Below are 144179 nucleotides of genomic sequence, written 5' to 3'. Positions count from 1 at the left end.
CTCCCTCCCTCTCTCCGACCTTCTCGATTTCTCACTGTCTCCCTCCATTTCTCCCACCCTTTCTATTTCTCACTGTCTCCCTCCCTCTCTCCCACCCTTTCTATTTCTCACTGTCTCCCTCCCTCTCTCCCACCGTCTCTGTTTCTCACTGTCTCCCACACTCTTTCCTCACCTTCTCTATTTCTCACTGTCTCTCTCCCTCTCTCTCACCCTCTCTATTTCTCACCGTATTCCTCCCTCTCTCCCACCCTCTCTATTTCTTACTGTCTCCCTCCCTCTTTCCTCACCCTCTGTATTTCTCACTGTCTCCCTCCCTCTCTCCCACCCTCTCTATTTCTCATTGTCTCCCTCCCTCTCTACCACACTCTCTATTTCTCACTGTCTCCCACCCTCTTTCCTCACCTTCTCTATTCCTCACTGTCTCACTCCCTCTCTCCGACCTTCTCTATTCCTCACTGTCTCACTCTCTCTCTCCGACCCTCTCTATTTCTCACTGTCTCCCTCCCTCTCTCCCACCCTCTATATTTCTCACTGTCTCCCTCCCTCTCTCCCACACTTTCTATTTTTCACTGTCTCCCTCCCACTCTCCCACCCTCTCTATTTCTCACTGCCTCCCTCCCTCTTTCCTCACCCTCTGTATTTATCACTGTCTCCCTCCCTCTCTCCCACCCTCTCTATTTCTCAGTGTCTCCCTCTCTCGTTCCTCACCCTCTCTATTTCTCACTGTCTCCCTCCCTCTCTCCCACCATCTCTGTTTCTCACTGTCTCCATCACTCTCTCTTACCCTCTCTATTTCTCATTGTCTCCCTCCCTCTTTCATCACTCTCTCTATTTCTCACTGTATCCCTCCCTCTCTCCCACCCTCTCTATTTCTCATTGTCTCCCTCCCTCTCTCCCACACTCTCTATTTCTCACTGTCTCCCACCCTCTTTCCTCACCTTCTCTATTCCTCACTGTCTCACTCCCTCTCTCCGACCTTCTCTATTCCTCACTGTCTCACTCCCTCTCTCCGACCCTCTCTATTTCTCACTGTCTCCCTCCCTCTCTCCCACCCTCTATATTTCTCACTGTCTCCCTCCCTCTTTCTCACCATCTCTGTTTCTCACTGTCTCCCTCTCTCTCTCCCACCCTCTCTATTTCTCACTGTCTCCCTCCCTCTTTCCACACCCGCTCTATTTCTCACTCTCCCTCCCTCTTTCCTCACCCTCTCTATTTCTCACTGTCTCCCTCCCTCTCTCCCACCCACTTTATTTCTCACTGTCTCCCTCCCTCTCTCCCACACTTTCTATTTTTCACTGTCTCCCTCCCACTCTCCCACCCTCTCTATTTCTCACTGCCTCCCTCCCTCTTTCCTCACCCTCTGTATTTATCACTGTCTCCCTCCCTCTCTCCCACCCTCTCTATTTCTCAGTGTCTCCCTCTCTCGTTCCTCACCCTCTCTATTTCTCACTGTCTCCCTCCCTCTCTCCCACCATCTCTGTTTCTCACTGTCTCCATCACTCTCTCTTACCCTCTCTATTTCTCATTGTCTCCCTCCCTCTTTCATCACTCTCTCTATTTCTCACTGTATCCCTCCCTCTCTCTCACCCTTTCTATTTCTCACTGTCTCCCTCCCACTCTCCCACCCACTCTATTTCCCACTGTCTCCCTCTCTCTCTCCCACCCTCTGTATTTCTCACTGTCTCCCTCCCTGTCTGCCATTGTCTCTATTTCTCACTGTCTCCCTCCCTCTCTCCCACCCTCTCTATTTCTCACTGTCTCCCTCCCTCTTTCCTCACCCTCTCTATTTCTCACTGTCTCCCTCCCCCTCTCCGACCCTCTCGATTTCTCACTGTCTCCCTCCATTTCTCCCACCCTTTCTATTTCTCACTGTCTCCCTCCCTCTCTCCCACCCTTTCTATTTCTCACTGTCTCCCTCCCTCTCTCCCACCGTCTCTGTTTCTCACTGTCTCCCACACTCTTTCCTCACCTTCTCTATTTCTCACTGTCTCCCTCCCTCTCTCCCACCCACTCTATTTCTCACTGTCTCTCTCCCTCTCTCCCACACTCTCTATTTCTCACTGTCACCCTCCCTCTCTCTCACCCTCTCTATTTCTCACCGTATTCCTCCCTCTCTCCCAACCTCTGTATTTCTTACTGTCTCCCTCCCTCTTTCCTCACCCTCTGTATTTATCACCGTCTCCCTCCCTCTCTCCCACCCTCTGTACTTCTCGCTGTCTCCCTCCCTCTCTCCCACCCTCTCTATTTCTCATTGTCTCCCTCCCTCTCTCCCACCCTCTCTATTTCTCACTGTCTCCCACCCTCTTTCCTCACCTTCTCTATTCCTCACTGTCTCACTCCCTCTCTCGGACCCTCTCTATTTCTCACTGTCTCCCTCCCTCTCTCCCACCCTCTATATTTCTCACTGTCTCCCTCCCTCTTTCTCACCATCTCTGTTTCTCACTGTCTCCCTCCCTCTCTCCCACCCTCTCTATTTCTCACTGTCTCCCTCCCTCTTTCCACACCCGCTCTATTTCTCACTGTCTCCCTCCCTCTTTCCTCACACTCTCTATTTCTCACTGTCTCCCTCCCTCTCTCAAACCCACTTTATTTCTCACTGTCTCCCTCACTCTTTCCTCACCCTCTCTGTATCTCACTGTCTCCCTCCCTCTCTCCCACCCTCTCTATTTCTCACTGTCTCCCTCCCTCTCTCCCACCCTCTCTATTTCTCACTGTCTCCCTCCCTGTCTGCCACCCTCTCTATTTCTCACTGTCTTCCTCCCTCTCTCCCTCCCTCTCTATTTCTCACTGTCTCCCACCCTCTTTCCTCATCTTCTCTATTTCTCACTGTCTCCCTCCCTCTTTCCTCACCCTCTCTATTTCTCACTGTCTCCCTCCCTCTCTCTCACCCTCTCTATTTCTCACTGTCTTCCTCCCTCTCTCTCACCCTCTCTATTTATCACTGTCTTCCTCTCTCTCTCCCACCCTCTCTATTTCTCACTGTCTCCCTCCCTCTCTCCCACCCACTCTATTTCTCACTGGCTCCCTCCCTCTCTCCCACCCTCTCTATTTCTCACTGCCTCCCTCCCTCTCTCCCACCCTCTATATTTCTCACTATCTCCCTCTCTCTCTCCCACCGTCTCTGTTTCTCACTGTCTCCCTCTCTCTTTCCTCATTCTCTATTTCTCACTGTCTCCCTCACTCTCTCCCACCCTCTCTATTTCTCACTGTCTCCCTCCCACTTTCCTCACACTCTCTATTTCTCACTGCCTCCCTCCCTCTCTCTCACCTTCTCTATTTCTCACTGTCTCCCTCCCTTTTTCCTCACCGTCTCTATTTCTCTCTGTCTCCCTCACTCTCTCCCACCCTCTGTATTTCTCACTGTCTCCCACCGTCTTTCCTCACCTTCTCTATTTCTCACTGTCTCCCTCACTCTCTCCCACCCACTCTATTTCTCACTGTCTCTCTCCCTCTCTCCCACAATCTCTATTTCTCACTGTCTCCCTCTCTCTTTCTTCACACTCTCTATTTCTCACTGCCTCCCTCCCGCCCTCTCACCTTCTCTATTTCTCACTGTCTCCCTCCCTCTTTCCTCACCCTCTCTATTTCTCACTGACTTCCTCCCGCTCTCTCACCCTCTCTATTTCTCACTGTCTTTCTCTCTCTCTCCCACCCTCTCTATTTCTCACTGTCTCCCTCCCTCTCTCCCACCCTCTCTATTTCTCACTGTCTCCCTCCCTCTCTCCCACCCTCTCTATTTCTCACTGTCTCCCTCCCTCTTTCCTCACCCGCTCTATTTCTCACTGTCTCCCTACCTCTCTCCCACCATCTCTGTTTCTCACTGCCTCCTGCCCTCTTTCCTCAACCTCTCTATTTCTCACTGTCTCCCTCCCTCTCTCCCACACTCTCTATTTCTGACTGTCTCCCTCGCTCTTTCCTCACCCTCTCTATTTCTTACTGTCACCCTCCCTCTCTCTCACCCTCTCTATTTCTCGCCGTCTTCCTCCCTCTATCCCACCTTCTCTATTTCTCACTGTCTCCCTCCCTCTCTCCCACACTGTCTATTTCTCACTGTCTCCCTCCCTCTCTCCCACCCTCTCTATTTCTCTCTGTCTGCCTCACTCTTTCCTCACCCTCTCTGTATCTTCCTGTTTCCCTCCCTCTTTCCTCACCCTCTTCATTTCTCACTGTCTCCTTCCCTATCTCACCCGTCTCTATGTCTCACTGTCTCCCTCCCTCTCTCCCACCCTCTCTATTTTTCACTGTCTCCCTCCCTCTCTCCCACACTGTCTATTTCTCATTGTCTCACTCCCTCTTTCCTCACCCTCTCTATTTCTCACTGTCTACCTCCCTCTCTCCCACCCTCTGTATTTCTCACTGTCTCCCTCCCTGTCTGCCACCGTCTATATTTCTCACTGTCTCCCTCCCTCTCTCCCACCCTCTCTATTTCCCACTGTCTTCCTCCCTCTCTCCCTCCCTCTCTATTTCTCACTGTCTCCCACCCTCTTTCCTCATCTTCTCTATTTCTCACTGTCTCCCTCTCTCTTTCCTCACCCTCTCTATTTCTCACTGTCTCCCTCCCTCTCTCTCACCCTCTCTATTTCTCACTGGCTCCCTCCCTCTCTCCCACCCTCTCTATTTCTCACTGCCTCCCTCCCTCTCTCCCACCCTCTATATTTCTCACTGTCTCCCTCTCTCTCTCCCACCGTCTCTGTTTCTCACTGTCTCCCTCTCTCTTTCCTCATTCTCTATTTCTCACTGTCTCCCTCCCTTTCTCCCACCCTCTCTATTTCTCACTGTCTCCCTCCCACTTTCCTCACACTCTCTATTTCTCACTGCCTCCCTCCCTCTCTCTCACCTTCTCTATTTCTCACTGTCTCCCTCCCCTTTTCCTCACCGTCTCTATTTCTCTCTGTCTCCCTCACTCTCTCCCACCCTCTGTATTTCTCACTGTCTCCCACCGTCTTTCCTCACCTTCTCTATTTCTCACTGTCTCCCTCCCTCTCTCCCACCCACTCTATTTCTCACTGTCTCCCTCTCTCTTTCTTCACACTCTCTATTTCTCACTGCCTCCCTCCCGCTCTCTCACCTTCTCTATTTCTCACTGTCTCCCTCCCTCTTTCCTCACCCTCTCTATTTCTCACTGTCTCCCTCCCTCTCTCCCACCCTCTCTATTTCTCACTGTCTCCCTCCCTCTCTCCCACCCTCTCTATTTCTCACTGTCTTTCTCTCTCTCTCCCACCCTCTCTATTTCTCACTGTCTCCCTCCCTCTCTCCCACCCTCTCTATTTCTCACTGTCACCCTACCTCTCTCCCACCATCTCTGTTTCTCACTGCCTCCTGCCCTCTTTCCTCAACCTCTCTATTTCTCACTGTCTCCCTCCCTCTCTCCCACACTCTCTATTTCTGACTGTCTCCCTCGCTCTTTCCTCACCCTCTCTATTTCTTACTGTCACCCTCCCTCTCTCTCACCCTCTCTATTTCTCGCCGTCTTCCTCCCTCTATCCCACCCTCTCTATTTCTCTCTGTCTGCCTCACTCTTTCCTCACCCTCTCTGTATCTTCCTGTTTCCCTCCCTCTCTCCCACCCTCTTTATTTCTCACTGTCTCCTTCCCTATCTCGCCCGTCTCTATGTCTCACTGTCTCCCTCCCTCTCTTCCACCCTCTCTATTACTCACTGTCGCCCTCAGTATCTCCTACCCTCTCTCTTCCTCACTGTCTCCCTCCCTCTCTCCCACCCTCTCTATTTCTCACTGTCTCCCTCCCTCTTTCCCACCCTCTCTATTTCTCACTGTCTCCCTCCCTCTCTCCCACCCTCTCTATTTCTCACTGTCTCCCTCCCTCTTTCCTCACCCTCTCTATTTCTCCCTGTCTCCCTCCCTCTTTCCTATCCCTCTCTATTTCTCACTGTCTCCCTCCCTCTCTCCCACCCTCTGTATTTCTCACTGTCTCCCACCGTCTTTCCTCACCTTCTCTATTTCTCACTGTCTCCCTCCCTCTCTCCCACCCACTCTATTTCTCACTGTCTCTCTCCCTCTCTCCCACCATCTCTGTTTCTCACTGTCTCCCTCCCACTCTCCCACCCACTTTATTTCTCATTGTCTCCTTCCCTCTTTCCTCACCCGCTCTATTTCTCACTGTCTCCCTCTCTCTCTCCCACCCTCTCTGTTTCTCACTGTCATCCTCCCTCTTTCCTATCCCTCTCTAATTCTCGCTGTCCCCCTCCCTCTCTCCCAACCTCTCTTTTTCTCACTGTCATCCTCCCTCTCTCCCACCCTCTCTATTTCTCACTGTTTCCCTCCCTCTCTCCCACCCTCTCTATTTCTCACTGTCTCCTTCCCTATCTCCCCCCGTCTCTATGTCTCACTGTCTCCCTCCCTCTCTCACACCCTCTCTATTTTTCACTGTCTCCCTCCCTCTCTCCCACATTCTCTATTTCTCACTGTCTCCCTCCCTCTTTCCTCACCCTCTCGACGTCTCGCTGTCACCCTCTGTCTCTCACCCTCTCTATTTCTCACTGTCTCCTTCCTTATCTCCCCCCTCTCTATTTCTCACTGTCTCCCTCCCTCTTTCCTCACCCTCTCTATTTGTCACTGTCACCCTCTGTCTCCCACCCTCTCTATTTCTCACTATCTCCCTCCCTCTCTCCCACCCTCTCTATTTCTCACTGTCTCCCTCCCTCTCTCCCACACTCTCTATTTCTCACTGTCTCCCTCCCTCTTTCCTCACCCTCTCTATTTCTCACTGTCTCCCTCCCTCTCTCCCACACTCTCTATTTCTCACTGTCTCCCTCCCTCTGTCCCGTCTCTGTTTCTCACTATCTCTCTCCCTCTCTCCCACCCTCTCTATTCCTCACTGTCTCCCTCCCTCTTTCTTCTCCCTCTCTTTCTCATTGTCTCCTTCCCTCTTTCCACACCCTCTCTATATCTCAGTGTCTCTCTCCCTCTCTCCCACCCTCTGTATTTTTCACTGTCTCCCTCGCTCTCTCTCACCCTCGATATTTCTCACTGTCTGCCTCCCTCTCTCCCACCCTCTCTATTTCTCACTGTCACCCTCCCTCTTTCCTATCCCTCTCTAATTCTCGCTGTCCCCCTCCCTCTCTCCCACCCTCTCTATTTCTCACTGTCTCCTTCCCTATCTCCCCACGTCTCTATGTCTCACTGTCTCCCTCCCTCTCTCCCACCCTCTCTATTTTTCACTGTCTGCCTCCCTCTCTCCCACACTCTCTATTTCTCACTGTCTCCCTCCCTCTCTCCCACCCTCTCTATTTCTCACTGTCTCCCTCCCTCTTTCCTCACCCTCTCGACTTCTCACTGTCACCCTCTGTCTCTCACCCTCTCTATTTCTCACTGTCTCCTTCCTTATCTCCCCCCTCTCTATTTCTCACTGTCTCCCTCCCTCTTTCCTCTCCCTCTCTATTTCTCACTGTCTCCCTCCCTCTCTCGCACCAGCTTTATTTCTCACTGTCTCCCTCCCTCTTTCCTCACCCACTCTATTTCTCACTGTCTCCCTCCCTCTGTCCCGTCTCTGTTTCTCACTATCTCCCCCCCTCTCTCCCACCCTCTCTATTTCTCACTGTCTCCTTCCCTCTCTCCCACCCTCTCTATTTCTCACTGTCTCTCTCCCTCTCACCCACCCTCTCTATTTTTCACTATCTCCCTCCCTCTCTCTCACCCTCGATATTTCTCATTGTCTCCCTCCCTCTAGACCACACTTTCTATTTCTCACTGTCTCATTCCCACTCTCCCAACATCTCTATTTCTCACTGTCTCCCTCCATCTCTCACCCTCTCTATTTCTCATTGTAATCCTCCCTCTCTCCCACCCTCTCTATTTGTCCCCCTCACCCTGAGAGATCTATGTTTACAGTAAGTGTCTGCAGCTTGAACAGTTTATACTCTGAATGATTGAGCTGGACGCCGGGTTGGAGACAGTGTAATACATCAGGGAGAGGGAATGTTCCCTGGATGCTCTGTTCTCATTATCCACTCATTTGTGTGTTGAGCTGCTCTTCTGTCTCTTTGGGCTCTCTCCCCAATGATCGTTTCCTCTTTGCTCCATCTCCTTACTGCATCTTCAGCATCACAAAAACACTTCTCAAGCTACCATCCCTTCTAAGGGTCACCGGACTCGAATCGTTAACTCTGATTCCTCTTCACAGATGCTGCCAGATCTGCTGAGCTTTTCCACCAACTTCTGTTTTGGTTTGTGTTCCAGACTCAGCACCCCCTCACCCCATCCCAAACTGTGAATGGGGATGTTAAATAAGGTATGCACCAGGAGAGTGTGTCTGGTCATTGAGCCAAGGCATGTCAGGTAATGGGGCTAAAGGTGTGTCAGATAATGGGGGGTGAAGGTGTGTCAGGTAATGGGGCTAAAGGTGTGTCAGATAATGGGGCAAAGGTGTGTCAGATAATGGGGCAAAGGTGTGTCAGATAATGGGGGGTGAAGGTGTGTCAGATAATGGGGGGTGAAGGTGTGTCAGGTAATGGGGGGTGAAGGTGTGCCAGGTAACGGGGCAAAGGTGTGTCAGGTAACGGAGAATAGGTGTGCCAGATAAGGGGAAAAAGGTGTGTCAGATAATGGGGGGGGGGGGGGGGGGAAGGTGTGTCAGGTAATGGGGTAAATGCGTGTCAGGGAAGGGGGTAAAGGTGTGTCAGGTATTGGGGGTAAAGGTGTGTCAGGTATTGGGGGTAAAGGTGTGTCAGATATTGGGGTAAAGATGTGTCAGGTAATGGGGGTAAAGGTGTGTCAGGTAATGGGGCAAAGTTGTGTCAGGGATTGGGGGTAAAGGTGTGTCAGGTAAGGGGGGAAGGTGTGTCAGGTAATGGGGCAAAGTTGTGTCAGGTAAGGGGGCAAATGCGTGTCAGGGAAGGGGGTAAAGGTGTGTCAGATATTGGGGGTAAAGGTGTATCGGGTAATGGGGGTAAAGGTGTGTCAGGTAATGGGGGCAAAGGTGTGTCAGGTAATGGGGTAAAGGTGTGTCAGGGATTGGGGGTAAAGGTGTGTCAGGTAATGGGGGTAAAGGTGTGTCAGGTAATGGGGGAAGGTGTCTCAGGTAAAGGGGTAAAGGTGTGTCAGGGATTGGGGGTAAAGGTGTACTGGGTAATGGGGGGTAAAGGTGTGTCAGGTAATGGGGGTAAAGGTGTGTCAGGTAATGGGGGAAGGTGTCTCAGGTAAGGGGGTAAAGGTGTGTCAGGGATTGGGGGTAAAGGTGTACCAGGTAATGGGGGTAAAGGTGTGTCAGGTAATGGGGGTAAAGGCGTACTGGGTAATGGAGGGGTGAGGTTGTGTCAGGTAATGGGGGTAAAGGTGTGTCAGGTAAGGGGGCAAATGCGTGTCAGGGAAGGGGGGTAAAGGTGTGTCAGGTAAGGGGGGAAGGTGTGTCAGGTAATGGGGCAAAGTTGTGTCAGGTAAGGGGGCAAATGCGTGTCAGGGAAGGGGGTAAAGGTGTGTCAGATATTGGGGGTAAAGGTGTATCGGGTAATGGGGGTAAAGGTGTGTCAGGTAATGGGGGCAAAAGTGTGTCAGGTAATGGGGTAAAGGTGTGTCAGGGATTGGGGGTAAAGGTGTGTCAGGTAATGGGGGTAAAGGTGTGTCAGGTAATGGGGAAGGTGTCTCAGGTAAAGGGGTAAAGGTGTGTCATGTAAGGGGGTAAAGGTGTGTCAGGTAATGGGGGTAAAGGTGTGTCAGGTATTGGGGGTAAAGGTGTACTGGGTAATGGGGGTAAAGGTGTGTCAGGTAATGGGGGTAAAAGTGTGTCAGGTATTGGGGGTAAAGGTGTACTGGGTAATGAGGGTAAAGGTGTGTCAGGTAATGGGGGTAAAAGTGTGTCAGGTATTGGGGGTAAAGGTGTACCGGGTAATGGGAGGGTAAAGGTGTGTCAGGTAATAGGGGTAAAGGTGTACCAGGTTATGGGGGGTGAAGGTGTGTCAGGTAATGGGGGGGCAAAGGTGTGTCAGGTAAGGGGGGGTAAAGGTGTGTCAGATAATGGGGATAAAGGTGTGTCAGGTAATGGGGGTAAAGGTGTGTCAGGTAAGGGGGTAAGGTGCACCAGTTAACGGGGGTGAAGGTGCCTCAGGTAATGGGGTAAAGGTGTGCCAGGTAATGTGGTAAAGGTGTGTTAGGTAAGGGGGTAGAGGTGTGTCAGATAATGGGGAACAGTGTGTCAGGTAAGGGGGTGAAGGTGTGTTAGGTAATGGGGGCAAAGGTGTGTCAAGTAAGGGGGGTAAAGATGTGTCAGGTAATGGAGTAAAGGTGATGGGGAAGGTGTGTCAGGTAATGTGGGGTAAAAATGTGTCAGGTAAGGGGGTAAAGGTGTGTCAGGTAATGGGGGTAAAGGTGTGTCAGGTAATGGGGAAAAGTGTGTCAGGTAATGGGGAAAGGTGTGTCAGGTAATAGGGTAAAGGTGTGTCAGGTAATGGGGTGGTAAAGGTGTACCGGGTAATGGGGGTGAAGGTATGTCAGGTAATGGGGGTGAAGGTGTGTCAGGTAAGGGGGTAAAGGTGTGTAAGGTAAGGGGGGGTGAAGGTGTGTCAGGTAATGGGGGAGTGAAGGTGTGTCAGGTAATGGGGCAAAGGTGTGTCAGGTAATTGAGGGAAAGGTGTGTCAGGTAATGGGGGTAAAGGTGTCCCAGGTAATGGGGGTAAAGGTGTGTCAGGTAATGGGATGGTAAAGGTGTACCGGGTAATGGGGGTGAAGGTATGTCAGGTAATGGGGGTGAAGGTGTGTCAGGTAAGGGGGTAAAGGTGTGTAAGGTAAGGGGGGGTGAAGGTATGTCAGGTAATGGGGGAGTGAAGGTGTCCCAGGTAATGGGGCAAAGGTGTGTCAGGTAATGGGGGTAAAGGTGTGTCAGGTAATGGGGGCAAAGGTGTGTCAGGTAATGGGGGTAAAGGTGTGTCAGGTAATTGAGGGAAAGGTGTGTCAGGTAATGGGGGTAAAGGTGTGTCAGGTAATTGAGGGAAAGGTGTGTCAGGTAATGGGGGTAAAGGTGTGTCAGGTAATGGGGGTGAAGGTGTGTTAGGTAATGGGGGCAAAGGTGTGTCAAGTAAGGGGGGTAAAGATGTGTCAGGTAATGGAGTAAAGGTGATGGGGAAGGTGTGTCAGGTAATGTGGGGTAAAAATGTGTCAGGTAAGGGGGTAAAGGTGTGTCAGGTAATGGGGGTAAAGGTGTGTCAGGTAATGGGGAAAAGTGTGTCAGGTAATGGGGAAAGGTGTGTCAGGTAATAGGGTAAAGGTGTGTCAGGTAATGGGGTGGTAAAGGTGTACCGGGTAATGGGGGTGAAGGTATGTCAGGTAATGGGGGTGAAGGTGTGTCAGGTAAGGGGGTAAAGGTGTGTAAGGTAAGGGGGGGTGAAGGTGTGTCAGGTAATGGGGGAGTGAAGGTGTGTCAGGTAATGGGGCAAAGGTGTGTCAGGTAATTGAGGGAAAGGTGTGTCAGGTAATGGGGGTAAAGGTGTCCCAGGTAATGGGGGTAAAGGTGTGTCAGGTAATGGGGTGGTAAAGGTGTACCGGGTAATGGGGGTGAAGGTATGTCAGGTAATGGGGGTGAAGGTGTGTCAGGTAAGGGGGTAAAGGTGTGTAAGGTAAGGGGGGGTGAAGGTATGTCAGGTAATGGGGGAGTGAAGGTGTCCCAGGTAATGGGGCAAAGGTGTGTCAGGTAATGGGGGTAAAGGTGTGTCAGGTAATTGAGGGAAAGGTGTGTCAGGTAATGGGGGCAAAGGTGTGTCAGGTAATGGGGGTAAAGGTGTGTCAGGTAATGGGGGCAAAGGTGTGTCAGGTAATGGGGGTAAAGGTGTGTCAGGTAATTGAGGGAAAGGTGTGTCAGGTAATGGGGGTAAAGGTGTGTCAGGTAATTGAGGGAAAGGTGTGTCAGGTAATGGGGGTAAAGGTGTGTCAGGTAATGGGGGTAAAGGTGTCCCAGGTAATGGGGGGAAAGGTGTGTCAGGTAATGGGGGCAAAGGTGTGTCAGGTAATGGGGTAAAGGTGTGTCAGGTATTGGGGTAAAGGTGTACCGGGTAATGTGGGGTAAAGGTGTGTCAGGTAATGGGGTAAAGGTGTGTCAGGTAATAGGGGAAAGGTTTGTCTGGTAAGGGGTAAAGGTGTGTCAGGTAATGGGGGTAAAGGCGTACTGGGTAATGGAGGGGTGAAGTTGTGTCAGGTAATGGGGGTAAAGGTGTGTCAGGTAATGGGGTGGTAAAGGTGTACCGGGTAATGGGGGTGAAGGTATGTCAGGTAATGGGGGTGAAGGTGTGTCAGGTAAGGGGGTAAAGGTGTGTAAGGTAAGGGGGGGTGAAGGTATGTCAGGTAATGGGGGAGTGAAGGTGTCCCAGGTAATGGGGCAAAGGTGTGTCAGGTAATGGGGGTAAAGGTGTGTCAGGTAATTGAGGGAAAGGTGTGTCAGGTAATGGGGGCAAAGGTGTGTCAGGTAATGGGGGTAAAGGTGTGTCAGGTAATGGGGGCAAAGGTGTGTCAGGTAATGGGGGTAAAGGTGTGTCAGGTAATTGAGGGAAAGGTGTGTCAGGTAATGGGGGTAAAGGTGTGTCAGGTAATTGAGGGAAAGGTGTGTCAGGTAATGGGGGTAAAGGTGTGTCAGGTAATGGGGGTAAAGGTGTCCCAGGTAATGGGGGGAAAGGTGTGTCAGGTAATGGGGGCAAAGGTGTGTCAGGTAATAGGGGAAAGGTTTGTCTGGTAAGGGGTAAAGGTGTGTCAGGTAATGGGGGTAAAGGCGTACTGGGTAATGGAGGGGTGAAGTTGTGTCAGGTAATGGGGGCAAAGGTGTGTCAGGTAATGGGGGTAAAAGTGTGTCAGGTATTGGGGGTAAAGGTGTACCGGGTAATGGGAGGATAAAGGTGTGTCAGGTAATAGGGGTAAAGGTGTACCAGGTTATGGGGGGTGAAGGTGTGTCAGGTAATGGGGGGGCAAAGGTGTGTCAGGTAAGGGGGGGTAAAGGTGTGTCAGATAATGGGGATAAAGATGTGTCAGGTAATGGGGGTAAAGGTGTGTCAGGTAAGGGGGTAAGGTGCGCCAGTTAATGGGGGTGAAGGTGCCTCAGGTAATGGGGTAAAGGTGTGCCAGGTAATGTGGTAAAGGTGTGTTAGGTAAGGGGGTAGAGGTGTGTCAGATAATGGGGAACAGTGTGTCAGGTAAGGGGGTGAAGGTGTGTTAGGTAATGGGGGCAAAGGTGTGTCAAGTAAGGGGGGTAAAGATGTGTCAGGTAATGGAGTAAAGGTGATGGGGAAGGTGTGTCAGGTAATGTGGGGTAAAAGTGTGTCAGGTAAGGGGATAAAGGTGTGTCAGGTAATGGGGTGGTAAAGGTGTACCAGGTAATGGGGGTAAAGGTGTGTCAGGTAATGGGGGTGAAGGTGTGTCAGGTAAGGGGGTAAAGGTGTGTAAGGTAAGGGGGTAAAGGTGTGTCAGGTAATGGGGAAAAGTGTGTCAGGTAATGGGGGAAAGGTGTGTCAGGTAATAGGGTAAAGGTGTGTCAGGTAATGGGGTGGTAAAGGTGTACCGGGTAATGGGGGTAAAGGTGTGTCAGGTAATGGGGGTAAAGGTGTGTCAGGTAATGAGGCAAAGGTGTGTCAGGTAATGGGGGAAAGGTGTGTCAGGTATTGGGGGTAAAGGTGTCCCAGGTAATGGGGGCAAAGGTGTGTCAGGTAATGGGGGAAAGGTGTGTCAGGTATTGGGGGTAAAGGTGTCCCAGGTAATGGGGGCAAAGGTGTGTCAGGTAATGGGGGAAAGGTGTGTCAGGTATTGGGGGTAAAGGTGTCCCAGGTAATGGGGGCAAAGGTGTGTCAGGTAATGGGGGAAAGGTGTGTCAGGTATTGGGGGTAAAGGTGTCCCAGGTAATGGGGGCAAAGGTGTGTCAGGTAATGGGGGAAAGGTGTGTCAGGTATTGGGGGTAAAGGTGTCCCAGGTAATGGGGGCAAAGGTGTGTCAGGTAATGGGGGAAAAGGTGTGTCAGGTAATGGGGAAAGGTGTGTCAGGGAAGGGGGTAAAGGTGTGTCAGGTATTGGGGGTAAAGGTGTGTCAGGTATTGGGGGTAAAGGTGTGTCAGATATTGGGGTAAAGATGTGTCAGGTAATGGGGGTAAAGGTGTGTCAGGTAATGGGGCAAAGTTGTGTCAGGGATTGGGGGTAAAGGTGTGTCAGGTAATGGGGAAAAGTGTGTCAGGTAATGAGGGAAAGGTGTGTCAGGTAAGGGGGCAAATGCGAGTCAGGGAAGGGGGTAAAGGTGTGTCAGGTAATGGGGTGGTAAAGGTGTACCGGGTAATGGGGGTAAAGGTGTGTCAGGTAATGGGGGTGAAGGTGTGTCAGGTAATGGGGTAAAGGTGTGTCAGGGATTGGGGGTAAAGGTGTGTCAGGTAATGGGGAAAAGTGTGTCAGGTAATGGGGGAGAGGTGTGTCAGGTAATAGGGTAAAGGTGTGTCAGGTAATGGGGTGGTAAAGGTGTACCGGGTAATGGGGGTAAAGGTGTGTCAGGTAATGGGGGTGAAGGTGTGTCAGGTAATGAGGCAAAGGTGTGTCAGGTAATGGGGGAAAGGTGTGTCAGGTATTGGGGGTAAAGGTGTCCCAGGTAATGGGGGCAAAGGTGTGTCAGGTAATGGGGGAAAGGTGTGTCAGGTATTGGGGGTAAAGGTGTCCCAGGTAATGGGGGCAAAGGTGTGTCAGGTAGTGGGGGAAGGGTGTGTCAGGTATTGGGGGTAAAGGTGTCCCAGGTAATGGGGGCAAAGGTGTGTCAGGTAATGGGGAAAGGTGTGTCGGGTAATGGGGTGTAAAGGTGTGTCAGGTAATGAGGCAAAGGTGTGTCAGGTAATGGGGGAAAGGTGTGTCAGGTATTGGGGGTAAAGGTGTCCCAGGTAATGGGGGCAAAGGTGTGTCAGGTAATGGGGGAAAGGTGTGTCAGGTATTGGGGGTAAAGGTGTCCCAGGTAATGGGGGCAAAGGTGTGTCAGGTAATGGGGGAAAAGGTGTGTCAGGTAATGGGGAAAGGTGTGTCAGGTAATGGGGGTAAAGGTGTGTCAGGTAATTGAAGGAAAGGTGTGTCAGGTAATGGGGAAAGGTGTGTCAGGTAATGGGGGTAAAGGTGTGTCAGGTAATGGGGGTAAAGGTGTACCGGGTAATGGGGGGGGTGAAGGTGTGTCTTGTTAAGAAGGACAGTGGAGGATGAACTGGGTTGTGAGGATGAGGGAAAAGGGGGATTCGATCATTCACATGGACCAGTTAGCAAACTCAGAAAACTCTTCGGATGTTAGACACCGTGCTGTAGCGGCATGAAAATGAAAATGAGCCAGAATAATGTTACTCATTGTTTTTAGTGTTTAACCCCACAAACTGGCATCTTCAACCTTAACCACTCATGACCCTGAAGTAGAATATAGAACATTACAGCGCAGAATAGGCCCTTCAGCCCTCGATGTTATGCTGACCTGTGGAACTAATCTAAAGCCTATCTATCCTACACTATTCCATTTTCATCCATGAGCCATTTAAATGCCCTTAAAGTTGGCAAGTCTGCTAGTGTTCCATGCCCCGACTACTCTCTGAGTAAAGGAACTACCTCTGACATCTGTCCGAAATCTATCATCCCTCAATTTAAAGCTACATCCCCTTGTGTTAGCCTTCACCATCTGAGGAAAAAGGCTCTCACTGTCCACCCTATCAAACCCTCTGATTATGTTGTATGTCTCAATTTTTAAGTCACCTCTCAACCTCCTTGTCTCGAACCAAAACAGCCTCAGGTTCCTCAGACTTTCCTCATAAGACCTTCCCTCCATACCAGGCAACATTCTAGTAGATCACCTCTGTACCCTTTCTAAAGCTTTCACATCCTTCCTATAATGCGGTGACCAGAACTGTACACAAAAATCCAAGTGCGGCCGCACCAGAGTTTTGTACAGCTGCAGCATGACCTTGTGGCTCCAAAACTCAATCCCTCTACTAATAAAAGCTAACACACCGATTGGGAGGTCTTAACAATCCCACCAACCTGCGGGACACTGAGATCTCTCTGCTCATCTACACTACCAACAATGTTACCATTAGCACAATACCCCTGTATTCCTGTTACTCCTTACAAAGTGAATCACCTCATACCTTTCCGCATTAAACTCCATTTGCCACCTCTCAGCCCAGCTCTGCAGCTTACCTATTTCCCTGTGTAATGTAAAACATCCTTCCACACTATCCACAACTCCACCGACCTTAGTGTCATCTCCAAATTTACGAACCCATCCTTCTACACCATCATTCAGGTCATTTATAAAAATGACAAACAGCAGTGGCCCCAAACAGATCCTTGCAGTACACCACTAGTAACTGAACTCTAGGATGAATATTTCCCATCAACCACTACCCTCTGTCTTCTTTCAGCTAGCCAATTTCTGATCCAAACACTAAATCACCCTCAATCCCATGCCTCCATATTTTGTGCAGTAGCCTAGTGTGGGGAACCTTATCAAACGTCTTACTGAAATCCATATACACCACATCAACCACTTTACCCTCATCCACCTGTTTGGTCATCTTCTCAAAGAACTCACTAAGGTTTGTGAGGCACGAACTACCCTTCACAAAACTGTGCTGACTATCCCTAATCGAATTATTCCTCTCTGGACAATTATAAGTTGTAATTCTTTCCAACACTTTACCCACAACTGAAGTAAGGCTCACTGGTTTATAATTCCCAGGGTTGTCTCTACTCCCCTTCTTGAACAGGGGACAACATTTGCTATCCTCCAGTCTTCTGGCACTATTCCTGTTGACAATAATGACATAAAGATCAAAGCCAAAGGCTCGGGAATCTCCCCGTTGGCTTCACAGAGAATCCCAGGATAAATCCCATCTGTCCCAGGGGACTTATCTACTTTCCCACTTTCCAGAATTGCTAACACCTCTTCCTTGTGAACCTCAATCCCATCTAGTCTAGCCTGTATCTTAGTATTCTCCTCGACAACATTGTCTTTTCCAGTGTGAATACTGATGAAAAACATTCATTTAGAACTTCCCCTATCTCCTCGGACTCCATGGACAACGTCCCACTACTGTCTTTGTCTGGCCCTAACCTTACTCTCGTCATTCTTTCATTCCTGATATACCATTAAGAATCTTCTTAACTCTCTCTTTAGGTCTTTCCTAGCAAACTTGTAACCCTCAAGCGCCCTAACTGAGCCTTCATGTCTCATCCTTACATAAGCCTTCTTTTTCCTCTTGACAAGAGATTCAACTTCTTTAGTAAACCATGGGTCCCTCACTCAATAACTTCCTCCCTGCCTGACAGGTACATACTTATCAAGGACACACAGTAGCTGGTCCTTGAATGAGCTCCACATTTCAATTGTGCCCATCCCCTGCAGTTTCCTTCCCCATCCTATGCATCCTAAATTTTGCCTAATCGCATCAGAATTGCCTTTCCCACAGCTATAGCTCTTGCCCTGTGGGTATATACCTATCTCTTTCCATCCCTAACCGAATTGTGGTCACTATCACCAAAGTGCTCACCTCCCTCTAAATCTAACACCTGGTCAGGTTCATTACCTCTTGTTGGCCTGTCTACATACTGTATTAGGAAATCCTCCTGCACACATTGGGCAAACGCCAACCCATCTAAAATACTCAAACTATCGTATTCCCAGTCAATATTTGGAAAGTTAAAGACCCCCATAATAACTACCCTGTTAGTCTCGCTCCTGTCCAGAATTATCTTTGCTATCCTTTACACTACATCTCTGGAACTATTCGGAAAACTTCCAACAGGGTGACCTCTCCTTTCCTGTTTCTAACCTCAGTTCATACTACCTCAGTAGGTGAGTCCTCAAATGTCCTTTCTGCACTGTAATACTGTCCTTGACTAACAATGCCACACCTCCCCCTCTTTTACCATCTTCTCTGTTCTTACTGAAACATCTAAATCCCAGAACCTACTACAACCATTCCTGTCCCTGCTCTAACCGTGTCTCTGAAATGGCTACAACATTGAAATCCCAGGTACCTGCCCATGCTCCCCATCTTATTCCAGATGCTCCTGGCGTTTAAGTAGACCCACTTTAAACCACCTTTCAGCCAGCTGGTGAACTCTTGTGACCTTGAAACCTCATTTCTGACCTCAGGACTCTGAGCCTCCTGGATACTGGAACTACAATTTAGGTTCCCATCCCCCTGCTGAATTAGTTTAAACCCTCCCCAATAGTGTTAGCAAACTCCCCCCCCCCCCCCCCCCACCCCCCTCCCCAGGATATTGGTCCCCCTCTGGTTCAGCTATAGACCATCCCATTTGTAGAGGTCCCATCTACCCCAGAAAAAGCCCCAATTATCCAGGAATCCAAAACCCTGCACCATCCCTGTTGCCACGTATTCAACTCCTCTCTCTCTTTATTCCTCGCCTCGCTAGCACGTGGCTTGAGCAACAAACCAGAGATAACAACTCTGTTTGTTCCAGCTCGAAGCTTCCACCCCAGCTCCCTGAATTCCTGCCTTAAATCCCCATCCCTCTTCCTACCTATGTTGCCTTTGTGGACCACGACTTGGGGCTGCTCCCCCTCCCCAGAAGGATCCCGAAAACATGATCCGAGACATCACGAACCCTGGTACCTGGGAGGCAACACACCAACTGTGAGGCTGTCTCGTTCCCACAGACAAACCTCCTATCTGTCCCCCTCACTGTCACTCCTCCTAGTGCTACTGGCAAAATGGAGACTGCTAAATACACAAGGGTAGTAAGAGAATCTTCTCTTTATTGTTCAGAACGTGTAAACTTTGTATAGATTACAACTGGATGATTTGTTGATGAACCTTACCAAAAAGAAAATTGAAAGGCACGAGCAACCAATTTTGGGCTTACGTTAGAACAGGAACAAGATCTCTCAAGATCAACAGAAGTATCGGTGGGGTACCCTGTCTGAAAACTGAACTGGAAATAATGAGATTTTGGGCCATGTATGGGTTGCATTATAAATTTGTATCAAACTGTAGCACCACAGCTGCTCCACGTATGGATTTGTTCCAAACTAAAGCTACAACCTATAGCCAGGAGGGTACCAGGCACCTTTTGAGAAACTGAAAACTGTTATGATCAATGAGCCAGTGCTGGCTGCAACAAACTTCACCAAATCCTTCAAGGTAGCGATTGATGCAATTGGTTTGGAAAGGGGCGTACAACATGAGGGCCTGTTTACTTTTCCAAAAAAGCTAAATCGAGAGAGATTCTACACTGAGAAAAGAAACTTAAGGATTGCTACTGAATCTTATAATGTTTTGAAGTGCATGTCAATCATATCGACAGCGGAGTATTGGTACACGTAGATCATAACTAACTTGTGTTTGTGGAGAAATTGAAAAAAAAAACAAAATGACAGACTTTCATTAGAGTTTGCTATTGCAATGTTTGTTTTATTACGGATTGTTCACAATGTTGGCAAAACCAACATAATTATTGATGCTTTGTCAAGAGTGTAATCTTTTTTTGAATTGTCTCAGTATTTGGAAGGTAACAGAGATAATCATATAGGTCACATGTGAAGTATGAATGGATGAAGGTGCCATAATTGTTGGAACATATTTCTGATTTGACCACACTTTACAATGGAGCATATTTAAAAATGTCATTGTCTTTCCAATGGTTACAATTGCCTTACAAAAATCATTTACACTTATTATACTTGGAGGACTGATGTTTTGAAGTATTGTAGGAAAAAGAAATTTATTTCTGTTTTTGTGCTCACACTGGAGTGGTTCCTTTAAAAGAGGTCATTGAAAGTTCACGGTGGTTGTTGGAGATTTGCTGTAACGAGGTTCCCGATACTTCACATGACTGGTGATAAAAGTTTGATTTGCGGTCGATTCTGCTGGGCTGATCAAACAGTGTCTGGCTTGCTTTCTGATCTGGTTCAGTTGAAGGCAAGTTTGCAAAGAACAAGCTGCCTAGCTGACATCTTCCACTTCCAGCCATAAAACCGGCTACATCAGTTCATGGTGAGACAAGTGCAGTAGAGCTAGAAAAACTTAAATTATAGCTGAGGGAAAATGGAGTTCGAAGATAAACAACGGGAGAGAGTAAGAGAGAGAGAAGAGAGAAAAAATGAAAAAGAGAGAGAGAAGGTCCTTAGCTGAGCAAAGAGAGAGAGAGAGACGAAAGAGAGAGAAAAGAGAGAGAGGAAAAAGAAAGAGAAAAAATTCTTAGCTGAGCAAAAAGAGAAAGTTGTGACTTAATCAAGTTAACAGGATGGAGAATAAAAGAGAAGGTAGTGATATATACAAATATGTCAAAACTCTGCCACATTTTGATGAGAAAATGTCTTCATTTCATTTGAAAAATTGACTAAGCAGATGGAGTGGTCCAAGGATCTATGGGTATTGAAAGTTCAGACTACACTGGTGGCAGAGCTAGTGCCAGGCTGTCAGATGGGGGTGAGGAGTGGAGGCCAAGGGATTATGATGATGTCAAACAGGTTGTTTTAAGTGCTTCTGAATTGGTACCAGAAGCATATAGACAGCGGCTCAGAAACAAAAAGAAGGAACCAGGTCAGATTTTTGTTGGCTTTGAAAGAACTGAACATTGTCAGTTTGATACATTAAAGATAGATAGGACTTATGAGACTTTAAGGGAGAATATTCTGCTAGAGGAGTTTAAAAACTCACTTGCAGCGATAGTAAGAATTCACCTGGAGGAATAGAAAGTTCAGGAAGTGAGGAGGGCAGCAGAATTAGCAGATGAACACATGTCAGTGCATAAGACAAGTTTCCGGTCAAAGTTTCATCCTGTGAGGGATAGAAGTTGGGAGGAGGGAAGATCCTACTAAACCAAGAGTAGAGAACACTGCTAAGATACTACCACAGGTTAAAGAAGCCCAAGAGGGTGGAAAGGAGGTGCAAGGCCTCAGGTGTTTTCACTGTGGGAAAGTGGGACATGTTAAGTCACAACGCTGGTTATTAATGAAAGGCATTGTGGGAGAAGATGTGGTAAAAGAAGCTAAGCCAGTGACATTAGTGAAGGTAGCTGAAAATGTGTTGCTGGAAAAGCGCAGCAGGTCAGGCAGCATCCAAGGAGCAGGAGAATCGACGTTTCGGGCATGAGCCCTTCTTCAGGAACTCTACAAGGATTTCAGTGAGTCCCTCTCTCACTGCACACCCCAGGTCATTTCCTCTGCCCCTCTACAAGGATTTCAGTGAGTCCCTCTCTCACTGCACACCCCAGGTCATCTCCTCTGCCCAGAAGCTCTTCAGCCACGTTCTCAAACAGACTCGCTACCACAGCCACATCTCCTTCTTCCTCCCTCATTAGTGAAGGTAGTAAAGGAAACCCCAAGAAGGGGGTGAGGAAGAGTGCACAGCCTGGGCAGGGGCTGGGTGTGGAGTTAGTACCTGATCTCTATAAAGAATTCACCTCTGCAGGGAAAGTTTACTCCAAAAGAACAGGGGGAGAAGGGTAGGAAGTTATAATTTTGAGAGATACAGGGTCTAACCAATCGCTGATAGTAAGAGATGAGCAATGGTACTCAAGACAATGGTAAATTGTGGGATAGATGGACAGAAATTTAGCATTCCCTGATGTAAGATCAGGTTGGAGTGCCAACTTAAGACTGGGGAAGTAGCAGTGGGAGTGATTGACAGAGTGTCAATTCCAGGAATTCAGTTTGTTCCTGGAAATGATCTAGCAGGATCTAAGGTGGGAGTGACACCCCTTGTTGTGGAAAAGCCCAGGGAAGACCCAGAAACTGAGAAGTTAAAAAAGTATTTTCTGAGACTGTGTGGTAACCAGATCCCACTATCATAAGTCACAGCACGAAGTGAAAACTGAAAAGAAAGATGAAAGAGTTGAGATTCAATTAGCGGACACCCTGTTTGACGTAATGGTGCAGAAAAGACCTGAACAGGCAGAGGTCAGACAGAAGTGTTTAGTCCTGAAAGGCTAAGAGACTTGCAACAGCAAGACAAGATGATAAAAGATATATATATGGATGCGTACTCTGAAAAGGAGGCAGATGATATTCCTGAAGGTTATTGTCTGAATGATAGAGTTTTAAGATGGAAATGGAGACTACGGCAGGTTAGTCCAGAGGAGAAATGGGCCGAAGTGCACCAGACTGTGTTGCCGGTAGTCTACAGTCAGGAAGTGTTACTGGTAGCACATGAACTACCTGTAGGAGGTCACCTAGGGGTACAAAAGACTCAGGTTAAGGTACAAAAATATTTTTATGGGCCTGGAATGCACGAGGATTTGGTTAACTTTTGCCGTTCGTGTCATACATGCCAAATGGTAGGTAAACCACAGGCGGTAATAAAACCAGCACCTTTGTTGCCACTCCCACATTTGAAGAACCTTTCATTCGGGTTATAATTGATTATGTAGGTCCTTTCCTGAGAATTAAAAGTGGGAATCCGTACTTGTTAAGCATAATGGATATGTCTACCGGATTTCCGGAGGTAATTCCATTACGGAGTATCAAGACACAAAGGGTGGTAGAGGAGTTAGGAGCTTTCTTCACACTGTATGGGCTACATAGAGAGATTCGGTTGGACCAGGGGTCAAACTTTACTGGTAGGCTGTTTAAGGAGGTCATGCTTAGGTATACACAGTTTAAACCAAGTCCTGAACCCCAGGGAGCTTTGGCAAGGTGGCATCAGACCCTTAGACCATGTTGAGAGCACACTGTCAGGATTACTCAAATGATTGGCACAAAGGTAGCCCATTCGTATTGTTTGCCATTAGAGATGCCCCAAATGAATCTACTCAGTTCACTCCCTTCGAGTTAATATTTGGGCATGAAGTGAGAGGCCCTTGGAAATTAATTAAAGGGAAATTGACAGGGCCAAAGTCAGAGATCTCACACTTCGATTATGTATCAGAGGTGAGGGAGAGATTAAATTGGGTAAGTGAGTTAGCTACACAGCACCTAAAGTGGGCACAGTGTAGAATGAATCTGGTGGCAGACAAAAACTCTGAGACTTGGACACTTTCCCATGGAGTTGACGTATTAGTATTGTTACCAGTGATAGGAGATCCCTTCAAAGACAGGTTTAATGGCCCCTATCAAATTGAGAAAAAATTGAGTCAGGCGAGCTATCTGGTAAAGATGGCAGATACAAAAAAACTGTATTGGATACGTCATGTGAACATGTTAAAACCTTATTATAACTAGGAAGAAGGAACTGGAGAAATAGGTGTTAGTTACTGCCCCGCAGAGTGAAGAATCAAATCCAGATGTTGTGGATGTGCTGTAAAATATGTTTAAAAATGAAGAACTCCTTGAGGAATGGGATAAGTTAGTAAGCAATCTGTCTCAGGAGCATAGAACACAGCTGAAAGGTTTGTTACTGCAGTGTAAGGACATACGTAAGAATCAGATGGGGAGGATAATACTATTGTGCACGAGGTAGATGTAGGGAATACTGCTCGATAAAACAACACCCCTATCGGCTTAATCCTTTCAAAGCCAGACAGCTCCAGAAGGACATCATCCAACCAAGCCCGAGCGCGTGGAGTTCGCCAATTGTCTTAGTTCCCAAACTGGATTGGACTCAACGATTTTGTGTGGATTATCCGAAGGTCAACACTGTTACAAAATTGGACTCATCCAATTCCGAGATTGGAGGACTGTACTGGGAAAGTCGGACAAGCCAGTTACATTATTAACTTGGACTTATTGTGTGGTTACTGGCAGATATATTTATCAGAGATGGTGAAAGAAATTTCTGCATTTGTAACCCCATTTGGACTCTATCAGTTTAAAGTGATGCCCTTTGGAATGAAGAACGTTCCAAAGACTCATGGACAAAGTTGTGGCTGGGATAACAAACTGTGCAGTCTATTTGGACGATGTAGTGATCTTTAGTAAGTCCTGGAAAGATCACATGGTACAGTTGGCAGAGCTCTTTCAACAATGATGAGAAGCAAAACTGGTGCTAAACTTAAAACGGAATTCGCGGTAGCAGATGGCACATAAGATGGGTCATGGAAGGTTGACCCCATGGAACGCAAAGACGAAGGCCATCGAGGAATTTCCACGTCCAACCTCAAAGGAAGAGATGCTTTGAGTTTTGGGATTAATCAGATTCTATGGGAAGTTTGTCCCAAACCTCAGCAGTGTAGGGGCACCATTAACCGATTTGCTGAAGAAGAACACAAAGTTTCGGTGGACAGAACAATGCCAGGAGACACTCCACCATTTGAAAGCAATAGTAAACACCAAATCTTTCAAAGTTGGCATCAATTCTAGTCACATAGGAGTTGGAGCTGTACTGCTACAGGAAGATTATGATGAGATTGAACTGCCAGTTGGTTACTTTTCGAAGAAACTCAACATCTGCCAGAGGAAATACACCAAAATCAAAAAAGGACTATTGAGTTTGGTACTGGCTTCACTGCATTTTAACGTGTATGTCACAAACAGTGTGTCGGAGATGGTTGTGTACAAGGTTCACAAACCTCTTACATCCTTGGAATGCATTAAAGACAAGAATATGAAACTATTCCATTGAAATCTTATGTAACCGACAATTTACAAAATTGTACATGTTGTGGGTCATAAGAAAGCAATCGCAGATGCATTATCGAGGACTTAACTGATGAAGTATTGATGAGATTGGTATCTATTCAATATTATGTCTATATGTGGGAAAAAATGAACATGAACTTAGATTAAAGTCTAATATATGTCATAATAATGTGGTTAAGGAATAGAAAAAAAGAAGCCATCTTTTCATTATGATGGTTCATGTTTTCTGAAAGGGAAAGGTGATGTGAAAGTGTAGGTGTATGCTCTATTTTTAAGAGAGACAGGAAGCTGGCACGGACTTAGAGAGGCGTAGAGTGTGCTGAAAGAATTTAAAATGTAACTCAGACTGCAGCTGAGTTGCCATGGTACACGACAAATTCAGATTTGGCCGATCAGTTTAAATTATGCTCAAAATACCAAAATCCAATTGCAATTGAATTGAGTATTTTGATGATATCAAACCAATGAAATGTTCTGATGTTTTGGGGTATAAAACGGGACATTTTGATCAGTTAGGGGGTGAACTGCCAAGCCACCAACAAACAGACTGCTAGCAGAACAGCTCTCTGAAAGGTCTCTGTCTATATGACATTTGTGCAGTAGAACACCAAAGTTGACCGAAAGGGAAACCTACAGAGAAAGTTCAACATCTGAAGACTATACCTGGGTTTGAAATTGGTTTTGCTACAAATTTAATTCGAAATTTATCAGACCAGTGTTGTAGAGTGGGATGTAAAAGATAAGTTTTACAGAAAGGAGTTATAAATTGTGGTTTTAATATTCTCTTTTGGTTTTAAAGAATAAAATGGTTAATTTATCCTTTGACTAGTGAAATCTGGGATAGTTCTTTGCCTCTTGAAATTATATTAGATGCCCTTCAGTATGGAAACAGGCCCTTCGGACCAACAAGCCCACTCCGACCCTCTGAAGAGTAACCCATCTGTTCCCCTACCCTATATTTACCCCTGACTATGGGCAATTTAGCATGGGCCAATTCACCTGACCTGCACATCGTTGGACTGTGGGAGGAAACCGGAGCACCCGGAGGAAACCCACACAGACATGGGGAGAATGTGCAAACTCCACACAGTCAGTTGCTCGAGGCAGGAATCGAACCCAGGTCCCTGGCGCTGTGAGGCAGCAGTGCTAACCACTGTGCCACCATGCCGCCCCAATGTAACAGATTACAGCACGAGGTGAGCTTCTCTGTGTGTTGGGTTTAAACTAGCAGAGGGGTTTACCTCGTGTTGTAACACAGCTCCCCACTAGGTCATTGATTTGATTCAGGTTTTTCCCAACACAATTCTTCCCTGAGTTTCCTTTCTCAGTTCCAGCTGGTCTTCCCTTGTTTTTTTTTTCCCCTGCCTTAAGTGCTCTTGCTGCTTTTATCCTTTCTCTGGCTGGCTTTCACTGCCTCTTTCTTCCCTCTGATGTGCTGTGTTTCTTTCATTTTCCTCAAATTCAAGTCTTTAGGTTTCCATTTCATTTTCTATTTCGAGCTGCTTCATCTAAAAAGTCTATCTCAATCTATCTTTAAGCAAAGTAGACAAAGGCGAACCGACAAATGTAATATATTTGGTTTTACAGAAGGTATTTGACAAAGATGACTTAATAGGATAAAAGGGTATGGTGTTGGGCTGGTATAGTGACATGGATATAAGTTTGTCTAACTCATAGAACAGAGAAAGTTGCGATAAGGAGAGCCTTTTCAGAATAGCAACTGTCACTAGTAGAGTACCAGAGAGATCAGTGCTGGGGACACAATTATTCACAATATATATTATTACTTGGATGAGGTAAGTACATGTACTATAGCCAGGTTTGTGGATAGTACAAATAGACAGGAAGGCAAGTGGTGAGAATGACCCAGAGTGTGTGCATTGGTTGTAATTTCTCAAAACCCCTTGGATGCTGAAGAAATATGGGAGGATTTGAAAACTGCCAATGTTATTCCAAAAGGGAGGGAGGGAGGCAGAAAACAGGTCACTATCAACTGATTAGCTTAACGTCGATGGTTGGCAAAATGTTGGAAGCAGTTACAAAGGAAGTCAGAGCAGCACATTTGGAAAATCAGAATTTGTTCCAGCGCGTAACAGTCAGCATGTCTGACTGATTTATTAGAGTTCCTCAAGGAAGTCTCAACCAGAGTGGATAGAGGGGAACCAGTGGACGTGTTGTATTTGGAATTTCAGAAAGCATTCCACAAGGTACCTTACAAAAGGTTAAATCATAAGATAAGAGCCCATGGTGTTGGACGCTGTATGATGGCACAGATAGAGAATTGGCTCATGGGCAGGAAACAGTGAGTGGCGATAAAGGGTTCTTTTTCAGGTTGGATGCCCATGACTAGTGGGGTTCCACAGGGATCAGTGCTGCAACTGCAACTGTTCACAATAAACATGAATGACTTGGAGGAAGGAAGCAAATGTACCGACACACAAATAGGTGACAAGGCAGGAGGCAAGAGGGATACAAACTGTTAATACAGAGGTATTGATATAAGACTGAGACCATAAGACACAGGAGCTGAAATTAGGCCACTCTGCTCCACCATTCAATCATGGTTTCTCAACCCTATTCTCTCGCTTTCTCCTCATAACCTTTGATGCCCTTGGCAATCAAGAACTTATTGGTGTATGTTTTAAATGTACTCATTGACCTGGCCCCCACAGCCTTCTGTGACACTGAATTCCCCAGGTTCCCCACTCTCTGGCTGAAGACGTTTCCCCTTATCTCCATTCTAAAAGGCCTTCCCTTCACTCAAAGGATGTGCCCTCGACTCCTCGTCTCTCCGACCATTGGAAACATCTTTCCAACATTCACTGTGTCCAGGACAGTTCAGTATTATAGAGTCATAGATTCACAGAGATGTACAGCATGGAAACAGACCCTTCAGTCCAACCCATCCATGCCGACCAGATATCCCAACCCAATCTAGTCCCACCTGCCAGCACCCGGCCCATATCCCTCTAAACCCTTCCTATTCATATACCCATCCGAATGCCTCTTAAATGTTGCAATTGTACCAGCCTCCACCACATCCTCTGGCAGCTCATTCCATACATGCAACACCCTCTGCATGAAAAAAGTTGCCCCTTAAGTCTCTTTTATATCTTTCCCCTCTCACCCTAAACCTATGCCCTCCAGTTCTGGACTCCCCAACCCCAGGGAAAAGACTTTGTCTATTTATCCTATCCATGCTCCTCATGATCTTGTAAACCTCTATAAGGTCACCCCTCAGCCTCCAACGTAAGTTTCAATCAGAAACCCCCTCATCCTTCTAACCGCCTGTAGTCCCTTAGTCCTCAAACATTCCTCATATGCTAAGCCTTTCATTCCTGGGATCATTCTCATGAACCTCCTCTGGACCATTCCAGGGCCAGTACATATTTCCTGAGGTATGGGGCCCAAAATTGCTCACAATATTCCAAATGTGGTCTGACCAGAGCCTTATAAAGCCTCAGAAGTACATCCCTGCCTTTATATTCTAGTCCTCTCGAGATGAATGACAACATTGTATTTGTTTTCCTAACTACTGACTCAACCTGCAAGAGACTCCTGGACTAGGACTCCCAAGTCCCTTTTTACATGAGATTTCTGAATGTTGTCCCTGTTTAGAAAATAGCCCATGCCTCTATTCTTCCTACCAAAGTGTATGACCTCACACTTTTCCACATGGTACTCCATTTGCCACTTCTTTGCCCACTAAATCTTTCTGCAGCCTCCCTGCCTCCTCAATACTACCTACCCCTCCACCTATCTTTGTATCATCTGCAAACTAAGACAGAACACCCCCAGTACCATCATCCAGATCGTTAATGTATAAAATGAAAGGTTGTGGTTCCAACTCCGACCCTTGTGGAACACCACTTGTCACCGGCTGCCATCCTGAGGAAGACCCTTTTATCCCCACTCTCTACTTCCTACCAGACAGACAAGCTTCTATCCATGCTGGCACCTTGCCTCTAACACCATGGGCCCTTATCTTACTCAAGTAAGATAGGTTAAGTAAGTGGGCGAAAAGTTGGCAAATGGAGTATAGTGTGGGAAAATGCAAAGTTGTTCATTTCAGAAAGGCAACATTAGAATATTATTTAAATGGAGAAAAATTGCAGAAAGCTGCGACACAGAGGGATTTGAGATGGCTTGTGCGCTAAAGATAGCAAGTTAGTATATAGGTGCAGCAGGTAATCAGGAAGGCTAATGGAACATTGGTCCTTATTTTAAGGGGATTTGGAGTGTAACAGCAGGGAGGTCTTATATACAAGGTGCTGGTGAGACCACATCTGGAGCACTGCGAGCAGTTTTGGTCCTCTTCCTTAATATATTATTTCATTGGAGGATTTCGAGGGTTAAGGGGAAAAGGCAAGAAAGTGGATGTAAGGAATTTGAGTCAGCCATGATGAATGAAGGAACAGACTCGAAGGCTGAACGGCCTAGTGCTACTCCTATTTCTTATGGTCTCATGGTCTACACTGGGACATAGACAGGTTACACAAGCAAGCACAAACTTAACAGATGGACCATAATGCAGGAACAGGTGAGCACTTTAGCAGAAGAATACAGGAGCTGAATATTATTTAAATGGAGAAAGACTGCAGAAAGCTATGGAACAGAGGGATTCGATTGTCATCCTGCACTAGTCACAAATATCTCACAGCCACGTTCAGCAGGTAATAGGGAACGCAAATGGAATATGGGCCTTTATTTTAAAGGGAAGGAAGCCTCGACGTATAGAATAAAAGTGAAATACTGTGGATGCTGGAAAGCCAAATTAAAAACAGAAATTGCTGGAGAAACTCAGCAGGTCTGGCAGCTCCTGTGGAGAAAGTAACAGAGTTAATGTGACTTCAGAACTTCTGAACTGGCGAGTAATAGGGTAGAGCTGCATAGATATAAAGGCATGGAGTTACAGGGTATCTGTCAGATCCAGGAGTCATCAATTTAACCATCCTCACGATTGTGTTACAAACCAGAAAACACTAACTCTACTCCTCACTCCACAGAAGCTGCCTGACCCACAGGGGCAGTTTCCAGCTCTGTTCAAACTTTAATTTAGGATTTTTATCGAAGATTCAGATGTCTCAGAAATTCAAAAGTGGCCTTTTTCCAGATTGTTCTCAATCCCTTTTCGTTAACATTGATGGGAACTCCCTGAAAAACACCTGAAACGTCACCATCTTAATCCATGCTCACTCAGTTTGACAGATTTGTTTTTTGATTCACTCATGGGATGTGGGCGTCGATGGGTCAGCCAGGTTTACTGCCCTTCCCTGTGTGCACCGTGAGAGAGGCTGCTGGTGAGCTGCCTGGGTAACATTAGGGAGGGAATTGCAGGATTTTCACCCAGCAACAGAGAAGGAATGGTAACGTATTTCCAAGTCAGGATGGTGATTGGCTTGGAGGGGAACTTACAGGATTGTGGTGTATTTCCAGTTAAGATGGTGGCAGATAGAAGTATCAATGGAATGCGGTCTATACAAAGCAAGATCGTTAGTCTATTAAAGTAAGGCACCTTGAGGTCATTCTGTCCAGCAACACAGAGGTTAAAGCGTCTGTATTCTGTGGTGAAGTTATGCAATTACATTCGAAAATTATACATTATTTATATGTTTTTTTAAGAGACAGTACAGCCTTAATTACAGGAAAAGACCAATCACATATAATAAGGTGACATGATTGACAGCAGGTTAATCCAATGATATTCCCTGGGAAACGGGTCTTAATTATGTAAATCATCCTCTGCTCACTAGCTTTCTCGTTTTTTTCATTCCCTCTTGCTGCATTTTTTTTGTCCCCCACCATAACCTCTTAAAGTGGTCTACCTGGCGGGAATGGAGAACGTAGTCCGAGACCAGCTCGGCATGGGAGTCGAGTCGCACTTGGAGCGGGGAGCAGAGTGAGCCTTGGCTGGCTGGGGACAGAGGACAGTGTGGGAAAGGAGGACAGCGTGGGAAAGGAGCACAGCCTCATATTCTGACACCCAATGGGCACAGACTCTTTGTAAAAGGACTATCACTTGAGGACTTTAAAGGTACTTTTTAATTCCCATTCTGGACTTTTTAAACTCTGTATCCCCATGCTAGCCTGTTTTGTTTTGCTATTTCAATTCTGTAACAACACTTAAGGTACCCTGTACCTAAGATGGTGCTGAGAGGCACTCATTCCTGTGCATGTGACATTAAAGGCTATTCTAAATTCTATCTGTTGCCCTTGTCTTTCTTTATGGTCCATTACGATTAGTTCCCCCTCTATTCATGAACTTAATCTGTAATATGATGTGTTATTTCTTGATAAAGTTGTCAGGTGAGTTAATAATTAATTCCTTTGGAATTCTCATTGATAAGCTTAGTGACAAAGTGTGAATGGGATTTATTTAATAATTGATTGGAGCTAATAACGTGTGAATTAATAATTTAGGTATGAACTTCTTACTTGAGAGCTGATAGTAATAGAAATCCTTTATTTACTATAGTACTCGCTTGCAGTAAATTAGAAATGTTTTGAGGGAAGATTGCCCTCTCACCTCTGAATCAGAAGGTCAAGGTGGCAAGAGTTTATTTCAATCCACGTTGACTCTCCCAGAGTCATACTGAGGGAATGCCGCTCTGTCAGAGATGCCATCTGTCAGGTGAGATGTTAAATCAGTGCTTCCTCTCACCCCCAATGAGTGTAAAAGAACACAATGCACAGTTCAAAGAAAATTAGGGAACGTTTCCTGGTCTCCTGCCTGTTAGAAGAATCCCAGTCATTACAAGGGACCCCTGATTGAAATCTGCCTTGATCAACACTGACTGACCTTTCTTTTGAACCGGATCCCTGAATACAGGTAGCTCAGTGGTTAGCACTGCTACCTCACAGCGCCAGGGACCTGGGTTCGATTCCAGCCCTGGGCAACTGTCTGTGTGGAGTTTGCACATTCTCCCTGTGTCTGCGTGGGTTTCCTCCGGGTGCTCCGGTTTCCTCCCACAGTCTAAAGATGTGCAGGTCAGGTGAATTGGCCGTGCTAAATTGCCCGTAGTGTTAGGTGCATTAGTCAGAGGGAAATGGGTCAGTATGGACTTAATGGGCAGAAAGGCCTGTTTCCATACTGTAGGTAATCTAATACTCTCTCAGTATTGAGTTCATTCACAAGAATCTGCTATAGCAAAGATGTTGTTAAACTTGTAAGAATTCAGAAAAGCTTTCCCAGCATTGAGCTATAGGGAAAGGGCTGAATAGGCTGGGGCTGTTTTCCCTGGAATGTCGAGGGCTGAGGGGTGACCTTTTCGAGGTTTATAAAATCATGAGGGGCATGGATGGGATGAGTAGGTAAGGTGCTTTCCTCCAGAATATTGAAATCCAAGATTAGAGGGCACAGGTTTAGGGTGAGAGGGGAAAGATTTCAAAGGGACTGAAGGGGCAACTTTTTCACGCGATGGTGTGTGTATGGGAAGAGCTGCCAGAGGAAGTGGGGGAGGCTGTTACAATTACAGCATTTAAAAGGCATCTGGATGGGTATATGAATAGGAAAGGTTTAGAGGGATAGGGGCCGGGTGCTGGCCAATGGGACTAGATACCTGGTCGGCCTGGACAAGTTGGATCGAAGGGTCTGTTTCTGTGCTCTACAGCTCTGTGACTGTACATAGATCCTTTTTCTGGTTGGCAAGATGTAGGGTGCCTGAGGGTTCAGCCGCTGGGTCCCAAGTATTTCTAATTCATATTAATGACTTGGAAGTAGGGCTAGAAGGTACTAGAACTGAACTTGAGGCTGACACTGAAGCAAGTAAGCTGCAGTAACGAAATAAGAAATTTACAAATGTTTATAGATTGTTTAGGTGGATGGGCCAAAATTTGGGAGATGAAGTTTAAAAATAGATAAATGTGAGGTTGTCCATTGTAGTCAAAGGATTAGAAAAATAAATACAAATGGAGATAATAAAAGCCCATTCTAATAAGAGAGTCAAGCTCAAAAAATGGGAGATGGAGGCCTTAGCTAGGCCGAGGGAGGTATCTGTGTCTGAACCTCAGGGTAAACAAAGGCAGCACTGACCAGTGGATCCTTATGTGCTGGCTTTCTCAGAAGGCCCAGTCTGGGGCCTAGTTCTATCACGGTATAGGGGTTATTCAGGGACACTGCAGACATATGGTATACTTGCCTTTATAAGAGTTTGAGATCGGGAGGCTATGCTGGAACTACATGAAGTGATTGTTAGGAGTATTGTGTACAGTTCTGGAATCCACATTGTAGGAGGGACGTCATAATACTGGAGAGGGTGCAGAGGTGACATATCAGGAGGTTTCGGCTGGAGAGATTAAGTTCTGGAGAGAGATTGGGCAGACTGGAGTTGCAGAGCAGAGGAGATTGACAGGGGACATGATCGAGTGTATAAATGATAAGGAGCAAAGACAGGAAGAGACATTGATGGATGGATCAATGACCTGGGGCATAGATTGAAGGCCAGGGGCACAAGGTTTGCGGGGGATGTGAGGAACAGCTGTTCCCTCAGAGGCTGGTGGGTCCTCAAGGCAGAAGGCCTCATAACATCTCAAAAGTACTCCGATGTGTACTTGCAATGCCAAGGCACACAAGCTCTTAGGCCACGGGCTGGAAAATGGGATTAGAATAGTGAGATGGTTGTTTTTGACTGGCACAGACGTGATGGGCCGAAGAGCTTTTTCCTGTGATACAGATCTGTAGCGTTCTCAGTGCAGCCCATGTCATCAGACAGAGAGGTTGAAACTTTCAAAGGAGATGGGAGAAGCGAGGACTGGGAGGTGAAGAAAGCCCGTTTGGGGTGTAATTTCTTACAGGGTTTACTGCGGAGCAGTTTCTCACCAACATCCCAAACCAAACCTTACCCGAGGAAAAGAAAAATACGCTGGCATAAATAAAGTGAAACATTGTGAAAATCACCTGAACAAATACATTATCTTTATTGCAATAATCACACAGAATCTTTTTCTGTTGAGAAATGACAAATAAAACGCGAAACATTTATGGTAATCAGATTTGGCCATCTTCCTGTTTCAAGTGTCCAGCTTCTAACTGTCTCCCCATTTACACTGTGGCTCGCAAAACGCAATCATCAGAAATGTATGTGAAACGTAAATCTCGTCACCTTCTACTGTGACATTGCGCAGCCGCACAGACCAGTCCACATCAGCCCTCACTTCATCCCACATTCACCCTCCTCACCCGTCCAATCAATGAACTTTGCCCATTATTCCCAGTGAAAGGTTATCGTGTGCAGACTTCCTGTCTCCCAGCAAGCTTTGCCATTCCTAGCCAATGCCCTGCTGCTGCGCCACTCTGCTTTCTGATGCTCCCTGGCAAACGTCCCTCTGCCCAATCCATCTGGTCCTAACATTCTCTTCACTTCACGTCCCGTGACACGTCACCAATACTCAGACTGTGGAGACATTTTGTATCTCTTTTCTCACCACTGTATAGTTTATATTCAATTCCAAAGGCACATTGTTTTCTGGTTGAAGCTGTCACAAAGATTTATTCTAAAGAAAACTCGACTGTACAATATTATTCGATCAATATCTGATGTGTGACAATTATAAATAAGTTGAGGCAGATTCTAGGCTGTGCAAACAGATGTATCAGTGATTTAAACGCAGCTTTTAAAGTGCAGACCAGGCCCTGTGGATAATTGCTGGCATTAGTGACAGTGTCTCTCTGAAGAGATGGACTTTTCCACCACCTCAGATACCTTCAGAGTCCCTGCCGTTCCAAAAAGATATTCAATCAGTGAGACTAGAGCCACCTTCACATCAGTAGCTGATTTTAGCCTTCTCAATACTGCCTTCCAATTTCCAATCGATTTCAAATCAAGACCATGTCTATGTCTGTCCCAGCTCAAGTACTGGGTTTGGACAATAGTATGACAGAGGTGAGCTCTGACAAATCTCAATCTTTTGAAAATAGCAAAATCCCAGACTGAAATCCCTTTGCAAAGATATTCAATCACATAAGATAAAGCTGATTTTGTGTAGCTGCTGCGTCATATTGAAGACTTCACACTGTCCGTGAGGTTGTATCACACAGTGCCGTGGGAAAGCTGCCAGTCCAGGTCTCTGTGCGAATAGAGATGCAGGAGACGGAAGCCCCTCCAGTGCAGCGAGCCTGACCAAGATATCGAAGCTGCTCCAGTCCACAGCCACGCTGAGCTAACAGCTTCACCCTGTCTCCAACCGATGTGCTTTACCTGGGACATGGTGAAATGGGAGAGTGAGTACTCTGGGTGGTGGGGCAGCTGAGATTCAGAAGGTCAATTTCAGTAAATTATTGCAATGCATTAGTAAGGAAGTAATGACAGATGAACACAGGGCAGCACGGTGGCTCAGTGGTTAGCACTGCTGCCTCACAGCACCAGGGTCCCAGGTTCAATTCCAGCCTTGGGCAACTGTCTGTGTGGAATTTGCATGTTCTCCCCGTGTCTGTGTGGGGTTCCTCCCACAATCCAAAGCTGTGCAGGTTAGGTGAATTGGCCATGCTAAACTGCCCGTAGTGTTAGGAGCATTAGTCAGAGGGAAATGGGACAGATTCTGAAACGTTACTGCATCAAGTGACACAAATGCCCGTGGACTATCAGCCTCAGGGGATTGGCACATATCCTGTGTTAATGCCAATGATGCCAGCATTCGCTCTCACTCTGATGGGATGAGCTGTCTTCAGGATAACCATTCACTGTGGGAGTTCAAATCAGTTACTGATTTACAGAGGGTGGTGATCCTGAGCGGATGTGGTTCATTGGAATGACTCCCCTTGGTTTCAATGGCCGTGCTTCCACTCCATTCCGTTCCAATGGCTGGGAGAACAGAGGGATCGGAAAAAAAGGCTTCAGGGAGAAACTTAACTAACGGCGGGACAATCTGTGGAGTCTCAGGGACACAAAATTAATTTTCACTTGGAGAACAAAAAATGTGCCAATGTCATTGGGCCAGTAATCCAGAGGGCGGCTCAGTGGTTAGCACAGCTGCCTCACAGCACTAGGGACCTGAGTTCGATTCCCGCCTCAGGTGACTGACTGTGCAGAGTCTGCACATTCTCCCCGTGTCTGCGTGGGTTTCCTCCCACACTCTAAAGATGTGCCGGTCAGGGTGAATTGGCCCATGCTAAATTGCCCGTAGTGTTCAGGGATGTGTAGGTTAGGTGCATTAGTCAGGGGTAAATGTAAAGTCATAGGGTAGGGGAATGGGTCTGGGTGGGTTACGTTTTGGAGGGTCGGTGTGGACTTGTGGGACTGAAGGGCCTGTTTCCATACTGTAGGGATTCTATGAAGGTTCTCAGGAAATGTCTTCTCCGGCCACCATGGCAGCTGGTGGAACACAAATCTAATTAATAATTAGCTTGGAATTGACGGCTAGATTCAATTTTAGTGACCATGAAACTTTAGCAACATTCCTTTCAGGGATAGAAATCTACCATCTCTACCTGATCTGGCCTAGCAGTGACTCTAGACCTACAACAATGTGGTTGACTCTTAATTGAAATGGCCAAGCAAGCCATTTGGTGAAAGACTAATTCGGACCAGGCAAAAAGTGCTGACCCTGCCAGTGATGTCCACATCCCATGAAAGGAGAAAGAAAAAGCCTAGCTTCTGAAGGGAGAGGCAGCATGTCTGCTAAAGGCCAGCTATTGGTGACTCACCTGTCTGAGCAAGTCCCACACACACACACACACACACACACAGCTGAGGAAGCTACGGTAGCTGATGCTGGTTATGTGAACTTCTACATTATGAAATAACAGACATATTCATGATTTGATCATGAATCTAGGAAGTAGGGTTACTAAGTTTGTAGATAACACAAAAATAGGTGGTGGTGGTGGACAGAGATGAAGATTATCTCAGAGTACAACGGGACCGTGGTCTGATTGGTCAATGGGCTGAGGAGTAGCAGGTGGAGTTTAATTTAGGGAAATGTGAGGTGTTGCATTTTGGGAAGGCAAACGAGGGCAGGACATATACTTAATGGTATGGCCCTGGAAAGTGTTGCTGAATAAAGAGATCGGTGTGTGCAAGTTCATAGTTCCTTGAAAATGGAGTCCCAAGTAGACAGTGTGGTGAAGGAGGCATTTGGCAAGCTTACCTTCAATAGTCAAAACATGGTGTGTAGGACATTGGTGAGGCCACTTTTAGAATACTGTGGACAATTCTGGTTTCCCTTCTATAAGGAGGATATGGTTAAACTGGAGAGAGTGCAGAAAAGATTTACAAGGATGCTGCCAAGGATGAAGGGTTTGAGATATAGTGAGAGGACCTGAAAAGTGAATATAGGGAGTTAGGTTGAAAGCTAAAAGGCAGAACTAGCAGAGTAGTAATCTCAGGACTGCTACCGGTGTCACAGTCTAGTGAGGTCCGGAACAGAGAGCAAGTGCAGGTGAACATGTGGCTGCAGGGCTGGTGTAGGAGGGAGAGCTTCAAGATATATGGATCATTGGGATACCTTCTGGGGAAGGTGGGACCTGTACAAGAAGGACAGGTTGCACCTGAACTGGAAGGGGACCAATATCCTGGGCAGGAGTCTTGCTCGATCTCTTCAGGGGGGTTTAAACAAGATTGGCAGGGGAGTGGGAACAGGAGCTAGAGATCAGAGGATGGAGTAACTGCTGTACAGGTAGACACAGTGTGCAGAGAGTCTGTGAGGGAGGATAGACAGTCCTTACCAACCTTTGCATAAACCAAATCATCCGCTGACATTTCCGCCACCTCCAAACAGACCCCACCACCAGGGATATATTTCCCTCCCCACCCCTTTCCGCCTTCCGCAAAGACTGTTCCCTCCGTGACTACCTGGTCAGGTCCACGCCCCCCTACAACCCACCCTCCAATCTGGCACTTTCCCGCAGGAACTGTAAAACCTGTGCCCACACCTTCTCCCTCACCTCTATCCAAGGCCCTAAAGGAGCCTTCCACATCCAAAGTTTTACCTGCACATCCACTAATATCATTTCTTGTATCCGTTGCTTCCGATGCGGTCTCCTCTACATTGGGGAGACTGGGCGCCTCCTAGCAGAGTGCTTTAGGGAACATCTCCGAGACACCCGCACCAATCAACCACACCACCCTGTGGCCCAACATTTCAATTCCCCCTCCCACTCTGCCGAGGACATGGAGGTCCTGGGCCTCCTTCACCACTGCTCCCTCACCACCAGACGCCTGGAGGAAGAACGCCTCATCTTCCGCCTCAGAACACTTCAACTGGCCAGGTGTCAGATCTCTCACTGGGAGAGCATTTTGATGATAGTGATCACAATTCCCTGCCCTTTACTATAGTCATGGAGAGGGATAGGGGCAGATGGCATGGGAAAGTATTTAATTGGGGGAGGGGGAATTACAATACGAAGATTAGGGACAGATGTGTATTTCCCAGAGAACAACAGAAATTTGGAAGTAGTTTAGGGAGCAGTCAGTGTGATGGGTTGAAATGTGTCTATTTTAAAGAAAGGAGTGTCAGGAATAAGGGTGATGAACTTCGAGCATGGATTAGTACTTGGAGCTACGATGTCGTGGCCATTAGGAGACAGATTTTGAAAAGGTGCAGAAGTAACAGAGTTGTCATCATGGGTGACTTTAACTACCCTAACATTGATTGGAAACGCCTTAATTCAAATAGTTTGGATAGAGCAGATTTTGCAAGATGTGTCCAGGAACAGTTCCTGATGCAATATGTAGATAGGTGGACTAGAGGGGAGGCCATATTGGCCAGGTGTCAGATCTCTCACTGGGAGAGCATTTTGATGATAGTGATCACAATTCCCTGCCCTTTACTATAGTCATGGAGAGGGATAGGGGCAGATGGCATGGGAAAGTATTTAATTGGGGGAGGGGGAATTACAATACGAAGATTAGGGACAGATGTGTATTTCCCAGAGAACAACAGAAATTTGGAAGTAGTTTAGGGAGCACTTGCTGTGAGTGCTGAATAGGTTTATCCCACTGGGGTAAGGAAGGGATGATAGGGTGAAGGAACCTTGGGTGACAAAGGATCAGGAACATCAAGATCAGGAACACCTTCAAGAGGAAGAAGGAAGTTGACTTAAGGTTGAGGAGGTGAAGATCAGACAGGGCTCCAGACGGTTACAGGGGAGCCAGGAAAGAGCTGAAGAATGGACCTAAAAGAGCGAGATGGGGGCATGAAAAAGCTTTAGCAGGTAGGATTAAGGAAGAGTCAAGATTAGAGTGGTGCTGGAAAAGCACAGCAGGTCAGGCAGCATCGGAGCAGCAGGAAAATCGACGTTTCGGGCAAAAGCCCTTCATCAGGACAGGATGAGGAAGTGGAAGGGTGGGTTAATAGGTTTGTCAATGACATGAAGGTCAGTGGAGTGGTGGATAAGTGTGGAGGGCTGTAGTAGGTTGTAATGGGACATTGAGAGGATGCAGAACTGAGCTGATAAGCAGCAGATGGAGTTCAACCTGGAGAAGTGTGAAGTGATTCATTTTGGAAGGTCAAATCAGATTGCAGATTTTTGCCCAAAACGTCAATTTTCCTGCTCCTCGGATGCTGCCTGACCTGCTGTGCTTTTCCAGCACCACACTAATCTTGACTCTAATCTCCAGCATCAAATTCTACATTTACATGATGAACAGGGGGATGGCCAGAGTGAGGGTAGGGCCAATCAGGGATAGTGGAGGGAACTTGGGCCTGGAGTGAGAGGAGGTAGGGGAGGTCCTTAATGAATACTTTGCTTCAGTATTCACAACTGAGAGGGACCTTGACGTTTGTGAGGACAGTGTGAAACAGGCTGATATGCTCAAACAGGTTGCTGTTAAGAAGGGGATGTGCTGGAAATTTTGACAAACATGAGGATAGTCTCATGGGTCAGATGGGATATATCCGAGGTTTTTTACAGGAAGCAAGGGAAGGGATTGCTGCGCCTTTGGCAATCGTCCTCACTGTCCACTGGAGTAGTGCCACATGATTGGAGGGTGGCAAATGGTGCGGAACGGTGGCACAGTGGTTAGCACTGCTGCCTCACAGCGCCAGAGACCCGGGTTCAATTCCCACCTCAGGCGACTGAAAGTGTGGAGTTTGCACATTCTCCCCGTGTCTGCGTGGGTTTCCTCCGGGTGCTCCGGTTTCCTCCCACAGTCCAAAGATGTGCAGGTCAGGTGAATCGGCCACGCTAAATTGTCCGCAGCGTTAGGTAAGGGGTAAATGTAGGGGTATGGGTGGGTTGCGCTTCGGCGGGGCGGTGTGGACTTGTTGGGCCGAAGGGCCTGTTTCCACACTGTAGGTAATCTAATCTAATCAAACATTATTGCCTTGTTCAAGAAAGGGAATAGTGATAATCTTGGGAATTGCATACCCGTCAATCTAACATCAGTGGTGGGCAAATTATTGGAGAGGATTTTGAGAGACAGGATTTATGATTACTTGGAAAAGCATTAGAGATAGTTAGCATGGCTTTGTGAGGGGCAGGTCATGTCTCACAGACCTTATTGAAGTCTTCGAGGATGTGACAAAACACATTGATGAAGGATATGGCGTAAATGGATTTTAGCAAGGCATTTGATAACATTCCCAATGGTAGGTCATTCAGAAAGTAAGGAGGCATGGGATACAGGGAAATCTGCTTGTCTGGATACAGCACTAGCTGACCCATAGAAGACAGAGGGTGGTAGAAGATGGAAGGTATTCAGCCTGGAACGCAGTGGCCAGTGGTGTTCTGCAGTGATCTGTTCTGGGACCTCTGCTCTTTGTGATATTCATAAATGACTTGGATGAGGAAGTGGAAGGGTGGGTTAAGATTCAAACAGGACTGGAGGGGTAAAGTTTTCACGAAGAGGGTGGTGTGTGTATGGAATGAGCTGCTAGAGGAAGTGGTGGAGGCTGGTACAATTACACCATTTAAAAGGCAACTGGATGGGTGTATGAATAGGAAGGGTTCAGAGGAAGGTGGGCCAAAGGCTGGCAAATGGGATTGTCAGATTGGGACGCGATTCTGGTCAGCATGGGCGAGTTGGACCGAAGGGTCTGTTTCCGTGCTGTACAATTAAAGCACAAAATGGGAAAGGGATAGTGGTAACACTAGCACATGACTGACCAAGGATGGGAGGAAAGGATTAGTGGCAAAAGGAAACATATTGATTGGACGGAAGGGTACAATCTGAGTCCTTCACCAATTAGAATTAGATCCATCCTGTTTGTTGTAGTACCAGCACGGCCTGGATTATCAAGACTGCAATTTCAAAATTTGTGCATAGAATATTGGCGTCATTGTAAAATAGGAAATATCAACAGTCTCCTGGAACAACATGATTTAATACGTGGAGTAATGCACCTTGTACTTTTGGCAATAAACTCTCCTGAAGGGACATACAGCAGAGGCTGTGTAGTTCATTGAAGGGAAATAGGAATACTTTGCTTTGTAAATGGGAGATGGTGTTCAAAAAACCAAGGGAGGCCAAGCTCTGGTGAGGCCTCAGCCGGAATATTCTGGAATGGTCCGAAGCACCACACTTAAAGAACGTCAAGGTCTGGGGAGGATTCCGAGGCAGTAACCCAGAATGGTTACAGGGAGATTGGACCAGTTTGAAACTACTTTTTCCAGAGAAGGGGGATGAAACCAATGGAAATATTCAAAATACAGTGGGTTTGAATGGAGCAAGCAAGGAGAAATTCTTTTCTCTCAAATACAGGTCAATAACGAGAACTCAGCTCCTAAAACCTTGACAAAACAACGGAGAGGAAATGAACAGTGAGTTGCTTCACACAGTGAGTAGGATCTGGAATGTATTGTCTGAGTGAGTGGGGGAATTAGATTGTTCATCGATTGATGATTGTTCGTTTTAATTCATTGATGGAATGAGTGCATTTATTGCCCAGTTAAGAGTGAACCACATTGCTGTGGGTCTGGAACCATATGTCGGCAAGAACGGGTAGGGTTGGCAGCTCCTTCCCGAAAGGACATTTGTGAACCCGATGTTTTTTTCCTGACCATCAGCAATAGGTTCATGACCATCACAAACTCTTCATTCAACTTCCACCGTCTGCCATTTGGACCTGGGTCCCCAGCACATTCTTGAGCCTCTGGATTTACCCTCCAGCAATGACGCCAACACCTCCCCAGTAGATTCGGATTGAAACTTTGAATGGACAGGTGGAGATGAAGTCAAGGAATAATTTGCAGGGTTTTGAGAAAGCTGGGATCATGTAGCCAGCTCTTTTAAATGGCTGGCCCAGGCTGACTGATCTCCTCCTGTCTCTAGATTCGAGTGGTGCTGGAAAAGCACAGCAGGTCAGGCAGCATCCGAGGAGCAGGAAAATCGACGTTTCGGGCAAAGGTCCTTCATCAGGAATACAGGCAGAGAGCCTCCGGGGTGGAGAGATAAATGAGGATCTCCTCTGTCCTCCGATATTCAATTATTCAAACCTCCCTGCCACACAGACAACGTTTCACAACTCAGGTTCCCACGGAGACACCATTTCAAGGTTTGAAATCTGTCATAAACCCGGTGTGAGCATCGAGGGAGTGGGATGGGGTCCAAGAAAGGGTGGGGGAGGGGTGGGGGGGTGTTGGGCTGAGGGAGGGGGTCAGGTGTGGGGCTGAGGGACAGGGTGTGGGCTGAGGGGGGAGAGGGTGTGGGGCTGAGGGGGAGTGTGGTTTGGGGCTGATAGGGGTGTGTGGTGTGGAGCTGAGGGGGGATTGTGGTGTGGGGTGAGGGAGGGGGAGGGGGTGGGGCCGGGGCTGAGGGAGGGGGTGGGGTGTGGCCGGAGTTGAGGGGAGTGGGGGGTGGGGCTGAGGGAGGGGGTGGGCTGTGGGGATAAGGGAGGGGGTGGGATCGGGGCTGAGGGAGGGGGTTGGGTGTGGGGCTGAGAGAGGGGGTGGGATCGGGGCTGAGGGAGGGGGTTGGGTGTGGGGCTGAGAGAGGGGGTGGGATCGGGACTGAGGGAGGGGGTGGTGTGTGGGGCTGACGGAGGGGGTGGGGTCGGGGCTGAGGGAGAGTGTGGGTGTGGGTGTGGGGATGAGGGAGGTTGTAGGTATGGGGCTGAGGGGGGAGGGGTGTGGGGCTGAGGGGGGAGGGGTGGGGCTGAGGGAGGGGGTGAGGTGTGGGGCTGAGGGAGTGGGTGGGTGTGGGACTGAGGGAGGGGGTGGGTGTGGGGCTGAGGGAGGGGGTGAGGTGTGGGGCTGAGGGAGTGGGTGAGGTGTGGGGCTGAGGGAGTGGGTGGGTGTGGGGCTGAGGGAGTGGGTGGGTGTGGGGCTGAGGGAGGGTGTGGGTGTGGGGCTGAGGGAGGGGGTGAGGTGTAGGGCTGAGAGAATTGGTGGGTGAGGGGCTGAGGGAGTGGGTGGGTGTGGGGCTGAGGGAGTGGGTGAGGTGTGGGGCTGAGGGAGGGGGTGGGTGAGGGGCTGAGGGAGGGGGTGGGTGTGGGGCTGAGGGAGTGGGTGAGGTGTGGGGCTGAGGGAGTGGGTGGGTGTGGGGCAGAGGGAGGGGGTGGGTGTGGGGCTGAGGGAGGGGGTGGGTGTGGGGCTGAGGGAGTGGGTGGGTGTGGGGCTGAGGGAGTGGGTGGGTGAGGGGCTGAGGGAGGGGGTGGGTGTGGGGCTGAGGGAGGGGGTGGGTGTGGGGCTGAGGGAGTGGGTGGGGTGTGGGGCTGAGGGAGTGGGTGGGGTGTGGGGCTGAGGGAGTGGGTGGGTGTGGGGCTGAGGGAGTGGGTGGGTGAGGGGCTGAGGGAGGGGGTGGGTGTGGGGCTGAGGGAGGGGGTGGGTGAGGGGCTGAGGGAGGGGGTGGGTGAGGGGCTGAGGGAGGGGGTGGGTGTGGGGCTGAGGGAGGGGGTGGGTGAGGGGCTGAGGGAGGGGGTGGGTGTGGGGCTGAGGGAGTGGGTGGGTGTGGGGCTGAGGGAGTGGGTGGGTGATGGGCTGAGGGAGGGGGTGGGTGTGGGGCTGAGGGAGGGGGTGGGTGTGGGGCTGAGGGAGGGGGTGGGTGTGGGGCTGAGGGAGTGGGTGGGTGAGGGGCTGAGGGAGGGGGTGGGTGTGGGGCTGAGGGAGGGGGTGGGTGTGGGGCTGAGGGAGTGGGTGAGGTGTGGGGCTGAGGGAGTGGGTGGGTGAGGGGCTGAGGGAGTGGGTGGGTGAGGGGCTGAGGGAGGGGGTGGGTGTGGGGCTGAGGGAGGGGGTGGGTGTGGGGCTGAGGGAGTGGGTGGGTGTGGGGCTGAGGGAGTGGGTGGGTGTGGGGCTGATGGAGGGGAGGCCTGGGGGCTTAGGGAGGGTGTGGATGTGGGGCTGAGGGAGTGGGTGGGTGAGGGGCTGAGGGAGGGGGTGGGTGTGCGGCTGAGGGAGGGGGTGGGTGAGGGGCTGAGGGAGTGGGTGGGTGTGGGGCTGATGGAGGGGAGGCCTGGGGGCTTAGGGAGGGTGTGGATGTGGGGCTGAGGGAGGGTGTGGATGTGGGGCTGAGGGAGGGTGTGGATGTGGGGCTGAGGGAGGGGCTGAGGGAGTGGGCGGGTGTGGGGCTGAGGGAGGGTGCGGGTGTGGGGCTGAGGGAGGGTGCAGGTGGGGAGAGCAGTGAGTAGATGAGTAAGGGGCTCCTGATAAACCCGGTTATTGCTGTGATGGCTCAGTCAGAGCTGTGACCCACACTTCACTCTGGGCCCTGAAGCCCCAGTGTCTGCACTAAACTCTCCAGAAACATCTGCTTTCAATACCAGGCAACCAGCTTCCTTAACTAGTCTGGGCATCAATCCCACAACCCAGATGGGAATCTCAGCAACAGATAGCCAATGGGAACCAAATCCCCTCTCCCTCTATATTGCACATTTGACCAAAACCAACTGCCTGGTGACAGAGTATGGCACCATTACCCGGTCACAGGACTGGAGTGTACCAGCTCCCTGTGGCTGGCTACGGTCAGGCACTGGCCCAATGAGTGAATAGGAAGGGTAGCCACCGGGGCAATATTTGGGCAATGCCTCAGACATTTGGCAAGTGAGAGGAGTTTAGTTTGGGATTAGGGTCAGCATGGGACTGGTCAGACTGAAGGGTCTGTTTCCGTGCTGTCTGAATCCAAGCTTACCTGTTCTGGGCCAGGGTTTGGGAAGCTGCGCCCAATAGTCCCAGCTGCTGTTCCAGGGAGTAAACGCGGAATGTCATGTAAATCGACGATGCCAATAGAATAATGACTCTAGGAAAACAGACAAGTGACACAAATTGACATATAATACAACATTCCACACACAGAAAGTTTGAAAACTTCTTTACCTTCATAATAAAAAGCAAACTTTGCTTTAAAGGAACTCAAAGCTTTTGATCTTGCCCTCATCAGAACTACGGCCAAGTAACCAACCTTCGAAGGAGTAAACCTAATTGATCAGGCAGGACGAGAAGGTGCTGTATGGTTTGACCATGGTTAGCATGGAGATGGAAAAGGAACTGTTAACTAGCAATCTTAGTTAGCTGGAAATAAATCAGGCAGATTGATTCTGATGAATCAGAGTGTTACCATGGGAAATGAACTGGCGATGACAGTCTCCATCACCTTTTTCTCAACGATAAAGGTGCAATGTTTGGTTAAATTCCCGTGGTCTATGTTGAACAGGGTCCTGTGTGCTAATTTCAAAATGGACAGTTTTGAAACAGTTTCTACCCTACTGTTGTCAGAATACTGAACGGACTCTCAAACTCTTATCATTCACCTATCCCTGTGTTTTTGTTTTTGCTGCTGTTTACCTATTATTTACTTATCGAGGCTACTTCACGCTGGGATTTGCCTGGATTGCTCACAAGACAAAGCTTTTCACTGTGCCTCGGTACATGTGACAATAAGGTCAATTCAATTCAATTCAATGTGTGTAGATTCTAACCTGTGAAACTGCGTCCCATTGTGCTCCTGATAGAGAATCTGAAATTGCTTTATGGTATGGTCGGGTTAATTTCACAAATATAGTCCAATCGTAGAATCGTATCGGATGTTGAACATGGTGTTCTGAGATTTGTAATCACTGGCTAGTTCTGCATGGTCAGCAGTGTCTGCCTGTTGTGAGATGTATGGCCTACATACCTATCGATACACTGGCACCAATACTTCCATCCCACATCGGTCATCTGTGCGCTCGTCAAAGCACCCTTTTGTTAGTGGAGCAAACCATTTACTTGTTTTACAAAGTAGCAGTGTGAGACAGCTAGCATCGCCTGTTGTTCAAATGTGTGAGGCACCTTGAATTGAACTGACTTCATTGTCACGTGTACCAAGGCACAGTGAGAAGTTTTGTCTTGACAGCAATACAGAGAAATCACACAGCAATACAAAGATAGTAAATAATAGGTAAACACTGGCAAATGTGAGTTGGACTGAGTGTACTGTTCAGGGCTAAAAGTCATGACCTTGGGCCCTTTCATGAGTTTGCGTGATATATTACCTACAGTGTGGAAACAGACCCTTCGGCCCAACAAGTCCACACTGACCCTCCGAAGAGTAACCCACCCCCCCCTCTGACTAATGCACCTAACACTTCGGGCAATTTAGCACAGCCAATTCACCTGACCTGCACATTTTTGGACTGTGGGAGGAAACCCACACAGACACTGGGAGAATGTGCAAACTCCACACAGAGAGTCGCCCGAGGCGGGAATTGAACCCGGGTCCCTAGCGCTGTGAGGCAGCAGTGCTAACCACTGTGCCACTGTGCCACCCATAGTGAATGACAGTTTGATCAGGGTAGCCATGATCACACAGGCCTGTGCTGATAACTCTCTCTTCACATTAAGCCTACATGAGGTGCCCACGAGGTTGTAGGCTGTAGAAACCTCAATGTTTACTTTGACCAGTGACAGTGACAGAATTCTCAATTCATACATCAAAGAAAGGGAACTAGTCTAATTGCTCAATTTTGATGGCAAATTTGAGCTCAGAATGAGCTTTCCTAAATAGTGTAAAGACATTCATTGATGCAGTTCCAGAGTCAAATATCCATATCAGAAATATACAAGGGACAGGATAGTGTGGCCATTCCATTCAGGATGTGCTCAAGGTAGTTCATGGAGCTGTTAGTAAGAGCCGGACTCAGAGGGTATCCCATGGCAACACTATCTAATCGGGTGAACGTGGTGCCCTTGTCCTTTTACATGGTAGGGGTTTGTAGGTTCTGAAGGAAGCTTGTGGGCTTATGGGTAGGCTCCTTGTTGGGCCTTCCCGAGAGCACACCTGCAGTATCCTGATCTAAGAAATGATGTTCTTGCTGTAGAGGGATTGCAGCAAAGATTTCCCAGACTGATTCCTGAGACAGCAGGACTGGTGTATGAGGAGAGCTTGAATCAATTAGGATTATATTCACCGAAGTTCAGATGAATGAAGTGGGGGGGGGGGGGCGCAGTCTCCCGTAGAAACCTGCAAACTCAAACACGGCTACGCAGAGTAGATGGAGGCAGGAGGTTTCTGATCACAGAAGCAGGGGGGAGCAATCTAAGGATAAACTATTTTGGACTGAAATGGGCAGATATGTCTTCACCCAGAGAGTGGAGAGATGTGGAATTCACCACCACTAAAAACAGATTAGGCCAAAACATTGTGTCAATTCAAGAAGGAGTCGGTTACAGCACCACAGCACTAAAGGGATCAAAGGACGTAGAGTAAGAGTAAATGTAGGTACAGACTATTGAGTTGAATGATCAGCCATATCATAATGGAGCAGGCTGGAAGGGCTGAATGGCCTCCTCCTGCTCCTGTTTTCTATTCTTTTATGTTGTTTAATGCCTGATCAAGGGGCCAGGCATCACAAAGGGTGAGGGTAGAGGGTGGGGGGGGGCTTTAAGCCAAAGCCTTGCCCTTACTGTCAATCACATGCAGTGATCACCCATCGCACTATCACACCCCAGAGGCCTGCACCCCTGGCTGATCCTGGGCCTCCATTGGGCAGGTCCTCAGGTCCTACTGCCAGGAAGTGATGAGCTGCCAACCTCTGATTGGCTAGCAACTGTTGTGGGTGGTTGGTGGTGGTGGGGTGGGGGGGGCACTCTATGTCCTCGATCTGGGAGGCCCATCTAGTTGAATGCCCAACTGCTTTGAAAGGAGGCAATCTATGGGTACAGCAAGAGTGGGGGGGGGAGGTGGTGATTTTAAATACTGCCAATAACAAATGAAGATGTCATTTGCCAGGAGATACTGTCCAATACTTACATAACAATTAATATCCTGAGAATCCCATATTCCATTTTCCCAATCCCCTCAGCAGCGCCCAGTTTCGATAGTTTTTCTTTCTTCACCACTCTTTCTGAAGAAACGAAATGCAGAGAATTAAAGAGCAATTTGGATTAAGGAGAGGGAGAGTCGGGGAGAAGCCCAGTTAATGCTGCTGTTCAGTTTAACTCAAATCTCAAAGCTCCTCGATCGACGACTAATTATATATGCTCAGTCAACCCAATTTGCCAAATTGTTGAAAACATTCTCCATTTGTTGCTGAGTACACAGTAAAACACGACATTAACACTAACCAACTCTCAGAATGATCCTCTCCCACAATCTACCTCTATTATTAACTCTCAATTAGTGTTTATTTGTGCATCGCATGACAGTGTCACTCGGTAGCTATGGGCAACAAATCCTAGAAATAGCTAGCAGAAGCCAAGTGGAGGAAAGAATAATTGGTTCAGTCAAAGTTATTAAAGTTGCAGCTGGCTGTGAAATCTCCAAAAAACAATGGGTAATGACACAGTGTGATGGCAACCCCTATAAAAGGGGGAAAGACTGACAGATAAGAAGAATTCAAGTTTAAAGTTGAATAAGGAAGTATAAACACCCCATACAAACCCACAGTTAATTTTCTCAAGAATGTCCCACACTGAAATGTTGGCAGTGATGCACCATAACTTCATTTTTATTCATTCACAGTATGTGGGCACCATTGGCAGTGCCAACACTTGTTCATCCCTTGAACGGAGTGCCACTCTCGGCCATTTAAGAGCTGACCAGGTCTGGAGTCATATGTAGGCCATGCTAAGTAAGGATCACAGATTTCCTCTCCTGAGTGGCGATAATGAAGTAGATTGTTCTTCTTTTAAAAGTGAGAACAGTCACGTTTAAACTTCGGATTTTTAACTGAATTCAAACGTCAGCATCTGCCATGGTTGGATTTGAACTCATGGAGCTGTGGATTGCTAGACCAGTGACATTACCCAGCACACCACCAACAACATGGAGTACTAACCATGAAAAGTCTGACTGTGGTAACTGGAGTTCTCGGCCTCTGGGGAGCTTAAGCTGCTGGTGGAGTTCCCCAGCGTAGACTGATACTCAATCTCTGGCAGTGAAGATGAGGAGCCATTGGTCAGTTTCCTCTTCAAATCCAAGTGAAACCTATAGTCGTCCTGCGATAGGGCAGATAAAGCAATGTCACACATACAGTCACTCACAGTGCTCAGGGGAGGTGGAGGGTTCAGGTTAACACACCATCATGACTTACATACCCCACCCCTCCCCAACCCCTCTGATGGAGAAGGAAGCTATTGCTGTTGGATCAGTACTAAATCTCTAGTTGGTTGGGATAGTCGGGGAAATGGAGGGCAAGGCACGACGGAGGGAAATTAGTTAAGAATGATGAACATCCAAACTATGACTTACCAAGGGTAGAGAATCACACATGTCTGGAGACAGACTCACAATCAAACTCTTCTTACTGTCATGCTGAGGAGAAGGAACGACACAGTGAACCACATCGTAGGAAGAGGGAAGAGCTTTCACATTAACAATCCAGGCTGTCCTCCAGCTAATGCTACTTTTCAATATGGAGTATTGAGATTTTGCAACTTTTTTGGGGGCAAGAATTTAACACTTGCCGGGAATTCTCATGTTTGCTTTTCTTGAGATTTGGCTAAACCTCCCCCCCCCCCACCGACGCTACTCACCTCCCCCACCAGACCGGAGGTGTTAGCCGTGGCGCGGTTGGCAGCATTCTGACCTCTAGGCCTAAAGGTTCTGGGTTCAAGCCTCACTCTCAGACTCGAGTCAGAGTCTAGACCTGAGGGTGGCACCATCTTTCAGATGAGATATTAAAACCCACCTGCCCAGCTGGCAGTGCCCACATCGTACAAGTGAGGGAAAAGCTCCTGCTGATCACAGAGAACAATGGGCCTGTTGTCTACAGTCATGCCAATCTCCTGAACCAATGAGATTAAAGAGTAAAGAACAGTGGAGGAGGGAAGATGGAAAATACACAGATCCCTCACAATCACGTGCTGGAGAAACACAGCAGGTCTAGTAGCATCTACGGAGAGAGAAACAGTGTCAACATTTCAAATCCAATGTGAGCCCACTTTGGAGCACAGTTATCTGTACGCTATGTGGGAAATCACAGAACTGTTTACAGCACAGACGGAGGCCATTTGGCTCATTGTACCTGGACTGGATCTGTAACCTCGCACCAACCTCCTTCCCTGCACACCAGTTTTATCTAAATAAATTGTTGAAAGCCCTCCCGAATGTCTCAAAGGAACCTACCTCTGCCACGTGGCCAAGCACTGCTCTGAAACATCCTTTTCTCACACAATCCTTGCTTACTTTAAATCTATACCCTGGTGTCCTTTTCTCTTTTAAGAATGAGAACAGTTTCTCCTGACCTATTCTGTCCACCTGCTCAGGATTTGGAAAACCTCCATTAACTTTCCTCTCCGCTTTCTCTCCCCAGAGAACGGTCTCAACCCTCTTCAATCTCTCCTCATCACTGAAGGTTCTCATTCCTGGAACCACGTTTGTAAATCGCTTCTGCACTCCCTCCACTGCACTCACATCTTTCTGATTATCTGACGCCCCCAACTGTACGCAACACACCAGGTGAGGTCTAACAAGAGTCTTGTACATCACCTCCGTGCCCAACGTCACCATTAATGCAGCCTATATTTCTCAGACACATTCCATACAATCATTCCCTCCTCCTTCAGGTGTATTCGATTTAAAAAAAGGTATTGGAAGAGAGTGCTGGTGGTGGCACTGCTACTGGTGGCACTGGAAAGAACATTAAAATACATATCTACAGTTTGTATATGCTGTATAGGTTAGTGTGAGAGATATATGCAATTCCTTGATGGTGTAAAAGTTCTTGTGCAAGATATATACAGTTTCTACCAGGTATATAAGTTGTGTGAGAAGATGTCTAGTTTATATGTTGTGTCAGGGGTCTTGTGTAGAATATATTCACTTTCTATTGTGTGAAAACTGCACAGTTTCTAGAACGTGCCAGCTCTGAGAAGGCATCACGTGCACGTGATCGAAGACTTTGCATTTATATCGCACCTTCCACAGCATCAGGAGACCCCAAAGCACTGTCCAACCAAATCTGAAGTTGACTTGGTTTGACAGACCTTGGATTTTAAAGGTGGGTACTGTCTAATCATTCAGATGATGTTCAGATATACCTCTGGAGCAGGTGAGACATGACGACAGGTTTCCCAGCCCAGAGATCGGGACACTCCCACGAGCTCACAACAGCCCGATGCTTGTACCAATAACAGCTTCCACCTTTCCCATCCCGACCCTTTTCCTGTGCAGAAATCCCCAGCTTGGGAGGTTCCTGGTTCTTATATTTTCTAATCAATCTGTTCAGTGATGTTATTACATATCGCTGGTTATGGGTAAAGCCGATTACAAAAACGAAAGACCATGATGCATCATTTTTTTTTGAAGTGCTGTTACGACTGTACATACAAAGCACAGGAGACAAACTGTACACAGCAAGCTCCCACAGACAGAAACATCAGAATGACCAGATCATCTGGTCAGGACTTTCATTGATAAGACTTGGCCAAGACATTAGTGCAATGAGATCTTTCACATTTTCCCAAGAGAGAAATGGGACCTGGTTAAGTGTATCATCAGAGAGACAGCACCTCCAAACATGTCCAACTCCCTCAGTACAGCAACAGAGCCAGAGCCGGGCTCTCACCTTCTCACTGACATTAGCCCAAGGCTAACACCTACTCACCAGAAAGAAGCACCATCAACACAGCTCGATATTAGGCGATAGTTACTCGAAGAGTTCTGGGCAGTTCCTACACTGTGTACATGTAACTGTGAGAGCGATGTGCAGTTCCTACACCGTGTACGTGTAACCGTGAGAGCTGTGTGCAGTTCCTACACTGTGTACATGTAACTGTGAGAGCGGTGTGCAGTTCCTACACAGTGTACATGTAACTGTGAGAGCTGTGTGCAGTTCCTACACTGTGTACATGTAACTGTGAGAGCGGTGTGCAGTTCCTACACTGTGTACATGTAACTGTGAGAGCGGTGTGCAGTTCCTACACTGTGTACATGTAACTGTGAGAGCGATGTGCAGTTCCTACACTGTGTACATGTAACCGTGAGAGCGATGTGCAGTTCCTACACCGTGTACATGTAACCGTGAGAGCGGTGTGCAGTTCCTACACCGTGTACATGTAACCGTGAGAGCGGTGTGCAGTTCCTACACCGTGTACATGTAACCGTGAGAGCGGTGTGCAGTTCCTACACTGTGTACATGTAACTGTGAGAGCTGTGTGCAGTTCCAGAACTGTGTACATGTAACTGTGAGAGCGATGTGCAGTTCCTACACCGTGTACATGTAACTGTGAGAGCGATGTGCAGTTCCTACACAGTGTACGTGTAACTGTGAGAGCTGTGTGCAGTTCCTACACTGCGTACATGTAACTGTGAGAGCTGTGTGCAGTTCCTACACCGTGTACATGTAACCGTGAGAGCTGTGTGCAGTTCCTACACTGTGTACATGTAACTGTGAGAGCTGTGTGCAGTTCCTACACTGTGTACATGTAACTGTGAGAGCTGTGTGCAGTTCCTACACTGTGTACATGTAACTTTGAGAGCTGTGTGCTGTTCCTACACTGTGTACATTGAACCGTGAGAGCGATGTGCAGTTCCTACACTGTACATGTAACTGTGAGAGCGATTTGCAGTTCCTACACTGTGTACATGTAACTGTGAGAGTGATGTGCAGTTCCTCCACTGTGTACATGTAACTGTGAGAGCGATGTGCAGTTCCTACACCGTGTACATGTAACTGTGAGAGCGATGTGCAGTTCCTCCACTGTGTACATGTAACTGTGAGAGCGATGTGCAGTTCCTACACTGTGTACATGTAACTGTGAGAGCGATGTGCAGTTCCTACACTGTGTACACATTACTGAGTGAGCTGTACGCCGTTCCAATATTGTGGCATGTTACTGATTGTGACATATATAGTTCCTATTATGTTTACATTTAAATCTGTCTGCTATATGCAGTTGCTACTGTGTGAGCTGTATGTAGATAATCTAATGTGCACATAATACTGTGTCAGCTTCATTCAGATACTCTATTATGTACACATTACTGAGAGAGCAATGTGCAGTTTCTTAACTGTGTACATGTTACTGCGTAAGCTATGTACAGTTACTTTACTGTATGCACATTACTCAGAGCTGTATTCAGTTCGTATCCTGTGTACACGTAACTCAGTGAGCTAATATGCACTTCCTATACTCTGTCCATGTTACTGGGTGAGCTTTATGTAGTTTGTATACTGTGTACATGTTCCTCCATGAGCTATATGCACTTTCTATACTATGTGTATGTTACTGGGTGAGCTTTATGCAGTTCCTATACTGTGTTCATGTTACTCGGTGAGATCATGGTATGTGATGCTGTAACAGTTGACAGTACAACACCAGGGGGAGCACTGCCTTAAGTCGACAGAACACCTCAGGACATACCCAATCGGGAATGAATCGATCAGCTCTGAGAAACAAGTGATCTTTGAAGCAATGACGGAGAAAACTAAACTGCTGTGATTGGAATAAGTGCCAGGAGCACGTTATTATGTGTGAGATCCTTGATTTGGGGGGGGGGGGGGGGTTGTTGGGCCAATCAGGGAGCCCTGGCTGACAGAGATAACCAGGAGATTTCCCCCTCCAACTCTATTTTGATTTAGTCCCTACACTGTTTTGATCACACAGCCCTTTGAGGTGAAGGGAGGTGCTTGTCACTGGTCACTTGGGTGTTTTTCCTATCTTCCTGGTGGTGGAAATTTGAATAAAGATTTGTGCACCTTGTGTCTCACACCTGAACACACACACACCATGGGTGCTGGGGATAAAATAAGCACTACCGCAGTTAGGTGGTAGTGTGGGGGGGGGGGGGGTAACAAAAAGAAAGAAAAAAAGAAAAAAGAAAAAAAAGAAAAAAAAAGGAAATGTCTTGATCACAGAAAAAACAGGAGAAAAGGAAAAAATAACCAGGAGATTGAGTCAGACTCCTCAGTCTAGGGACTGGCTCGGAGTGGGCTGGTCAGAGTCTACGTACTGTGTACGATGTGAATAAAGGGTGACTTGGTGATGGGATACCAGCCTCTGTGCTGTTATTTCAGAAACCTAGAAGAGCCCTGCTATAAAAATATGCATATTTGACCAGTACATATTGACATTTTTCATAGATAATTTACTCTCAGATGTACCATGTTGCTTTCTTCTCTCAAACCTTGTTAACCTCCGAGTCAAAGTTACTGATAAACTGACAGACAGGAAAATAAATTCTTCTGATGCACGACAGATCACTCAGGACTCCAGAGTTGCTGAGGGAACACCTACTCTTTTCCCAACGGTAATGGTGGAAAGTCCAATACTTTTCCATTGTGTGGCTGATCAGAAACCTCTCGAGAGAGAAACCTTACTGCCTGTGTGCAACGGGAATTGGAAAGATGAACAAATTAATACTTGGCCTTTTCGACCTTATTAGAGTGGTGCTGGAAAAGCACAGCAGGTCAGGCAGCAGCCGAGGAGCAGGGGAATCAATGTTTCAGGCCGGAGCCCTTCATCAGGAATGAGGCTGGGAGCCTCGGGAGTGGAGAGATAAATGGGAGGGGGGGTGGGGCTGGGGAGAAGGTCGTTGAGAGTGCAATATGGAGGTGGGGGCAAAGGTGATAGGTTGGAGAGGAGGGGTGGAGTGGATAGGTGGGAAGGGAGATTGGCAGGTAGGACAGGTCATGGGGATGGTGCTGAGCTGGAAGGTTGGAACTGGGGTGAGGTGGGGGGGAAATGTGGAAACTGGTGAAGTCCACATTGATGCCCTGGGTCCTGATTCTGAACACACTTTCCCTGGTCATCAAGTCCTGGGGTGCAACTTAAATCTGGAGCTTCTGGCTCAGAGGAAGGGACACTACCAATGTACCTTTCCTGATTATGTATACATTTACAAACATGTTTTTCAATCAGTGTTATATGAGCATTCAAAAGGATCTGGGTGGGATGTGCTTCGGAGGGTTAGTGTGGACACGATAGGCCAAATGGCCTCTTTCTGTACTGTATGGATTCTATGATTCCAAGTGGGTCATTCGGCCCTTGAGCCTGCTCTGGTATTCAATAAGGTCATGGCTGATCTGTTTGTGTTTCGAATTCCATGCTCCCATCTACCCCAGATGACCCTTGATTCACTGAGTCTATCTGCCTCTGCCAGACTACTATTCAATTACCAAACCTCCCCTTCCTGAGGCAGAGAATTCCAAAGTTACCCAACCCTCAGAGAAAGGGAAAGTTCTCTCACTCCCTCCTGATAGGGCACTCCCACTTTTAAAATGATACCCCTCATTCTGGACTTAGCACAAAAAGAAACATAGTTTCCAAATCAAAAAAAAAGAACTGTCGATGCTGTAAGTTTACAGAAATTGCTGGAGCAACACAGCAGGTCTGAGAGAAAGCAGAGTGAAAGTTTCGAGTCCAGTGACCCCTTCTTCAGAATTGGCAGTAGCTAGGAAAATGCTTTTCTCTCTCCCTGGCTCACCGTTATCCAACCCATTGCTCCCGATGGGGTCTCCTTCACATTGTGGAGACTGGAGGCCCCCCCCCGCAGAGCGCTTTAGGGAACATTTCAACTCCCCCCTCCCACTCTGTTGAGAATATGCAGGTCCTGGGCCTCCTCCATCGTCACTCCCTCACCATCTGACGCCTGGAGGAAGAACGCCTCATCTTCCTCCTCGGAACACTTCAATCCCAGGGCATTAATGTGGACTTCACCGGTTTCCTCATTTTCCCTCCCTCCCGCCCCCCCCCCCCCCCTTTGTCCAACCCTATTATCCAACCCTTTGTCTGCCTGGCTGCTGGTTTCTCTCTCTGGTCTCCATTTATTGTCTACTCCTTTCTCTTCCTCCCCCACCCTTCAGTCTGAATACCAACTTTTCCTAGCTGCTGGACCCTGAAACATTAACTCTGATTTCTCTTCACAGATGCTGCCAGACCTGCTGAGCTTCTCCAGCAATTTCTGCATCACAGTTTCCAAATCAACTTGGCTGAGATCGCCAAGGGTCTCATACACTCGGATCAAGTCACCCCTTGCTATTTTAAGCACCAGTCGCAGCCTGTCCAACCTTCCCTCATAAATAACTTACTCATCCCACATATCAGTTCGGAAAATCTCCTTGAATAAGGAGACCATAACTATATGGCATTCTCTCTGCCTGGCGTGGCCTCAGGCTGGACTTCCAGCCTTGAGAGGATTCCAGACCGGTCACCTGACCTCGGGGAGAACCACAAGGAGAAGGTCAGCGCCATCTGGAGTCAAGGCCTGGCATTGCCTGGAGCGAGGTGCCAGTGGGTTGGTCAGATTGTTGTTCTAAACTTTTTCTTTCTTTCTTTCTTTCTTTATCACCTCAACCTGAGCTACAAACCTTCACAAACCTTTTTCTTTCTTTATTTTTCTCATTTACTACTGGGATCTGTAATGCTGGAATTTTGATTTCTTTATTTTTGTAATTCTTTTCCCCTAAGAATTTGAACTTATGGCTCTGTATCGAGGTACCTCTGTACGTAAGACACTGCTGTAAGTGGTGATGTGTAAACTTTTCACTGTACTCATTTGAGTACATGGGACAATAAAGCTAATTCTAATTTAAATACAGTATTTGACATCTGGTCTCACCAGTGCCTTGTTTATCTAAAGCATTACATTCATTTATATTCAATTCCCACGTAATAAAAGGACAGTATCCCATGAGCCTTCCTGGTTACATACTGATGTTTTGGGTTTCCTTTCGAACCTCAGAATTTCACAATTATTGATGTTTAAGTAATACACTGTTTTTTTTCATTCTTCCAGCCAAAGGGAACAACTTCATATTTCCTAGTTTTAAAAAAATCACACAACACCAGGTTCTCATCCAACAGGTTTATTTGGAAGCACTAGCTTTCAGAGCACTGCTCCTTCATCAGGTGGTTGTGGAGTATAAGATTGTGAGACACAAACTTTACAGCAAAAGTTTACAGTGGGATGTAACTGCATTTTTTTTTTAAAAAGACCAGGATTGTTTGTTAAGTCTCTCATCTTTTAGAATGACCATGTTGGTTTCAGTTCTTCCATATGGAAATCAGAGAACCTTTTTTGAAGTGGCCTGGGGGGTGTGTGTGTGTGTGTGTGTGTGTGTGTGTGTGTGTGTGTGTGTGTGTGTATAGTGGGGTCACCTGCACTACACACACATACAAATGGACAGACACACACTTATGCAGGCCCATACATTCACAAAGACCCTCTCTCATACGTTCACACATACACTCCCACACCCATATGCACCCTCTCACAGACTTAGATTAGATTCCCTACAGTGTGGAAACAGGCCCTTCGGCCCAACCAGTCCACACCGACCCGCCAAAGAGAAACCCACCCAGACCCTCTTCCCTCTGACTGATGCACCTAACACTATGGGCAATTTAGGATGGCCAATTCACCTAACCTGCACATCTTTGGACTGTGGGAGGAAACCGGAGCACCCGGAGGAAACCCACACAGACACTGGGAGAATGTGCAAACTCCACACAGTCAGTCACCTGAGGCTGAGCCTCCGCGCCAAACACTTATACTCTTTTACACTCACACACATACACACACACACACTCTCATAGACACTCATAAGTCCCCCCCCCACCCCACACACACCCACTTGCACACTTACACAATAAGTTTGTGGGGTGAATTTGTACTTGCAGAGTTACATTTTATTTTGCTGAATCCATGTAAGTTTGTGTAAATCCCCTTTTTTAGAAATAGAATCAGTCTGAACATTGTGACACAGACAGCCTCACACAGGGTATCTCACACCTTCAATGTATTATCTGAGGCAACATGACACCAAGTTCACTTCAGAATGCAACTTTAAAAAAGCTCTGCCATTTACGTGTGAAAGAACTGAACCCAACATGGTCGTTCTAAAAGATAAGAGGCTTAACAAAACAACCCAGGTCTTTTTTAATATATATTTTCAGTTACATTCACACTGTAAACTTTTGCTATAAATTCTGTGTCTCACGGTCTTATACTCCACAACCACCTGATGAAGGAGCAGCACCCCGAAAGCTAGTGCTTCCAAATAAACCTGTTGGACTACACCCTGGGGTTGTGTGATTTTTAACTTTGTACAGCCCAGTCCAACACCAGCATCTCCACAGATTTCCTATGTTGCCTTCCATCTGCTATCTAGATTTAGTTGCAAACTCTTGCTGTCTTCACAACACATTTCCCAGCCTGTGTGTACCCCCCGTGAATGCCTTCACTAAAGTCATTGGTGTAAATTGTTAAACGCTGAGGCCCTGGCACAGAACCCCATAGGACTCCGAACGTCACATGCTGCCCGACAAATAAAGACCCATTTATACAGACTCCATGATCTCTGCCAGTCAGAAAGCTGGCCAATCTTCTACCCGTGCCAATTTGTTACCCCTCCCCCACCCCCCACACAAACAATAATCTTCTATTTTCCACAATAATCTTTGTGGTGTCAGGAGTCATTAGATAATGTGTGCTGAGAGACACAGAGAGCGCTGAAGGAGTTCGAATGGGAGGTTTTTGAGTTTTGTCACTTCTTCCCCTTATTCAGTGGCAGAGCTCACTGAGCGGTCGCTCTCCCCTTCCAAACACGAGGGTGTGGGTGTGCGGCTGGCATGGGAACGCTAGGAATCTGACCCTACCTGTAAGTGTGAGCAGATTTTTCTCAATTCATCATAGACATTGTCTCTGGAGATGAAGGACACAAAGATGTACTGCAGCAAAACAAAGCATAGAACCTTGTTAAGTGGAGCACAAATTGAAACAACAACTTGCATTTATATAGCAACCCCAAGACCATCAAACACTCCCAAAGACGCTACACAGGACTATTACCTGACAAAACTTCACACCAGGCTACATGTGAAGGTATGAGTTCAGATGATCAAGTGTTTGGTCAAATGTTTAAGCTTAAAGGTGTGCCTTAAGAGAGAAAAGGGAGTTGTAGGGCTGGAACTCCACAGCTTAGGCTCATTGAAGCTGAATTCAAGGTCATCACCAGTGACGGAGCGACTAAAATGGGTATAGTCAGGAGACTAGAAACGTAGGAGCACAGAGATCGCACTGTACTGGAGCAGCTGCAGGAGATTACAGAGATTGGGAGGGGAGAGATTTAAAAACACAGCTGAGAGGTTTGACACTGGGGTCTTGTTGAAGCAGGTACCAATGTCAGCACTGGCTAACAGGATGAACACGGCCTGGTGTTAGCAGAGTGTTAGAAGAGTTCAGGTTTATGGAGGATGGGACTTGGGAAGTGAGCAAAACGATTCTCACGTCTAATAAAGTGATGGAGGAGAGTTCCAGTAACTAAAGAGCTGGGTAGAGGTTGGACAGAGTTACAGAGGTGGAAAGAGTGTTCACAATGGTGTAGGCACATAGCCAGAATCCTGTCTCTGGCTAAATATAAACACGCCCCTTCAGTCACATGATTCACCTCCTTGAACATCTCCACTACAATCTTAATACAGAAACAGGCCATCTGACCAGACAATACCAGGAGAGCCCTTATCCCCAACATGTTCCTCTGCCCACTCACCCTCATCTTTGGTGTACTGAGGGCAGCCAGCTGGACATTATAGAATCTGAGTTCTCTGATTGAGGCTGTTAACCTGGTCCAATCAGGGAGCCCTGGCTGACAGATAGGAACAGCCGTGTCGTCTCACACCTGCACACACACACCATGGGTGCTGGGGAAAATATAAGCACTACCGCAGTTAGGCGGTAGTGTGGGGGATTTTAAAAAAATAAACAGGAGTGTCAAACTTTCTGAAAAAAAAACAGGAGTAAATAAAGAAAAAAAAACAGAGGCTCTGCTCACGTAGTGCTGGCTCTGAGGAAGCTGGACCATTATCGAGTATCGTACATGTGTAAATAAAGGGTGGCTTGGTGACGGGATACTGGCCTTGTGGAGTTATTGCAATCTTGACCTACTAATCCTTCCCCCTTCTGTTTATTCAGCTGTCTCCCTTCTCTCCCCTTCCTGCTCACTCACAAATGGGTCAATTGTGGGATCTTATATGTTTCAACGTCTAAAATAAACCCCATCTCATTAAACATTCTCATCCTTGACTGTAATGATTATTTTTTCTTCCCCTTTCCCTTCTGTTTTGACTTTTCCCTTTGGGATTCTAGTTGTTCCCATATCGAGCTGGTGAAAATATTGAGCACAAATATTTCTGTTGGACTCTCACTGAACTGCTTGCTGCTTCAAGTCCCTGGCTCCTAACTGTTGCTAAAGGTCAGCACTTCATATTTTGGCAGGACAGTAATGTGCCTTTGATTTGGCCTCGAGCAGTCAATGTGTGCTGAGCCAACTCAGCGCCTAGAAGCACGATGCGAAGACTCCATGATTCCACTGCATTGAGCCCGAGTGCTGCCATTAAGTAGCAACTTTCAACAGGCACTTAAGGAGACGTCTATGGAGACAGGTTCTGCCTGTCCCTCTCCCTGACAAGGGACTTTCCTTTCAGGTTCCCGCTCTCTTTTAACCTCCTGACCCCTCCAGGAGGCTGAACTCCCCAGGGGTGCAGGCTATTAAAGCTCAAAGTTTCCCCAACAGACAATATCGCTGCAGATTTGTTGGCAAGATGGCCGACAGCTGCACTGAGGTAATGTTACTGCACTCCAGAGACAGGGGTTTACACCCCAGAATGTCAGTCAGCAGTGATTCAAATGTCATGAACAAACCTGGAATAAAATGCTAGTCTCGTTACTAATGATCAGGAAGCTACATCTCCAGGTACATTAGTTACAGGCAAAAGTTGAGTAATAGAGTAGGGGAATGGGTCTGGGTGGGTTACTCTTTAGAAAAAAAGGGGTGGCACGGTGGTTAGCACTGCTGCCTCACAGCGCCTGAGACCCGGGTTCAATTCCCGCCTCAGGCGACTGACTGTGTGGAGTTTGCACGTTTTCCCCGTGTCTGCGTGGGTTTCCTCCGGGTGCTCCAGTTTCCTCCCACAGTCCAAAGATGTGCAGGTCAGGTGAATTGGCCGTGCTAAATTGCCCGTAGTGTTAGGCAAGGGGTAGATGTAGATGTAGGGGTATGGGTGGGTTACGCTTCGGCGGGGCGGTGTGGACTTGTTGGGCCGAAGGGCCAGTTTCCACACTGTAAGTAATCTAATCTAATCTACCGGACTGTCATCGAAGCCCATCTGCTTCATTAACCCCCTTCAAGGAAGGGATCCTGCCATCCTTACCTGGTCTGACCTACATGTGACTCCAGACAAACAGTGACGCGGTCAACTCTTCACTGCCCTCTGGAATGGTTGAGCGAGCCACTCTGTTGTATCAAATCGCGACAGAAATAAGTTCCTTTGCCACAGACTGCAGCAGGTCAAGAAGGTACGTGACTGACAATTTATTCAGGGCAATTTAGGATGGGCATTAAACACTAGCTTTGCCAGGGTTGCCCACATCCCAAGAATCGATAGAAAGAAAGTCGCAAGGGAACTACCTGCCACTTGTACTTAGCCACTTGTTCCCCCCGCCCCTCCCCCGATGCTCAGGATCAGCCTAGTGGAGCTTCTCTGAACTGGGGTGTGACCACCTCCTGCCAAAGGCTGTATTTGCCCCTGTTCATTCCAGCGGAAGGTGGAGATGTGGGCGGGGGCTGTGTGAGGGCCTCACCTTCTCATTGGACTTTGTCCTGATGACGAGGCCGTTTGGGAGCAGTCCTGCAGTTCGGTGCTTCTTGACCAGCACGACGGACGTGACCGAAACCGTGACCTGAAAGGATCAAAAGCAGTGACTGGTCAGAATTGCCTGTTAGTTTTACTGCATCTGTCAGCTTCGGGGGGCTGGGGGGGGGGGGGGGGCGGCGGTTTGAGCAGGACGTAACATTTATTCAGAAAGTTTTTGCTACCCATTATACTCCACAGACAACATTCCCCTTGTCTGAAACAAACAGTGCTCTGTCAGTAGCTGGCCCAGTCCGCAAGGTGTCCTTATACTCATTCCAGGAGAAAGTGAGGACTGCAGATGCTGGAGATCAGAGCTGAAAAATGTGTTGCTGGAAAAGCGCAGCAGGTCAGGCAGCATCCAAGGAACAGGAGAATCGACGTTCCGGGCATTCCAGAAGAAGGGCTGATTCCCGAAACGTCGATTCTCCTGCTCCTTGGATGCTGCCTGACCTGCTGCGCTTTTCCAGCAATGCATTTTTCAGCTTATACTCATTCCAGTCTCCTTCAGGTTCCCTGTCATGTGATCAGCACTCACTTAGACAAAAATATACACTGTCAATAAGTAGAAAGTGATAAAATTAATGGTAATTTGTCCCAATCTGCTTACAGCGACCCTTGGATGCTTTTGGCTTTGTGATTTATTGATCAGATTTACAATTAGCAGAGCACTTCAAGACAAGACAGAACACATCGAGAGCAAGTGGAAAAGCATTCGGGATTTGGAGGTCAATAAACAGAAGCATCGTGTACTTGGACAGTTCATGGAACCTTGGCAAAGTTCTGGTTAAGACCACAACTGGAGGATCGCAGCAAGTTCTGGTAGAGAAACGGGATTCTGGAGAGAACGCACAGCAGCATTAACAGGAATGGTTCTGGGATTTTAGCTAAACAGTCGAGTTGGAGAAGCTGGGTGTGCTCTCCATGGGCACGGAGAGGTTGTACACCATTATAATGGATTTGGGTCAGGTAGGTAACAAACGCTGATGGTATAAAGATTAGGAGAACACAGTTTAACAGTCTGGATGGCAGAGGCGGGGGAGGGGCATAGATTTGAGGAGAACTTTGTCATGTGGTCATGGGTTGGAAGTGGAAATGGTGAATTATTTCAAAACAGACAAATGAGGGAATTAAACTGACCAGAAGGAAGGGAGGTCTGCAGATGCTGGAGATCAGAGTTGAGAGAGTGTTGCTGGAAAAGCGCAGCGGGTCAGGCAGCATCCGAGAAGCAGGAGAATCGACGTTTCGGGCCGGGCCAGATTCCTGATGACGGGCTCCAGCCTGAAACGTCAACTAAACTGACCGGGCTATGGGGATAGAGTGAGGAAATAGGGCTGATTACATTGTTCTGCAGAGAGCTGGCGTAGTCTCAATGGTCTCCTCCTGTGCCACAATGACTATAAACATGAAATGAGGTGAATGTCACACTCACCTTAATGTCCTTTCCAAAGAAGTTAGCGTAGAAACACAGCCAGTTGCTGGAGATGTAGAGGCGGCCCTGGATCAGGATGTCTTTCTGCAGAGCACATGAGTAAACTGGACAGGAAGCCAAAAATAACGGAGAAAGAAAAATCAAATTACTTTCACACGTTTTGTGTTCTGGTGAATACACATTGTGAGGCAAGACAGTTGGATGCTGGGTGCTGAAACACATGTCCCATTTGTCCACAGTGTGTTCAATTCTGACCGCCCCACTACAAGAAGGACGTAGAGACTTTGGAGAGGATGCTGCCTGGATTAGAGAGTACGAGCTATAAAAGGAGGCCAGAAAAACTTTGGTCCAGGGTTGATGGTCCAAATCTTTCTCCCAGAGTTGAAATGTCGCATACTAGGGGGCATGCATTTAAGGTGAGGGGGAGAAAGTGCAAAAGGAGGTGTGAGGAGCAAGTTTTTTTTTTGTTTTGACACAGAATGGTGGGAGTCTGGAATACACTGGTGGGGTTGGATTAGACATGATAGGGATGTTTAAGGGGCTTTTACAAAAGCACATGAAATACGCAAGGAATGGAGGGATATGGCCTGAGGGCAGGAGGAAGGATCAGTTTGATTTGGCATCATGTTCAGCACAACATCATGGGCCGAGGGGTGTGTTCCTGCGCTGTACACTTCTATGTTGTAGTTAGGGCTCCTGATGTGTGTATAAGCCATCTCTTCCCTCCAAGTCCATGGGTTCTCTAGAGTCCTTCATGGCATAACGTGCACGAGGGTTCTGGTCTAATGAAAAGTCTTGTCAATTAAACCACATGCAGTTTATTACATCTCTGTTTACAAGTTATGAGAATAGGATCCACATGACTGTAGAGACTTTTGAGAACGAAGCCTTCGGCCTATCTCCTGAGAGATTCTCCTTGACTGTCCCAATGTCATGATGGGTGGGGCTGATTGCACGGAGCCCCAGGTATTAACTCCGTTAGACCCATCCACAGGGGCTCCACGAGCTTGTCACACGGACAGTAATGTCCTCCCCCAGAACTTCACATGCAGAGAATTAACATCCAACCTCTTGGTAATTGTGACGGCAGGTATAAAAGACACAAACACAGAAAAAGCTGGAGAAACTCAGCAAGTCTGGTAGCATTTGTAAAGAGAGAGAAACATACTTAACTATGGGAACTCACCAGCTGCAAATTCCTGGGTTAACCCTGTTTAAGTTCTGGAATCCACAGGCTCGGAGGGATGTGATAACACCGGAGAGGGTGCAGAGGTGATTTACCAGGATGCTTTGACTGGAGTCGCTTTCCTTAGAGCAGAGGAAGCTGAGAGGGGGGTGTATGACTGAGATATTTAAGATTATGGGGAGACAGGAAGAAACATTTCATCTTGATGGAGAGAGCAATGACTGTGTGTGTGTGGGGGTGGGTGGGTGTAAGTGCCTCAGATTTACAGTAACGGGCAGAAGGTTTAGAGGACATGTGGGGGGGACAAAAACCCTTTTTACTCAGAGGGTGGTGGGAATCTAGAACTTACTGCCCATACAAACAGTGGGAGAGGCAGAATCACTCACAGCATTGAAGCCGTATCTAGATGTGCACTTGTGATGCCAAGACACACGAGGCTAAGTGACAGAAAGTGGGGTCGCAATATTTAGGTGGGTGTTTTGGACCAGCACAGCTGTGGATCCAGAGGACTCTTTAATTCCATATAAATTATCACTCAATCCTGAATTTTCTTTGGCTGTGATGGAGAAAGTGAGGAAATGTCACTCAGCAATACGTGGTGTCCTAATGTTAGTTATAACGGCACTTTGAGTGAAGGCTACATTTGGACTCTTGTAGGGCAACGCACTCAGCCCTCCTGCTGGGAGAAAGGAGTCTCGGTTCAATTCCCACCCCCTCCGGAGGTCTGTATTAACATCTCCATACAGATTGATGAGGAAAATGATCTACAATTAGTCGCTACATGTAGTAGTGCTGTAAAGGTGTTTAAACTGTTCTCTGCTTGTCACTTGCAGCAAGATGGGTCAGTCTGTGTGAAAGATGTTCTCCATGTCGTACCCAATCACTGCTGTTCTCACTACGTGCAGCAGGTGATGGAAACCACATGGTCCAGAAATTCCTACCGGCTTCCCCGGCCCGTTTACCTGCTCCGCTTTTCCAACTCAGCTTTCCCCGCGGGAAACATCTGAACGGTGTCACTGTTGTAAAGGCACTTGCAACTCGGTCCAGCTCTACAACCTTCCGAGAACTCAGGAGTCCTTCAAATCCAACCTCGACTACATCCCTAACTTGCTCCTGTCCACTTACCATCCTCTCGAGTTCCTTCTCGAATCCCTCGCCACTGATCAGGATGCTCCTTCGATCTTCACTTGGGCCAGTAAATCGATGAACTCTCTGCTAATAACTCCTTCATGGCTTGTAGCCAGTTATTGTCTGATAACGTTCCTGTGGAATGGCTTTTAGCTTTGAATCATGGGATGTGGGCATCGCTGGTTGGACTGGCATTTATTACCTATCCCTAGATCCCCTCCAGCCGGTGATGCGGAGCTACCTTCTTGAACCGCTGCTGGTGGGACACCCCAGTGTCCTGAGGGAGGGAATTTCAGGATTTTGACATCAGTGACAATGGGTGGCAAGAAAGTTCCAAGTCAGGTCGGGGAGTGGCTTGGAAGGGAACATGAGGGTGGTGGCTTCCCATGGCACTCCTACCTTATACTTTGGAGTTCACAGGTTTGGAAGCTGCTAGAGACGTTTTTACTGTTATAAGGGCAACACAAATGTAAACAGTTGTTTGCAACCTTACTGGATGGCCCAGTCACGAACTCCCACCCCACTGCTTGAAGCAGAATGCATGGAATTTTGCTCTCCTGCATAGATTTTACAAATGTCCTCTTTATCCAAGATGCTGTTCACTGGGAGTGTCCTTCAGGAAAACCTAATTGCATGGGGATGCACACCTCCCATGCCACACCCAAAGTTAGAACATGAACCCTACAATTTCCAAGCATCCAACATAAACAGAGCAGATTTAACGTCAAAATATCCTGTGGATTGTGACTTTCATGTCTCTCATTGAGTCAGTCAGTCAGAAGGATAAAGCTCCAAGATGCCAACACTGAGAGATCATCACAAAAACATGCAGCTAGCTAAAGGTAGCCAGACAGGACTCAGTTTAGCCAAGGAGATGAGTTTTAACAAGAGGCTTAAAGTGGGCAGTGGAGAGGGAACGTCCTTCATAATGTGATAGAGAGAGGCGACTGGAATCTAAAAGTAGGCAAAAGAGTCAGACTTCGTGGGATTGATCAGTGACTTCCTTCTCCCGAAACTTCCTGTGTTTCAAGGGATTATTTACACAGCAACAGCTCTTTGTCTCTGTGTTACGTGAATGTTTTTCTGTCAACACCCCTTTGCGTGCAGTTAACCACATGTACTGTCACTGCCAGCCTCTTGGTGAGGGCAAAGAAACAGAAGCATTTACTTTGCATTGTCTTCACCCTTCCCCAAGGTAGCAAACAGCAAGCAACAACACTGCGTGGAGTTGGAATAATATTAGACCAGGTTATGGGAGCAAGAGTAGGCCATTTGGCCCATCAATAGGATGATGGCTGATCATCCAACTCAGCCTCCCATTCCCACTTTGTACTCATCCTTTTGATTCCTTTAGTCCTAAGAAATACATCCACCTCCTTCTTGAATATCTTCAATGTTTTGGCTCCAACCACTTTCAACAACAGAGAATTTTATAGGTTCCCCACTCTCTGGGTGAAGACATTTCTCATCTCAGTCCTGAATGGCCAACCCTGTATCCTAAGGCTGGGATTCCCTGGTTCTGGGGTACCTGGTCATCGGGAACATCCAGCCTGCCTTTACCATGTCTCGTCCCGTTGGAATTGTATGGATTTCTGTGAAATCTTCCTCATTCTTCTAAATTCCAGCGAATAAACTGCTCATTGATCCAATCTCTCTTCATTTGCCAGTCCACCTAACCTGCACATCATTGGACTGTGGGAGGAAACCCATGCAGACACGGGGAGGATGTACAAGCTCCACACAGACAGTTGCCTGAGGCTGGAATTGAACCCGGGTCCCTGGCGCTGTGAGGCAGCAGTGCTGACCACTGAGCCACCTCCAAGAATTCACTTACCAAACTTCCTAACACAGTCTAAGAATGTTGTTCCCTTGAATTGGTATTCTTGTGTGGGTCCTGATAAGGGCAAGATGAAAAAATGTTTCTTTTTCAGAAATAATAGAGAAAAAGGCAGAATATGGAGCGCAAAATAGACAGGCAGGAGGCTGGAAAAACACAGCAAGCCAGGCAGCATCAGGAGGTGGAGAAGTTGATGTTCTGGGTGGAACCCCTTCTTCAGCACCAAGAATATGGAGAGGGCAGAGATGCTAAAACTCTGTTTCAATTTTAAGTTTAAAACAAAATCAATTTTTTCCTGTGACATTGTGGAGCAGTATTTATTGCTGAACCCTAAATTCACTGGAGAAAGTGGTTATGAATAACAATAGAGTGGCAGGGGGTAGTTAAGAGTCAATCACATCGCTGTGGGTCTGGAGTCACATGTACATCAGACCGGGGTAAGGACAGAGATTTCCTTTCCTATAGTAGTCAACCAGATCGGTGTTTTCTGTTGACTAAAGATTGCTGTCATGGTCATCATCGCTGCGATTGGCTTTCAATTTCAGGTTCATTAATTTAATTTCCATTCAAGTGCTACCACTTTTAAAATACACGTGCTATTTTATTACAAAAACGTCAAGAGTTTATTTCAACATTGGAAGTTGTTTTGTTACAGACAATGTCCCCAGCCCACAGGAGCTCGGCTTTTCGAAGCAGATTTCCCCTGCAGTTATCAACCAAACTTAACTTCAAATATCCTCATGTGGGTTTTGAAAGCCGGCACATTAGTTATTCCCTGCCCCAGTCACCGACCCACTCCATCCCAACTCACCTTTTCTTAACAACTCTTGCTCGGGAACTTCCTTGAAGAGTTTGTGATATTGAGAATTGTTTTTCCTTATCGTCTGAAAGAAACAAAGGCTTTAAAATCGCATTCCTCACAACGTCAGGGCACTTGAAAACTATCGTGTTTTTTTTTGGGGGGGGGTTGGAATAGTAAACAGCACCACCAACTTATAAATAGCAAGATCTCAAAATGGCAATGTAGCTATCATCCAATAAATAATTCAGCTGAGCCTGTTCTAAGGGACATATATTGGCTAGGAACCCCTCAGTTCTCATACAAGGTGGGCCAACTGTGAGGCAGAGCAAGATCCCAGTTTGATATCTCACATGGAAGAGAGTACCTCAGACAGTACAGCACTCCCACACTTGGTCAATTGCCTTTCGTTATATCTCAAGTCTCTGGATGGAGGACATCACGTCATACATCCATTTGACATACCACTGCTATCCCACTGCAGTGCTGCCCTCAAAACGACATAACCAGGTTGAACAAAGCACTACGACTCAATATTTTATCCAAAAGACCATAGAGTTATCACTGTAATCTTTGGGGTTAATGAGTGGGGGAGTGAACCTAAACCACTGACTGAAACACCTTGAATCTCTGTCTACAATCGATTGTGAATTCCCTCTTTAACAATAATATTCTGGCGTGAAACAGGGATTCCAAAATGCCAATGTTTTCATAGAATCATAAAATCACCGAATGGAGATTCTGTGATCGAATTCTTAACTCATGGAATGAGTCAGGCAGTAAGGAATGAGGAGATATGTAACGTATGGGGATGATCAGTCACAACTCTGTCAGACAGGTCTACAGGAGCTAGGGAGAGTGGGAATCACAATGTAGGGGTCAGGGGAAGGCAGGACAGTGATACTGTGCATTGTGTAGATGGTCAGGGGTCAGGAGGCCAGCACTCGAGTGTAAGAGGGAGCGAGTAGGAAGTCTGTGGGTGGTGCTGTGCAATAGTCAGGGGTCAGAGGTTGATGATGGATCGTGAGCAGGATCAGGGATCAGAGCTGCAATAATATCGAGTCTGGAAGTTGTTGAGAGGGTCAGAGGGTCAGAATTGCAGCGCGAAAGGAGCACTGGGTCGCACCACACCTGGAAATCTGATACTTCCCACGTTCAGCATCTACAGAAGGCAGAGAATCTGGGTCTGTCTTACAAGCTCCTGGCCAAAAGCCAACTTTGACCCTCTTTCTCGAAAATGAGGATGGTGTTGGGGAGTAACACACATCCACTTTCACAAAGGGCTCTTCACATTCCCCAGGTATTAGGTTTATTGTGAACCCTCTCCAGACCACAAAGCAACAACACTGAGCTGGGACTTGGCCAACTATCAACACGCAGCACTTTCTTCCGCATGTTACAGGAGGTGGCCATCAACGGTATTTCGTTGCCCAGAGTCAACATGGACTCACACATGGGCCACACAGGCAAGGATGGCAGGGTTCCTTCCCTAAAGGGCAGTATGAACCAGATGGGTTTATAATACAAATGGACACCATTAGACTCACTTTTATTTTCATTGAATTCAAATTTCACCACAGCAGGGTGTTAGCCCGTGTCTCTGGGTGACCATTCCAGTGTCATCATCACTGCACCTCCAGCTCCCTTTTAGTTAAGGGAAAGAGGGGAACTCAGAGCAGTGAGCACACTTTGCTAAGATCAGCATCCACCCACCTGCGCAATGTCCCCTTTTCGGGGATTTGACTTTGCCAATCACTGAGAAACCCGAGGTTTGATCCTCAGGGTTTGATCAGAGTTCAGGAAACCTAAAGTCTCAAGCTGCCAACTGTAGCTAGACATATTCCTGGTATCCACCTTTAACTATCCCTCCCCGTTAAACAGCCCTCTTGATATCCTTATAATCACTAACCAAGGCTGGGAACCGCACAGTATCCTGCTAGTGTTTTAATGGATTTACTCCAGAGTAATGGCTCACACAGTGGACAGGAGAAAGCCAAGAGTGATTCTCAGAGACAACCTTGGAGAACTGGTAACCTTGGGCTAACCTCATACTCTGACACGGGGTGATCGCGAGCAATACTCACTGAGCCACGGTGAAACCTCTTGGAATCATCAGAGTTCAGAGAATCATTTAACTTCAGGTCCCTGTGAATAGACAAAAGCGAATGTGCTGGTCAGTTGTCAAAGTCACGAACTTGTGAATCACCTTCAGTACAGCTCTGAAAGATTTGATTCACAGAGTCATGCGGCAGGGAATCCTAGACCGTGGTTTAGTTTGTCTGAGTGAGTTCACACAAATGGAGGTGTTCACCTTGGAGTGCACCCAGAGCTTCATGTTAAAGCGAGGACTTTACCCAAAAGATTGAGTTTCTACTTCATTTGTACATTCTCTTCAATATAAATTGAAACAAATTTACCATCATCAGACTGAACCCAGTCTTTCCAAGGTCCAGAGGGAAACAGCTGGTCTCAGCGTCAGAACGTTGGGAGTCTGGTTGGTTGAGCCGGACAGAGGCAGTTCCTCAGGGAGTGCTAAGCCGCCATAGACAGCGATACAACCCAGAATTCCACAGTCATTGTCCATTTAAGGAAAACTGCTCCTTTCCTATTCTTCTCGCAGAAGTGAACAACTTCACATTTTCCTACATGGTGCCCCATCTGCCAGGTCTTAGTCCAATCCGACAATCTTTCAACATCAATGCGTAACCTCCTTCCATCCACTTCACAACAATCTTTGTGTCATCTGTAAATTCAGCCACTCCCCTCCTCCAATTGTAAATTTATATTTAAATTTTGGGTTACTCAATGGATTTATTTGCTCTTTGCTGTTTCTCACTAAACAGAATATTCAATAAACAAGGAAAATAAGTAGGCCATTCAGCCCCTCGAGCTAGTCCTGCCATTCAACAGGTCAGCGGTGATCTGAGTACAACCAGAAATCCAAGTTTCCACCTTTCCCTCCCCTGCTAACCTTTCACCAAGAATCTATCCACCAAGGATTCTGCTTCAGGAACAGAGCTCCAAAAGGTACATGACCCTCTCAGGGGGAAAGATCTGTCTCCGTCCCCGTCTCTAGTTATCCCAAAGTACCATTCTGGGAGTCCCATCTTGGCAGACAGTGAAACCAAAATTCAAGCAAAGACGAGAATAAAAAGCTAGTCCAATAGACACTGTTGTATATTCACCCACGGGGGTCATATGTTTCAATCAAGTTGCCTCATACTGTTCAAAATCCCAGTGGATACAAGAGTGGCTTCTCCAACCTATCATCATCAGACTAGCTGGCCAGTCCAAGTGTTAGTCTGGCAAACCTTCGCTGCAGGTCTTTAGGAGAGTGACAGGACCCTGGGCAATATCTGAAATTAGTGGCTCAGTAGTTAGCGCTGCTGCCTTATAGCACCAGGGGCCTGGGTTCGATTCCAGCCTCAGGTGACTGTCTGTGTGGAGTTTGCACATTCTCTCTGTGTCTGCGTGGGTTTCCTCCGGGTGCTCCAGTTTCCTCCCACAGTCCAAAGATGTGCAGGTCAGGTGGACTGGCCGTGCTAAAAAAGAAACCCATGAGGGGCAGTGGGTCTGGATAGAATGCTCTTTGACAAGGTGGGGGGGGGGGGGGGTCAGTGCTGACTCAATGGGCAGAATGGCCTTGTTCTGCACTGGAGAGATTCTATGACTGGGAACAACCTGCTGACATTTAACCTCAGACAGGTAATGATTAACAACAAGAAGCCTATATATTGGAATTTTCACACTCTCACAGCCTGGCAACAGCCAGCAGGTCCCCCCGTGCTGCTATATTCTTCTAACAAGCTAATACATCCGTGTTTATTGTCCAGGCAGACTGACCTTCCTTCCTAACGATGCTTGGGAATACTGTGGCCCAGTAATCTCAATGGGAGCGACACAAAGTCATGGCCAATCAGTCACCAGAGCAGAAACATCAGAGCCTTTCCCACACCAAACATCAACCGACCTAAACCCATCTCATTCGGGACAAGGTGGGTCTCCTGTTCCACAGTCAGTATTGTCCTGAAGACTTGTCACATTTATAACTGTGCGGAATATTTTTGTCTCATTCATTCAGGAGATGTAGAATGGTTCATGTGTGGAGTGAACTTCCAAAGGCACTGGTAGATGTAGTCACAGTTACAGCATTTAATAGACATCTGGGTAAGTTAAAGAATAGGGAAGGTTTGGTGGGATGTGGGCTATACAGAGGCAAGTGGGACTAATGGATCATGGCCTGTGTGGATTAGTTGGACTGAAGAGTTTGTTTCTGGGCTGTATGACTCTATCTTGACATTTTTACCAATGTTGTTTCGAATCAGTAAATCCCTACAGTGTGGAAGCAGGCCATTCGGTCCATCAAGAGCACACCAACCCTCCACAGTGCATCCCACCCAGACTCTATCCTATCCCTGTAGCCCTAATGCACCTAACCTACACATTCCGGAACACTATGGGCAATTCAGCATGGCCAATCCACCTGACCTGCACACCTTTGGACTGTGGGAGGAAACCGGTGCATCCAGAGGAAATCCATGCAGACACGGGGAGAATACATAAAAACTCTACACACAAAGTCTCCCACAGCTGGAATCAAGGCTGGGTGCTGGGAGGCAACAGTTATAACCATATGACTCTAAACATCACCTTATTGCTCATCGCTAACCACTAGGAATGAAATTAGTTAGGTCACTGTTGGAATATTGTGTGTAATTCTGGTCTCCCTCCTTTCGGAAGGATGTTGTGAAACTTGAAAGGGTTCAGAAAAGATTTACAAGGATGTTGCCAGGGTTGGAGGATTTGAGCTACAGGGAGAGGCTGAATAGGCTGGGGCTGCTTTCCCTGGAGCGTCGGAGGCTGAGGGGTGACCTTATAGAGGGTTATAAAATCATGAGGGACATGGATAGTATAAATAGACAATATCGTTTCTCTGAGTTGGGGGAGTCCAGAACTAGAGGGCATAGGTTTAGGGTGAGAAGGGAAAAATTTAAAAGGACCTAAGGGACAACACTTTCACACAGAGGGTGGTGTGTGTATGGAATGAGCTGCCAGAGGAAGTGGTGGAGGCTGGTACAACATTTAAAAGGCACCTGGATGGGTATATGAATAGGAAGTGTTTGGAGGGATATGGGCCAAATGTTGGCAAACAGGACTAGATTAGGTTAGGATATCTGGTCAGCATGGACAAGTTGGACTGAAGGGTAGATTTCTGTAGATTTCTATGACCTGGAGGGTAGTCAATAGCTAACCACAAAGCTGTGGGTCTGCCTGTGTCAGATGTTTCTGTCCATGACCATATTAATACAAGCGACCGTCACACAGTCCTTATTGAGACAAAGTCTCGTCTTCACATTATGGAACTAGAACTGTGCTAAATGAGTTAGTTCTGAACAGATCTAGCAAATTATGACTGGGCATTCCTACCACACTGTAGGTCAGCAGTAGCAGGAGAACTGTTCTCCAACACAATCTGCAACCTCGTGGCCTGACAGAACCGCCCCCCCCCCCCCCCCCCCACCTCACTCTACATCTGCCATCAAACAGGGGGCATCAGTAAAGCAATGGAAGTGATCAACACTGCTCTCAAGCAGCACCTACACAGCGACACCCAGTTTGGGTTCCACCAGGGCCACTCAACTCCTGACCTCATTCCAGCCTTGGTTCAAACATGGACAAAAGAGCTGAATTCCAGAGGGGAGGGGGAAGAGGGACAGCCCTTGGCATCAAGGCTGCATTCAACCGAGTGTGTGGCATCAAGGAGCCCTGGCAAAACTGGAATCAATGGGCATTGGGGGAAAACTCTCCGCTGGTTGGGAGTCATACCTGACAGACAGGAGATGGTTGTGGTTGTTGGAGATCCAACCCCAGGAGCTCCTCAGACCAACTATCTTTAGCTGCATCAATGATCTTCCCTCCATCACAGGGTCAGAAGTGAAAATGTTTGTCGATGACTGCACAATGTTCAGCACCATTAGCGGTTCCTCAGATACTGAAGCAGTCCATGTTCAAGTGCAGCAAGACCCATACAATATCCAGGTTTGGGCTGACAAACGGCAGGTAACATTCAAACCACAAAGATGTCAGGTAATGACCATCACTAACAAGAGAGAATCTAACCATCACCCTTTGACATTCAATGAGATCAACATCACTGAATTCCCCCACCACCTGCAGATTATCGTCAACCAGAAACGCAGTTGGACTCACCACAAACAAACACAGTGGTTACAAGAGCAGGTATAGACAGAATCCTGCAATGAGGGACTCCTGACTCCCCAAAGCCTGTCCACTATCTACAAGAACAAGTCAGGAGTGTGATGGAATACTCCCCACTTGCCTGGATGAGTGCAGCTCCAACAACACTCAAGAAGCTCAACACCATCCAGGACAAAGCAACCCACTTGATTGGCACCACATCCACAAGCATCCACTTGCTCCACCACCAGTAAGCAGCAGCAATGTGTGTACTTTCCACAATATGTGCTGCAGAAATTCACCAAAGGAACCTCAGACAGCTCCTGCCAAACCCACGATGATTTCCCTATAGAAGGACAAGGGCAGCAGATACATGGGAACACCAGCACCAGCAATTTCCCCTCCAACCCACTCACCATGCTGACTTGGAAATATATCACCGTTCCCTCACTATTGTTGGGTCAAAATCCAAGAAGTCCCCTCTATGAGGGCATTGTGGGTCAACCCATAGCAGGTGGACTGCAGCGGTTCAAGAAGGCAGCTCACCCCCACCTTCTCAAGGGGCAACTAGGGACGGGCAATAAATGCTGGCGCAGCCGTATCCCATGATCTAATAAAAACCAGTTACCTGTGGCGTGAGCGAGATTCAAAGCTGTCCTCTTCCATCGAGGTCTCCAGTAGATCCAGATTGGGGGAGGGGCTACGGTCAGGTTGCAAAAGCCCCATGTCAGATGGTGATTTCAACCTGGAACAACAGAAGCAATCGATCAGTGAATTAATGATCATTCCATCCACCAACAGCCTCACTCTGCTGGGTAAAACCAACACTATTTCAAAACTCCTACGATTTACATCGATTGCGCATCCCTAATGTAATAAAACTCCCCGAGGCGCCACAATAACATTCAACCCTAGGCCACATGTGGAGGGATCAGGTCAGGTGACCAAACTTCAATGAGCTGGGTTTCAAGCACTGCCCTAGAGGAGCAAGTGAGTAATAGGTGAGAGTCGCAATGTTACTGGTCCAGGAGGCAAGGGTTCAAATCCCATCACAGCAGCCAGTGGAAATTCAATTCAATTCATCAATCTGGAATACAGAGCTAAATTTTAACATTAATTATTCGATTTTGAGGATGGCATGGTCATGGTGGCTCTGTGGTTAGCACTGTTGCCTCACAGCACCAGGGTCCCAGGTTCAATTCCAGCCTTGGGTTACTGTCTGTGTGGAGTTTGCACATTCTCCCCGCGTCTGCGTGGGTTTCCTCCCACAATCCAAAGATGCACAGGTCAGGTGAATTGGCCATGCTAAATTGCCCGTAGTGTTAGGCCAATTAGTCTGGGTGGGTTACTCTTCAGAGGGTCGGTGTGGACTAGTTGGGCCGAAGGGCCTGTTTCCACACTATAGGGAATCTAATCAGAACAAAACTTACAAACGCAAGTTTTAGTAATGCTGACCATGACAATTATCATTGATTGTTGTAAAAACTCATCTGTTCACTAATGTCCTTCAGGAGGGGGCCCTGCTGTCTGACCCTGGTCTGGCCTATATGTGACTCCAGACCCATAGCAGTGTGGTTCTCTTCACTATCCTCTGGGATGAACAAGCAAACCATTCTTTTCAAAAGGAACAACTCAGAATGCACAACAAACTGACTTCACACCCTGCAAAGGAATAAAGTATGCAAAAAGAAAGATACATTTAACAATGAAATTCCAGAGGTTAGAGCAGAGGCAGCGGAATCGGTGCCTGTCAATGATGGAGCAAAGAAAAACCTGGGGCTGAGAGACAGGAATCGAATTGAATTCGGTTTATTGTCACACATACTCAAATGGGTTCCAGTGAGAAGTTTACAAGTCACCACTTACAGTGTCATGTTAGGTAGAAGGTACCTTGGTACAGGTTCTTCAGTACAAGTACTTAGGAAAAAAATTAGAAAAACAAACAATGAAATAAAATGTGTAGCATTACAGATCATAGGAATAAATTAGAAAATAGACAAATAAAAATTTCAGAACAACAGTCACAAAGTCATAGAGATGTACAGCACGGAAACAGGCCCATTGGTCCAACTTGTCCATGCTGACCAGATATCCTAAATTAATCTAGTCCCATTTGCCAGTATTTGGCCCATATCCCTCTAAACCATTCTTTTTCATATACCCATTCAGGTGCCTGTTAAATGCTGTCATTGTACCACCTCCACCACTTCCTCTGGCAACTCATTCCATACACGTACCCCACTCTGTGTGAAAAACTTTCCCCTTAGGTCCCTTTTATATCTTTCCCTTCTCACCCTAAACCAATATCCTCCAGTTTTGGACTCCCCATCCCCAGGGAAAAGAGCTCGACTACTCACCCTATTCATGCCCCTCATGATTTTATAAACCTCTCTAAGGTCACCCCTCAGCCTCTGACGCTCCCAGGAAAACAGCCCCGGCCTGTTCAGCCTTTCCCTATCGCTCAACCCCACCAACTCCTTGTCAATCTTTTCTGAACCCTTTCAAGTTTCACAACATCCTTCCCGATAGCAAACCCTTCCAACACAGTCCATGGTGTGTTCAGACTCATCAGTAAACCATGGCCTGGTAACAAAGTCCAAATAAGCTCCACTCAATGTCAACCTTCAATCCATCATGAAGTCACGTTACAAAACAAAGGAGGTCATTAATTTTATGTTGCGCGTGATATTGGTTCACAGACTGACCACATCTGCAGGCCTGGAGTTCTGAAGCATTTTTCTTGAATGTTCCTAAAACAACATCAGTTACTTCAAATGCTCAGAAACCTCTGCTGGATTTTAGCAAGTGACTACATAAGAAACAGTCAGACGTAACCACCCATTTTGCCCATCACCTGACATTCCCAGCGACGAGTTCCTCAGAGCAGATTGTCGGCCTCTCCCTTCAAAGGAGAACGCTACTTTTTATTGATTCCCGGGATGAGGACATGGCTGATGAGCTCCACTGGCCCATCCCTATCCACCCCTGAACTGAGAAGCTTGCTGGGCCTTTTCAGGAGGAAGTAAAGACTCAACATTGCTGTGGGTCTGGAGTCACATGGAGGCCAGACCAAGGAAGGATGGAGGGTTTCCTTTCCTGAAGGACATTAGTGAACCTGATGGGTTTTTACAACAACTAATAAAGGCCACCATTGGATTGGATTTTTATTACAGATTTTTATTTAAATTTCAGTGGAATATGAACCATTGGATATGAGCTTGGGATTCCAGGTTATTACACCAGTGTATTCACCACAACAACTGTATTTATATAGAGCCCATTCACAACCTCTGGATATCCCAATGCTCCTAACTGCCAAAGTACTTACATTTTGAAGTGGAATTTCATAAATCCAGCAATCAATTTATGCACAGCCAGCTCCCAGAAACAGCAATGTAATGACTAGGTTGTCTCATTGATTTAAACAGACTAGAGGAATAAATATTGACAGAATACCGAGCAGCCCTATCCTTCTTCAAAAGAATGGTATTGGACTTTCTACATTATTCCGGTAGACCAAGAGTGGTCCATGCTTTTAACATTAAACTAATAAAGAGCTCAAACAATGCGGCCCTCCCCCAGCACTGACCCTCCAACAATGTGGCACTCACTCAGCACTGACCCTCCGACAGTGCGGCACTCCCTCAGTACTGACCCTCCGACAGTGCGGCACTCACTCAGCACTGACCCTCCGACAGTGCGGCACTCACTCAGCACTGACCCTCCGACAATGTGGCACTCACTCAGCACTGACCCTCCGACAGTGCGGCACTCCCTCAGTACTGACCCTCCGACAGTGCGGCACTCACTCAGCACTGACCCTCCGACAGTGCGGCACTCCCACAGTATTGACCCTCCAACAGTGCGGCACTCCCACAGTACTGACCCTCCAACAGTGCAGCACTCCCTCAGTACTGACCCTCCGACAGTGCGGCACTCCTTCAGTGCTGACCCTCCGACAGTGTGGCACTCCCACAGTACTGACCGCCCGGATCCTCCCTTAGTACTGACCCAACAGAGTAGCATTCTCTCAGAACTCAGTTAAAATTCAGCTGATGTAATTATTGCTGCCCAACCCCATTTTATCCCTCTGAAAGTAATCCTAAATGTCTGTTTGTAAAGCATCTACTGTCATAAATATTCATATTCAATAATTTTTAAATGTACAACATCTACCAGCTGTTTTTTACTTCATACAGGCAACAATAACTGGACTCACGCTGGGTAACAGCCATTGACTGCTTCGCGGCACCCTCTCTGCTGCCCGTTCTTCACCGCAGCACCCTCTCTGCTGCCCGTTCCTCACCACGCCACCCTCTCTGCTGCCCGTTCTTCACCGCAGCACCCTCTCTGCTGCCCGTTCCTCACCACGCCACCCTCTCTGCTGCCCGTTCCTCACCGCAGCACCCTCTCTGCTGCCCGTTCCTCACCGCGACACCCTCTTGGCTGGACAAGATTCTTTTAAACACTGTAACTGTACCCACATCCATCACCTCCTCAGGAAGTACACCCCACACACAATCATTCTCTGTGTTAAAAAATTTGCCCCTTTTCTCCTCTCATCTTAAAAATATGCCCCCAGTCTTGAAAGGAGCATATTTCTTGGGAAAGGTTACATACTGTTCACCTTATCCATACCTCTCGTGATTTTATAAACCTCGAAGATCATCCCTCAAACTGCAGTGAGATCAGCCCCAGTCTATCCGGCCTCTCCCTATAACTCAAACCCCTCCATTCCTGGGAAATCTTTTCCGAACCCTCTCCGGTTCCGAGAGCAGGGTGAGAGAACTGGGCACTGTACGCCAGAAGAGGCCTCACCAACATCCTGTACAACCTCAACATGATGTCCCCAACTCCTATTAAACTTCATAACCGCTCCGTCTACATGTGATGGAGACTTCAAAAGGATTATGTACCTGAATCTCCAGGTCTCTGTTGTACAGCATTACCCAAAAGCACAGGAGATGAAAGGCCTGATAGTGTTCCTGCAAAGTATGTGATGATGGGGTACAAATCAAACAGCTGATTCTGGTAACGTACGTGTGCCCTTCCATCCCCTACACTTGCTGAACGAAAACAAAAGTGCTGGAGATCACAGTGGGTCAGGCAACATCCAAGGAGAGACAGCAAGCTAATGTTCCGAGTGTAGATGACTCCTCATCGGAGCTGGACGAGACGTGTATTAGTGTCCGTATTCAGAGTTACAACACTGACATCGCCCAGCTGAGGTTTCAACCTTTCTTCTTTCAACACATATTTCTCGTGTTTACGTGAGCTTCGTTTAGAGAGGACGTCACTCTCACTATCCATCAATTGTGAAGCTCATCATTAAATAAAACATGCCTTTTGTACCTCACTGAAATACTCTCCCATGGATACAGCTACCAAACAGCTCAAAACACCGCTGACTCTGGAACTGAAGTAGACAGGTAAAGGAGTTGACTTTTTGGGTGCAGCAGTTCCTCAGGGTTTCAGCAGCTGCAGGTCTTGCAGCAAATGGCAACAAGTTTGTTCTACTGTGAAGTCTCTTCAAAGGATGCCCACTTTAAAGATATTCTCTGTCAATGACTTCTCCACCTCCTGATGCTGCCTGCCTTGCTGTGTTCCCCCAGCCTCCTGCCTGTCCCTCCTGACGCTGCCTGCCTTGCTGTGTTCCCCCAGCCTCCTGCCTGTCCCTCCTGACGCTGCCTACCTTGCTGTGTTCCTCCAGCCTCCTGCCTGTCCCTCCTGACGCTGCCTGCCTTGCTGTGTTCCCCCAGCCTCCTGCCTGTCCCTCCTGACGCTGCCTACCTTGCTGTGTTCCTCCAGCCTCCTGTGGGTCTGCTTTGGCTTCCAGCATCTGCAGTTTTTTTGTCTCTAACCGACTCTGTAACTAAGACATTTAGGACAGCGTGATGTGAGAGACAGAGGTAGAGACAGAGACAGAGACAGAGGACTGAATGCGTCTGCCTCTAACAATTCTGTCATTCTCTGATCGAGCAGCAGTATATCACAGGTAACAAAGGTCTGGGGGAGGACGGTCAGATTAAAGACTCAAGCCATCGTCCTCATCCCAAATGCAGCCGCTAAGGAAACACAGACACACATATTGACTTCAAACCCCAGAGGTGACATATCTCTGTGCTCAGAACATACAGGGGAGAAGCCGCTAACTGCTTCTCGATCAAGGCAGCCTTCCCTTCAACTCGTTCTCGTGCAAATAATAAAATTATCTCAAACCCAAAAGCAGCAACATCAGGACACAGGAGTTGTCAGTCTGTAGCAGATGGACAAGAATCCAGTCAAATGTGCCTCCTTCTCGGAGTGCCTGAGAGGATCCCATCATACTGCATCCAGGGCTTCCCACGGCCTCATGCCTGGAGTACACTGGCCCCGGGGAGGCCCGAGGGACACCGGCCGTGGGGAGGCCCGAGGGACACCGGCCCCGGGGAGGCCTGAGGGACACCGGCCCCGGGGAGGCCTGAGGGCCATTGGCCCTGAGGAGACTCACCGAGCTCAGGATCTGAACAAGGCTCCAATCATAGTCTCTGCACAAAATCAGGAATGAATAACAATTCACAACTTGGAAGGGGGGGGTGTGGGGGGGGGGGGGGGGGGGGGGTGCGTCGAAATTTCCACTGGTTCTCAGGGAGGACTTTTTTTTTTGAAGTTTTTGTTTTGTACAGACTCAGTATTTTAAAGCATTGGCAAGAAAAAGCTTTGGCTAAAGGCTCTTCTGAAGCTATCCCCAGGGATGGAGAGGGTGAGCGTGTCCGAGTCGCAGAGCTGGGAAGCTGCCCTCCTTCCCCCCCCCCACCCCATTCCGATTCACTGACTGGGCCTAAGACCATTCCCATCGCTGTGACTGTGGTGAGGTCAGGCAGCTGGATCTCAGAATACAAGCCCCTTGATTGGACTAGATTAATAGCCCCAATCAGGGAGCTCTGGCTGACTAGTATAAACAGGTAGGTCAGAGGTTCTGTCACTCAGTGAGGCAGCACCAGAGTCATTGGGAGAGGGCTTGGTTAACTAGAGTGCTCAGGGTTATCGGCTAAATAATAAAGCAAAACCTTTGGAAGAGAAATTATTTACTTAGCAAGTGGCTATGATCTGGAATCCTGGAGCAAATTCCTAGAATTCCATCGCTAAGTGCATTCTAGATCCCCCGACAACAGGTGGACTGCAGCAGTTCAAGGCAGTTCCCCACCCCCACCACCTTCGCAAGGACAATTCCGAATCCCCTAACCTGTGACACCCACATCCTGTGACGGATTGCTTTTTTAAAAAAGCAGTGCATATAATAACCAGGTAATTAATTTTTTGTCATGATGCCTGAGGGAGAGTTAAAGAGGAGGCCACTAAGGGTCCCTACATCTGCTTATGGACAGCACAGTGACTCAGTGGTTAGCAGTGCTGCCTCACAGTGCCTGGGATCCGGGTTCAATTCCAGTCTCCAGTGACTGTCTGCGTGGAGTTTGTACATTCTCCCCGTGTCAACATGGGTTTCCTCCCACAATCCAAAAGATGTGCAGGTTAGGTGAATTGGTGATGCTAAATTGCCCATAATGTTCAGGGATGTGTAGGTTAGATGCATTAGTCAGGGGTAAATGTAGACTAATCGAGTAGGGGAATGGGTCTGGTTGGGTTCCTGTCCCAAGGGTTGGTGTGGACTTGTTGGGCCGAAGGGCTTGTTTCCACACTATGGGGACTCTGTGATTTCTCTGAAAATGATGCGATCTGTTACACCCACCGGAGGGGGCAGAGTGATCTCCTGTCTAATGTTGCATTGGAAGATGGTATCTTGGAGCGTGCAGCACCTCCTACAGTACTGCTTGAAGTGCCAGCCTTAAATTCCATGGATTTGGATCAAGAAGCTCCTGACAATGGGGATGGAAGTACCATCTACGATAGACAAGCCCAGATTCTGGCCTATCAGTTTCGTCATGTCATCATGGCCTGATGAGGGAGGCTCCCTGGCTGGGCTGTTCGGGGTCAACCTGTTACTTATCCCAACGATCCTCAATCTCTCAGGAGGGACAAATGGATACCTTGGACCATGAACAAAACCAGCCAGCATGAGTCCGTTCCAATAGAGGCCTAGTCTTTCCTGCTGTTTATCTTTGACGTTGAAAAGTGCTCGATAAGCAAAGCATTGTCTCAGCTAGTTATTATTTCAGACGCGGTTTGGGCATGCTCGTTACTGTTTGAACTGTGAAGCGTTCGTCTCTGGTGCCAGGCTACTTTGCATTGCCATGTGTGTTATAATTAACTCCACTCCAACTCCACCCCACCCTGCGCACCCTTCAGTCACATACCCATGTCCTAAAGCAAGCAAACAACGCTTTGTCTTTCAAAGATAACGTCTCAAATGGAAAGAATTGCTTATCATAATTCAACAAAATGGAGGGGGTTGGGAATGGTAACGCACACAACTGCACGGAGCCACCCAGCTGTCCGCAATGCCAATCCCACCGTGGCAAAGTGGGAAAGGATTTTCAATAAAATCTGGGCAGAGGAAGGGAGCAAGGGTGAAACGGATGGTCTGTAATATTGCTGATGACGACAGAGATTCAATAGCAAAAGGGTTCGTGATACAAAGCCAGGTGGTAATGGAGCACGTACAGAAATGAAAGGTGGGGGTCTAGAGGAGGTGTGAAGGGTAGAATGGAGAACGTGAGGACCGCAGGTGTTGGAGTTCAGTCATGGAGCAGGTCAGACAGCATCCGAGGAGCAGGAGAATCGACGTTTCGAGCATAGGGCCTTGATCGGGAACGTCGAGGTGTCTGAAAGCCAAACCAGGAGGACAGAAAATGGACACCAAGCCCTGTGAAGGTTGAGGAACAGAGTGGGAGTGGAGGAATTTTTATTTTTTAGTTGAAATGAGCAGTGGAACACCCTCTGGATTTTGAACCACTGGGCATGTTCGATGAGGACAGAGCAGCGGGGATTTGTTTATTCGTTTGTTTTCTTTGATTTTCCTTGCGTTTATTTTTATTGTGGTCCCTACCCAAGAGAGAGGTTGATGGGCACCGAATCAGGGGGGAGCCATTGTTTGTTGATTTAGTTTGTTTTTGTTTTGCCCCTCCCCCACCCCTCTCATTCTTTATTTTTGTTTAACAAAGTCACGGCAGCGTTATGTTCGGTTTGGAAACGGCAGAGTGGGCCTTGCCCTGTGTTTTACCTGGTGCAGTCTCTGTCCCGGGAGTATCTGATGGGGGCTGTGTTGGGGGTGGGGTCTTGGTTTTTTTTTCTGTGTACACCTTTCAATTTAAATAAAAAAAGAGGGGAGGTTGTACTCTGCAATGGTTGAACTCAAAGTCCAATTGAAAGGAGGAGTACATTTTGTTGAGTTTAATTGGAGTCACTGTAGCAGGCTGGGGACAGAGAGGTCGTGGTGGATAGCAGTGCTGAATGCAAGGGCCACACTTACAGACTCAGCCAGCCTGCATTTGGGGTCCTGAGTATAGAGGAGCAGTGAATACAGAATCAAAAAGATGCAAATCACCGCTTCACCTGGACCCAGCCTTCGGAGATCCTTACAAAGGTGAGAAGGGAGGAGACAACTGGACTAGGCTGCATTCTACTTGACTGCACGAGAACGACAGGGTGCTGGGGCTGGTGGAGACATTGTCTACGACATTGTGGGGGGAATGGGTCCCTCCGAATTCTGATAGGAGAGGGCTTGGAAAGACGTCTCTGCTGGTCACAGCCCCCTGGAGGGTGACAGAAACCGTGCATGGTAGCCCACCGAATATACTGTGGTGGAACGGAGGGCAAATACTCACAGATCAGAGAGGGGGGAGTGAAAGAGTGGACACAGGACAGACACGGGGTCACAGCGGGCACAGCACAGGAGAGCAGATATAGTAGAGTGGGCACAGTGCAGAGTCTAGCAACTCGGCTAAGCATCTCAAGACTGGACATCTATGAGGCTCTGTGGGCCATCAACAGCACCCGAACTGTACTCCATTACAATCTGCAACCTCATGGCTTGGCATGTCCCCCACTCAACCATTACCATCAAGCCAGGGGATCAACCCTGGAGAGAGCAGGAGGACATGCCAGGAGCAGTGCCAGGTCGAACTAAAGATGAGGTGTCAACCTGGTGAAGCCACCAAACAGCATGCCAAGTAGCATAAGCAGTAAGGTGATAGAGCTCGGTAATCCCACAACCAACGGACCAGATCTCAACCGTGCAATCCTGCCACATTCAGCCAGGAACAGTGGTGGACAATTAATCAACTCACTGGAGGAGGAAGCTCCACCAATACCCCCATCCTCAATGATGGAAGAGCCCAGCACATCAGAGCAAAAGATAATCCATCTCGGCCTGCTCCAATGGTCCCCAACATCACAGATACACGATATGAAGACACTGGGTACTGCAAAGGCTATGGGCCCTGACAACATTCCAGCAATAACACTGGAGACTTGTGCTTCAGAACTTGCCGCTTCCCTAGCCAAGCTGTTCCAGTACAGTTATAACACTGGCATCTACCCAACAATGTGGAAAATTGCCCGAGTCCGTCCTGTGCATAAAAAGTAGGACAAATCCAACCCAGTCAACTACTGCCCCTTCAGTTTACTCTCCATCATCAGTAAAGTCAACCTCATTACAGCCTTGGTTCAAACATGGAGACAACAGAGCTGAATTTCAGAGGCAAGGTCAGAGTGACAGCTTTTGACATCAAGGCTGTATTCAACTGAGTGTGGCATCAAGGAGCCCTGGCAAAACTGTAATTAATGGGTATCGGGGGTAAACTCTCCAGTGGTTAGAGTCATACCTGACACATAGGAAGATGGGGGTCGTGGTTATTGGAGGCCTGTCATCTCAGCTCCAGGACATCTCTGCAGGAGCTTCTCAGGATAGTGCACCAGGCCCAAGCATCTTCAGTGGCTTCAATGACCTTCGCTCCATCATAAACTCAGAAGTGGGAATATTCACCAACGATTGCACCACGAGCAGCTCCTCAGACACTACAGCAGTTGAAGTCCAAAGCAGCAAGACTTGGACAATGTCCAGATTAGGGTTGGCAAGTGACAAGGAGCATTTGCACCCCACAAATGCCAGGCAATGACCATCACCAATAAGAAACAATCTAACCACTGCCTCTTGACATTCAATGTTGGACTATTGTTGGAACCGCCACTATTAACATATTGGGAGTCACCATTGACCGGAAACTCAACTGGATTAACCATGTAAATACAGTGGCTACAAGAGCTGGTCAGAGGCTAGGAATCCTGCAGCGATTAACTCACTTCCAACTCCCCAAGGTCTGTCCACCATCTACAAGGCACAAGTCAGGAGTGTGATGGAACACTCCCCACTTGCCTGAATGGGGGGCAGCTCCTACGATACAAGAAGCTCGACACCATCCAGGACAAAGCAGCCACTTGATTGGCACCACATGCACAAACAACCAGTGATACTCAGTAGCAGCAGTGTGTACTATCTACAAGATATTCTGCAGATATTAACCAAAGTTCCTTAGGCCAGTGGTTCCCAACATTTTCAAAGTCAAGGCACACTTCAACGAGACAATCAATTCCACGGCATCCCTACTTTTTCCAGCTGAATTGTTGCAGCTGTCCAAGGATGGTGCCAAATCTCCTTGCAAATGTAATACCCGAAGTGTACATCTGCACGGTTCTGGAAGCCCCTGCACAAGCAGCCGATACGGACACCTGATGGGAGCAGATGCTGCCGTCACTAACAGACATCAGGGCTCTTGAGGCACAGAGGAGAAAGTGAGGACTGCAGCTGCTGGAGATCAGAGCTGAAAATGTGTTGCTGGAAAAGCGCAGCAGGTCAGGCAGCATCCAAGGAGCAGCAGAATCGACGTTCCTGTTCCTTGGATGCTGCCTGACCTGCTGCGCTTTTCCAGCAACACATTTTCAGCTCTTGAGGCACAGACACAGCCTCAATGCTCAGGTAAAGTGGGACTGCGTCCTGATAGCTTCACAGTGCACTCCTCACCTTGGTTGAAAACCACAGGCTCAGACAGCATCTTCCAAACCCACAACCACTTCCATCTAGAAAGACAAAAGGCCGCAGATACACGGGAACACCACCCCTCTGCAAGTTCCCATCCAAGTCCCTCGCCATCCTGACTTAGAACAGTACAGGCCCTCAAAATATATCACTGTTTCTTCACAGTCGCTGGGTTAACACCCTGGAGCATTGTGGGTCAACCCACAGCACGTAGACTGTAGCAGTTCAAGTAGGCAGCTCATCACTACCTTCTCACAGGCAACTGGGGAAGGGCAATAAACGGTGTAGTGACTGGGACATCCCATGACAAAAGACAGCGAATCTTTCATCGCCAGGAGTTTCACCCTGAGCTAGGAGTTGGTTTTCCATTCTGTACACATCCCAGAATGCATCAGGTTAATGGAGATCTCTGACAATAGCTTTAGTAGAAATATTTCCTAGATTACATTGAGCTGTCAACTCGACGCGAAATGTCACCATGTTTCTTGGGCAGGTCACACTTAAAGGTTTCCCACCAAGAATGGGCCAACCCAGAAACGCTGTTTTTAAACAGCATCACAGTCACTTTGCCATTCATTCAGAAGCAGTCCATTTTCTACTCAGATTCAGATCACTATCTGAAACGCTCCCAGATGTGATCTATATGGACTTCAGTAAGGTTTTCAACAAGGTTCCCCAAGGGAGACTGGTTAGCAAGGTTAGATCTCATGGAATACAGGGAGATCTAGCCATTTGGATACAGAACTGGCTCAAAGGTAGAAGACAGAGGGTGGTGGTGGAAGGTTGTTTTTCAGACTGGAGGCCTGTGACCAGTGGTGTGCCACAAGGATCAGTGCTGGGTCCTCTACTTTTTGTCATTTACATAAATGATTTGGATGGAGCAGAAGAGGTACAGTTAGTAAGTTTGCAGATGACACCAAAATTGGAGATGTAGTGGACAGCTAAGAGGGTTACCTCAGATTACAACAGGATCTGGACCAGATGGGCCAATGGGCTGAGAAGTGGCAGATGGAGTTTACTTCAGATAAATGTGAGGTGCTGCATTTTGGGAAAGCAAATCTTAGCAGGACTTATACACTTAATAGTAAGGTCCTAGGGAGTGTTGCTGAACAAAGAGACCTTGGAGTGCAGGTTCATAGCTCCTTGAAAGTGGAGTCACAGGTGGGCCTGTGGAATTCATTGCCACAGAGTGCAGTGGAGGCCGGGACGCTAAATGTCTTCAAGGCAGAGATTGATAGATTCTTGATGTCACAAGGAATTAAGGGCTACAGGGAGAATGCGGGTAAGTGGAGTTGAAATGCCCATCAGCCATGATTGAATGGCGGAGTGGACTCGATGGGCCGAATGGCCTGACTTCCACTCCTATGTCTTATAGGATAGTGAAGAAGGCGTTTGATATGCTTTCCTTTATTGGTCAGAGTATTGAGTACAGGAGTTGGGAGGTCATGTTGTGGCTGTACAGGACATTGGTTAGGCCACTGTTGGAATACTGCGTGCAATTCTGGTCTCCTTCCTATCGGAGGACCAAAGGATCTGTTTCCATGCTGTACATCTCTATAACTCTATTAGCTGATCAATTCCTATCCTATCTCTCATTCTCAATCCTTCTTCTTAAATGTATTAAACACGAGTATTTATTTTCAGCTTTGCCCTGAATCATTTCTGTTTAACCTTGCTCCTTAATCTGTTACCTTCTCTCATACTTGCCTCCCCCCATACATCTTTTTTAAAACTCTATCTCATCCAACTTCAGTTGTCTCTGTCACTCCTCTTTCTCTCGAATACAAGGCCAGGTGAGTGTACAGATTGGCACCGTGCCCACACCTTGGAGCCAGACACACTGGGTTCAAATCTAACTCCAGGTCTGGATAACCAAAGGAAGGGGTGTCTGTAATCTGGCCAAACAAGTCAAGCACTGACTGGTAAATCTTTCTGGTTCACGGTGATGGTGGACCAGAAGAGCAGGCGAGATTTCTCATCATAGAAACAAAGGAAACAGGCTTAGCCTCTTGGCCTTTCGAACCCGCTTTGTTCCCCATTTCCTTTGTCCCCAAGAACTGTATTCAGCTCCTTTGTGAAAACATTCAATGTTTGTGCTCAACTGCTTCCTGTGGCAGTGAATTCCACAGGCTCACCACTCTCTGGCTGAAGACATTCCTCATCTCAACCCTAAATAGCCTATTCCTTATCTTTAAATTACAACCCCTGGTTCGGGCTTCCTGGTCATCAGGATCATCCTTCTTTCATTTACCCTGTCCCGTCCCGTCAAACATTCCTAGTTTCTCTGAGATGCCCCTCATTCTTCTAATCTCAAATGAATATTGTCTGAACTGATCCAGTCTCTCTTCATAGGCCAGCCCTACCCATCAGCCTGGCAAACTTTCACTGCACTGCCTCCATAGTCAGCACATCCTTCCTCAGATAAGGAGACCAAAACTAGACACAATATTCCAGGAGTGGACTCCCCAAGGTCCCTGTACAATTGCAGCAAGACATCCCTGCCCCTGGGCTTGAATCCTCTCACTATGAAGGCCAGCATCCCACTGGCCTGCTGCACCGGCATACTTACCTTCGGTGATGGGCCTATGAGGACATCCAGGTCCTATCGCACCTCCCCTTCTCCCAGTCCATCACCATTCAGACAATAATCTGCCTTCCTGGCTTTGCTACGACAAGTTGATTAAACCTCACGATCAACCATGGCACTCAAAGCAACTGCAGCCTCAGCTATCACTGTCTAGACCTCAAGGCTACAAAGCACATGTTGTAATTGAGTCCTTGATGTGGAACTTCCTATTGGACAGACCAGTGGTCGACAGCACAGGGCTCAGTTCCTCTCTTTGTAATAGCTGCAGTGGAGGTCCCTTGGCTAGGAGTTGGATCTATCCTGTGGGCAGCGAACTGAAGAAGGAATAAAGTGTGCGAGGAAAGCTTGAGCAGATCATTCCTGTTGTCAATGGCATTTGGAGAAAGGCAGATGGGCAAATGGAGAGATACTTCAAGGCTGATTGTGATAGATTTGTGATTCATATGGGAGTCTAATGTTTGGGGCAGCGACAGGACAGTGGAATCAAGACCTCAGTCAGTTCAATAATTGCATTAATAAGTGAAGCAGGCTCCAAACATCCTACTCCTGCACAGACTGCATCTTTGCTTTTCTCATTCATTCATGTGATGTGGGTGTCACAGGTAAACATTGCTCGGGGACAGACATTGCCGAGAGTCTGGACTAACACATAGTCCAGACCAGGTAAGGAACGGCAGTTTCCTTCAGGAAAGGACATTATTGAACCAGGTGGGTTTTTCTGACAATGGTTTCATGGTCCTCATTAGATTCTTTCAGATTTTCATCCACAGAACATCACCTGGGTCTCTGGGTCCTTCCCCTGCCACCGCAGGAACTGTAAAACCTGCGCCCACACCTCCTCCCTCACCTCTATCCAAGGCCCTAAAGGAGCCTTCCACATCCAAAGTTTTACCTGCACATCCCCTAATATCATTTATTGTATCCGTTGCTCCCGATATGGTCTCCTCTACATTGGGGAGACTGGGCGCCTCCTAGCAGACCGCTTTAGGGAACATCTCCGAGACACCCGCACCAATCAACCACACCGCCCCGTGGCCCAACATTTCAACTCCCCCTCCCACTCTGCCGAGGACATGGAGGTCCTGGGCCTCCTTCACCGCCGCTCCCTCACCACCAGACGCCTGGAGGAAGAACGCCTCATCTTCCGCCTCGGAACACTTCAACCCCAGGGCATCGATGTGGACTTCAACAGCTTCCTCATTTCCCCTTCCCCCACCTCACCCTAGTTCCAAACTTCCAGCTCAGCACTGTCCCCATGATTTGTCCGACCTGCCTATCTTCTTTTCCACCTATCCACTCCACCCTCTCCTCCCTGACCTATCACCTTCATCCCCTCCCCCACTCACCCATTGTACTCTATGCTACTTTCTCCCCACCCCCACCCCCCTCTAGCTTATCTCTCTGGGTTAATAGTCTAGCGACTATATCACTATGGCATCATCTCCCCTCTTCTTTTATTCTCCATCTGATCTCCCTAATTGCCTTAGGGGTATGTGCCAGTGATGGAAATTGGCTGCACGGAGACCTCGGCTTGCCCTCACTCTGTTTGTAAAAGGTTCACTCACCCCAGCTTAGCTGTAGTAGTGGAATATGTCAGGATGCACGCGGCAGGGTGAATTCTACACCAGATTTAAAATTTCATTCATGGAGAGGTGGGTGTTGCCGGCTGGGTTAGTATTTTAATCCATCGTTAACTGCTAATGGGAAGGCAGCTATCGAGAGCCATTAAAACAAAGCGTCCCCTCTTCCTGGCAAACGCAACACTTTAGCCACTGAGGCAGCTATCTCTCGACTTTGGCACAATAAAAGCTTAAAAACAAATTGTTAGTTCCATTGTTTAGTCTCTGAACAAGGGCCTGTGCCTGAACCTACAGAGAGTGGACGAACTTGTCCTATTTACACACATAGTTGCTGGGGAGTGAGTTGAGGATCCTCAACAGCCGACGTTCAGGAAACATCATTATGAAACAGAGACTTTGCAGAAATTCTTTATTTACATAGCACCCTTTATGACGTCAGTCAGCCTGCCCTCAATTGCTCGACAACTGCAAAGTAGATGCAAGACAGAGCAGGTTACATTATTCCAGAAGCACCTTTCTTTTTTATAAAAAATCAACTGCTATAGTACAGAGGTGTTTAAAAAAAAATCCATCTGCTGATTTCTAAATAAAATATTTATTCCTCAACGATGGTGTCTCTTGCCACCAGGTCTTGTGAGCTGATTTGTACAAAAGGGGTGGAATTGGTATCTCAGTCACAATGTTAGGAAGAGCTCAGACTTGCACACTCCAAGAGTTTTGCTGAGGTGGAGAAGAGTGCTTTCTTCCAGGCACACCTTTGTACTTTGCAACTCATTTTCAGTGTCTGATCTTGTAAGCACAAGCCCGTTGGAAGTTGTAAGTCATTTGACTGATACTGGTGTTTTGTAGTTCTTGTCACTGCTTGCCTCTTAATTCCTTCCGTCCTGTTTTCCTCAGAGCTCACACCCTGGACCTCATCCTGGCTAACCGACAGTCCTCAGTCAGGAAGCCCATGGTGTACCTATGGTACAATGTCCAATTCAGGAAGGACACGCCAGGTCATTTACTGGCACAATCCAGGACGAGGGACTTCCATTACTGAGAGAGATCAGGGCGGCTGTGCTGAGCTGAGCTCGGGGAGATTTAATCAAGATTTTCAGAATGACAAAAGGGTTTTGACAGAGTGGATGGAAGCAGCTAAATTCCCCCGAATTGTTTTTAAACCACTGTTCTAATCCAGGCACAGGATTTCTTGCTCCACACTAATTACCAGAGCGCAGTTAAATGTCAGCCACAATGGATTTTAGGTGCTATATGCAGGTGGGAACAGGTAACGATGACAGATTTCCTTCTGCAAAGGTTTAGAGTGCATTAGAGAACCATTCACATTAGCGAAGCAGATGGGCTTTTTACAACAATCGGAAAACAGTTAAAGCTTTTCACTCCAATTTTTATTGAATTGAAATGTCACCATCTGCTGAGGTGGGATTTGAACACACCTCTCCAAAGCATGAGCCCGGGGCTCTGGATTACTAACTTACAACACTACCACCTCCGCCTTCATCTAGAATACAGTATGAGGCAGGGTGGTGGAGGCAGGTCTAGGAGTAACTTTTAAAAGGGAATTCGACAAATACTCAAACCTGAAAGAATTGCAGGACCACAAGTACAGAGCAGGAGTACAGCACTGACTCCTTCACAAAGCCTCCTTCAAACCGTCAGCAGGCCTAAGAGCAGCTGCATTAGGAACTCCGCGCTGAGTGCAGCACATCGCTATTTCAAAGCAGGGTCCAGGCCTCAATGCATTATCGGGCCTTGAGGGGGACAAATTCCATGTAACAATGAGTTAAGGTACTCAGGCATAAATGTGCACAAATATTGAAGGGCAGATAGGGAGAGAATGGTGCATATCACACACAGGATCCTGGGCTGAATGCATAGAAGCACAAAGAATAAAAGTAAGGCAGTTAGTTTAAACCTGTTTAAATGTAGGATCAGCCTCAATTGTAGGAATGCATTCAACAGTCTGAACTCTTCAGGAAGGATCTCGTGCAGAAAAAGGTTCATGGGAATAGTCCCCGATGGTGAGGATGTTACAGGATGACCACCTCTGGATTAGTGGTGCTGGAAGAGCACAGCAGTTCAGGCAGCAACCAAGTAGCTTCGAAATCAACATTTCGGGCAAAAGCCCTTTATTCCTGATGAAGGGCTTTTGCCCGAAACGTTGATTTCGCTGCTCGTTGGATGCTGCCTGAACTGCTGTGCTCTTCCAGCACCACTAATCCAGAATCTGGTTTCCAGCATCTGCAGTCATTGTTTTTACCTGGATGACCACCTCTGTCTACAGTTACCAACAACAGAGGACCCTCACATTGATATAGAACATTACCTCAATCTCAGCACTCACCTATAGTCTGAAGATCCATCTGGTCACAGGTATTTAAGCAAAAAAAAAGGAAGCTACGTGCAAAGGAGACTGATTCACCATTAATGAGCCTTGATTTTGATAGAGTGGGCGTGATGTTGGTCAGGACCCCTGCTGTAGCTCAATGGAATCAGGTCATTGGCATCTATCAGACCAAGCAGACAGGGCTTGGGTTTTACAGCTCAGCCTAACACTGACCCTCCGACAGCGCGGCGCTCCCTCTGCGCTGAAAGCTGAACAGGACTCAGGGGCAACTTCAGCTTGTTGCCCTGGGGATCAACAGAGGATAGGCAGCTGAATTTGAGCACTTTGGCAAAAGGAGACGGAAATGAGAAACTGAAAGAATAGGTAATTACGCCCCTTTAACCTGGTCCATTTTTCGATCAAATCACAACTGGTCCACATCTTATCGCAGAATCACAGGACTGGCTTCCTTGTGCACTGTAACACTCAGTCCATCGTGCCTGCATTGATTCTATTCTCTAGTGCCAATCCCCTGCTTTTTCTCCACGTTCCTGCACACCATTTCAATCCACACAATACCCTCTTGAATGCATCAACTGCCACTACATTTCCAGACCCTAACTGCTCGCTGCATGAAAAGGTTGACCTCACATCACCCTCGCTTAGTTAAAGTGATTCGCAAACTCTGTGTCCTATTTTTCCATTTACCCATCTTTAACCTTTTCCATTGACCCATCTTTGGACTGGTGCTTAAAATATCTCTGCTGTTCAGGGATGTTCAAAGAGTAGAGGTGAGCTTTAAAACAACAGCTGAAAAATCTTTCAACAGTAATTCATCTTGAGCTGGGGTGCAAAGTGTTCAGTGGCTCACTCTCAGCCTTAATGTGCTCCCAGTCAATGGACCAAGTTTGTAACAGGCAATGAACATGGTCTGTATCGATTTTTTTTGTGTACATTAGTCATCTGTTCACATTATTCATCTGTGGGTGGCATGGTGGCAATGGGTGGCACAGTGGTTAGCACTGCTGCCTCACAGCGCCGGAGACCCGGGTTCAATTCCCGCCTCTGTGTGGAGTTTGCACGTTCTCCCCGTGTCTGCGTGGGTTTCCTCCGGGTGCTCCGGTTTCCTCCCACAGTCCAAAGATGTGCAGGTCAGGTGAATTGGCCATGCTAAATTGCCCGTAGTGTTAGGTAAGGAGTAAATGTAGGGGTATGGGTGGGTTGCGCTTCGGCGGGTCGGTGTGGACTTGTTGGGCCGAAGGGCCTGTTTCCACACTGTAATGTAATGTAAAAAAAAACGCTATGGCTGGACATTGATCATCAATTGCTTTTGACATGAAACAATGGGAACACCATTCGTGAAACACATGGGAACAAACAAATCATTGATCCTGCTCAATCTAAGTGCAAAGTTAAAGATCACCCAACACCAGGTTATAGTCCAACAGGTTTAATTGGAAGCACTAGCTTTCGGAGCGCTGCTCTTTCATCAGGTGGTTGTGGAGTATGGGATCGTAAAACATAGAATTTATAGCAAAAGTTTATAGTATGATGTAACTAAAATTATATCTTGAAAAAGACCTGGATTGTTTGTTAAGTTTCTCAGCTTTTAGAATGAATCTAAATACAACTTGCTTTGTCCCCCATTTGCTGTAAGATAGTCAATTGTTTCACCTGGTAAAAAGTCAGAGGTTTTAAGAATTTGTGACCATACAACCAGATGGAGGTAAAGGGAAAATGTTCAGAGTGGGTGCAAAGAATGGTCAAAGTAGTTGCAACAGCAGTGAACCGTAACAGAAAAAAAAAACTGCTGCAGAAAATGGCTTGCTGCTGGCATCTGTACCCGTTTCTGAAACAAAAGATTTGACCTGCTTGAGAGCCAAATGGTTTTCAAAACAGGCAGCTAACTGGTCACGAATCTTCAACCGAGCGGGTTCATGCAGTGACAGAGCTAAGAGACCCACAAAATGTCAGGAGTTAAGATGAGAAAAATATCCATGAGTTAAAAATCACACAACACCAGGTTATAGTCCAACAGGTTTAATTGGAAGCACACTAGCTTTCAGAGCAACACTATCACCTGATGAAGGAGCGACGCTCCAAAAACTAGTGTGCTTCCAAATAAACCTGTTGGACTATAACCTGGTGTTGTGTGATTTTTAAACTTTGTCCACCCCAGTCCAACACCGGCATCTCCAAATTAGGAATTCCAGTGTGTTCAGTCATCCAAGACCAAATCAAGTCTGTCACATGCTGTAAACTATTGCCTGATGGGATATGTCTGATGGTTTGTTTATGCTTAATAAATTCTCCAAAATTGCTACAAATTATTCTGTCGACTTTCTTCACCAAGTCCAAGAATCCAGAGATCAGTTTGATCACCCCTCGATCCATAGAATCCCTACAGTGCAGATAGAGGCCATTCAGCCCATCAATTCCACACCAACCTCCCAAGAGCATCTTGGGCGCCTACCCCCCCACCTCCCACCCCCGCTCCCCCCCACCCCCCACATCCATCCTATCCCCGTAATCCTGCATTTCCCATGGCTAACCCACCTCGCCTGCCCAACACAGGTCGATTTAACACAGCTAATTCACCTAACCCACACATCTTTGTACTGTGGGAGGAAACCAGAGCACCCAAAAGGGTGCCTACACAGACACAGGGAGAATGTCTGTGTGAAGTTAGCACAGTCACCCAAGGTTGGCATCACACCCAGGTCCCTCGTGCTGTGAGGCAGCAGTGCTAACCACTGAGTCAACGTGCCTCTGTGAATCTCAAGAGACCATAATAAAGACAAATTTCCTGGATGCAGCTTTGCTTGCTGAGCTGGAAGGTTCACTTTCAGACATTTTGTCACCATACTAGGAAACATCAGTGATAATGAGAGAGGAGCTGGAAAATGCCTGATGAAGAGCTCCCGATGAAACATCGATTTTCCTGCTCCTCGGATGCTGCCTGACCTGCTGTGCTTTTCCAGCACCACTACTCTTGACTACAATCTCCAACATCTGCAGTCCTCACTTTCGCCTAACATCATCAGTGAGTGAAGCGCTGGTGTTATGACCCACTTTCTATTTGTGTTTAGGTTTCCTTGGGTTAGTGATGCCATTTCCTGTGGTGATGTCATTTCCTGTTCTTTTTCTCATTGGGTGCTAAAATGTTGATGTTTTGTTGATAGAGTTCCGGAATTGCCACGCTTCTAGGAATTCTCGTGCGTATCTCTGTTTGGCTTGTCCTAGGATGGATGTGTTGTCCGAGTCAAAGTGGTGTCCTTCCTCATCCATATGTAAGGATACTGGTGAGAGTTGGTCATGTCTTTTTGTGGCTAGTTGATGTTCATGTATCCTGCTGGCTAGTTTTCTGCCTGTTTGCCACAGTTCTTGCAAGGATGTTCTTGTGTCACCTCACTGATGATGTTACCTAGTATGATGACGAAACATCTTCCAGCTCAGTGCGCAAACTTACATCCAGAACCTCAACTTACGCTACAAATCTTCTCCAAATAAGTTTCCTGTTTAACTTTTGTCATTCCGATTTGCCTGCACTGTGCCTCAATGTTACCCAATACTCCAGGACAGCAGAGGCTACAGGAATCAATGATAATGTTGGTGTGGACAGTAGGAACTCTAGGGGGTGGTAGGTCAAGAACAGGCTAAACCCTTTAGCTAATGAGAGTGTGGTGCACCCCCAGACAGGTCTAAATGGACCAGAGATGGAACAAACAAACTGCACTTAGATCAAATTCTCTCAAGCTGGTTTATTGTGACATCAGTGCTACTTATTCTAAAGTTCAGATTTCTTTTAACCATTACATTTACTATATCACTAAAAGAGTCTCTTAGAATGATGACCTCAGTCCAAAGTAGTAACTAATCCTCAATGCAGAACCCCACTCTGCCCTCTCAGTCCCTGTTCTGAAGCGTATTGACACTGTTTTTCAAAGGCAATCTCAATCCTTGGCTCTGCTATTGACAGGGGGCGGTAAGAAGAGGGTTCGGATTCAGCACTTTTCATTGGGGAGTGCGGGAGGGGAATCCTGTGTATGGTGATGGCGTCTGATGATATGGGGAGTTTGGGGACTGTTTGTGGGGGTGGACGAGTGGGGTTGCGGTCATGCTACTCCTTGTCCTTAAGCAACAATGGAAAGAGACTCGGCTTCTCCCCAAAAGCGGTTCACCTCTGTTCAGTACCTGTGATCAGTATTGATCACCTTATTTAAGTAGGGTCATAACTGTGTAGTTCAGAGAGGGCTTCTCACGCTGCACAGGGACTCAAACAGCACAAAAGTAGACCCTTCAGTCCAACTAGTCCACACCGACCATGTTCCCAAACTAAACTAGTCCCACTTCCCTGCGTTTGGCCTATATCCCACAAAACCTTTTCTATTTCTGTGTTTATCCAAATGTTTTCAAATGTTGTAACTGTACCCACATCCACCACTTCCTCTGGCAGTACATTCCACACACTAACTATACTGTGATTAAAAAACTTGCCCTTCATGTCTTTTTTACGATCTTTCTCCTCACACTTTAAAAATGTGCCCCCTAATTTTGAGCTTCCCCACCCCAGGGAAAAGCCCTTTGCTAATCACCTTATCCATGCCCATGTGACGCAAGGCCTGATGGGACAGACTTGGATTCGCTGGAGATTAAGGGCCTACTTTAGGAAGACATAAATATCCTGAGGGACGTTGGCATGCTGGATAGGAAGGGAATTTTAGAAAATTTGAGAACTACGTGACACAGTTTAAAAATAAGGAGTCTTTAATACAGAGAGGAGGAGAAATATTTTCTCACATAAGGTAGAGACATTGGATCCAGTATATAGGAAGGCACTGGATCCAGAAGCCTGAATATTTTTAAAGCAGAGTCATAGAGATGTACAGCACGGAAACAGGCCCTTCGGTCCAACTCGTCCATGCCGACCAGATATCCCAACCAAATCTGGTCCCATTTGCCAGCATTTAGCCCATATCCCTCCAAAGCCTTCCTATTCACAGAATTGTACCAGCCTTCACCACATCCTCTGGTAGCTCATTCCATACACGCACCACCCTCTGTCTGAGAAAGTTGGTCCTTAGGTCCCTTTTAAATCTTTCCCCTCTCGGCTTAAACCTACACCCTCTAGTTCCCCCACCCCAGGAAAAAGATCTGGTCTATTCATCCTATCTATGCCCCTTATAATTTTATAAACCTCTATAAGGTCACCCCTCAACTCCAGGGAAAAGGTGGGCTTGGATCGGCGCAACATCGAGGGCCAAAGGGCCTGTACTGCACTGTATTTTTCTATGTTCTAAAGGAGCCCCAGCCTGTTCAGCCTCTCCCTGTAGCTCAAACCCTCCAACCCTGGCAACAGCCTTGCAAATCTTTTCTGAACTCTTTCAAGTTTCACACCATCGTTCCAATAGCAGAGAGACCAGAATTGCACACAGTATTCCAAAAGTGGCCTTACCAATATCCTGTACAGCCACAAAATGTCCCCCCCAACTCGATATTTAATACTCTGACCATTGAAGTAAAGCATACTAAATGCCTTCTTCACTAAATTAGAAGTAGTCAGATTCTTAATGGGCAAGGGGGTGAAAGGTGGGAATGTGGAGTTATCAAGTTAACCACGATCATATTGAAAAGCAGAGCAAGCTTGAGGAGCTGAGTAACCTCCTCCTGATTGGTCGTTTCGTATAGAATCCCTACAGTGTGGCAACAGGCCCTTCAGCCCAACACTGACCCTCCGAAGACTAACCCAGCCAGACCAATCCCCCCCCCACCCTACTCTATATGTACCCCTGATCAGTTCACCTAGCCTACACATCCCTGAACACTATGGGCAATTTAGCATGGCCAATTCACCTATCATACACATCTTTGGACAGTGGGAAGAAATCGGAGCACCCGGAGGAAACCTGTGCAGACACAGAGAGAACGTGCAAACTCCACATAGACCGTCACCCAAGGCTGGAATTGAACCCGGGTCCCTAGCGCTGTGAGACAGCCATGCTAACCACTGTGTCACCGTGCCACCCCTTTAGCATTTGATTTTCCTGAGGCCTGGGAAACCTGGTCAGCCTGTTAATCCCGAAAAACAGGTTAAAGCAGAGCCAATCTGACTGAAATATTACCAGTCTCTTGTTCCACCTCCGTGCATCCAAGAAACTGTGGCTGGCACTGAAATGTTAACATCTGTCCACTGACCAGAAAAGGAGAAACCTCACCTGGACCATCCAGTTAATACAGAGACAACTCAGGTCAGAGACTCACAATCCTGCAGAGAGTAACTCCATCCACCTCGGACTCCCCAAAGCCTGTCCACCACCTGCTGCACCCACTGACACTAAGACCTGAGGGGGGATGGGGGGGGGGGGGGGCTGAGGGCTGATTGTGAGGTGGGATGGCGGAGGGGCTGGGAAGTGGCTGTGTGCAACAGAACCACAGCTTCAGAACCTGCCAGCCCAGGATCCCAGCTCGCAATCCTCACTTTGGGAAGTCCTGATCCAGGAATGGGTCTCAAATACTACCAACCAACCCCACCACCGTGTGGTCGAACACTTCAACTCCCCCTCCCCCTAAGACATGCAGGTCCTGGGCCTCCTCCATAGCCACTCCCTAACTACCTGACGCCTGGAGGAAGAACGCCTCATTTTACGCCTCGGGACCCTCCAACCCCAGGGCATCAATGTGGATTTCACCAGTTTCCTCATTCTCCCCCCCCCCCCCCCCCCCACCTTATCCCAGTTCCAACCTTCCAGCTCAGCACCATCCTCATGACATGTCCTACCTGTCCATCTTCCTTCCACCCTCCTCTCTGACCTATCACCCTCACCTCCATCCACCTATTGCACTCGTCGCTACCTTCTCCCCAGCCCCAGCCCCAGCCCCACCCCCCCCCTCCCATTTATCTCTCCACCCTGGAGGCTCCCAGCCTCATTCCTGATGAAGGGCTTTTGCCCGAAACATCGATTTTCCTGATCCTTGGATGCTGCCTGACCTGCTGTGCTTTTCCAGCACCACTCTCTCGACTCTGATCTCCAGCACCTACAGACCTCACTTTTGCTGCCTTCTCCAGCACCACCCCACCCCCGCACCACTAAACATTCATTTCATATTTAAAATCTGTTCTGATCTTACTTGCATGGGTTCTAATTTATCCTGTCCCAGCCCAATTGGATTAATCTGTACAAAACGGTGATAATTAAAGTTCTTAAGCTCAAAATAAAACCCTTAAAAATAGCAACATGCCCATTCTGTCTGTCTCTGTTTGATCCATCTGGCTCCTGTCTGTCTCAAAGACACACACTGGGCTCACCTGGTGACTGGTGGATATTCCTGGGCTAGATTCTCCCATTTGTCAGAACGTAGACGTTGAAAAGCCCCTTTATTCTCCCGAGTGACATAGCAGCCGCTGAAGCTGCCTCAGGCCAACTCTGTTTCAGCTCCATATTTACCTTTTCATGCTGTCCACCATCACATGATGCCTATTATACAACAAGCCCCCGATCGACAGAACTGTCTGTTGATTAAAATGCCTTTTGTCTGTCTGTCACAGCAATGTTGAGAGGAAGGCAGAGAGATATTAAAGTGTGAATTGTGGTCAATTGTTTCCACTAGAGACACATCCTCCTCCAGAGGCCCAGAAACCATTGCAGAAACAAACCACTGTGTGAAATGTTGTTAGATCAAAATGTTCCCTTTTGAAAGCAGTATCCAGAGGAGACACAGTTTATAGAGAAAACCCTCTGAACAGCTCGCCTCAAACAGGTCAAAAATAGACCCCTCCCCATCCACAGGCTCTTCACTGTCTGTGTCATGTCACGTTGCTTAAAAGGGGAAACAGTCTGGAGAAAAGTTTCAATTTGCTGATTATTTCAGTCTCAAGCCTGACCCTAAAAACAGCCAGTTCAAACTTACAGCTGTAAGAACAGCCTACCATCTAAACTCACCGAGATAAGCCATCAACACACACACACACAGGCACAGAGATACCACACACACAGATATACAACACACACACAGAGTTTAGAGTTACAAACACACACAGAGGCACAGAGATACGACACACACAGGCATACAACACACACACACACAGATACAACATACACACAGAGTTTAGAGTTACAAACACACACAGAGGCACACAGATACAACAAGGGCAGGAAGTTCCCAGCTGGCACTCACCTGTGGCTGCTGTGTCTAGCTTTTAGTGCAGTCATTCCATAATCTTCGAACGCACCAAATTGTTTTTTAAAAGAAGCCAGTCAGTCGGAGTTAGAGACAGCACTATGTAGTCGGAGCTGAGGCAGGGTGTGGTTAGAGAAAATATTCAGACACGTTTAAATCCGGTGGAGAGGACCTCCCACACACCAGACCGCAGCCTGCAAACCTAATACTGTAATAGCTCAGCTCACCTTGTCAACCTGGCAACTGCTGTAGGAGGGGAGGGGAGGGGAGGGAGGCAAGAGGAAAGGCTCACGTTTCAAAGGGGGAAGTGGCTTAGAATTGAATGAGAAGGGAGGGGGGTAGAAGAGGCAGCTTTTCGTGACGAGAGAGAGAGATCCCAGTGAGAAGGTTTTCTTGTTCACGGGTGGACCCGGGCCAAGAAAACAACTCACACAAACATCCTGAGTGCAGTTAGCAAACAAACTAACCCAGTCTGAAGCTGGAGTTATACTGGGGGGCACTCAGGCATTCCCCTCAAGGAGGTGGGGGCTAACTCCTGAGGCTCCCTCAGAGTGAAATATTAAAATAAACCCCAACCCACCCCAGAGCTGTGGACGCTGTAAATCAGAGACAAAACAAGAAATTGCTGGAAAAGCTCAGCAGGTCTGGCAGCATCTGTGGAGAGAAAGCAGAGTCAATGTTCTGGGTCTGGTTGTTTTCCCTCAGAGAGTGAGCCTCCTGGTGTGTTCATCGACCCTGAGATCAACCCCTGTGTGACATCTCTTCAAAACAAAAAAAAACCACTTCGCTGAGCGCATCTCGCAGCTGTGAAAGGCGCCACGTAAATGCAAGTCCTTCTTTCGAAGGTTCCAGCTACAGTCCCGTTATTTGTAAAGCCGATAATTCCCACTGCCTCTTCCCTACGGGCCATCTGATTTACTTTCGTGGGTTTACATCCGCTGCTGTTGCCCAGTCAGCTGCACCCACCCCCTCACAGTCCGCCAGCACTGAGCTACACTTGCATTGATATAGCGCCGCGAGGGCGTCACTGAATATTGCTACAGCAAGCAGTGTTCTGTAGTGAAGGGAGGTGAAAACTTTAGACTGCTCGCCAGGGCCTCCCATAGCTGACAGACCCACTCTCATTTACCCAGTGACAGACATTTTCATCAAATTATCCTAATTTTGGAAACTTTCAGCATCACCTTCCTCTGCCAGACTGTTGTAGCATGCAACTCAATACTGGAGAACCAACGAAAGCTGCTCTCAGTACATTGTCCTTTCCTGTCACACTGACTTTACCCAACTCACCCAGATCAGCCTCACGGTCCACCTCCTTCCAGCATCACGTTGTCCCTCTTGCAGGTGGTATCACAGAGTTGGGGGACATTCCACTCATTACTCACCCCCTTTGGTCAGGTTCTCTGGGTCTCACTTTGTTCCGATTCCAGAGTTTCTGAGCCAGGATCCGTTTTCTGTCTGATCGTTACGGTCTGAAACTGGAAGTTTGTGGGGAGCTAGCTAATGTCAATCCAGAAGGTTCAAGCCCAGGGAACGCCGGATCATTTCCCATCACAGCAGCTGGAGGAACTGAAATCCAACTAATAAATCCGCCGGCTTTAACTGAGGCATTTCAAGAGGACAACGATGATTATTTGCGTAGAAACCTGCAGGGCTATGGTGAAAAAGTAAGGAGCGTGGTACTGTCATTCGGAGAGCTGGTGCAGACATAATGGGCTGAATGGCCTCCTCCTGTGTGACAACGATTTGGTGATAGAGCCAGGCCCAGTAATGGTGGCTGTGATAACGATCATCGATTGGTATACAGACCCACACCACACACCAGCACCTCGACTCTAATCTCCAGCATCTGCAGTCCTCACTTTCACCATAACGACCCATCTGGTTCAGTAACAGCCCTGAGGGAGGGAAATCTCCTGTCCTTACCTGCTCTCGTCTGGATGTATATTTTTGAAATTAAAAAAAAGTTCACACCGAGACAAGCATCGACTGGACCTGGAGGACCATTAACTCGATGAAAGATGCTGTCTGGTTCTGCCTGAAACCTGTTGGTCTTCCAGAGCAAGGAGTTAACCCTGGCTGAGTGTTGCAGACTGGCACATGCCAGGGTCCAGGACTACGTGCACACTGAAGCTTGGAGCGGCTGCCACCAAGGCACAGTGAGGCTGCAGACCCACCGTCTGAGGTGTTTCTGCTGAAGATAAAGCGGTCCATTCAGTTATCGGACCCTCCTAGTGCCTCAATGCATGTAAATATATTCTTGTATATGTAAGAGATATCTTTGGTTTGGTTGGATAGAGTCAAACTGCAACATTTGTTTGGTTCCTTGGTATGCTACTGTGCAGAATCACACTGTGTTTGTAACTATGTATATGTACAAAGATATCTTTTATGAATAAAGGATATTTTTGAAATGAAAAAGTCTGGTTTGGATGTGACATCAGGCAGACCGAGATAATGGCCGAGTGGTATTATCGCTGGACAGTTAATTTCGAGATCCCTGGAAATGGGGAACTGGATTCAAATCCTACCACAGCAGATAAAAAGAACAAAGAAAGGTTACAGCCCAGGAACAGGCCCTTCGGCCCTCCAAGTCTGAACCGATCCAAATCTACTGAGCACCTCTATCCCTCTGCTCCCCACCTACTCATGTATTTTTTAAAAATAATGGAATTAAGCATCTAATGATGATTACGAATCTATTGTTGGGAAGAAACCTACCTGATTCAATAATTTCTTATGGAATATCCTTTATTTTCATGTACTCAAATACAGGAGTACAGTGGGAAGTTTACAATGTCACCAAAAAATCGGGATAAGTGAGTGGTTGGCAACCAGTGATTAGTGGTGTGCCTCGGGGATCGGTTTTGGGACCACAGTTATTCACGACTTACATCGATGATTTGGAATTGTGTGGTGTGTCAAAGTTTGCCGATGACACGAAGATGAGTGATGGAGCAAAGTGCGCAGAGGACTGTGAAACTTCTGCAGAAGGACACAGATAGTTTAGGTGAGTGTGGGCAAAGATCTGGCAGGTGAGAATGCAATGTTAATAAACGTGAAGTCATCCATTTTGGGTGGAGTAACAGTAAAGAGGATCATTATTTGAATGGTATAAAATTGCAGCATGCTGCCGTGCAGAGGGACCTGGGTGTCCTTTTGCATGAATCACAGAAGGTTAGTCTGTGAGTACAACAGGTAATTAGGAAGGCAAATGGAACTGTGTCCTTCATTGTTAAAGGGGTTGAGTTTAAAAACAGGGGGGTTGTGTTGCAGCTGTACAGGGTGCTGGTGAGGTCACACCTGGAGTATTGTGTGCAGTTTTGGACTCCTCACTTGAGAAAGGATGTACTGGCACTGGACGGGGGTGAAGAGGAGGTTCACTAGGTTTATTCCAGAGTTGAGGGGGTTGGTTTATGAGGAGAGGCTGAGTAGCGTGAGATAATATTCATTGGAATTCAGAAGGATGAGGGGGGATCTTATAGAAACATATAAAATTATGAAAGGAATAGATAAGATAGAAGTAGAGAGGATGTTTCCTCTGGCAGGTGAGACTAGGACAAGAGGGCATAGCCTCAAAATTAGGGCTGAACTGAGAAGGAACTTCTTCACCCGGAGGGCTGTCAACTTGTGGAATTCCCTGCCCAGTGAAGTAGTTGAGGCTTCCTCATTGGATGTTTTTAAAGCTAAGAGAGATAAGTTTTTGAACAGTAAAGGAATTAAGGGTTAGGGTTAGAGGGTGGGTAAGTGGAGATGAGGTCACAAAAAGATCAGCCATGATCTTATTGAATGGTGGAGTGGGCTCGATGGGCCAGGCGGCCTACTCCTGCTCCTAGTCCATATGTTCTTTTGGTGCCATCTTAGGTACAATTCTTAGGTACAAACGATTTGTACCTGGATACTTGTACCTAAAAAAAAACAATGAAATAGAGATTGATGGGTTTTCTGAGACAGAAACAGAAATTTCTGGAGGAACTCAGTTTTCCAAGTTCCGAAGAAAGGCCACTGAACCCAGAACATGAACTCTGCTTTCTCTCCACAGATGTTGCCAGGCCTGTTGACTTTCTCCAGCAATTTCTGTTTACAGATTTCCAGCATCCGCAGTTTTTTGTCTTCTGATTGACGGGTTTCTGTTCAGCAATATAGAGTCGACAAATAGAATTTGAATGCAGATTGGCCCGGATCAAGTTGAATGATGGCACGGGCTCAAGGGGATGAATGGCCTCCTGCTGGAATTTTTGAATGGTTACAGTTCATAAGTAGGACGGGACTCTAAAGCTGGGTGATGAATGCTGGTGTGGGTGGAGCCTCCCCCCCACCCCGATCAGAGTCCGAGTGTGTTAGGAACAGGCAATTCTACACTACCCCCCCCCCCCCACCCCGGCTGGACAATCAGAGAGGTGGGTGAGGGGGGTGAACGGGTGAGGGCATGAGAAGCTTGCTTGGGCAGAGGTGGAGGTCGATATCCAGGACAGGAAGAATGTGAATGGTCTGCATTATTGGGATCACATTCCTTACCAGTAGAGGAAGGGGGTTGGGGGGGGGGGGGGGTGGTTGGTGAGCTGTTTCTGCCTCAGTGTACATGTGAACTGAAGATTGTGAAGAGAAGTGAACAGAAACATTCCCCCTGCCCCCCTCCCCCCAACCAATATAAACTCACTGAGTCATTAAAGCTGCCCAATTCCTGGCCATCCCTTACAGTTAGTGAGGCCCTTACATGGACCGGGGTAAAGTGTGGAAACACAAACCCATCATCTTCCCAGCTTCCCCACACCCATGCCGTGTCAAAAGATCAGAGGATTTTGCATCGGTCAGGCAGTTTCCCAGATAATGGCACAAAGGTACGTCTAGTGACTCCAGACAAATCAGATCTGCTGGAGAACCATCTAGAAATGAGCACTCAGGACCAAATGAATGGGCGAAATGCTGGTTAATTAGGAAAGCCGACATAGACTGGTAAAGGACTGGTAACTAACTTACTGACGTTACATTTTCAGGTGAGACTATTATAAGATGCAGGAACACAGTAGGCCATTCAGCCCATCAAACCTACTCCACTATTGAATGAGACCACAGCCGATTGATAATCCTCAACTCCACTTTCCTGCCTTTTCCCTGTAACCCTCGGTTCCCTCACTGGTTAAAAATCTGTCTGTCTCAGCCCTTATTGTACATAACGTGCCAGCCCTCTGCTGTCAGGAATTCCATAGACTCACTCTCCTCTGAGAAAAGAAATTCCTTCTCATCTCTGTCTTAGACCTCATTCTGAGATGATGTCTCCCTTGGTCCTCCACTCTCCCACAAGGGGAAGCCACCTTTCAACATCCAGCCGTCAAGTCTCCTAAGAACCTTTAATGTTTCAATGAGATGACCTCTCAGTCTGCCAATCAGTGCAGGCCCAACCTACTCAACCTCACCTCATGGGAGCCGTTGCTCAGGAATCCGCACCTCCGTACTCGCGGGTTCGAGTGGCTGTCGGAGGGGAGGGCCGTGGCGGCGAGGGCGACCAGGGTCGGGGACGTGCTGGGTGCCGGGGGCCTGGGCTGGACGCTGCCGCAGGACATAGCGAGCAGGGCAGCGGGAGACGTCCGGTACGTGGCCGCCGCCATCCGACGCCTTAAAACGGTGGTGCTCGGACCCGACGTCGTGCACCAGTTGGAGGACGCTCAGGTGTGCGGTGGGATCCCGTCCGCGCTCACCCCGGCCCGGACGGAATTTCACATTGGTCCCAAGGTCCCGTACTTCCCGCGGGAGCCTGTGCCCCACAACCTGAGCCGCCTCCGGAATTTTAATTTTGTTTCTTTTAAGGAGATTAAAAGGAAGGCCCTGTATCGACTGCTGCTGCACACCGTCCACCTCTTCTCCCTCATCCACCGTCCGGACACGCCTTGGCGTGCCCATTTGCCACCGGGCGGTGGAGATCCCCAGTGGAGGGCTCTCTACGCGGGAGTCCTCCCCCTTTCTCTCGGGGATCTGGGGTGGAGGGTGCTGCACGCAGCAGTCCCCTGCAACCATAGATTGCGGTGGTTCACGGACTCCCAGCCCAACTGCTTGTTCTGTGGCGCTGCGGAGTCCGTGGACCATGTATATATTGGGTGTGGGCGTTTGCACTCCCTTTTTGATTTTCTCAAAAACCTTCTCCTCTGTTTCTGGCTGCACTTCAGTCCCACGCTCCTGATCTTCGGGCACCCGGTACGGAGGAGGGAGGGCAGGTCCGAGGACCTCCTCGTGGGTCTGCTCCTGGGCCTGGCCAAACTGGCCATCAACAGGTCCAGGTAGCTGGCCGTGGAGGGGGTCGTTAGGGCCGACTGCCTGCCCCTCTTCCGGGGTTACATTAGAGCCCGGGTGTCCTTAGAGAAGGAGCACGCGGTGTCCACCAACACCCTGGAGTCGTTCAGGGAGAGGTGGGCGCCGCAGGGAGTGGAGTGTATTATTTCCCCGTCCAACTCTATTTTGATTTAGTCCCTACCCCTCCCCTTCACTGTTTTGATCACACAGCATTGCCCTGTGGTTTGAAGGGCAGTGCTTGTCACTGGCCACTCGGGTGTTTTTCATATCTTCCTGGTGGTGGAAATTGAATAAAGATTTGTGCACTTTGTGTCCTTTCACTGTGTCTCACACCTGCGCACACACACCATGGGTGCTGGGGAAAAAATAAGCACTACCGCACTTAGGCGGTAGTGTGGGGGTTAAGAAAAAAAGAAAAAAAAATTTTAAAAAAAGAAAAAAAAAGAAAAAAAAAACTCACCTCATGAGGCAGTCCGCCCACTTGACGTGGTGCAGATGAGACTTCCCAGAGGCATTTGATGCAGTGCGACACAACAAACCCGAGAGCGAGGTTAGAGAGCCTGGGAGCTAACAGGAACTTGGAGCAACATGGACGTAAAACAAGCTGAGTGACAGGAACCAGTTAGTGATAGTTTCACAGACCGCAGGAGTCCTTCAGGAGTCATGTTCTTTCTCATGTATGTTAGGAACAATGTGTACACGACACAATTGCCACATTTCTGAACACAGAAATGGAAACTTTGTTGAATTGTGAAGGTGATCGTGTAGAATTTCAAAGGGGCATGGACACTTTGGTGGAATGGTCAGGCGAGTGGAATGTCCAATTTAAGCATGGAATCCCTAGAGTGGGGGCTACAGGATAGATGAATGAACTGTGGTAGAGTAAGATATTCCTGGGGGGCCTATGGTGGTGACGGTATAGTAAGGACAATAGATACTGTGTTTGCAGCAAAGAGCAAGAGTCCTGAAGGCTGTGTAGTCTGCTCAGTACTCAAAGCTTGAGAGGAATTTGCATTGGGAGTGGGAGGATCCAATCACCTTGATCCATGCAAGTTCCAGCAGGACATAGAAAATAGCAGCAAGAGTAGGCCATTCAATCCTTCAAATCTGCTCGGACATTCAACATCATCGTACTGGATTAGTGGTGCTGGAAGAGCACAGCAGTTCAAGGAGCAGCGAAATCGACGTTTCGGGCCAACTCAGTATCCTGTTCCCGCTTTCTCCTCAGACCCTTTAACTGTCAGAATTCGATGTGACTCCATCCTGGAAACATTCAATGTTTTGGCCTCAACTGCTTTTTTGTGGCAGAGAATGCCACAGGCTCCTCATTCTCTGGATGAAGAAATTACTGTTCATCTCCTATATGGCCGTAGTCTGTATTCCTAAACAGTACCCCCTGGTTCTGGACTCCCTGGTCATGGGAAACACCCTTCCTGCATTGACCCTGTTATAGGTTTCGATAAGATCTCCCTTCATTCTCCAGGACAAGGAGGTACGTTCTGTATGAGTGGGACTGAGGAGTTGGACACCAAATTAAACAGCGGGAACCATGAAGGTGGTGATCGCTGGATTATTGCTGGAGTTGAGAGCAAATAAGCAGAGGGTAAATACGACAGGAGAAATTCATGTGTGGGTCCAAGCCTGCTGAAGGGGGAGGAGGTTCTGGGACCAGAACTGGGGAACGTACAACCCGTCCCATTTAGACAACCTACACTTGAACTCTGATGAATAGTGAATCATTGTCATTTGTATTTATGAAAATACAGTCAGGTGTGAATAATTTGCTGCTTTTTTAATGACAGAAATACTGAAAACAAATTGAGACAAAATTAGGATAAAGTTCAAGTTTTGTTCCCTCCATGGCTCCTGGGGTTTATGGGGGGGGGGGCTCCTGGGTTTATGGTGGGGGGGGAGCTCCTGGGTTTATAGGGGGGGGGCGCTCCCGGGTTTATGGTGGGGGGGGGGCTCCTGGGTTTATGGGGGGGGGGGCTCCTGGGTTTATGGTGGGGGGGGGGAGCTCCTGGGTTTATGGGGGGGGGGGGCTCCTGGGTTTATGGTGGGGGGGGGAGCTCCTGGGTTTATAGGGGGGGGGGGCGCTCCCGGGTTTATGGGGGGGGCTCCTAGGGGGTTTATGGTGGGGGGGGGGCTCCTGGGTTTATGGGGGGGGGGGCTCCTGGGTTTATGGGGGGGGCTCCTGGGTTTATGGACTGGCTCCTGAGGGGGTTTATGGACTGGCTCCTGGGTTTTATGGACTGGCTCCTGGCGGGTTTATGGACTGGCTCCTGGGGGGTTTATGGACTGGCTCCTGGGGGGTTTATGGACTGGCTCCTGGGGGGGTTATGGACTGGCCCCTGGGGGGGTTTATGGACTGGCTCCTGGGGGCGGGTTTATGGACTGGCTCCTGGGGGGTTTATGGACTGGCTCCATGGGGGGGTTTATGGACTGGCTCCTGAGGGGGTTTATGGACTGGCTCCTGGGGGGTTTATGGACTGGCTCCTGGGGGGGTTATGGACTGGCCCCTGGGGGGGTTTATGGACTGGCTCCTGGGGGGGGGTTTATGGACTGGCTCCTGGGGGGTTTATGGACTGGCTCCTGGGGGGGGTTTATGGACTGGCTCCTGGGGGTGTTTATGGAATGGCTCCTGGGGGGGTTATGGACTGGCCCCTGGGCGGATTTATGGACTGGCTCCTGGGGGGGTTATGGACTGGCCCCTGGGGGGGTTTATGGACTGGCTCCTGGGGGGGGTTTATGGACTGGCTCCTGGGGGGTTTATGGACTGGCTCCTGGGGGGGTTTATGGACTGGCTTCTGGGGGGTTTATGGACTGGCTCCATGGGGGGGTTTATGGACTGGCTCCTGGGGGGGTTTATGGACTGGCTTCTGGGGGGTTTATGGACTGGCTTCTGGGGGGTTTATGGACTGGCTCCATGGGGGGGTTTATGGACTGGCTCCATGGGGGGGGGGGTTTATGGACTGGCTCCTGGGGGGGTTTATGGACTGGCTCCTGGGGGGGTTTATGGACTGGCTTCTGGGGGGTTTATGGACTGGCTCCATGGGGGGGTTTATGGACTGGCTTCTGGGGGGTATATGGACTGGCTTCTGGGGGGGTTATGGACTGGCTCCTGGGGGATTTATGGACTGGCTCCTGGGGGGGGGTTATGGACTGGCTCCTGGGGGGGTTTATGGACTGGCTCCTGGGGGGGTTTATGGACTGTCTCCTGGGGGGTTTATGGACTGGCTTCTGGGGGGGTTTATGGACTGGCTTCTGGGGGGTTTATGGACTGGCTTCTGGGGGGTTTATGGACTGGCTCCTGGGGGGGGTTATGGACTGGCTCCATGGGGGGGTTTATGGAATGGCTCCTGGGGGGGTTATGGACTGGCCCCTGGGGGGGTTTATGGACTGGCTCCTGGGGGGGGGGTTTATGGACTGGCTCCTGGGGGGTTTATGGACTGGCTCCTGGGGGGGGTTTATGGACTGGCTCCTGGGGGGGTTTATGGGCTGTCTCCTGGGGGGGTTTATGGAGGAGCTCCTGGGGGGTTTATGGACTGGCTCCTGGGGGGGTTTATGGACTGGCTCCTGAGGGGTTTATGGACTGGCTCCTGGGGTGTTTATGGACTGGCTCCTGGGTTTATCGACTGGCTCCTGGGGGGTTTATGGACTGGCTACTGGGGGGTTTATGGACCGGCTACTGGGGGGTTTATGGACTGGCTCCTCAGGGGTTTATGGACTGGCTCCTGGGGGGATTTATGGACTGGCTCCTGGGTTTATGGACTGGCTCCTGGGAGGGTTTATGGACTGGCTCCTGGGGGGTTTATGGACGGGCTCCTGGGGGGTTTATGGACTTGCTTCTGGGGGGTTTATGAACTGACTCCTGGGGGGTTTATGGACTGGCTCCTGGGGGGTTTATGGACTTGCTCCTGGGGGGTTTATGGACTGGCTCCTGGGGGGTTTATGGACGGGCTCCTGGGGGGTTTATGGACTGGCTCCTGGGGGGTTTATGGACTTGCTCCTGGGGGGTTTATGGACTGGCTCCTGGGGGGTTTATGGACTTGCTCATGGGGGGATTATGGACTGGCTCCTGGGGGGGTTTATGGACTGTCTCCTGGGGGGGTTTATGGATTTGCTCCTGGGGGGTTTATGGACTGACTCCTGGGGGGTTTATGGACTGGCTCCTGGGGGGTTTATGGACTAGCTCCTGGGGGGGTTTATGGACTTGCTCCTGGGGGGTTTATGAACTGACTCCTGGGGGGTTTATGGACTGGCTCCTGGGGGGGTTTATGGACTGGCTCCTGGGGGGGTTTATGGACTGGCTACTGGGTTTATGGACTGGCTCCTGGAGGGTTTATGGACTTGCTCCTGGGGGGGTTTATGGACTTGTTCCTGGGGGGGGTTTATGGACTGGCTCCTGGGGGGTTTATGGACTGGCTCCTGGAGAGTTTATGGACTGGCTCCTGGGCGGATTTATGGACTGCCTCCTGGGGGGTTTATGGACTGGCTCCTGGGGGGGTTTATGGACTGGCTCCTGGGGGGTTTTATGGACTGGCTCCTGGGGGGTTTTATGGACTGGCTCCTGGGGGGTTTATGGACTGGCTCCTGGGGGGGTTTATGGACTTGCTGCAGGGGGGTTTATGGACTGGCTCCTGGGGGGGGTTTATGGACTTGCTCCTGGGGGGTTTATGGACTAGCTCCTGGGGGGTTTATGGACTAGCTCCTGGGGGGTTAATGGACTGGCTACTGGGGGGTTTATGGACCGGCTACTGGGGGGTTTATGGACTGGCTCCTGGGGGGTTTATGGACTGGCTCCTGGGGGGTTTATGGACTTGCTCCTGGGGGGTTTATGGACGAGCTCCTGGGGGGTTTATGGACTGGCTACTGGGGGGTTTATGGACCGGCTACTGGGGGGTTTATGGACTGGCTCCTGGGGGGTTTATGAACTGACTCCTGGGGGGTTTATGGACTGGCTCCTGGGGGGTTTATGGACTGGCTCCTGGGGGGTTTATGGACTGGCTCCTGGGGGGTTTATGAACTGACTCCTGGGGGGTTTTATGGACTGGCTCCTGGGGGGTTTTATGGACTGGCTCCTGGGGGGTTTATGGACTGGCTCCTGGGGGGTTTATGAACTGACTCCTGGGGGGTTTATGGACTGGCTCCTGGGTTTATGGACTGGCTCCTGGGGGATTTATGGACTGGCTCCTGGGGGGTTTATGGACTTGCTCATGGGAGGATTATGGACTGGCTCCTGGGGGGGTTTATGGACTGTCTCCTGGGGGGGTTTATGGACTTGCTCCTGGGGGGTTTATGGACTGACTCCTGGGGGGTTTATGGACTGGCTCCTGGGGGGTTTATGGACTGGCTCCTGGGGGGTTTATGGACTAGCTCCTGGGGGGGTTTATGGACTTGCTCCTGGGCGGTTTATGAACTGACTCCTGGGGGGTTTATGGACTGGCTCCTGGGGGGGTTTATGGACTGGCTCCTGGGGGGGTTTATGGACTGGCTACTGGGTTTATGGACTGGCTCCTGGAGGGTTTATGGACTTGCTCCTGGGGGGGTTTATGGACTTGTTCCTGGGGGGGGTTTATGGACTGGCTCCTGGGGGGTTTATGGACTGGCTCCTGGGTTTATGGACTGGCTCCTGGAGGGTTTATGGACTGGCTCCCGGGGGTTTATGGACTTGCTCCTGGGGGGGTTTATGGACTTGCTCCTGGGGGGGTTTATGGACTGGCTCCTGGGTGGTTTATGGACTGGCTCCTGGGGAGTTTATGGACTGGCTCCTGGGGGGGTTTATGGACTGGCTCCTGTGGTGTTTATGGACTGGCTCCTGGGCGGGTTTATGGACTGGCTCCTGGGGTTTATGGACTGGCCCCTGGGGGGTTTATGGACTGGCTCCTGGGGGGGTTTATGGACTGGCTCCTGGGGGGTTTATGGACTTGCTCATGGGGGGTTTATGGACTGGCTCCTGGGGTACTTATGGACTGTCTCCTGGGGGGGTTTATGGACTGGCTCCTGGGGGGTTTGTGGAGGGGGCTCCTGGGGGGGTTTATGGACTGGCTCCCGCGGGCTTTATGGACTGGCTCCTGGGGGGGTTTATGGACTGGCTCCTGGGGGGTTTATGGACTGGCTCCTGGGGTTTATGGACTGGCTCCTGGGGGGTTTATGGACTGGCTCCTGGGGCGTTTATGGACTGGCTCCTGGGGTTTATGGACTGGCTCCTGGTGGGTTTATGGACTGGCTCCTGGGGGGTTTATGGACTGGCTCCTGGGGTTCTTATGGACTGTCTCCTGGGGGGGTTTATGGACTGGCTCCTGGGAGGATTGTGGAGGGGGCTCCTGGGGGGGTTTATGGACTGGCTCCCGGGGGCTTTATGGACTGGCTCCTGGGGGGGTTTATGGACTGGCTCCTGGGGGGTTTATCGACTGGCTCCTGGGGTTTATGGACTGGCTCCTGAGGGGTTTATGGACTGGCTCCTGGGGTTTATGGACTGGCTCCTGGGGGGTTTATGGACTGGCTCCTGGGGTACCTATGGACTGTCTCCTTGGGGGGGTTTATGGATTGGCTCCTGGGGGGTTTGTGGAGGGGGCTCCTGGGGGGGTTTATGGACTGGCTCCCGGGCGCTTTATGGACTGGCTCCTGGGGGGGTTTATGGACTGGCTCCTGGGGGGTTAATGGACTGGCTCCTGGGGTTTATGGAGGGGGCTCCTGGTGGGTTTATGGACTGGCTCCTGGGGTTTTTGGACTGGCTCCTGGGGGGTTTATGGACTGGCTCCTGGGGTTTATGGACTGGCTCCTGGGGGGTTTATGGACTGGCTCCTGGAGTTTATGGACTGGCTCCTGGGGGGGTTTATGGACCGGCTCCTGGGGGGGTTTATGGACTGGCTCCTGGGGGGGTTTATGGACTGGCTCCTGGGGTTTATGGACTGGCTCATGGGGGGGTTTATGGACTGGCTCCTGGGGCGTTTATGGACTTGCTATTGGGGGGATTTATGGACTCGCTCCTGGGGGGATTTATGGACTGGCTCCTGGGGGGTTTATGATCTGACTCCTGGGGGGTTTATGGACTGGCTCCTGGGGGGTTTATGATCTGACTCCTGGGGGGTTTATGGACTGGCTCCTGGGGGGTTTATGGACTTGCTCCTGGGGGGTTTATGGACTAGCTCCTGGGGGGTTTATGGACTGGCTCCTGGGGGGTTTATGGACTTGTTCATGGGGGGATTATGGACTGGCTCCTGGGGGGGTTTATGGACTGTCTCCTGGGGGGGTTTATGGACTTGCTCCTGGGGGGTTTATGGACTGACTCCTGGGGGGTTTATGGACTGGCTCCTGGGGGGTTTATGGACTGGCTCCTGGGGGGTTTATGGACTAGCTCCTGGGGGGGTTTATGGACTTGCTCCTGGGGGGTTTATGGACTAGCTCCTGGGGGGGTTTATGGACTGGCTCCTGGGGGGGGATTATGGACTTGCTCCTGGGGGGTTTATGAACTGACTCCTGGGGGGTTTATGGACTGGCTCCTGGGGGGGTTTATGGACTGGCTCCTGGGGGGGTTTATGGACTGGCTACTGGGTTTATGGACTGGCTCCTGGAGGGTTTATGGACTGGCTCCCGGGGGTTTATGGACTTGCTCCTGGGGGGGTTTATGGACTTGCTCCTGGGGGGGTTTATGGACTGGCTCCTGGGTGGTTTATGGACTGGCTCCTGGGGAGTTTATGGACTGGCTCCTGGGGGGGTTTATGGACTGGCTCCTGTGGTGTTTATGGACTGGCTCCTGGGGGGGTTTATGGACTGGCTCCTGGGGTTTATGGACTGGCCCCTGGGGGGTTTATGGACTGGCTCCTGGGGGGGTTTATGGACTGGCTCCTGGGGTTTATGGACTGGCTCCTGGGGGGTTTATGGACTGGCTCCTGGGGTACTTATGGACTGTCTCCTTGGGGGGGTTTATGGACTGGCTCCTGGGGGGTTTGTGGAGGGGGCTCCTGGGGGGGTTTATGGACTGGCTCCCGGGGGCTTTATGGACTGGCTCCTGGGGGGGTTTATGGACTGGCTCCTGGGGGGTTAATGGACTGGCTCCTGGGGTTTATGGAGGGGGCTCCTGGTGGGTTTATGGACTGGCTCCTGGGGTTTATGGACTGGCTCCTGGGGGGTTTATGGACTGGCTCCTGGGGTTTATGGACTGGCTCCTGGGGGGTTTATGGACTGGCTCCTGGGGTTTGTGGACTGGCTCCTGGGGGGTTTATGGACCGGCTCCTGGGGGGGTTTATGGACTGGCTCCTGGGGGGGTTTATGGACTGGCTCCTGGGGTTTATGGACTGGCTCCTGGGGGGGTTTATGGACTGGCTCCTGGGGCGTTTATGGACTGGCTATTGGGGGGCTTTATGGACTCGCTCCTGGGGGGATTTATGGACTGGCTCCTGGGGGGTTTATGAACTGACTCCTGGGGGGTTTATGGACTGGCTCCTGGGGGGTTTATGGACTTGCTCCTGGGGGGTTTATGGACTAGCTCCTGGGGGGTTTATGGACTGGCTCCTGGGGGGGTTTATGGACTGTCTCCTGGCGGGGTTTATGGACTTGCTCCTGGGGGGTTTATGGACTGGCTCCTGGGGGGTTTATGGACTGGCTCCTGGGGGGTTTATGGACTAGCTCCTGGGGGGGTTTATGGACTTGCTCCTGGGGGGTTTATGAACTGACTCCTGGGGGGTTTATGGACTGGCTCCTGGGGGGGTTTATGGACTGGCTCCTGGGGGGGTTTATGGACTGGCTACTGGGTTTATGGACTGGCTCCTGGAGGGTTTATGGACTTGCTCCTGGGGGGGTTTATGGACTTGTTCCTGGGGGGGGTTTATGGACTGGCTCCTGGGGGGTTTATGGACTGGCTCCTGGAGAGTTTATGGACTGGCTCCTGGGCGGATTTATGGACTGGCTCCTGGGGGGTTTATGGACTGGCTCCTGGGGGGGTTTATGGACTGGCTCCTGGGGGGTTTATGGACTGGCTCCTGGGGGGTTTTATGGACTGGCTCCTGGGGGGTTTATGGACTGGCTCCTGGGGGGGTTTATGGACTTGCTGCAGGGGGGTTTATGGACTGGCTCCTGGGGGGGTTTATGGAGGAGCTCCTGGGGGGTTTATGGACTGGCTCCTGGGGGGGTTTATGGACTGGCTCCTGAGGGGTTTATGGACTGGCTCCTGGGGTGTTTATGGACTGGCTCCTGGGTTTATGGACTGGCTCCTGAGGGGTTTATGGACTGGCTACTGGGGGGTTTATGGACCGGCAACTGGGGGGTTTATGGACTGGCTCCTCAGGGGTTTATGGACTGGCTCCTGGGGGGATTTATGGACTGGCTCCTGGGTTTATGGACTTGCTCCTGGGAGGGTTTATGGATTGGCTCCTGGGGGGTTTATGGACGGGCTCCTGGGGGGTTTATGGACTTGCTTCTGGGGGGTTTATGAACTGACTCCTGGGGGGTTTATGGACTGGCTCCTGGGGGGTTTATGGACTTGCTCCTGGGGGGTTTATGGACTAGCTCCTGGGGGGTTTATGGACTGGCTCCTGGGGGGTTTATGGACTTGCTCATGGGGGGATTATGGACTGGCTCCTGGGGGGGTTTATGGACTGTCTCCTGGGGGGGTTTATGGACTTGCTCCTGGGGGGTTTATGGACTGACTCCTGGGGGGTTTATGGACTGGCTCCTGGGGGGTTTATGGACTGGCTCCTGGGGGGTTTATGGACTAGCTCCTGGGGGGGTTTATGGACTTGCTCCTGGGGGGTTTATGAACTGACTCCTGGGGGGTTTATGGACTGGCTCCTGGGGGGGTTTATGGACTGGCTCCTGGGGGGGTTTATGGACTGGCTACTGGGTTTATGGACTGGCTCCTGGAGGGTTTATGGACTTGCTCCTGGGGGGGTTTATGGACTTGTTCCTGGGGGGGGGTTTATGGACTGGCTCCTGGGGGGTTTAAGGACTGGCTCCTGGAGAGTTTATGGACTGGCTCCTGGGCGGATTTATGGACTGGCTCCTGGGGGGTTTATGGACTGGCTCCTGGGGGGGTTTATGGACTGGCTCCTGGGGGGTTTATGGACTGGCTCCTGGGGGGTTTTATGGACTGGCTCCTGGGGGGTTTTATGGACTGGCTCCTGGGGGGTTTATGGACTGGCTCCTGGGGGGGTTTATGGACTTGCTGCAGGGGGGTTTATGGACTGGCTCCTGGGGGGGGTTTATGGACTAGCTCCTGGGGGGTTTATGGACTAGCTCCTGGGGGGTTTATGGACTGGCTACTGGGGGGTTTATGGACCGGCTACTGGGGGGTTTATGGACTGGCTCCTGGGGGGTTTATGGACTGGCTCCTGGGGGGTTTATGGACTGGCTACTGGGGGGTTTATGGACCGGCTACTGGGGGGTTTATGGACTGGCTCCTGGGGGGTTTATGAACTGACTCCTGGGGGGTTTATGGACTGGCTCCTGGGGGGTTTATGGACTGGCTCCTGGGGGGTTTATGGACTGGCTCCTGGGGGGTTTATGAACTGACTCCTGGGGGGTTTTATGGACTGGCTCCTGGGGGGTTTTATGGACTGGCTCCTGGGGGGTTTATGGACTGGCTCCAGGGGGGTTTATGGACTGGCTCCTGGGGGGTTTATGAACTGACTCCTGGGGGGTTTATGGACTGGCTCCTGGGTTTATGGACTGGCTCCTGGGGGGTTTATGAACTGACTCCTGGAGGGTTTATGGACTGGCTCCTGGGGGGTTTATGGACTGGCTCCTGGGGGGTTTATGGACTGGCTCCTGGGGGGTTTATGGACTGGCTCCTGGGTGGTTTATGGACTAGCTCCTGGTGGGGTTTATGGACTGGCTCCTGGGGGGGGATTATGGACTTGCTCCTGGGGGGTTTATGAACTGACTCCTGGGGGGTTTATGGACTTGCTCCTGGGAGGTTTATGGACTAGCTCCTGGGGGGGTTTATGGACTGGCTCCTGGGGGGGGATTATGGACTTGCTCCTGGGGGGTTTATGAACTGACTCCTGGGGGGTTTATGGACTGGCTCCTGGGGGGGTTTATGGACTGGCTCCTGTGGTGTTTATGGACTGGCTCCTGGGGGGCTTTATGGACTGGCTCCTGGGGTTTATGGACTGGCCCCTGGGGGGTTTATGGACTGGCTCCTGGGGGGGTTTATGGACTGGCTCCTGGGGGGTTTATGGACTTGCTCATGGGGGGTTTATGGACTGGCTCCTGGGGTACTTATGGACTGTCTCCTGGGGGGGTTTATGGACTGGCTCCTGGGGGGTTTGTGGAGGGGGCTCCTGGCGGGGTTTATGGACTGGCTCCCGGGGGCTTTATGGACTGGCTCCTGGGGGCTTTTATGGACTGGCTCCTGGGGGGTTAATGGACTGGCTCCTGGGGTTTATGGACTGGCTCCTGGGGGGTTTATGGACTGGCTCCTGGGGTTTATGGACTGGCTCCTGGGGGGTTTATGGACTGGCTCCTGGGGGGTTTATGGACTGGCTCCTGGGGTTTATGGACTGGCTCCTGGTGGGTTTATGGACTGGCTCCTGGTGGGTTTATGGACTGGCTCCTGGGGGGTTTATGGACTGGCTCCTGGGGTTCTTATGGACTGTCTCCTGGGGGGGTTTATGGACTGGCTCCTGGGAGGATTGTGGAGGGGGCTCCTGGGGGGGTTTATGGACTGGCTCCCGGGGGCTTTATGGACTGGCTCCTGGGGGGGTTTATGGACTGGCTCCTGGGGGGTTTATGGACTGGCTCCTGGGGTTTATGGACTGGCTCCTGGGGGGTTTATGGACTGGCTCCTGGGGTTTATGGACTGGCTCCTGGGGGGTTTATGGACTGGCTCCTGGGGGGTTTATGGACTGGCTCCTGGGGGGTTAATGGACTGGCTCCTGGGGTTTATGGAGGGGGCTCCTGGTGGGTTTATGGACTGGCTCCTGGGGTTTATGGACTGGCTCCTGGGGGGTTTATGGACTGGCTCCTGGGGTTTATGGACTGGCTCCTGGGGGGTTTATGGACTGGCTCCTGGGGTTTATGGACTGGCTCCTGGGGAGTTTATGGACTGGCTCCTGGGGGGGTTTATGGACTGGCTCCTGGGGGGGTTTATGGACTGGCTCCTGGGGTTTATGGACTGGCTCCTGGGGGGGTTTATGGACTGGCTCCTGGGGGGTTTATGGTGGGGGCTCCTGGGGGGAGTTATGGACTGGCTCCTGGGGGGGTTTATGGACTGGCTCCTGGGGTTTATGGACTGGCTCCTGGGGGGGTTTATGGACTGGCTCCTGGGGCGTTTATGGACTGGCTATTGGGGGGATTTATGGACTCGCTCCTGGGGGGATTTATGGACTGGCTCCTGGGGTTTATGGAGGGGGCTCCTGGGGGGGTTTATGGACTGGCTCCTGGGGGATTTATGGACTGGCTCCTGGGGGGGTTTATGGACTGGCTCCTGGGGTGGGTTTATGGACTGGCTCCTGGGGGGGTTTATGGACTGGTTCCTGGGGGGTTTATGGACTGGCTCTTGGGGGGGTTTATGGACTTGCTCCTGGGGGGTTAATGGACTGGCTCTCGAGGGGTTTATGGACTGTCTCCTGGTGGGTTTATGGACTGGCTCCTGGGGTTTATGGACTGGCTCCTGGGGGGTTTATGGACTGGCTCCTGGGGGGGTTTATGGACTGGCTCCTGGGGGGGTTTATGGACTGGCTCCTGGGGTTTATGGACTGGCTCCTGGGGGGATTTATGGACTGGCTCCTGGGGGGATTTATGGAGGGGGCTCCTGGGGGGGTTTACGGACTGGCTCCTGGGATGTTTATGGTGGGGGCTCCTGGGGGGAGTTATGGACTGGCTCCTCGGGGCGTTTATGGACTGGCTCCTGGGGGGGTTTATGGACTGGCTCCTGGGGTTTATGGACTGGCTCCTGGGGGGGTTTATGGACTGGCTCCTGGGGCGTTTATGGACTGGCTCTTGGGGGGATTTATGGACTCGCTCCTGGGGGGATTTATGGACTGGCTCCTGGGGTTTATGGAGGGGGCTCCTGGGGGGGTTTATGGACTGGCTCCTGGGGGGGTTTATGGACTGGCTCCTGGGGTTTATGGAGGGGGCTCCTGAGGGGTTTATGGACTGGCTCCTGGGGGGTTTATGGACTGGCTCCTGGGGGGGTTTATGGACTGGCTCCTGGGGGGTTTATGGACTGGCTCCTGGGGGGGTTTATGGACTGGGTCCTGGGGGCGTTTATGGACTGGCTCCTGGGGGGTTTATGGACTGGGTCCTGGGGGTGTTTATGGACTGGCTATGGGATGTTGTTGCTGAAACTACCCCTGATGCCATCATAGCAAGGAGCGGGCCCTCTCCACAGCCTGTGCCAAAACCACCGGCAATGCCACTGCATCACTGCCATAATCAGGAGGGAGTGACCGGTTCCACAAGTCACCGACGCTGAAACCGTCACCACTTCAGTACCGAACGATCACATTGCCGCCATAGCCACAAGGAATGTTCTGGAACAACCATGTCCCCACTGCTATAGCCACCGGTGAAAGCTGACGCTGATGCCTCCGATGAAGCTGCGGGCACTGCGGCTATAAGGAACGGACATCGGGAACCACCACACAGTCACTACCAAGGCACCTACAGCAGCTAGCCCTCTACCACAGCCTCAGAAAGGAGGAGAAGGTAAACTTTGATACTACAGAGAAATGAAGAAACCAAACATCCAGGTGAGTGGGAATGTACAGACACACTCTACCACAGCCACCATCTTGTCTGGAACTGCTGTTCTAGTGTGTCAGATTAACTAAGGAAGGAAAGAGACTTTTAAACCAAAACGTCGGGCCAATTCATCACATTTGGCAATAAAAACAAGTTTTCAGAGAAGATTCACAGCACATTCATTCTCTCTCTCTCTCCACAGATGTTGCCAGACCTGCTGAGTTCATAGAATCACAGAATCATCGTGGAAACAGACCCCTTTGCTCAACAAGTCCACACTGACCCTCTGAAGAGTAGCCCACCCAGACCAATTCCCCTACCCTACTACTCTACATGTATCTCTGACTAATGCACCTGACCTACACATCCCTGAACACGATAGGCAATTTAGTGTGACCAATCCATCTAACCTGCACATCTGTGGACTCCTATCAGTTCCTCCAACTGCTCCTGTTTTCATGTCAGGTCTCCAGCATCCACAGTGTTTTGATCAAATTTGGGAAGATGAAATAAAGCAAGACAAGAGAGAATGTGAGAAATGAAATTCATAAGTACGATTTCTAAGCCATTGCAGAAGCATGGCTACATACTGTCAGAGATTGGGACTTTAATATTGAAGGATCAAAGACCGAAACTTGGAAAAGGTGGAGCGGTGACTATGTTAATTAATCATGGAGATGACACAACAGAGAGGGGGGACTTTGGTTCAGGCAGTGAGGTTGTAGAAACAGTTTCGGTGGAGGTTGTAGAAACAGTTTCGGTGGAGATGAGAAATGACAGGGTAAGGTAGATGACCAGGCCACTGAACAGTGACCACACAGTACAATGAAGTCAGAAACCACGAGGATTTTAATCCACATATAACTTGTGCAAAGTTAGCTGAGAAGAGGTGTTCATAGAGTGTTTCTGGGATGGTATCTCAGACCAGAACGTTCTGGAGCTGAACAGGCTACCCTCGAGCTGGTATTGTGCAGTGAATTAGAATTAATTAATGATTTCACAATGATGATTTCCCGAGGTAGCAGAGACTACAATTGAGCTATAGGGAGAGGTTGAACAGGCTGGGGCTGTTTTCCCTGGAGTGTCAGAGGCCGAGGGGTGACCTTACAGAGGTTTATAAAATCATGAGGGGCATGGATAGGGTACATTGACAAGGGCTTTTCCCTGGGGTGGGGGAGTCCAGAACTAGAGGGGCATAGGTTTAGGGTGAGAGGAGGAAAGATATAAAAGGGACCTAAGGGGCAACGTTTTCACACAGAGGGTGGTACGTGTATGGAATGAGCTGCCAGAGGAAGTGGTGGAGGCTGGTACAATTGCTACATTTAAAAGGCATCTGGATGGGGACATGAATAGGATGGGTTTGGAGGGATATGGGCCAAGTGCTGGCAGATGGGACTGGATTAAGTTAGGATATCTGGTCAGCATGGACGAGTTGGACTGAAGGGTGTGTTTCCATGCTGTACATCTCTATGACTCTGTAAATGATTGAATTTTAATTTCAGTCTGCAAGAGACAGGCGTGGGACCAAACCGAGGATGTCAAACTTAAATAAGAGTAATTATGAGGGCATGAAAGCCAAGATAACTAATTGGCAAATGAGGTTAAAGGATTCACCAATAGAGACATCACATGATGCCAGACTCCCTGATTTACGGTTATTTTCGGGAATATCCCTTGTAGCCTTTTCAGTGAAGGTTAAATATTAGAAGCTAGAGCTGGGTGAGTAGAATGTCATTTCTCCTGACTCCCTGGATATGAACATGAGTGAGAATGTAGCTCACCTCAGCAAACCCAGAACCCTGCAGAGGTCACCATCTGGGACAAGCCTGTTGGGAAAACTAACCCCAAGTAGGCAAGGTGGCTGAAGTCTAAGGACATCGAATCCACAGCGCCCAGTGGATTCTGTTGTGGCTTGGATACACTTTCCCCTGTGGTTTAAACACTGGGAATAAACATTCTCCCAGGTAGACAACAGAGTTAAATCAGGCCCACACTTGCCAGTTATCGTCAGGAGGAGGTGATGGCTGGTGGTTATGTTGTTGGACTGTTCATCCAGATACCCAGGTGGGGACCTGGCTTCAAAATGCTACCATGGCAGGTGGTGAAGTTTGAAACCAATAAAAAATATGGAATTAAGAGTCTAATGATGACCATTGTTCATTAATGCCCTTAAGAGAAGGAAACTGCCACCTTTATCTGGTCTTACAAGGATGCCTACCTTGAAGAAGCTCTCCTCCTCCCTCCTGCTGGACACACCAGCCTCATTCCTGAAGAAGGGCTTAGGCCCGAAACGTCGATTCTCCTGCTCCTCAGATGCTGCCTGCGCTTTTCCAGCACCACTCTTTTCAACTCTGTTCTGACCAATGTATGACTCCAGACCCACAGCAATGTGGTTGACTCTTAACTGCCCTCTGAGCAATTAGGGATGGGCAATAAATGCTGGCCTTTGTATGAATTTTTTTGAAAAATGAACAAAACGGAGGCATCTCTGTGCATTAATTGTTGACAAGCTTTTGGGAAACTGAGAAAAGAGTTACGTTTCCATAGCACCTTCCATTGCCCCAGGAACTCTCCCAGTGTATTTGACAACCACTGCTTCTGAGGTGCAGTCAGCACTGTGATGAAAGCAAGCCAATTCCTGCACAACAGGTTCCCATGGACACTAAAGTTAGCAATGATGAGGGGAGACAGTAAGGACCGCAGATACTGGAAGTCAGAGTCAATAGATGCTAAGCTGGAAAAGCACAGCAGGTCAGACAACATCCGAGGAGCAGTGAAGACAACGTTTCAGAGTGAAACATCAGGGCTGGGGATGCTGGTTAACCAAGTACCAACATCCAAGCCAACTCCCCATTCTCCTTCAACCTATCACTTTTACGGTCTTTAACGTTCACCTGCAAGGACAGAGGTTAATGGCTCCCACACAAGGCACTTACCCCACTTCCCCTACCCCTCACTGCCATGGCTCCATGCTCCCATTCTCAAAGTGATCCCATTTCCACTGACTCCTGGCAGCAACACGAAACCTCCCAGGGAGCCATGGTGAGTCACAGCAATTCCCAACAACTCTTGGTTCAGTCTCCAGACTGTCTCAGTCCGTCAGTGCTGCTCCACAGCTTCCTCACCAATGTTTCTCCAGATCCAAGTGACGATGGGCTAGGACAGGCACGGTGGGCCAAAGAGCATCCATCTGCTCTGTTCCTTTGCGTTGTTTTGCTGTCCATTCAAACAATTAGACCTGGTGTCTCTAAATCTTCAGCGTGGTGCAGCCCATTGTCAGTCCTTTCTCCCTGTCTCTGTCTCAGTGCCACACTCTCTCCATCCACTGTCACTGAGGAGTCATGACAAGACAGAAACAGAGCAGACCACCCATTATTTATACTGTCTCGCTGATCGTAATCAACTGAGCTTGACACTGACGTCAGGTATTGGTCATGGTTTTCGGAATCCAGAGCCCATGTTAGTTCTCTGTAAAGCATTCCAGTCAGGCCCACTTCCCCAGTATATCCCTGTACACCTGTCATTTTATTCCTTTCAATTGATTAATTGGGTCAATTGGGTGATGCAGTGGCTCAGTGGTTCGCACTGCTGCCTCATAGCACCAGGGGCTTGGGTTTGATTCCTGTCTCAGGTGACCGACTGTGTGGAGTTTGGACATTCTCCCTGTGTCTGTGTGGGTTTCCTCCCACAGTCCCAAGATGTGCTGGTTAGGTGAGTTGGCCATGCTAATTGCCCAGGGTGTTCAGAGATATACAGGCTAGGTGGGTTAGCTGAGCGGGGTGGGGTGGAATGGTCTTCTGAGGGTTGGAGTGGACATGATGGGCTGAATGGCCTGCTTCCATGCTGTAGGGATTCCATGATTTTCTTTTAAAATGGCTCATCGTCATTAGCTTTTCTTCCACCCATCCCCTGCAAACACACCTCTCCTTCCCCTCCCCTCGCCTCTGCTCAGCGAGTTTCAGGTCCTGCTGAGTTTCTCCAGCCATCTCTGTATTTGCTACTTTGGTCTTTGCTTGGGGCCAGGGTACATTGGAGCCTGTTTCCAGGGCCTGGTGCCCTGGGAGTCAGGGACCAGGCCTCAGGGCCCAGGCCAGGAAAGGGGTTGGGGCCTCTGATTCTGGTCACTGCCTCTTAATATCCAACTCTTACACACAACTGAACAGGTTTTATATCCTCTCACCAAATCACCCACATTTTTTATTTTCTCTATAAACCACCGGTGGGAGATCAAACCCAGTTTCTAAGTGAATAATTCATGTGCAAAGCCCGTTAAGGTTTATACAGACAATCTGCCCTGGTCTTTATTTTAAAATATCTTGATGTGTTCTTACACATAACAGGAGTATTTTTCCAACCCCTCTTAACCACCAGCAGGGAATCACCATGTTATAGGCAATACAAACCAAAGGTAAGGGAGAGGTCAGGAGCTGATCCTGCTCTTTGCTTAAGCTTAACCTAGTTTTTGTATCAACCTGTTCAGATGTGTTATTACACACCTCTGGATCAGGTGAGACTTGTTTCCCAGCAGGACGTGAGAGACCGTGTTTTCCAGCAGGACATGGGAGACTGTGTTTCCCAGCAGGAGGTGAGAGACCATGTTTCCCAGCAGGCGGTGATTGATGTGGTTTCCCAGCAGAAGGTGGGAGACTGTATTTCCCAGCAGGAGGTGAGCAACTCTGTTTCCCAGCCAGAGGCAAGTTGCCCTGTTACCCAGCAGGAGGTGAGAGACCGTGTTTCCCAGCAGTCGGTGATTGATGTGGTTTCCCAGCAGGAGGTGGGAGACCGTGTTTCCCAGCAGGAGGTGGGAGACCGCATTTCCCAGCAGGATGTGGGAGACCGCGTTTCCCAGCAGGACGTGAGAGACCGTGTTTTCCAGCAGGACATGGGAGACTGTGTTTCCCAGCAGGAGGTGAGAGACCATGTTTCACAGCAGGCGGTGATTGATGTGGTTTCCAAGCAGAAGGTGGGAGACCGTATTTCCCAGCAGGAGGCGAGCAACTCTGTTTCCCAGCCAGAGGCAAGTTGCCCTGTTACCCAGCAGGAGGTGAGAGACCGTGTTTCCCAGCAGTCGGTGATTGATGTGGTTTCCCAGCAGGAGGTGGGAGACCGTGTTTCCCAGCAGGAGGTGGGAGACCGCATTTCCCAGCAGGATGTGGGAGACCGCGTTTCCCAGCAGGACGTGAGAGACTGTGTTTTCCAGCAGGACATGGGAGACTGTGTTTCCCAGCAGGAGGTGAGAGACCATGTTTCACAGCAGGCGGTGATTGATGTGGTTTCCAAGCAGAAGGTGGGAGACCGTATTTCCCAGCAGGAGGCGAGCAACTCTGTTTCCCAGCCAGAGGCAAGTTGCCCTGTTACCCAGCAGGAGATGAGAGACCGTGTTTCCCAGCAGTCGGTGATTGATGTGGTTTCCCAGCAGAAGGTGGGAGACTGTATTTCCCAGCAGGAGGTGAGCAACTCTGTTTCCCAGCCAGAGGCAAGTTGCCCTGTTACCCAGCAGGAGGTGAGAGACCGTGTTTCCCAGCAGTCGGTGATTGATGTGGTTTCCCAGCAGAAGGTGGGAGACTGTATTTCCCAGCAGGAGGTGAGCAACTCTGTTTCCCAGCCAGAGGCAAGTTGCCCTGTTACCCAGCAGGAGGTGAGAGACCGTGTTTCCCAGCAGTCGGTGATTGATGTGGTTTCCCAGCAGGAGGTGGGAGACCGTGTTTCCCAGCAGGAGGTGGGAGACCGCATTTCCCAGCAGGATGTGGGAGACCGCATTTCCCAGCAGGACGTGAGAGACCGTGTTTTCCAGCAGGACATGGGAGACTGTGTTTCCCAGCAGGAGGTGAGAGACCATGTTTCACAGCAGGCGGTGATTGATGTGGTTTCCAAGCAGAAGGTGGGAGACTGTATTTCCCAGCAGGAGGTGAGCAACTCTGTTTCCCAGCCAGAGGCAAGTTGCCCTGTTACCCAGCAGGAGGTGAGAGACCGTGTTTCCCAGCAGTCGGTGATTGATGTGGTTTCCCAGCAGGAGGTGGGAGACCGTGTTTCCCAGCAGGAGGTGGGAGACCGCATTTCCCAGCAGGATGTGGGAGACCGCGTTTCCCAGCAGGACGTGAGAGACCGTGTTTTCCAGCAGGACATGGGAGACTGTGTTTCCCAGCAGGAGGTGAGAGACCATGTTTCACAGCAGGCGGTGATTGATGTGGTTTCCAAGCAGAAGGTGGGAGACCGTATTTCCCAGCAGGAGGCGAGCAACTCTGTTTCCCAGCCAGAGGCAAGTTGCCCTGTTACCCAGCAGGAGGTGAGAGACCGTGTTTCCCAGCAGTCGGTGATTGATGTGGTTTCCCAGCAGGAGGTGGGAGACCGTGTTTCCCAGCAGGAGGTGGGAGACCGCATTTCCCAGCAGGATGTGGGAGACCGCGTTTCCCAGCAGGATGTGAGAGACCGTGTTTTCCAGCAGGACATGGGAGACTGTGTTTCCCAGCAGGAGGTGAGAGACCATGTTTCACAGCAGGCGGTGATTGATGTGGTTTCCAAGCAGAAGGTGGGAGACCGTATTTCCCAGCAGGAGGCGAGCAACTCTGTTTCCCAGCCAGAGGCAAGTTGCCCTGTTACCCAGCAGGAGGTGAGAGACCGTGTTTCCCAGCAGGAGGGGGGAGACCGCATTTCCCAGCAGGATGTGGGAGACCGCGTTTCCCAGCAGGATGTGGGAGACCACGTTTCCCAGCAGGATGTGGGAGACCGTGTTTCCCAGCAGGATGTGGGAGACCGTGTTTCCCAGCAGGATGTGGGAGACTGTCTTTCCCAGCAGGATGTGAGAGACCGTGTTTCCCAGCAGGTTGTGGGAGACCGTGTTTCCCAGCAGGATGTGGGAGACTGTCTTTCCCAGCAGGATGTGGGAGACCATGTTTCCCAGCAGGAGGTGGGAGACCGTGTTTCCCAGCAGGATGTGGGAGACCGCGTTTCCCAGCAGGATGTGGGAGACCGCATTTCCCAGCAGGATGTGGGAGACCACATTTCCCAGCAGAATGTGGGAGACCGTGTTTCCCAGCAAAGCTCAAAGTAAATGGCTCAGGTCAGGGGAGGGACTTTGGTTCAGAGTGAAGCTCTTCACAGATTTTCAAACTGCAAGGACGATGCACAAACACGGTGGCTCAGTGGTTAGCACTGCAGCCTCACAGTACCAGGGTCCCAGGTTTGATTCCAGCCTTGGGCGACTGTCTGTGTGGAGTTTGCACATTCTCCCAGTGTCTGCGGGGGTTTCCTCCGGGTGCTCCGGTTTCCTCCCACAATCCAAAGATGTGCCGGTCAGATGGACTGGCCGTGCTAAATTGACCATAGTGTTAGATACATTACTCAGAGGGAAATGGGAATGTGTGGGTTACTCTTCGGAGGGTCAGTGTGGACTTGTGGGCAGAAGGGCCTGATTCCACACTGTAGGGAATCTAATCTAATGTAAAAAAAACAGTGCGGCCACACCCCAATGGTGCCTGGGCATGATTTATTCTGTGACTAACACACGCCTTCAAGCACTGAGGAAATCGGGCAGAAATTCAGCCAACCCTCTCCCTCCCATCCACCAATTCAATAACACACTGTTTATCCAGCAGTTCCCTAGCACATTGATAATGACATGGAACTGATTCAGTCAGCACAGTGCATTGCCACTTTCAGGGAGCTTGAGATGTGCATCCCGAGATCCCTCTGTATATCAGTGTTACGTTTAAGTGTCCATGTTCCTCCAGCGTCGCACCTCCCAAAATCCAACACCTCATTCTTATTGATTCACTCCTCATCCACTGCCTTGTCAAGACTCACAGACTTCGGAGAGAAAAACTGTTTCCTCATTTCTGTTTTAAATGGTCATTCCCTTTTACCGCCAAAAGTGGAAAACATTGTTGACCCGGTCAGGTCCCCTCAGGATTTTACAGAGATTGGGAGCAAACTCTCGACTTGCCGATGATGCCATGAATGTTGAAGAAAAATAATGATAATTGTCAACTTCAAGGTCTCTCATTAAGGAGCACAGCTCCTTGTATCCCATTCTCTAGTTAAGCTAAAAATCATGCAACCCCAAGTTGTAGTTCAACAGGTTTTTTTTGGGAATTATAAGCTTTCGGTGCACTGCTTCTTCATCAGGTAGCTTGCACTCTGAGAGCTAGTCCTTCCAAATAAACCTGTTGGGCTCTAACCTGGTGTTGCGTGAGTTTTTTTTAACTTGGTCCACCCCAGCCCAACACTGGCACCTCCACATCAGTATCCAGTTAGTCACTGAAGTACACTTTTGTATTGGCTCAAGTCGGTCAGTGCCAGATAGGTGTAAATACCACTGATGGTTACCATCAGTCATCCCTTGTGTGTTGGCAGAATACTGTGACTCAACTGCTCCCAGCCAACGTGGATGTGGAATTGTCCCTGTCAGCTCCCCTGGAGAAGGCAGTGCTGAACCTGACTGGGATTAACTTAATTTGTGTCTAACGATTCCCCCCCACCCCGACTGCATTTTTGCAGGAGAAAATTCCCAGGAGAGGTTGCTGCATTCTGGCCATGAGCTCTTTCTGCTGTCGTCAGAGAGATGTACAGACAGAAAGAAACCCCTTGGCTCAACCCAACCATGCTGGTCAAACTAACCATTCTGATCCATTTTCTGGCACTTGGCCCGTAGCCTTGTGTAAAAACAAGGACTGCAGATGCTGGAAACCAGATTCCGGAATAGAGTGGTGCTGGAAAAGCACAGCAGTTCAGGCAGCATCCAAGGAGCAGGGAAAATCAACGTTTTGGGCAAAAGCCCTTCATCAGGAATAGAGGCAGAGAGCCTGAAGGGTGGACAGATAAATGAGAGGGGGGTGGGGGTGGGGAGAAAGTAGCATAGAGTACAATAGGTGAATGGGGGTGGGGATGGAGGTGATAGGTCAGAGAGGAGGGTGGCGTGGATAAGTGGATAACTTCCCACCTATCCACTCCACCCTCCTCTCTGACCTATCACCTTCATCCACACCCCCATTCACCTATTGGCCCATGCTAAATTGCCTGTAGTGTTAGGTGCATGAGACAGGGGTGAACGGAGGGGAATGGGTCTGGGTGGGTTGATCTTCGGTGGGTCGGTGTGGACTTATTGGGCTGAAGGGCCTGTTTCCGCACTGGAGGGAATCTAATCACAATTGGACATCGAAATACTCCTTCAATATCATGAGGGTTTCTGCTTCTAAAACACAATGAGTTCCAGATTCCCTCCCTACACTGCACGATCCAAGCCCCTCCGTACACTGCACGATCCATGTCCCTCCCTACACTGCACGATCCACGTCCCACCCCACACTGCGCAATCCATGTCCCTCCCTACACTGCACGATCCATGTCCCTCCCTACACTGCGCGATCCATGTCCCTCCCTACACTGCACGATCCATGTCCCTCCCTACACTGCACGATCCTAGTCCCTCCCTACACTGCGCGATCCACGTCCCTCCCTACACTGCGCGATCCATTTCCCTCCCTACACTGCACGATCCTAGTCCCTCCCTACACTGCACGATCCACGTCCCTCCCTACACTGCGCTATCCACGTCCCTCCCTACACTGCACGATCCACGTCCCTCCCTACACTGCACGATCCACGTCCCTCCCTACACTGCACGATCCACGTCCCTCCCTACACTGCGCTATCCACGTCCCTCCCTACACTGCACGATCCACGTCCCTCCCTACACTGCGCGATCCACGTCCCTCCCTACACTGCGCGATCCATTTCCCTCCCTACACTGCGCGATCCACGTCCCTCCCTACACTGCACGATCCACGTCCCTCCGTACACTGCACGATCCACGTCCCTCACTACACTGCGCGATCCACGTCCCTCCCTACACTGCGCGATCCACGTCCCTCCCTACACTGCGCGATCCACGTCCCTCCCTACACTGCGCGATCCAAGTCCCTCCCTACACTGCGCGATCCACGTCCCTCCCTACACTGCGCGATCCACGTCCCTCCCTACACTGCGCGATCCACGTCCCTCCCTACACTGCACGATCCACGTCCCTCCCTACACTGCGCGATCCACGTCCCTCCCTACACTGCGCGATCCACGTCCCTCTCTACACTGCGCGATCCACGTCCCTCCCTACACTGCAAGATCCATGTCCCTCCCTACACTGCACGATCCACGTCCTTCCCTACACTGCGCGATCCATGTCCCTACCTACACTGCACGATCCATGTCCTTCCCTACACTGCACGATCCACGTCCCTCCCTACACTGCACGATCCATGTCCCTCCCTACACTGCACGACCCACGTCCCTCCCTACACTGTACGATCCATGTCCCTCCCTACACTGCACGATCCACGTCCCTCCCTACACTGCACGATCCATGTCCCTCCCTACACTGCACGATCCATGTCCCTCCCTACACTGCACGATCCACGTCCCTCCCTACACTGCGCGATCAATGGCCCTCCCTACACTGCACGATCCACGTCCTTCCCTACACTGCGCGAAACATGTCCCTCCCTACACTGCACGATCCACCTCCCTCCCTACACTGCACGATCCACGTCCCTCCCTACACTGCACGATCCACGTCCCTCCCTACACTGCGCGATCCACGTCCCTCCCTACACTGCGCGATCCAAGTCCCTCCCTACACTGCGCGATCCACGTCCCTCCCTACACTGCGCGATCCACGTCCCTCCCTACACTGCGCGATCCACGTCCCTCCCTACACTGCACGATCCACGTCCCTCCCTACACTGCGCGATCCACGTCCCTCCCTACACTGCGCGATCCACGTCCCTCTCTACACTGCGCGATCCACGTCCCTCCCTACACTGCAAGATCCATGTCCCTCCCTACACTGCACGATCCACGTCCTTCCCTACACTGCGCGATCCATGTCCCTACCTACACTGCACGATCCATGTCCTTCCCTACACTGCACGATCCACGTCCCTCCCTACACTGCACGATCCATGTCCCTCCCTACACTGCACGACCCACGTCCCTCCCTACACTGTACGATCCATGTCCCTCCCTACACTGCACGATCCACGTCCCTCCCTACACTGCACGATCCATGTCCCTCCCTACACTGCACGATCCATGTCCCTCCCTACACTGCACGATCCACGTCCCTCCCTACACTGCGCGAACCATGTCCCTCCCTACACTGCACGATCCACCTCCCTCCCTACACTGCACGATCCACGTCCCTCCCTACACTGCACGATCCACGTCCCTCCCTACACTGCACGATCCACGTCCCTCCCTACACTGCACGATCCACGTCCCTCCCTACACTGCACGATCCACGTCCCTCCCTACACTGCAAGATCCATGTCCCTCCCTACACTGCGCAATCCATGTCCCTCCCTACACTGCGCGATCCATGTCCCTCCCTACACTGCACGATCCATGTCCCTCCCTACACTGCGCGATCCACGTCCCTCCCTACACTGCGCGATCCACGTCCCTCCCTACACTGCACGATCCACGTCCCTCCCTACACTGCACGATCCACGTCCCTCCCTACACTGCACGATCCACGTCCCTCCCTGCACTGCACGATCCACGTCCCTCCCTACACTGCACGATCCACGTCCCTCCCTACACTGCACGACCCACGTCCCTCCCTACACTGCACGATCCATGTCCCTCCCTACACTGCACGATCCATGTCCCTCCCTACACTGCACGATCCATGTCCCTCCCTACACTGCACGATCCACGTCCCTCCCTACACTGCGCTATCCACGTCCCTCCCTACACTGCACGATCCACGTCCCTCCCTACACTGCACGATCCACGTCCTTCCCTACACTGCGCGAACCATGTCCCTACCTACACTGCACGATCCACGTCCCTCCCTACACTGCACGATCCACGTCCCTCCCTACACTGCACGATCCACGTCCCTCCCTACACTGCGCGATCCATGTCCCTCCCTACACTGCGCGATCCACGTCCCTCCCTACACTGCACGATCCACGTCCCTCCCTACACTGCACGATCCACGTCCCTCCCTACACTGCACGATCCACGTCCCTCCCTACACTGCACGATCCATGTCCCTCCCTACACTGCACGATCCATGTCCCTCCCTACACTGCACGATCCATGTCCCTCCCTACACTGCACGATCCACGTCCCTCCCTACACTGCGCGATCCATGTCCCTCCCTACACTGCGCTATCCACGTCCCTCCCTACACTGCGCGATCCATGTCCCTACCTACACTGCACGATCCATGTCCCTCCCTACACTGCGCGATCCACGTCCCTCCCTACACTGCACGATCCACGTCCTTCCCTACACTGCGCGATCCATGTCCCTCCCTACACTGCGCGATCCAAGCCCCTCCCTACACTGCACGATCCACGTCCCACCCTACACTGCGCGATCCATGTCCCTCACTACACTGCACGATCCATGTCCCTCCCTACACTGCGCGATCCATGTCCCTCCCTACACTGCACGATCCATGTCCCTCCCTACACTGCACGATCCTAGTCCCTCCCTACACTGCGCGATCCACGTCCCTCCCTACACTGCGCGATCCATTTCCCTCCCTACACTGCACGATCCTAGTCCCTCCCTACACTGCACGATCCACGTCCCTCCCTACACTGCGCTATCCACGTCCCTCCCTACACTGCACGATCCACGTCCCTCCCTACACTGCGCGATCCACGTCCCTCCCTACACTGCGCTATCCACGTCCCTCCCTACACTGCACGATCCACGTCCCTCCCTACACTGCGCAATCCACGTCCCTCCCTACACTGCGCGATCCATTTCCCTCCCTACACTGCGCGATCCACGTCCCACCCTACACTGCGCGATCCACGTCCCTCCCTACACTGCTCGATCCACGTCCCTCACTACACTGCGCGATCCACGTCCCTCCCTACACTGCGCGATCCACGTCCCTCCCTACACTGCGCGATCCAAGTCCCTCCCTACACTGCGCGATCCACGTCCCTCCCTACACTGCACGATCCACGTCCCTCCCTACACTGCAAGATCCATGTCCCTCCCTACACTGCACGATCCACGTCCTTCCCTACACTGCGCGATCCATGTCCCTACCTACACTGCACGATCCATGTCCCTCCCTACACTGCACGATCCACGTCCCTCCCTACACTGCACGATCCACGTCCCTCCCTACACTGCGCGATCAATGGCCCTCCCTACACTGCACGATCCACGTCCTTCCCTACACTGCGCGAACCATGTCCCTCCCTACACTGCACGATCCACGTCCCTCCCTACACTGCACGATCCACGTCCCTCCCTACACTGCACGATCCACGTCCCTCCCTACACTGCGCGATCCACGTCCCTCTCTACACTGCACGATCCACGTCCCTCCCTACACTGCAAGATCCATGTCCCTCCCTACACTGCACGATCCACGTCCTTCCCTACACTGCGCGATCCATGTCCCTACCTACACTGCACGATCCATGTCCCTCCCAACACTGCACGATCCACGTCCCTCCCTACACTGCACGATCCATGTCCCTCCCTACACTGCGCGATCCATGTCCCTCCCTACACTGCACGATCCATGTCCCTCCCTACACTGCACGAACCATGTCCCTCCCTACACTGCGCGATCCATGTCCCTCCCTACACTGCGCGATCCATGTCCCTCCCTACACTGCACGAACCATGTCCCTCCCTACACTGCGCGATCCATGTCCCTCCCTACACTGCGCGATCCATGTCCCTCCCTACACTGCACGATCCACGTCCCTCCCTACACTGCGCGATCCACGTCCCTCCCTACACTGCACGACCCACGTCCCTCCCTACACTGCACGATCCACGTCCCTCCCTACACTGCACGATCCATGTCCCTCCCTACACTGCACGATCCATGTCCCTCCCTACACTGCACGATCCACGTCCCTCCCTACACTGCGCGATCAATGTCCCTCCCTACACTGCACGATCCACGTCCCTCCCTACACTGCACGATCCACGTCCTTACCTACACTGCGCGAACCATGTCCCTACCTACACTGCACGATCCACGTCCCTCCCTACACTGCACGATCCATGTCCCTCCCTACACTGCACGATCCACGTCCCTCCCTACACTGCGCGATCCATGTCCCTCCCTACACTGCGCGATCCACGTCCCTCCCTACACTGCACGATCCACGTCCCTCCCTACACTGCACGATCCACGTCCCTCCCTACACTGCGCGATCCACGTCCCTCCCTACACTGCACGATCCATGTCCCTCCCTACACTGCACGATCCATGTCCCTCCCTACACTGCACGATCCATGTCCCTCCCTACACTGCGCGATCAACGTCCCTCCCTACACTGCGCAATCCATGTCCCTCCCTACACTGCACGATCCTAGTCCCTCCCTACACTGCACGATCCATGTCCCTCTCCACACTGCACGATCCACGTCCCTCCCTACACTGCGCGATCAATGTCCCTCCCTACACTGCACGATCCACGTCCTTCCCTACACTGCGCGAACCATGTCCCTACCTACACTGCACGATCCATGTCCCTCCCTACACTGCACGATCCACGTCCCTCCCTACACTGCGCGATCCATGTCCCTCCCTACACTGCGCGATCCACGTCCCTCCCTACACTGCACGATCCACGTCCCTCCCGACACTGCACGATCCACGTCCCTCCCTACACTGCACGATCCATGTCCCTCCCTACACTGCACGATCCATGTCCCTCCCTACACTGCACGATCCACGTCCCTCCCTACACTGCGCGATCCATGTCCCTCCCTACACTGCGCTATCCACGTCCCTCCCTACACTGCGCGATCCATGTCCCTACCTACACTGCACGATCCATGTCCCTCCCTACACTGCGCGATCCACGTCCCTCCCTACACTGCACGATCCACGTCCCTCCCTACACTGGCGATCCACGTCCCTCCCTACACGGCACGATCCACGTCTCTCCCTACACTGCACGATCCATGTCCCTCCCTACACTGCACGATCCAAGCCCCTCCGTACACTGCGCAATCCATGTCCCTCCCTACACTGCACGATCCTAGTCCCTGCCTACACTGCGCGATCCACGTCCCTCCCTACACTGCGCTATCCACGTCCCTCCCTACACTGCGCGATCCATGTCCCTCCCTACACTGCGCTATCCACGTCCCTCCCTACACTGCACGATCCACGTCCCTCCCTACACTGCGCGATCCATGTCCCTCCCTACACTGCGCTATCCACGTCCCTCCCTACACTGCACGATCCATGTCCCTCCCTACACTGCACGATCCACGTCCCTCCCTACACTGCGTTATCCACGTCCCTCCCTACACTGCACGATCCACGTCCCTCCCTACACTGCGCGATCCATGTCCCTCCATACACTGCGCTATCCACGTCCCTCCCTACACTGCGCGATCCATTTCCCTCCCTACACTGCACGATCCACGTCCCTCCCAACACTGCACGATCCACGTCCCTCCCTACACTGCGCTATCCACGTCCCTCCCTACACTGCGCTATCCACGTCCCTCCCTACACTGCACGATCCACGTCCCTCCCTACACTGCACGATCCACGTCCCTCCCTACACTGCACGATCCACGTCCCTCCCTACACTGCGCGATCAATGTCCCTCCCTACACTGCACGATCCACGTCCCTCCCTACACTGCACGATCCACGTCCTTACCTACACTGCGCGAACCATGTCCCTACCTACACTGCACGATCCACGTCCCTCCCTACACTGCACGATCCATGTCCCTCCCTACACTGCACGATCCACGTCCCTCCCTACACTGCGCGATCCATGTCCCTCCCTACACTGCGCGATCCACGTCCCTCCCTACACTGCACGATCCACGTCCCTCCCTACACTGCACGATCCACGTCCCTCCCTACACTGCGCGATCCACGTCCCTCCCTACACTGCACGATCCATGTCCCTCCCTACACTGCACGATCCATGTCCCTCCCTACACTGCACGATCCATGTCCCTCCCTACACTGCGCGATCAACGTCCCTCCCTACACTGCGCAATCCATGTCCCTCCCTACACTGCACGATCCTAGTCCCTCCCTACACTGCACGATCCATGTCCCTCCCTACACTGCACGATCCACGTCCCTCCCTACACTGCGCGATCAATGTCCCTCCCTACACTGCACGATCCACGTCCTTCCCTACACTGCGCGAACCATGTCCCTACCTACACTGCACGATCCATGTCCCTCCCTACACTGCACGATCCACGTCCCTCCCTACACTGCGCGATCCATGTCCCTCCCTACACTGCGCGATCCACGTCCCTCCCTACACTGCACGATCCACGTCCCTCCCGACACTGCACGATCCACGTCCCTCCCTACACTGCACGATCCATGTCCCTCCCTACACTGCACGATCCATGTCCCTCCCTACACTGCACGATCCACGTCCCTCCCTACACTGCGCGATCCATGTCCCTCCCTACACTGCGCTATCCACGTCCCTCCCTACACTGCGCGATCCATGTCCCTACCTACACTGCACGATCCATGTCCCTCCCTACACTGCGCGATCCACGTCCCTCCCTACACTGCACGATCCACGTCCCTCCCTACACTGCGCGATCCACGTCCCTCCCTACACGGCACGATCCACGTCTCTCCCTACACTGCACGATTCATGTCCCTCCCTACACTGCACGATCCAAGCCCCTCCGTACACTGCGCAATCCATGTCCCTCCCTACACTGCACGATCCTAGTCCCTCCCTACACTGCGCGATCCACGTCCCTCCCTACACTGCGCTATCCACGTCCCTCCCTACACTGCGCGATCCATGTCCCTCCCTACACTGCGCTATCCACGTCCCTCCCTACACTGCACGATCCACGTCCCTCCCTACACTGCGCGATCCATGTCCCTCCCTACACTGCGCTATCCACGTCCCTCCCTACACTGCACGATCCATGTCCCTCCCTACACTGCACGATCCACGTCCCTCCCTACACTGCGTTATCCACGTCCCTCCCTACACTGCACGATCCACGTCCCTCCCTACACTGCGCGATCCATGTCCCTCCATACACTGCGCTATCCACGTCCCTCCCTACACTGCGCGATCCATTTCCCTCCCTACACTGCACGATCCACGTCCCTCCCAACACTGCACGATCCACGTCCCTCCCTACACTGCGCTATCCACGTCCCTCCCTACACTGCGCTATCCACGTCCCTCCCTACACTGCACGATCCACGTCCCTCCCTACACTGCACGATCCACGTCCCTCCCTACACTGCACGATCCACGTCCCTCCCGACACTGCACGATCCACGTCCCTCCCTACACTGCGCGATCCACGTCCCTCCCTACACTGCGTTATCCACGTCCCTCCCTACACTGCACGATCCATGTCCCTCCCTACACTGCGCGATCCATGTCCCTCCCTACACTGCACGATCCATGTCCCTCCCTACACTGCGCAATCCATGTCCCTCCCTACACTGCACGATCAATATCCCTCCCTACACTGCGTTATCCACGTCCCTCCCTACACTGCACGATCCATGTCCCTCCCTACACTGCACGATCCATGTCCCTCCCTACACTGCGCGATCCATGTCCCTCCCTACACTGCACGATCCACGTCCCTCCCTACACTGCACGATCCAAGCCCCTCCCTACACTGCGCGATCCATGTCCCTCCCTACACTGCGCGATCCATGTCCCTCCCTACACTGCACGATCCAAGCCCCTCCCTACACTGCACGATCCACGTCCCTCCCTACACTGCACGATCCATGTCCCTCCCTACACTGCACGATCCACGTCCCTCCCTACACTGCACGATCCACGTCCCTCCCTACACTGCGCTATCCACGTCCCTCCCTACACTGCACGATCCAAGCCCCTCCCTACACTGCACGATCCATGTCCCTCCCTACACTGCGCGATCCATGTCCCTCCCTACACTGCACGATCCACGTCCCTCCCTACACTGCGTTATCCACGTCCCTCCCTACACTGCACGATCCATGTCCCTCCCTACACTGCGCGATCCATGTCCCTCCCTACACTGCACGATCCATGTCCCTCCCTACACTGCGCGATCCATGTCCCTCCCTACACTGCACGATCAATGTCCCTCCCTACACTGCGTTATCCACGTCCCTCCCTACACTGCACGATCCATGTCCCTCCCTACACTGCACGATCCATGTCCCTCCCTACACTGCGCGATCCATGTCCCTCCCTACACTGCACGATCCACGTCCCTCCCTACACTGCACGATCCAAGCCCCTCCCTACACTGCGCGATCCATGTCCCTCCCTACACTGCGCGATCCATGTCCCTCCCTACACTGCACGATCCAAGCCCCTCCCTACACTGCACGATCCACGTCCCTCCCTACACTGCACGATCCATGTCCCTCCCTACACTGCACGATCCACGTCCCTCCCTACACTGCACGATCCACGTCCCTCCCTACACTGCGCTATCCACGTCCCTCCCTACACTGCACGATCCAAGCCCCTCCCTACACTGCACGATCCATGTCCCTCCCTACACTGCGCGATCCATGTCCCTCCCTACACTGCACGATCCATGTCCCTCCCTACACTGCACGATCCATGTCCCTCCCTACACTGCGCGATCCATGTCCCTCCCTACACTGCACGATCCAAGCCCCTCCCTACACTGCGCGATCCATGTCCCTCCCTACACGGCGAGATCCATGTCCCTCCCTACACTGCACAATCCACGTCCCTCCCTACACTGCACGATCCATGTCCCTACCTACACTGCACGATCCACGTCCCTCCCTACACTGCACGATCCATGTCCCTCCCTACACTGCACGATCCACGTCCCTCCCTACACTGCACGATCCACGTCCCTCCCTACACTGCAAGATCCACGTCCCTCCCTACACTGCAAGATCCACGTCCCTCCCTACACTGCCCGATCCACGTCCCTCCCTACACTGCACGATCCATGTCCCTACCTACACTGCACGATCCACGTCCCTCCCTACACTGCACGATCCACGTCCCTACCTACACTGCACGATCCACGTCCCTCCCTACACTGCACGATCCACGTCCCTCCCTACACTGCGCGATCCACGTCCCTCCCTACACTGCACGATCCACGTCCCTCCCTACACTGCACGATCCATGTCCCTCGCTACACTGCACGATCCATGTCCCTGCCTACACTGCACGATCCTAGTCCTTCCCTACACTGCGCGATCCACGTCCCTCCCTATACTGCGCGATCCACGTCCCTCCCTACACTGCGCGATCCAAGTCCCTCCCTACACTGCGCGATCCACGTCACTCCCTACACTGCGTGATCCAAGTCCCTCCCTACACTGCACGATCCACGTCTGTCCCTACACTGCGCGATCCACGTCCCTCCCTACACTGCACGATCCATGTCCCTCCCTACACTGCGCGATCCACGTCCCTCCCTACACTGCACGATCCACGTCCCTCCCTACACTGCAAGATCCACGTCCCTGCCTACACTGCACGATCCATGTCCCTCCCTACACTGCAAGATCCACGTCCCTCCCTACACTGCACGATCCATGTCCCTCCCTACACTGCGCGATCCACGTCCCTCCCTACACTGCACGATCCATGTCCCTCCCTACACTGCACGATCCACGTCCCTCCCTACACTGCAAGATCCACGTCCCTCCCTACACTGCACGATCCACGTCCCTCCCTATACTGTGCCATCACATCCCTCCCTTTACTGTGCTATCTCATCCCTCCCTATACTGTGTAATCTCATCCCTTGCTATACTGTGCCATCACATCCATCCCTATACTGAGCTACCACGTCCCTCCCTATACTGTACGATCACATCCCTCCCTATACTGAGCCAGCACATCCCCCCTGAAACTGTGCTATCACACCCCTCCCTATACTCTACTAACACATCCCTCCCCATACTCTACTAACATATCCCTCCCTATTCTGAGCTATCATATCCCTCCCTATACTGTGCAATCATGTCACTCCCAATACTGTGTGATCACATCCCTCCCTATACTGTGTGATCACATCCCTCCCTATACTGTGTTATCACATCCCTCCCTATACTGTGTTATCACATCCCTCCCTACTCTGTGCAATCATATCCCTCCCTATACTGTGCAATCATGTCACTCCCAATACTGTGTGATCACAGCCCTCCCTATACTGTGTGATCACATCCCTCCCTATACTGTGTTATCACATCCCTCCCTATACTGTGTTATCCTATCCCTCCCTATACTGTGCAATCATATCCCGTCCTATACTGTGTGATCACATCCCTCCCTGTACTGTGCAATCACATCCCTCCCTATACTGTGTGATCACATCCCTCCCTATACTGTGTTATCACATCCCTCCCTATACTGTGTGATCACATCCCTCCCTATACTGTGTTATCCTATCCCTCCCTATACTGTGCAATCATATCCCGTCCTATACTGTGTGATCACATCCCTCCCTGTACTGTGCAATCATATCCCGTCCTATACTGTGTGATCACATCCCTCCCTTTACTGTGTTATCACATCCCTCCCTGTACTGTACTATCACATCCCTTCCTATACTGTGCTGTCACACCCCTCCCTATACTGTGCAATCATATCCCTCCCTATACTGTGCAATCATATCCCTCCCTATACTGCGCAATCATATCCCTCCCTATCCTGTGCAATCACATCCCTCCCTATACTGTGTTATCACATCCCTCCCTACACTGTGCAATCATATCACTCCCAATACTGTGTGATCATATCCCTCCCTATACTGTGCTATCACATCCCTCCCTATACTGTGCAATCACATCCCGCCCTATACTGTGTTATCACATCCCTCCCTATACTGTGTGATCATATCCCTCCCTATACTGTGCAATCACATCCCGCCCTATACTGTGTTATCACACCCCTCCCTGTACTGTACTATCACATCCCTTCCTATACTGTGCTGTCACACCCCTCCCTATACTGTGCAATCATATCCCTCCCTATACTGTGCAATCATATCCCTCCCTATACTGCGCAATCATATCCCTCCCTATCCTGTGCAATCACATCCCTCCCTATACTGTGTTATCACATCCCTCCCTACACTGTGCAATCATATCACTCCCAATACTGTGTGATCATATCCCTCCCTATACTGTGCTATCACATCCCTCCCTATACTGTGCAATCACATCCCGCCCTATACTGTGTTATCACATCCCTCCCTATACTGTGTGATCATATCCCTCCCTATACTGTGCAATCACATCCCGCCCTATACTGTGTTATCACACCCCTCCCTATACTGTGCCATCACATCCCTCCCTATACTGTGTTATCACATCCCTCCCTATACTGTGCAATCATATCCCTCCCTATACTGTGTTATCTCATCCCTCCCTATACTGTGTTATCACATCCCTCCCTATACTGTACTATCATATCCCTCCCTATACTGTGTTATCACATCCCTCCCTATACTGTGTTATCACACCCCTCCCTATACTGTGCCATCACATCCCTCCCTATACTGTGTTATCACATCCCTCCCTATACTGTGCAATCATATCCCTCCCTATACTGTGTTATCACATCCCTCCCTATACTGTGTTATCACACCCCTCCCTATACTGTGTTATCACACCCCTCCCTATACTGTGCCATCACATCCCTCCCTATACTGTGTTATCACATCCCTCCCTATACTGTGCCATCACATCCCTCCCTATACTGTGTTATCTCATCCCTCCCTATACTGTGTTATCACATCCCTCCCTATACTGTGTGATCATATCCCTCCCTATACTGTGTTATCACATCCCTCCCTATACTGTGCAATCATATCCCTCCTTATACTGTGCTATCTCATCCCTCCCTATACTGTGTTATCTCATCCCTCCCTATACTGTGTGATCACGTCCCACCCTATACTGTGCTATCACATCCCTCCCTGTACTCTACTATCACATCCCTCCCTATACTGTGTGATCATATCCCTCCCTATACTGTGCTATCACATCCCTCCCTATACTGTGCAATCATATCACTCCCAATACTGTGTGATCACGTCCCACCCTATACTGTGCTATCACATCCCTCCCTATACTCTACTATCACATCCCTCCCTGTACTGTACTATCACATCCCTTCCTATACTGTGCAATCATGTCACTCCCAATACTGTGTGATCACATCCCTCCCTATACTGTGTGATCACATCCCTCCCTATACTGTGTTATCACATCCCTCCCTGTACTGTACTATCACATCCCTTCCTATACTGGGTGATCACATCCCTCCCTATGCTGTGTGATCATATCCCTCCCTATACTCTACTATCACATCCCTCCCAATACTCTACTATCACATCCCTTCCTATACTGTGTTATCACATCCCTCCCTATACTGTGTGATCATATCCCTCCCTATACTGCATGATCACATCCCTCCCAACTCTATGCAATCATATCCCTCCCTACTCTGTGCAATCATATCACTGCCTATACTGTGCTATCACATCCCTCCATATACTGTATGATCATATCCCTCCCTATATTTTGCTATCATATTCCTCCATATACTGTACTATCATATCCCTCCCTATATTGTACTATCATATTCCTCCCTATCCTGTGCTAATACATCCCTCCCTATACTGTGCTATCACACCCCTCTCTCTACTCTACTATCACATCCCTCCCTATACTCTACTATCACATCCCTCCCTATACTGTACTATCACATCCCTCCCTATACTGTGCTATCACATCCTTCCCTATACTGTGCAATCATATCACTCCCTATACTGTGCTATCACATCCCTCCCTATACTGTACTATCATATCCCACCCTATATTGTGCTATCATCCCTCCCTATACTATACAATCATATCCCTCCCTATACTGTGCTATCACATCCCTCCCTACTCTGAACAATCATATCCCTCCCTATACTGTGTGATCACATCCCTCCCTTTACTGTGCTATCACATCCCTCCCTACTCTGTGCAATCATATCACTCCCAATACTGTGTGATCACGTCGCACCCTATACTCTGCTATCACATCCCTCCCTGTACTCTACTATCACAACCCTTCCTATACTGTGCTATCACATCCCTCCCTATACTGTGTTATCACATCCCTCCCTATACTGTGTTATCACATCCCTCCCTACTCTGTGAAATCATATCCCTCCCTATACTGTGCAATCACATCCCTCCCTATACTGTGCAATCACATCCCTCCCTATACTGTGCAATCACATCCCTCCCTATACTGTGTGATCACATCCCTCCCTATACTGTGCTATCACATCCCTCCCTATACTGCATTATAACATCCCTCCCTACTCTGTGCAATCATATCCCGTCCTATACTGTGCTATCACATCCCTCCCTGTACTGTGCAATCACATCCCTCCCTATACTGTGTGATCACATCCCTCCCTATACTGTGTGATCACATCCCTCCCTATACTGTGTTATCACATCCCTCCCTATACTGTGCTATCACATCCCTCCCTGTAATCTACTATCACATCCCTCCCTATACTGTGTTATCACATCCCTCCCTATACTGTGTGATCATA

The 144179-nt window shown here is 49.6% G+C and overlaps 1 protein-coding gene across 4 annotated transcripts; it reads right to left on the bottom strand.

Moving 5' to 3' along the window:
• Positions 1 to 33361: 33361 nt before the first annotated feature.
• On the bottom strand, positions 33362 to 100853 carry gramd2aa (GRAM domain containing 2Aa). 4 transcript variants are annotated; one of them, XM_072553236.1, is made up of 12 exons: positions 100615 to 100852; positions 74598 to 74714; positions 69856 to 69916; positions 67784 to 67856; positions 62822 to 62925; positions 61340 to 61438; positions 58357 to 58428; positions 49007 to 49069; positions 48594 to 48753; positions 47567 to 47660; positions 44468 to 44575; positions 33362 to 34663 (listed from the first exon to the last, which is right to left on the bottom strand). In XM_072553236.1, the coding sequence occupies exons 1-12, from the start codon at positions 100647 to 100649 to the stop codon at positions 34660 to 34662; spliced, it is 990 nt and encodes a 329-aa protein (XP_072409337.1). In that variant the 5' UTR covers positions 100650 to 100852; the 3' UTR covers positions 33362 to 34659. The 4 variants fall into 4 exon arrangements, with proteins under 4 accessions (XP_072409337.1, XP_072409339.1, XP_072409340.1 ...); XM_072553238.1 differs by lacking the exon at positions 100615 to 100852 and adding an exon at positions 99746 to 100101; XM_072553239.1 differs by lacking the exon at positions 58357 to 58428.
• Between the last annotated feature and the right edge of the window lie 43326 nt (positions 100854 to 144179).

The sequence above is a fragment of the Chiloscyllium punctatum genome, chromosome 33 (assembly GCF_047496795.1).
Source record: "Chiloscyllium punctatum isolate Juve2018m chromosome 33, sChiPun1.3, whole genome shotgun sequence".
Classification (NCBI taxonomy): Eukaryota; Metazoa; Chordata; class Chondrichthyes; order Orectolobiformes; family Hemiscylliidae; genus Chiloscyllium; species Chiloscyllium punctatum.
The sequence above is the reverse complement of the archived record's forward strand: the minus strand, read 5'-3'. Positions and strand labels throughout refer to the sequence as shown.

Coding starts and splice junctions, on each gene's coding strand:
- gramd2aa (XM_072553237.1), bottom strand. CDS start 100,649: ATGACTGCACTAAAAGCTAGACACAGCAGCCACAG. Junction 49,070..58,356: donor AAATCTGCTCACACTTACAG/GTAGGGTCAGAT, acceptor CCTTCTCCTCAG/CATGACAGTAAGAAGAGTTT. Junction 47,661..48,593: donor CCACAGTCAGACTTTTCATG/GTTAGTACTCCA, acceptor TCGTTTCTTCAG/AAAGAGTGGTGAAGAAAGAA.